The 144,179-nt window shown below is 45.2% G+C and overlaps 6 long non-coding RNA genes and 3 pseudogenes across 6 annotated transcripts; 7 read left to right on the top strand and 2 right to left on the bottom strand.

Moving 5' to 3' along the window:
* The first annotated feature begins 32,137 nt into the window (after positions 1-32,137).
* On the top strand, positions 32,138-46,532 carry LOC139702425 (uncharacterized). Its single transcript, XR_011705039.1, has 3 exons — positions 32,138-32,241; positions 44,264-44,369; positions 46,384-46,532. It is a non-coding gene; the product is annotated as an uncharacterized lncRNA (long non-coding RNA).
* Positions 46,533-82,685: 36,153 nt separating this feature from the next.
* LOC139702359 (uncharacterized) lies at positions 82,686-95,284 on the top strand. The gene is made up of 6 exons (XR_011704999.1): positions 82,686-82,892; positions 87,258-87,340; positions 89,066-89,179; positions 91,402-91,514; positions 93,290-93,403; positions 95,176-95,284. It is a non-coding gene; the product is annotated as an uncharacterized lncRNA (long non-coding RNA).
* Positions 95,285-95,881: 597 nt separating this feature from the next.
* Positions 95,882-99,304, top strand: LOC139702338 (uncharacterized). Its single transcript, XR_011704955.1, has 3 exons — positions 95,882-96,043; positions 96,226-96,409; positions 97,092-99,304. It is a non-coding gene; the product is annotated as an uncharacterized lncRNA (long non-coding RNA).
* Positions 99,305-115,327: 16,023 nt separating this feature from the next.
* LOC139702306 (uncharacterized) lies at positions 115,328-116,246 on the top strand. Its single transcript, XR_011704891.1, has 2 exons — positions 115,328-115,782; positions 115,961-116,246. It is a non-coding gene; the product is annotated as an uncharacterized lncRNA (long non-coding RNA).
* Positions 116,247-117,268: 1,022 nt separating this feature from the next.
* LOC139702305 (UDP-GalNAc:beta-1,3-N-acetylgalactosaminyltransferase 2 pseudogene) lies at positions 117,269-118,809 on the bottom strand (annotated as a pseudogene).
* Positions 118,810-121,056: 2,247 nt separating this feature from the next.
* LOC114082193 (schlafen family member 5-like) lies at positions 121,057-137,556 on the bottom strand (annotated as a pseudogene).
* On the top strand, positions 122,412-126,859 carry LOC139702352 (uncharacterized). Its single transcript, XR_011704984.1, has 3 exons — positions 122,412-122,497; positions 122,574-122,673; positions 126,190-126,859. It is a non-coding gene; the product is annotated as an uncharacterized lncRNA (long non-coding RNA).
* Positions 130,543-131,951, top strand: LOC114084650 (SWI/SNF-related matrix-associated actin-dependent regulator of chromatin subfamily E member 1 pseudogene; annotated as a pseudogene).
* Positions 135,435-143,502, top strand: LOC139702351 (uncharacterized). Its single transcript, XR_011704983.1, has 4 exons — positions 135,435-135,521; positions 136,157-136,257; positions 136,909-136,944; positions 142,942-143,502. It is a non-coding gene; the product is annotated as an uncharacterized lncRNA (long non-coding RNA).
* The last annotated feature ends 677 nt before the right edge of the window (positions 143,503-144,179 follow it).

Raw genomic sequence — 144,179 nt, 5'->3', positions numbered from 1 at the left:
CCCTACACATTTTTCAGGGTACTCCAGGCTCTCCAGCTGATCCCCGGCTTCTCCATCTGCAGAATCCCCAGCTCTATGCTATCTATGATGATGTTGTGATTCTTCAAACAATGATGTATTCTAAAGTCAGAGCGAACTGACCTCTTTGGGAACCGTATATCAAAATGATAGCTCCACACTATGACATCAGAGACATTATGCCTCTCTCCCTTTGGCAACTGCTTTTAAGAAATTATTATCATGAGGTTATTAGTTTTACAATAAGACTTAGAATGCTCCCCAAACTCTACTCTTTACCTCAGCCTTGGGAAGTCACATTTTCAGTCTATAACAAAAGGGAGCAATTTTCACGTGATAGCTTCAGGAGTCTGGGGGAATGCCAGGCTGGCAGGAGCAAGCCTTCATCTCCTAACCTCCGTCCATCATAACTACTGTCCCCTCTCCTTTGAGCAATATGGGGACTGCATTTCCAATTTATTTTCTCTTCCTCCTTGAATCTACTAAAACAGAACTGTAACAGTAATGTAAGAGCTAACATTTATTAATTGCTTACTACATACTACTAGCTTTGCTATTTCTTTATTATTGGTGTCTTATCCTTTCTCCTTTGTCTTTGTTTGTTTTAAATGACTTATTTCTCCATCTGGCAATTCCATTGTATTTGGGACTGTTGTCTGACCATGGATGCTATCTGATGTCTCCTGTTTGCGGGGTACTGCTTTTTCATGTGCTTTGTCATGGAGTTCATCTTTGACATTACCCTGTAAGAGTCCTGTGTAGGCTGGGTTAAGGTTATATCCATTAACCCAGAGTTTGATTTTATTCTGCTGGAAACTCTAGGGGTATTTCATGCATGGATTGCTTTATGTTGATGTCCTGTAAAGGTAAAGGTTCAGTGTATGTAAATAGCAAATCTAAGTGAGGTCAGGGTCATGATGACAAGCATCATTGACAGGAACAACAACTCCTCCTCCTCTTCCTCTTCCTCCTCCTCCTCCTCCTCCTCCTCCTCCTCCTCCTCCTCTTTTTCCTCCTCCTTCATCTCCCTCATTTCTCCAGAGTTCAGAGGAAGGCATTCAAAGTTCCTTGCCATTTCCCTGAGTGGGCAGGGAAATTTCTTTATCTTCTATTCAATTACTGAAGGTCCCAATTTACTCCGGAATCTCTTGCAACTCTTGGCCTGATGTGAGTTTAAGAACTCATAACCTGTATCCAAGGGAATGTTAAAAATTCAAGCTACTTGAGTAAGTCTGTCTTTGTCTCAGGGCAGCAAAAATATGAGACTCTATTTAACCTTCTACGTTTCTGGGTTTCGTTTTTCTCATTAAGGACAGATATGCATTTAAAAATATGTTTATTATATTTTATCTGGAATATCAAATCCCCTCCAACCCTGAGGAGAATTAAGGCCATGGTATTTTCCAGCTTTCTGAAAATTGAAGTCCTATGGTAGTCCTTTATAGATATCCTTCTCTAATCCTACCAGTTCGTGACATGGACACTACTATTATCTATTTTTTTCTACTTTTTAAAATTATTTGGTACATTATAATTTTATGTGATAATGGGATGCACTGTGACATATTTGTACAGGCACCTAACATAATTTGGTCAGTTTCTGGAAATGATAAACTTGTTCATAAATAGCGACCTCCTATTCACAGCTGGCTCTATCTTGCAACCAACCCGTATTCTAAACCCCTGCACCACAAAGCCGCTCCTTCACAGGCTTGTTTGGGGTGCTGTGTCTGTGGAAGCAGTACACTAGGAAGCAGAGGACCATGCTGAGGGTGAACCCCGTGATCCTGGAGGTGTTACTCCCATTCCCTTGGTTTCCATCTGTTCAAGGTGGACCGAACCAATCATCTCTTCTCCACGGTATCCCACGGGGTTCTTATGAGAAGAGGACCTGTTGTGAAAGCTTGGAGCTTGTCCTCAGAAGTGATGTTCGCACTACTCAGTTGGCTAAGAAACCAATTGTTCCCGCTTCATTGGAGATATGTGTGTGTGTGTGTGTGTGTGTGTGTGTGTGTGTGGTGTATCGTGCTTCGTTTCTGAACAGATCCCTTTGGGAAATTTCTATTCTCCTGCCAATAACACATATCAAATCCCCAGTGAAAAGGAGGCACTCTGTACCGATGTACAGACAATGGTAAATAATGTGAGATGCTCAAACGGCAGAAGAGAAGGCACCTGCAATTTCCTTGCCATCCTCCTGGACTCTGAGATAAAGTCAAACCTCTGCCCTCCCTTGCTACCAGGAAATGAGCAGCTGGTCTCTGCTTCCCCTTCCTTTCTCCCAAGCCACAGACCCCATCCAGCCTAGCCACACCTCGCTCCCCCGTACCCTTTTCTCCCCAACAGAACAGTGTGGCCCTCCCATTGTATATCAGTTTGCATTACTTGTTAACTTATTGGAGCCTCATCAATACCTCCTGCAGCAGACAAGAAAGGACTTATTAGCCCCAACTTTCTACCGGTGACTTTTGCCCTAGAAACCCAAAGCTATGTCTCATGCATTCTCTCTGCTTTTACTGATGGCTTGCTCTTCTGATGGGGGCAATTATCAGCAGGCTGAGTGTTATGATCTGGGGTGACAGATCTCCTGTGTTAATGCAGGATTGTCCAGGGGTAAAATGATTAGGTTGAGAGTTGCAAACTAATCCATCCACCCTAGTTTGGATGGATTAACTGGTGCTAATTATGGGCAGGTGGGGCATGGCTAGAGGAAGTGGGTCACTGTGGTGTGGCCTGGAAGGATGCATCTTCCCTGCAGTCCCTTGGTCTTCCCTCTCTACTTCCTGTCCATCATTAATAAAGGTCCCCTCCACCACACCCTCCTGCCATGATGTTCTGTTTCACCTTGAGTCCAGAGCAATGGAATCCACCCACCATAGACTAAAAGTGTGAAACCATGAGCCAAAATAGACTTTTCCTCCTCTACATTGTTCTCGTTGGTATTTTGGTCATGGTGACGAAAAGCTGACTAACACGGTGACCAAGGATGAAACTGACCTTCTTGAGTCTTATTTTCTACCTGGTCATAAAAAAAAATAAAGAAAAAGAGGATAGATAAGAATAACATTTGAATACTTCCCCCGTGCCGGGCAGTCTTGTAAGCATTTTGTGTGTATGAATCCAGCGTATCTTCATAACAGAACTCTGAGGTAGGTACTATTTTTCTCTCCCTTGTGCAGATGAGGAATCTTCAGCACACAGATCTTACCTGCGGTTATACAGCCAGGAAGAGGGAGCACTGAAATGGCAGGTAGCGAGTTAGACATCTGGGTGTTGGGGACTCAGTGATAATAATAAGCCACCTCTACAATAATACCTACATCTAAATATCATGCCTGTGTTATAACTCCCCGTGAAAATTAAAGCAAATGGTGTGTATGAAAGCCCCCTTGAAAACCAAGAACTATGTGAGTGTAAGCAGTTCTGATTTTTTGATTAGTAAAATCTACTTTCCAAATTAATGACATGTCAGCAAGCGTTTTGATCAACCACTCCTCATATCAAGAAGTCCTACCTGAACACCTACTATGTGCACCTGGCTGCATTGTACAATAATGATCATGTCCTTAGTTTCTTTATGCACTCTGGGCCTCAGATCTGGACACTGGTGGTGGGAATCCTTCCCATGGCATAGCCATATTATATGAAGAGAGCTTTCTTTCCCTCTGACACATTCTGTGTTAATCTTTCAATAATGCACTGGGCAGAGGGAAGTTGAAAATGACAATTTTGTGCCATTTTTGTCCCTGGTGACCATTGGTTGGTCCAGTGTTGGACTGGAAATGCTTTGAGGCCTCAGCCAGGCTCAAGGTTGTAACCAGCGATGATGTCTGCTGTGGCCGCTTGATGGGAAAGTCGTGTTTTGCTGCTGGCTAGGTATTGGTCATCAGCATCGTGGGGAGGTGTCCTTTTTTAATAGTCGCTGGTAGCAGTGTCCTGAAGCATTAGAACTCTGAATGGGGAAAGAAGGGAGCATTCATTTGGAAAGAGGGAGCATTCATTTGGCAGAGAGTCCCTGGTGACCCCGGTTCCTCCTCATAGCACATGTGTTGAGCACCTACTATTTGTCCTTGGCCAACTACGTGGTCAGCAGAGCTTGGTAGATCATGGCTTCTAGTGTGATTACAGATTGTGAGAACTTACTGTGAGAAGTGCCTTATTTGCTGTACTCCTCCCACCAGTGGAACATTCTGCAGTGTTGTGGGTGCTGCCTGGTACAGTAGCTGCTAGGCACTTGGGGCTGTTGTGCCCTTGGCATGTGGCAAGTTGTGGCTGAAAAACTGAGATTTTCATTTTCTTGGAAGCTATTTAAATTTAAATCCCTGCATTGATGGACAGATGCTTTATTGGACCAGGAGTCTTGAAATTTTCACCTCTTTTCTGGGTTACGCCAACTTCATGGACGTCCTCACTATTGGAAGACCAGACATGTCCACAAAACTTTCATGTGAGAGTCAGAAACTAAGCCAATGAACCCAAGAAATCTAGAGGAAGAATGGAAATGTAAGGAATGCCAGAAAATGTAGCAAAAGCCACTAGAGCTAATATTTCATAGATATAAGGGAAGATCTTAGATCAATAAAACAAGAACTAGATGCTGTGAAGAGGGCACAGAGAATAAGAAGCAGATTCAAAGTCCAAGGCAGGAGAGAGGTAAGAAGATATTTGAGGAAATCTTGAAAGTAGCTCTGTGAATAGAGCAGGGAAATAGAAGACAGAGGATAAGAATATTAGAAGATTAATTCAGGAGTTCCAACACTTTGATTAATAAGAGCTCCAGAAATAGATCCCAAGCCAAGTAAAATAAATTATCAGATAAATAATAAAAGAAAAGTACTCAGAGTTTAAAGATGACTGAGAAGGCCCACTGGCTGCCCAGACAAATAAGAGTTTAAATGAACCAACCAAGGCATGGTACCATGACATTTCAGAAGCATTCAGACTTTATAAACTTCAGAGAGGTGTGGGGGTAGAGTAACACACAGACAGACAGACATTCAAATTTCTTACTAACCACATTGGATTCTAAAATGCCCAAGGATCAAGGCCTTCATATTTATGAAGGAAGAGAAGGAAGATGTCTTAAAAATCTGTCAAAGCATAGACTCTATCTAAAATAGATGATCAAGATTCTCTGTAGATTTGATGCCAAAACAAATGATTGGGTCAAGGGCAAAGACAGATGAAGTCATACTCAAATTTGCAGGAACTCAAATCCTTCCCGTGCATTCTTTCTTAGAGACCCAAGGACTCAGGAAGGTGTGATTCAGGAAGGAATGAGGAGGGTCTGGTGTATGCTCAACACAGCAGGGAGGGAAAGAAATCCCCCAAAACAAAGCAAACAAGTTCCAGGGTATGGAAAGGGCAGCATTCTTCACCTGCATAGGAAAATGGAAGGTTCCAGCAGCCAGGTCTCCCAAAAAACCCTAAGGCAATCAGTACCACTGTTAACCAACGAGCAATAGGTTAATGCTTTAAAAATGAGTTTGAGAAAACTGAAGATATATTTCAATCAGATTCCTGTAAGAAAGCTAAGCATTGTTTTAAAAGGAGCATATTAATCTAAGAAAACCGGAATTGCTCGAGAAAGGAAGTAAATCACAATAAAATCCTTCGTTTAGCAGTGATCAGTATTTATAGAGCTATAATAATGCAAACACTGACTTGACATAATCAAAATTGAAATAAAACGGGATCAGGAGGAAATGAGAAGGGGCAGAGGGGTGGGTGGTGGATGTGAGTTAAATATTCCTCTTTCACAACAACAAGAAGTTCATGTCTGACTCCGAAAATCCAGAAAGAGCAATTTAAGCATAGGATTAGAAAACAAGGATCCAGAAGAGAAGAAGCAGGCTTCCATGAGCTTGTGGGGTGGAGCCGGGAGGGGTCATCGTGCAGGGGTAGAAGGTGTTTGTTCTAAGACTTTCTGTAGTTTTAATAGTTTTTTTAAAAAACAAATGCATGCATGCATTACTTTCAACATTTGCCGTTCTAAAATGTCATGAAATAATGTCACAAATTTAACATATTTTTAAGAAGCTTTCGTTCCGAATGAGATGAGCTCTCAGAAACCCGGCAAGCTGAGTTGTGCAGAAGGATTTGTTTGCTGGGCTTCCCCAGAGTGGTGTTTTCACTGGACAATTAAGCAGATGAAAAGCCTGGCTTGTTTTGGTTTCAAATATATTTTACTTACATACGTAGACACACAACCACACAAATACACACACACACAAACACACACAAACACCCCAGTATAATCTTACAGCAAAGATAGGTCCCCATTCCAGTCCTATGTACTCCATTTACAAAACACTATTTGGATCATACATTGAATTGCATTATTTCCAGTCTTTTTCTTTATATTTTTACTACACACATACACACACATGCACCTGTAAATATATGTTAATTTATTTATTTTGAAATTTTCACTTAAATGCTCTCATGGGCTGTGAATTATTCTGCTGCTTCCTTTGCTCATTCAATGCCCTGAGACTTGTCTGTGTTGGTATAAGGATCTGGTTCATTCGTTTTATTCCACCCTGGGAACACACCAGAATTTGTTTGTCCTTCTAGTTCTTTGCCCTTGCAGGCAATGTGGAAGTGATTATGCTTTCCGGGGTTCATGCTAAGCATGTGCAAGGGTGTCCCCCAGCCTACATACCTAGAAACAGGATTTCTGGGTTACAGCGGACGCACGTTTTCCATCTTACTAGGTCACTGGGTCAACATCATTTTTAAACACTGTTAAATAGTGTTTTCGGCAGACTCTGGCTCCTGGGTGACAGGCTGGCACAGACGGCCTGTTGGGGGGCGGGGGCTGTATCTGAAACACCATCTGTACAGCTGTCACAACAGCCCAGAGGGTCCCCTCTCAGAGGCGGCTGTGGGGACTGCGGCAAAGACACATGTATTCAGGTTCTTCCTGACAGGCTGGCACTGACATTTAAAGGGCTGGTGAGGTTCTTTGTCCTTTTACACACAGGAGGGACATCAGCTCAGAGGCTGGAGGGAGGCTGAGCAAGATAGAACCACAGAGCTCAGCGTCTGGGCAAAGAAGCTCCCATGGGTGGGAGGGGGGTGTTCATGTTTCTCCACTCAAGTGTTAGGGTGACATTTGTGAATCACATGTCAGATGTGGAACTAGACTCTGGAGTCGAAAATCCACAAGAGAGGGGCTCTTCCCTTCTGCTGGGACACAGTAGGCATGGCTGGGGAAATCTTCTCTATCCACGTTCCTTTCCAGAGAAACAACCCCTGTCCTTGGGCCACCGCCTTGTTCTCAATCATTGCAGTAAGGGCCCTCACCCTTGGGCTGTGAAAGCTGTCTCAGATGATGGGACCAGAGGTCACTTGACTCAAAAGTGCTTGCTAATCTTAAGGCCATCCAACATCCAACGGCTTAGCCCCACATTGAGAAGAAGAGTGGGATTTAAGCAAAGCAAGGCATGAGCCCGCCGCGGGCCCTGGGCTGGAAAGTCAGGAAGGCAGAATCTGGGCAGCCATTTCACTTGATGGGTGAGGTGAGAAATCAGGGAAGAGACGGCACAGAGAGGAAACAGAGGAGAGAAGAGATCACGGGAACCTCCCTGCCGCCGAGCGATGGAGAAAGTAGCACTGGTTCTTGTATCCCCAGGTCCCAGGTGTAAACTCCTCACCTGTCCTCTCTCGGGTTGCCCATGACACTCTCCACTGAAGCTTGGTGATAAACTCCCCTGCTGAGTGAGCTTGAGTGGGGTCCCTTTTTCTAACTCTGAAAGCTCAATCAGAAACATGGGGAACTGGAGAGGAGGAAATATCTGAGATTGACATTCAGGTATGGCTTAGTCTTGGCTGAGGAATGGAGAAGCATGCTCCAGGCAGTGGGAGCAACTTGAATACCAACAAAGAGGAGAGAGCATGAGCATATGTGGAACTTGAGTGGGGTCCCAGCTTGGCTGGAACATGGGGTGCCTGCAGAGGAGGGCGGGTTGTGCAGAGAGAAGGAATGCCCAGGGCCAGACCACCACCATGCTTTCCTCCCAGGCCTAGGTACCAGGGCTTTTTTCTGTTGACAGTGGGCAGTCATTGGATGGGACACAGTTTTGCATGGAGCAATCAAGTTTCCCAGACTCTGTAAAGGTGTAGATGTGAGGTTGAAGTGCAACCTCAAAGCCCACCCTTGACCTTGCCTAGAACTTCCAATGATAGAAAAGTTATCCACCACTGCGAATCTTCCTCATAGAGCCATGAAACATCAGATTGGGAAAGAATCTCAGAGATGCTTCAAGTCTGCTCTGATTGTCTAGAGAAAGCAATGGGTCGCCTTCTCCCGTGAATGGGTCACAGTGCTGGAACTAGGATCCAAACTGTCTGTCTCCCTTTTAGCACCCTTTCCTATCACTGTACCATCTCACAAAGCAAATCCTCCACCACGCACCTGTGATCCCAGCCCTTTCACGGGGTGAGGGTTCACCCTGACTGATGTTGAGAATGCCCCCATCCTCAGAGCTCCTCAAAGCAGGCACCAGATTCTAAGTGAGGGTGCTTGCTTAGCACTCTCCACGCACCTACTTTCTCCCGACAGGCCCCTCTTCTTCTCTTGGCTTTCCTGCCATCAACATGCTTTTGACCTTCTCAGACTTAGTGCACCTAATGGACCACCCAGATTCTTCTGGCACCCCTGAGTAACCCTGGTGAGTCCCCTGACCACAGACCTGGTGTTCGGCACAACTGCTTCCACGCAGCCCCCCGAGACACATCAGGTCTGGGTAGCCCTGCTCCTCCCACACAGCCCAAGGCCAACCTGTAGCAGAATGTTCCCCTGGGAGAAGTGACATCAACAGACTTAGAAGCCCAGGACAAGATAGGACAGAAAGGAAAGTCAAAAATCGAGAGGATTCTAAGTTTATGTACAAATTTAATGCATACCAGATAAAATTAACAGGACGTAGTTTTTCTAAAGATGAACTTCGCTTTAGAACATTGTGTGAACACAGCATGGTGCTGGGATATTCTTTGAAATTATGCTACTGCTTAAGAAAGGACGGACAGTTCCGTGAGACAGAATAGCAAGTCCAGAAATTAAACCAAATAATAAGGGAATTTGGCATATGAAACAGATACCATTTTAAAGTAATGGATAAAGAATGGATGATATCATACAGAATATTGAGGCAGCTGAGCAGCTATCCAGAAAAAAAAAATACAGTTGGATTCCTACCTCACAAGACAACAAAATTAATTTCAGATAAAGTAAAGAATTTAGTGACAAACCCATAAAGAACTAGAATATGAGGGCTGGGGATGTGGCTCAAGCGGTAGCTCGCTCGCCTGGCATGCACGGGGCACTGGGTTTGATCCTCAGCACCACATAAAAATAAAATAAAGATGTTGTGTCCACCGAAAAATAAAAAATAAATATTAAAAAATTTTCTCTCTCTCTCTCTCTCTCTCTCTCTTAAAAAAAAAAAAAGAACTAGAATATGGGATGGGCTTGCAGATACATATATATATGAATATGTACTATACACTCATCTATGTATCTATCTATCTACCTACCCTATGTGATATTTTAATATAGAAAGTCCTTCTAAGTATTTCCAGCAATATTTAGAACTTATTGGAGAAGAAGGTACAGAATTCAATTTCTGTGTGAAAAAACTAAAAAACAAAAACAACATCCCACCATAAATAGTTCCATGTTCAAATGAAGAAAAATCTTCCATTTTATGTTGTGGCTATTTCTTATATTGAATATATAAATAGTTCACAAAAATTAGCAAAAAAAAAAATAGCAACCATCCTCAAATATTGGGCAAAGCAAATAAGCATAGTTTACAGAAAGATAAGTAGATGGTTTATAAAAATGGGCAAAGATGGGGCTGGGGTTGTGGCTCAGCGGTAGAACATTTGCCTAGCAGGTGCGAGGCCCTGGGTTCGATCCCCGGCACCACATAAAAAATAAATAAATAAAATAAAGGTATTGTGTCAAACTACAACTAAAAAAATGGGCAAAGATGATTGATATTACTCATATGAGAAAGATAAATCACAACCAAGAAGGAATTCCATGTTTCTCCTGTTGCACTGATAGAGAAAAAAGGGTTTGATACCTGCAACTCCTGGGCTGTGGGGAGACAGCTGCTTTCATACAGTGCAGAGGGGGATGTAATTGGGTACAACCTCTATTGAGGACAATTAGTCTATCAGTGTCCATCAAAATGACATAAGCACAGTCTGTATTGGCAGCAATTCTGCAGCTGGGAATCCAACCTGTGGATCTTCTCACAGATCTACAAAATTGTGTGAGTGTGTGTGTGTGTGTAAAAATATTTTTGCAACATTGATCTTAATAACAAAAGTTGGGGAACAATATAAACATCCATTAGCATGTGATTAGTTAAATAAGCAATGGCCCCTCCAGATAAAGAAAACACAATTCAGCTGTTAAGAAGAAAGAGCAGGTAATTTTGTCTAGCTTATGTGCCCCATGTGAATTTAGGCAAGAAAACGTGCAATTCTATATAAGTTTGTATCCGACTCTTCCTTTGACTGCCCTCAGTGAACCACGCCTCTCAGGACTCAAACGTGTCTAGTTCCTTACCATGGTGTTTTTAGACTTGGCGTTGATTAGTTTGGGGCAATGGAGGCACAGTGCAGATGGAGGCTTAATAAGAACCTGCATCTCAGCCCTTACTATCTGGAACCTCTTCTTGCAACTCAGTCATTACCCTGCAAGGAAACTCAAGTTTCCGTGTGGAGAATCTATGTAGAGAGCAAGAGATGCCATCAGCTCCAAGTCTCCTGGCCATCCGGGCTGATGCAGCAGACCTATCACTGACAGTTTTCAGGCAGCCCTGTGACATTTCAGCTCAGCACAGGGGGCAGAATGAGCAGCCCCGCTGAGCTCTGCCTGATTTGCAGAACCACAGGCTAATAATAAACCACTGTCTTTAAGTTGCTAAGGTGTTGGCTGGCTTTTTTATACAGCAATAAACTCTGCATATTATCACTGTGTGTTTGTGGGGAAAAATGTATGTACATATATTCATAGTGTGTTGGTTTCTTTGGGCTGCCTGAACAAACGGCCACAAACAGGGTGGCTTAAAACAACAAAAATGTATTCTCTTAAAAGTGCTGGAATCCAGAAGTCCAAAATTGAGGTGTGTCAGGGTTGCACTTCCTGTGCAGGCTCTGGAAGAGAATCCTTCTCTGCCTTTTCCAGCTTCTGATGGGTGATGGCATTGCTTGATGTCCTTGGCTTGTGGTCCCCTCACTCTAATCCAATCATGAGGGTCTCCTTTTCTGTCTCTTATGAAGACACTGCCATTGGATTTAGGATCCATTGGATAATCCAGGATGGGATATCTTAGGATGTTTAGCTTAATTATATCTGCAAAGGTTTTTTTTTTTTCTTCAAATAAGGTGATATTTACTGGTTGCAAAGATTTGGATGTGTCATATCTTTTCCATCTATTATTTCTGTAGGAAAAAATACACAAGAAACTGATAAAGATTGGCTGCATCCATGGCAAGAGAAGTGAGAATTAAATGGTGGAAAGACAGAGGGAAAAGGGAAATATGTTTTCTGTGTGCATGACTCTGAGATGCTTTTGTTCATCACACCTGGAGGAGAACTGCTGGCATCCAGTGGGTAGAGGCCAGGGATGCTCCCACACCTGTGATCTGCTTCTGCAGTCAGTGACCCAGGGAAGACAAACAAGCAAATGGAGGTGGAGATTTTACATTTATTTGGGGTTTGTCTTTGGGCAGAGGTTTCTTCCCAGGTACTATAGACAGACAGCTCTCTGCATTCTGATGCTCACACGGCCAGGCAGATGCATCTTGATAGTGACTGAGGGAAGGCAGATGTTCCAGTCCCACTGCCATTAAATGATCTCTGTGCAGATGGGGACAGCTGTGTTCATCTGGTGCCAATCATTGTTGTGCAGTGACCTCTGCTAGATCAGTGACTGCCCTCACAACTACTGCAGTCAAACATGTGCTTCCTGCACAGACACCTGGCAGAGAACAGGCCATTCAAAGGGGGACTCGCAAAACCTAGCCTCCCTAGCTAAACACTGGGGATAATGGTCCCCCAGCAATTCGGGGGCGATAATTCACATATCAGAATGTTGCACATATATGGAATATTGTCACATAAGTGGACTCAGATTTGGATGGAGCAGCCTTTGGTGGAAATGGAGGGATAAAGGAAGCAAGATATCCATTCAAATTATCCAGTCTGCAAACAGCCTGCTATCGTGGGAGTCACTATAAATGACACCACAGCATAGGAGGCTGTGAGGTCTAATGTCATTTCCAAGAACTGGCCCTGATGTCAATCTGGTCTCTCCCACAAAATTAACTATACCACTGGTGATTGGATTTCATGGCATTGCTAAGATACCTTTCATTCTGTTTTGATCTATTTCATAGGAAAATAATTTGCAAACCTGCATGTTTTTACTGGCCTGCAACTTACCTCACAGTGGATCCTAATACAGTCTGGGATGACCAGGTAGTGGAGACCAGCTGCCCCGTTCCGTTCCATTCTTCAATTTGAACACACACAAATACACAAAACCAACAATAAGTCCCAAGAGCCCAAACACACCTCAGCCAGACAAGATGGAGTCATTTGAAACCAGCGGCCAGCAGGCTGCTTCTTTTTTGATAAAGATGGCTTATAGAATTTTCCAATTAACCCGCATGCCTCCCCAAACACACACACACCCCCTCTCCCTGCACCTGTGAGGGGCTGCGCGGGCTATAAATTGAACCCGAAATGAAAGGAAGTGAGGTGGATGCGGCCCTGAGAAAAATGTGATGATTAATCTCCTCTGGACCTTCCCAGGTTGCGTGTAACGGGTTTGGGTTACCTCAAATACTCGTGGCTCACTTTCCTGAAGCGGCAAAATGACAGGTAATGGCTTTTGGAAAAAGCCAAATAGGGGAGATGGCTTCCCTCTGACCAGATTTATTTTAATTCTCAATAAACAGAATAATAGCATCCTTTTCTCTGCTGCCTGCCAGGTCATTAGAGGGGTTTGAGCTGTGACCATCCCTGGGCATTGGACCTGCCACCAAATGTCATAAATGACATCCAACAGATAATGACCCTCTTATTGTTCAGCTGCCGAGGAGATGGCCCATAGACTATCTGGATTCCTCTTTTGGCACCTGCCGCCCAAAGCCACATGGAAGGGGGAGAGCACAGTGGAAAGAGAGCCAGAAGGGCTTGGGCACACTGTGCTGGGAGGAGGTATCTAGAGCCCCTATCTTCCCCTCCCCCACCGCACCAAGGCTGCCACCCATCGAGGCAGAGGGAGGAAGGGCCCAAGCTTCCGGGTGATGACAAGGCAGAGAGAACAGAGCACAGCTTATGAATTAGTCTGTCCTAATGCATGAGAAGTGTCATCCTGGGTTGCAGGCCAGGGTAGCTAGCTTCCTCTGTCCCTTCGCTAGTTTTGATCCTCTTCCTTTCCTCTCTCTTAAAGGCTTACCCAGCCCCCACCTCTGAATCTATCCCTCCAGACTTCACCTCCCTCCATTTCTGTTACAGCTCTCAGGCAATGACTGCCTTCTCAGGCAATGAATCTCCTTCTGGGAAAAGCAAAGAAAGAACTCACACCAGGGGGCACCAGCTATATGCTAAGTACAGCATTCAGTATTTTCAGTGTTATCCCATTCACTCCTCACCATCCTGTGCAGAAAGCATTCCTCTTGTTCTTGCTACATATGAGAAACCTGAGACCCAGAGGGGTTGAGCCATCTACCCAAAGACACACAGTAAGTAGAAGAACCAAAATTTAAACTGGAGCCTGTGTGATCTCAAAGCCTGTACGTGTTCTTCCTCCGTCGTTCGTGATTTCAACGAGACTGTGTTCAGGCTTCTTTTCTCGACCCCTGCCCTTCACTGATCCAGCTTCGCTAATATCACTCCAGTCCCCCTCTCCCACCTCACCCCCTTCCAATTTATGGCCTGGGGTTCTGCCCGCCCGGGATTAATCCACAGCTGGGAATGGACCTCAGTTCTGCTTCCCAGAAGTCAAGAAGGATGTTGAGGGAGATAAACACGTGCCCACTGGAAAACGGGGCAGACAAGCCTGTTCCTGGAGCTGGTTGGGAGGTGATCCCAGCATCTACCAGTGGCCAGCTCTTCTGACCCCAAGGCTAGCTGGGCTCTTCCTGCAATATGAGGCCACCCTCAGAGAGTGTCCAGAGGGCTCTCCTGTCTTCCTGAGGAGCATTGAGGACCAGGAGAGCTGTCCATCCATCTCAACCAGCCCGAGCAGGGCCAGGGGAGAATTGGGGTCCAGGAGGAGAGAGGGCACAGAGTGATCTAAGGCTTGGCCAATTCGATAACGTGGTGCAGAATTAAGTGTTGGACCTCACGACGAGATTGGTTGGTGTTCCAATTCACCCCAGTAGGAGGAGTCCTTGCACCCTCAGTTCTTTTCTCAGAGCACCTCAGATTCTCCGTCTGAGCCCCAGTTTTTCCTAAAGAATCCAGGATTCTTTGCTGTCCCTGTTATGTTGTGATTTTACCAGGAACCTTTCTGCTGCCTGTCCTGGCCTGTGCACCCCACTCTCCTGCTTGGCTTCGGCTTTTTCTATTCCTCCAGGCCCTGGGGTGACATTGTAGGAGCCTCTGCTGCAGCCACAGGACCCTGCCAGAATCCACTGGCCCAGCCGTCCTGCTGGAGAAGATCCCAGCCTCCTCCTTCTAAGAAGGGAACCTGATGAACTAGGTAGTCCTCCTGCAGAGACTGGCTCTCAAAGTGACCTAGGAAGAGGAAGTTTCAAAGCTTGCCGTGTGCCAAGAATCCTGTCCGAGAGCAGTGGCCATCCAATTGAGAACAAGCACATCAACATTGGCCCCGAATCCCTGGGCCTTTTACAACTTAGCCAGGACACAGATATGGGCACCCTATCAGACACAGGCCCTTTTACTGTTATTGAGAATCCTATTAGAGTGCTGTCTCTAGGCTTCAGTTGACCCACCTGACCAATGGGGCTCTACCATCCTGAAGCTGGAGAGGATAGCTAAGGAACAAAGGATTGGAGGAGACAGTGTGTGCAAGAGCAAGTGAGGGACAGACTCTCCTTAGCTGAATAACGTTCCCACGCCTGCCAGCCCTCTTCCTCTTAGAATTCGAGCTGGCCCCTATCAGGCTGGTTAGGCCTGTCCCTTGTTTGCCAAGGACAGCATGCACTTTGGGGCCCAGGATTTGCATTTCACAGCTAGTCAAACCCTGATTGGAAACATGATCCTCAGTTCTCCCTTATCAAGGAGGAACTTTCAGGGTAATTTAGAGTTCAGGCTCAGGCGGGAGAAGAGTGTGGGAGCATGCAGCGGGGAGGCAGGGGAGTTTGTGAAGGAGAAGAAAGAGAAGCCAGCTGTCCGTCCATCCGGTGAGAGCCACACACAGGCAGTGGTGAAGGCTGGAGGGCTGGGAAGAAGCCATTGATCTTCCTGCATGGTGATGGAGGGATCATGGTGGATGGGGAGCTTGCTTGGGATCAGGAGTAAAGGATGGGTTTCTACCTACCTGGAAAAATGGCGGACACCATCTTCTGCCTTGGGAGAGTCGAGGAAGGGAGAAGCAGGACTTCCAGATGTCTGTAGGCCAAGTTCCACCTCTCTGAGGAAAACGAGCCCTCTGCAGGAGTAAGAGCATCAGGGTTAGACCAAGGTTGTGCAGTCTGGGGGCTTTCTTGCCTGCAGGACTGGCCTTGGTGTTGGGTGGAAGGCCTGGGAGCAGACCATCCAGTGCACTGCCATTTCTGCTTCCACACGACGGCTCTGCTTGAACCTGCCTCATGCCTAGACTTGCACATAATATCTGCCTTCGCAGCAGAGACCCTGCTGTTATGTATTTTTCCAGCTTGGTACAAAATGCAGTGGTATTCCCACATGACACGGACCGTTTTGTTCTTCCTCTGAAATCTGATAATGCACATTCCCCCTCCCAACATTTAAAAAGAGAAGACATGAATATAATTTCCTTAATTATGAGACTTTTTTTTTCTTTTTGACAACATCGAGGCCTGCCACTTCCTGTCAAATTCAGAATCTAGAAAAGATAATAATCAATTTGGCAGGCAATTAGACATTTATGATATTCAGGTTAGCTTCACATATCAATATTTCATGGTGTTCCTCAAAGAGGAACTGGGAATTTCTAACTGTCGTGCCACCCCAACACAGTAGGAAAGCTGTCCCCGCGGTGGTGCCTGCCCTAGAAGCCAGCTCCAAAGTGAGCCACTATAAAGAGGAGCTTCAGGGAGACCATGCTGAAGAGACCTGGGCTCCTGGAACCCGACAGCCACTGCCTAAGCCAGTTTTCTAACATCCCTGCATTTGGGGGAGATTTGGGCCAGCATTTGCTTTTGAAGATCTCAAGCTGTATGATTTGTAGACTAGATTTGAGCCTAGAACCTGTTATGGCGTATCCTTAGAAATCAGAAAAGCAGAAAGTATGGAGAATGATCAGCAGAAATGTTTTAAAACCAGTGGGCTGGAGTTGTGTGGAAAGACCAGCGAGAAAAGCCCAGGTTACCTCTGAAGGTTCAGGTACTTTTCCCTCAAGCCGACTGCTACGGGTCGCTGTGCATCCTTACCCCCTAGGCTGAAGTGCTAATTCCCAGTACCTCAGAATGTGACCTTAGGAGAAAATAAGGTCATTCACTGCACGTGTAATTAGTGGGATTGAGATGAAGTCTGTTCTGGTCAGCTCTTGGTTGCTGTAACCAAAATACCCAATAAGACCAACTGAGAGGAGAGAAAGTTTATTTAGGTTCATGGTTTCAGAGGTTCAGCCCATGGTCAGCTGACTCCATTGCTCTAGCCCAAGATGAGGTAGAACATCATGGAAGATGAGGGTGGTGGGAAAGCATGGCCCCATTCATGGCAGCAGGAAGCAGACCTCAGGGAAGATGTCCTCTTCCAGGGCATGTCCCCAGTGACCCACCTCCTCCAGCCATGTCCCATCTGCCTATGCTCTCCACCCAGTTAGTCCATTCACTTTAGGGTGGACCGGTTAGATTCCAGCCCTCACAATCCATTCATTTCTCTCTGAACATTCCTGCATTAACGCAGGAGTTTGGGGGGCACACCTCAAATCCAAACCATAGCAAGTGCCTATGGAAGTAGGGTGGACCCCTGATCTACTGTGATGCACAGAATGCAGCCCCCTAATGCTTTGATCTGAGCCTCCAAAACTGTGAGACAACACATTTCTGTTTAAGCCACCCAGTCTGGGGCACTTGTTACCGCAGCCATAGCAACTAAATGCACTGACTGTCAGAGGTCTTGCAGAGGTTGGGGGCTACGGCCAATGCTGAGGTGCTATCCTGTGCTCTTTTGGTTTATGTCACTCACTGTTAAAATGAACACTCCACCACCTTGGAACCGGGAAGCCCTTTTGCCAAACTTATATTAGCTGAGAATAATCTTGGCAGGCTAAATAGGCTGAAAGCTGGCTGTGATTGGAAGACTTAAGGGTATTTCTTATTTTATTTTTTTTAATATCTCAAGCAAGGCATTACTTAACTCCTAATTCCACTCCTTGATTAAACATTAAAGGTTTGTACTGGCTCTGTGGAACATGGAATTATCTGTTAACTTGCAATCATGCTAAATTCATAAATCTAATTTGACTCTGGCATTAAGCCAGGAGCAAATGCGAGAGATTAACTTTTTTTCCCAACGACCAGGACTGAAAATGAAAATTTTTCTCATGTTATTGTTTTTTTTTTTTTTTAATTGATCGATGTAATGTGATTTCTGGAGGCCACAGGCAGATCTCTTGAATGTGGAGAGAATAGGAAACGGGGAAGGGGACGCTCATTCCTCTCCAGTTTCTTGCTTTTGGAAATTCAAACACAAAAGAGGTCGCTGAAGTTGTCCAGTGTGGAGCTGGCTTCTGACTGACGGAATCACAAGGTTCTGCAGAGGTCCAGGCTCCACCTGTCACAGAGAAGGAAGTGTAGGTCAGGAAGTTATCGTCGGTCAAATGTCACCTGTGGAGGCTCCACCAGCTTCTAGCTGGGTCCCTGCCCTCTACAGTTGAAGCAGGGACAGAGGACAGTGAATCAACAATTCTAGTCAGTGGAATAAATGCTGTGACCTCAGAGCAATGCAGAGAGGCTCTGGGACCTTTGGAAGGTGAGGGAGGATGGTTTTTGCAAGGGGTCCACCAGCTGAGTCTGCAGGGTGACAAGAACAGACCCTGTGTAGAAGGCGAAAAGACAGATCTTTCTGGAAATTGGTACAGCATGAGAAACAGTCCAAAACTGGGACCCAGGCCAGTCTCCCAGCCATGCAGGACCTTGCCCACTGTTCCAAGGACCTCAGGCATCATTGGAAAATGACAGGGAATCTGAAATGCTTTGGGAAGGACACTGCAGAGTTTTTTTTCCAAGGACCAGCCTGGGGTCACCCTAAACAAGTGATTTCCACGCTACAGGTGGTGGTGGGGCATTGATTCTGCTCTCCAGGGGACATTTGGAAATGCCTGGAGCATTTTTGGTTGTCACAGTCTGGGGAGCTGCGGCAGGTGTCTTGTGGGTGAAGGCCAAGAACGCTGCTAACCCTCCTGCAGTGCACAGCTCAGCCCTGCAACAGAGAATTATCCCACCTCAAGAGCATGTGTGCTGAGGCTGGAAACTCTGCCCTCCACCAGTTATTAACAAGGGGGATGGGATGAACAGAGAGGCCAACCAGGTTCCCTCGGGTCTGGGGAAGGAGACACCTGTTCCAAACGGGCTCAACCAGGAGGGAGGGGGTGGGACTAGGTATGGGGCAGGCTCTGGCCAGGGTCACTGTGAGGAGGGACAATAGGACACTCAGCTTGACCTAAACAAGCCCCTTCCCACTGGGTACCGGGGAGAAGCAGGGAGCCAGCGCTTCCCCACTGCCTCGTCCCTGATAGACAGATGGCAGGACCAATTCAATTTTATGAGGTTTCCACATCCTGGGATGTGCTCTTCAAAAATATTCAAATTTAGATACAAAAGCTACTGTATAGTCAGAAGGAGAAAATACATGCAAACAAATCACACATTTACAATAAACCAGCAAGTGTCGCAGATGGAGGCGCCGCGCACACAGCCCCGAGTTGCCTCCTTGGCTTTGCAGGCTGAGCGAGGCCTGTGTGTTCCAGGGCCATGGGGAGAGCATGAGCTTCCTGCTCAGCACCCAGCAGGAGGCTCCATCACTGTGCAAATTGGCAGCAGAGTCCTTCTTCTTCGAGGAGGGGTAAGGAACATCTTTTGGAAATTTGATCCAGTGGAGACAGACACTGTGGGTCCTGGAGGACCTGCAGTGGGTCAAGGGGGCTCTTCAGGGGCTACTACCCGTTAGCTCAGGCACCTGGAGGACCAGGGAGAATGCTGGCCACTGGCCACTGACCTGCCAGCCCCTCCTGGTAGCCCATGGTGGGGAGCATCCTGGTAATCCCTTTCTTTCTTTTAGGTCTCTCCCAGCCTCTTCAGAGAAGCTGTGCAGAAGGCCCCAGGGTCAAGGGGCTCCCTGCCTTGTTCCTGGACAGTTCCTGTCATTCCAGTGAAATCACAAGGACTCCCCACTGTCTGGATCCCCCCCACTTCTTACCATCATAGGAGGTGCTTCACCAAATGACACCCCACCCCAAGTCCAATACACCCCTCTTTTATATGCCATCCTCTGTTTCTGTAACTGTAAAATGGGAGCAGAAATTATAGTCCAGGCTTCCTCAGGATATCACAAAAACTCAAACCCATGCTCTGTTCTGCAGCCTGCAAGGCCCCTTCCTGCCTCTCCCTTCTCTGCTCCAACTTCATCTCCATGCATATTGCACCTCTGGTTGTGGCCTTCCTCCTGTTCCTCAAATACACAGAGTCCTGCTCTGCCTCAGGGCCTTTGCTCTTGCTGTTCTCTCACTGGAAGGCTGTTCCCTCTGCTTTCACCTGCCTGTTCCTTCCGGGCCTCATTGTACATCCTCCAGGCTCTTCTTAGGGGGTCTTCTTGAGTGTCTTTATCTTAAGCAGGTTCCCATCCCTGTCCCCCAACTCTGTCTTGCTCTTTGTTGCAATCCTGCTCCGTTAGAAAGTCACCTTGGTGAGTGTAGAGCCCAAAGTATTCACAGCTGCATTTTAGGACCACAGAAACCTGGTCCAAGGTGGGCCTCCAGAGACCCACGCTGAATGAGTGCCTGGATTAATGAGCATACAGGAGAACGAGGCAACAGAAGCCACAGCCTTGGAACACCAAAGGCATCGGGAGAAGAGTCCTTCCTTCTCTTCCTTTACCCTAAAAAATGTGGGCTTACAGCTTCTGTTTGACCACCTACCTATAGGACAGAAAAGCACAGGACAGGTCGGGGGATACAGGGCAGAAGCCAGGGGGCTGTGCTAGTGAGAGATCTTGAATCTCTGCCTGAGGATACTTGTGATCCCTCTGCCTGTGCAAGGTGATCCAGGCTCACACACAACTGAAATACGGAGTTTGGTGGTTGTTTGTGCACGCACATCTAGATATTTCTGGAAATCCTGATTGCAAAGATACTGTTGAACAGAATGACATATTTTAGACCTTGAACGTACATCTTTTGCTGAAACATGAACCCATTGAGTTCAGATCCTGCGTGGATTTAGCTCGAACACATGGAGCTGGGTGCGGGGGGGGGGGGGTGGCTGGGTTCTGCCTCTATCTACCTGTGAGAGTCTGAGCAAGTTATGGACCTCTCAGAGCCTCAGTTTTCCCATCTGATGCATGGAGAGGTACTACCAGCCTCTTTGTGCAAAGGAGAGGCACACAGACTTGGGAGAGTGTGGTGCAGTGATTGGCTGTGGACTGGCTGTTGAGAGATGTAATGAAGTCCCATGGACCCTGGGTGCAACTTGGGGCCAGTTCCTTCTCCTTTCTGGGCTGTGATACCTTCACTTCTACAGTGTGTGTGTGTGTGTGTGTGTCCCCACACACACACACATGTGTAAAGGGGTAGGGTTAAACCAGGCACCATGATTCATAACTTGCAGTTCTTCATGAGACAAGGCAAGGATGCCCCTTAGGAAGGATCAGTGGCAGCGTGGACAGGGCACTCGGGCACCTCTCAGATCATGGCATCTCACACCTGAGCTGTGGCCAAGGTGACTTGGGGAGGCACATGGGGCAACAGCAAGAGCTCAGGTGGAGAGAACACGCCAGGCGAGAGCAGGGTGAGGATGAAGGTGGACTAGAGGTTAAAGGGGAGTAGGAAACATGGTGACACCAATGACTTCTGAGTGGTGAGTTGCTATGTGCCTGGTACCATCTGAGCACCCTGGAGGATGAAGGCACTCATCATCACAGCATCCGAAGGCAGAAGCCTCGATTTGTATGACCAGGGATCTCAAACTGCACAATGCATTCACTTCTACTGTTCTGACTCAGTGTCCCCCAAATCCCTGAGTAGTTTTCAGGATTGAGATGGTCCTTCTTATTGGAAAGACAAAGAGACAGGCCCAGAGAGATGAAGTGGGTCACCCACAGACACAGATTCCTCTGGGCTCAGACCTTTCCAAGGAAGCCAGGCCTGCTTCTGTGCTCTTCCCATGACACCACCTGGGCCAGCAGAGGGCAGAAGAGAGCAACGTTGCTCTTACAGGACTGCCAGGGCCAGCCTTAACCCTGGGAGCATCATAGGATGCATTCTTTCACCCATTAAAAAAAAAAATGGGTTGGGGTGTAGCTCTGTGGTAATGGGCTTACCTAGCATGCCTGAGGTCCTGGGTTCCATCCCAAGCATCGCAGGAGAGGGGAATACAAATTAATAAGGAACAAAAATGGATTTTTTTAAAATAACTTACAAATTGTTTGATTTGGACAACTCATTTAATCTCTCTGAGTTCAGTTCCCGTGTCTATAAAATGAAGAAAATAGTATTTGCCTCATAAGGATACAAGGTTTAAATGACAGACGCATACAAAATACTCAGCAGTTCCTGGCTCGGAGCAAATACTAAAAGTAGTAGCTACGACGGTTGACATTCTTCATTGGTTGGAACAACACTTCTTTCATTTCTTCCATCATTTTAATTCACCAAACATTTATTCATTCCATATCTGTTATGGAAAAAAATATATACATTGCTCCAGGTGCTGGGGGATGCACAGAGGGTGTTTTGAAAATGGTACAGACATGGTCTCCTGAAGCAGGGGACAGAGATGTTACAAGGTAAGTGCAGGTACTGTGGGGACAGGCCCTGCCAGCAGGTGGGGGAGATGCAAACACCTCCTTGGAGCACTGAGCCTTTGAAATAGCTTTGAAATAGGTCTCAGCTGGGACCTACCGAGTCCCCATCTCTAAGGGTGGGGATCACTCATACGCACCTTTCCATCTTTTTGCAGGTGATTTTGATAATAAGCCAGGTTCACGGAGGTGCTGGGTTGCACACGGAAATGTGTGTGACTAATCTCCTGAAGATGAGATACCAGGACCCATGCTCCTGCCCTGTGGGTGGCTATCTCTGTGGGTGGCTGGTGAGGATCCTAGAAGCCTTAAAATGAAAGGGACACAGGGGACACAGACTTCACCCCCAGTGGAGGACTCTTCTCCATCCCCCTGGTACTACATGGTCCTTGAGCTTTTCCTAAACACTACTCATCCCCTCTGAGCCTCAGTTTCCCCATAGTTAGGAAAGCAGTTGCGCCAGCCGATTCTCATGCCTGTCAGCCCTGACCCTAGATGACCGTACCATGTCACTGCTGGTAAGGAACAGGCTGGATAAGACAGTAGGGACTTGGAAAGAAATCTGTTCCCTGCCTGCTGGAGCTTCTTGTTACCCACAGAAAATGCTCCATCCAGCCCTTTCTCCTGGGCCTTGGGCTCTTCCTCTAGGCAGCCTCTGCCTCCTTGGCCCTTTGTATCTTCTTTGTGCTTTAGTCGAAATCAAATGACCGGCTCAGTCTTTCCCAGATCCCCTCACCACATCCTTCCACCATCCTGAATGTCTCCTCCTTTCTGGGCTTGCATATGAGACTGTCAAACCCTACAGGACTTTGTTCAAGTGCTGCCTCCTCCAAGAGGCCTTCCTTGATTTCTCCCAAATCTTCTCTTCTTTACATCCTCTGGGTCAGACTGGACAACATGATCATTGTTATTACCATCAGCTGACATTCACAGAAGGTTCACAGTGTAGGAGGCATCCCGTAAAGAGTACTCCATGCCTTATTTTATGGACCCCTTTTACCCCTTTCATATTGGTACTATTGTTATTTTTATTTTGCTACCAATTTCTCAGGTCCTACAAGGACAACTTGAAAACTCTCATGAAATGATGCAGCAGTTTCCAAGCAGATAACTGTGGCTGAATGGGATGGGTCAGGTGGAGAGTAAAAGAATTCTGGGGACACTTAAAACATTGGGAAAATAGTCAACAGACAAAAAACTTAATGCAATAGCTAAGCTATGGGACCACACTAGGTGCCCTTCAACAGATGAATGGATAGAGAAAATATGGTACATATACACAATGGAATATTTCTCAGCCTTAAAGGGGAATGGAATTATGGCATTTGTCAGTAAATGGATGGAACTGGAGACTCTCATGCTGTTATGGTATGGATGTGAGGTATCCCCAAAAAGCTCACATGTGAGACAATTCAAGAAGTTTTGGAGGAGAAATGATTGTGTTTTAGCCTTAACCTAATCAGCGAATTAATTCCCAAATGGGATTAACTGAATGGTAACTTAAGTGGTAGGGTGTGGCTGGGGGAGGTAGGAGTTGGGGTTGTGGCTTTGGGGGTATATATTTGTATCTGGCAAGTGGAGTCCTCTCTCTCTGCTTTCTGATCCTCGTGTGAGCTGCTTCCCTCCACCGTACTCTCCTGCCATGATGTTCAGCCTCACCTCCAGCCCCAAGGAAGGGAGGCTGCCTTCTATGGACTAAGACCTCTGAAACCGTGAGCCCTCAAATAAACTTTCCTCCTCTATCCACAGTTGTTCTGGTTGGGTGTCTTGGTGGCAGCAGTGAAACAGCTGACTAACACACATGCTAAGTGAAATAAGCCAATGCCCCCAAAACACAAAGGTCAAATGCTCTTTCTGATAAGGAGGGAGAAATAGAAGTTCATTGGATTAGAAAAGGGGGATGAAGGGAAGGGAGGTGGGATGGGGATGGGAAAGACAGTGGAATGAATCGGACATAACATTCCTATGATCATATATGAGTACGGGACTAGTGAAATTCCCCGTCATGGACAACCACAAGGATGGAATCCTAATTAGAATAGGTTATACTCCATGCATGTCTCGTATGTCACAATGCACTGTACTGTCATGCATATGTAAAAAGAACACAACAACAGCTACAAAAATAAACTTAGGACCAATGTGAGTGTGTCTGTCTTGTGCTGGAACACGTTAGGAAAAAATACCCCCGTCAAAGGCAGTGGCTCAGACTCAAGCCTTGCACAGATTCCGGAAATGTAATGGGTGATGCAATTTTTTAAAGTGAAGACTCTTTTTTTTTTTTTTTTAAGCCAGGAGTGAGAAATAAAATCATAGCCACCATGCAAGTGCTATCCAGTGTTTACTTTGGACCTTGTAATATGGCAGGGAGGGTGGGCCATGGGCACTGGGAGGGGAGCAGAAGAGAAGAAACCCCTTTTGCCAGATCTGTCACAGAGCAGGCGTGTGCCCCCTCTCTTCCTGCACAGTTGCTTTTTAATTCAAGGAGTTGTTCAGATGGGAAAAGCTGTCTGTCTGTAATGGTCCCAGTGGCACTCAGCATTAATGGAGTGTGTGAAACCGGCCCTTTGGGACAAGGTATTTGAAAAATGATTGCCAAGGGTTAAGAACCAGGAGGTTTATTTTCCGTTTGTGCAGAAATGAATCCCAGACTCTTTTTTTTTTTTATTCTGGGATTTTTTTTTCTGGGCTTTTCAAACCCCCGAATGAATAGGAAGGAAGAAAAACTGAGCCGAAGTGGTTCCAATTTGCAACAGGAGTGCAATTTCAATTGATTTAAAGTAGGGGAGCAACAGAGGTAATGATCACAGGAAGAGGCTGGAATTAGTCAATAAATAAGGTTCAAGGTCCTAAGCCTGACGTCTCTTTCATTAGCCTTAAAGAACAAGAATAAAAAGATAGGCGGGTCCATTTATCAAGCTCTAATAAAAGCACGCATTGGTGTATACATCCCATGGCTTGGGACCTGGATCGGATCAACAGAGGCACTGGGAACTAATCTAGAACCTACCACCCCAGCAGCATGATCTGACTCACAAAGATGGGCTTACTAATTGCAATCTTCCCAAGAGCCTCAGCAACCCCCAGCTGGATGCTCTCACCGGCTGTGAAACCCGGATCCATGCATTTCAATGACGTGGGGTCTGATCACACGTTGCCCTCGTTGAACACTAAATATCTCTCTAGTCATAGTTCTCATCTTCCCCAAGCTCTGCACCATTCTGGAAGGCAGTCACAGGGAGCTGCTTCCCCTAATTCAGTGCTTGGTGCTGGACAGTTCATTGTCCAGTGGGAACATGATCGTGGGCATGATGCAGAATTAATAAAATGAAGGGTGTGCATCCTGGCTGGCATGCAGTGGACACTCAATGTGTCATTGTTACTGCAGTGGTTGTTTACTGATTCTTACCCATAGGATGACAAATATGTGTGTGTGTGTGTGTGTGTGTGTGTGTGTGTGTTGGAGGAGGAGCAATTAGCACAGCCCGAGGCCACGTGACATGAAGAAAGGAGACCAAGGAAGGCTTGGGATGTGAGCAAACATGACATCTGTTTGGAGCAGGAAGCTGCAGACTTTGGAGAGCAGGACATGTCCACAGAGTGGCTGAAGCTACAGATCTTGAAGCATCGCAGGCAGCATCTCCAAAGAATTTGGATCTGTGTCCCATAGATCCTTGATCTTTTCCATCTTGTAAAGCATAAATGAATATGCTTTAAGAATCTGAGGCTGCTGGGGTCACCATGGGAAGAAGCTCTTCTCAGGGCTGATATTTTGAGGGAGTCTCATATTTTATCTCTAAAGCAGATTCTCAGTTTGTATTGTACTCTGCAACATAGTCCATAAAAAAAAAAAAGTTCAAATGCTGGGACTCTAGGAAGATGTTCCATGTCTTTCTGGGGCTTCTCCTGCCACACACCCCAGAACTTGTGCACCCAGTCTGAGACACGCCATTGTAGGGGATGGATGGACCTGGGGAAGGGTTTCAGGTGGGAGAGAGGTGTGCTGGGGATTGCATTTCACAAAGATGGATGGGTGGGTTATGGGAGCCGGTCAGGAGGCTGGGACACTATTCCAAACCCAGCTCCAGCCGTTCTTTGCCTGATCCGAGGAGGGAGCAGGAGGATGGAGCCCAGCGAGGCCTTGCCTTCTTCACGTTCTCATGTTCTCATGTTAAGAAAAAGAGCACATTTGAAAATTGCTGCAACTCCCACTTTCTCTTCTCTTTCAAATTGGTGTTCCCTTGTGGGAGACTAACCTTGCATGTGACTGAGTCATTCCCTGGCTGGGTGATCGAGGGCGTCTGGCAGCAGCTATGCCAGACTGCCCTGTCCTTCTTGGGTAACTGCATGGGCGTATCTTCCTACAGCCCCATGGGTGGAGCTACGCTCACCTGTTCCTTTGTAATATAACCCCTTGCCCTGTTTAGGATAGAATCCTCCATGGAAGTGCCTTGTGTGTGTCCCCTCCTCTTACTGTGCCCTTGGGTGTGGCCTACCCAGGTGTCAGTCAACCTGCTGACAGTGGACATCATGAAGATAGACTCAGCCCCCTGAAACCTGACCCCTTGCCTCATTTAAATAGCTTCTCCTCAATAAAAGGGGTCAGCACATGCAGTCTTTCTCTCTCTCCTTTAAGGTCACAGCACCCCCAAAGAAAAAGCTATTTCTGTCTCTTGTGTGGTTATTTCACACAGCCCAGTTAGCCCAGTTCCCCTGGAGTGACCCCTGAGTGTTTTAGTCATGAGCAAACCCGGCAAATGGTGTCCCTGGGTGGGCAGAAAGTCTAAGTGCTTAAGCCCCCCGGGACAAAAGCCGCGGTCCCTAAATGTAAAGGTTCTTGATCCTAAGATTTCAACATTCCTAAGAACATAACTGGCTCAGACTGAAAAAACTTCTCTGTTCTGATGACCCCTTAGCCACCCCGCACCTGCACAGCTGGTGGGCAGCCCACAGCAGGTGTGTGGTGGGGAGGGGAGGTGGCAGGGTCGTTCAAAATCCTGGGAGGTCTCTATGCAGTGTGGCACATGTGCGGAGGGCCCTCTGGTCGGCAGTACATACTGGCCATATAAGCCAGGACCCGTATGGAAGGTTGTTCGTCTCTGCCTTGGTCAAGTTTGGGCTCTGGGGTGAGTGCGAGGGGGGGCGTCCTGATAGTCTCTGTATTCAGCCTGTCTTCCTGCTCTGCTCAGCAGAGCATGGGTCCCACATTCTCAGGGAATTCACCAAACCCCTGTCCACCCCACCAGTTCACCCAGTGTCCTAGTTCACCCCAGGCCTTGGAAGCCTCCTGCCTTCCCTGTCAGTCTATCCCCACCCTGGCTTTAAGCTTCCTCAAGCTTGTGTTGTTGGTTTGGTGGGTGCCGCAGCTCTGTTCTGTCAAAACAGGCAGGCTCACAAAGAAACCCAAACAAACTAGACAAACACACAGGAGAGGCAGCTAGCTGCAACAGCAAGAACCCAATGCAAATGGAATTCTGTCTTCTTACCCTTTAATGTCTCACCACCCCATGGCCCCCAGCTGAATATCCACGAATAGTGAGAGTTTCCCTGTTCTTTTTTTTTAATATATATAAATTTTGAGGATCTTTTCTAATTTTGTATTTGTTCTTTTTAATATGCATGACAGTAGGGTGTATTTTGACATGTTATACATACACAGAGTATAACGTGTTCTGATTAGGATCCCATTCTTGTGGTTGTCCATGATGTGGAGTTTCACGGTCATGTATTCATGTATGAACATGGAAAGTCATGTCTGACTCATTCTACTGTCCTTCCTGTTCTCTGTGTTTGAGAGCAAGGGGCTTAACACAAGCTGGTCTGTGGTAGTTTGACGGGTCTGAGAGGCGCTCGATGGATGATTTAATGGTTGTGATGAACTGTGGTGATGCTTTTGAAGGGGAAGGAAGTAATAGATTCCCTTCATGTCTGTCTGTCCATCAATGACCTACCTCTCTAGATACACATACACTCTTATCTCCTAGGCAACCCAATGCCCCTGAGCATAGGCTTTTTGAGTTTGCTGACATGGACATTGCTCCTGAGAAAAGGAGCACAAATGGGCACCCCTGCGGTGACACATTACCCCTTTCAAGTAGCCTCTGGTCGCCTTGCAGTGAGACATTGCTTTGTTCCAGTGATGTGAAGTGAGGTGCCTGGGGACATCTCCGGAGAGGCTGAACAGGCATTTGTGCCCACAGCTTTCCAAGTTCACAGATTTGAAATTTGATCACTTACCCAGGAAGGACTCTCCCGACAACTGACTGCCAACAACCAAGGGCAAAGTGATAGACCAGATAGCCCAAAGTCTGGTACTGAAGTGGATCTGTAGTATCAGGATGCTATGCGCCATTTCAGCCACTTGTGTGGGCTACGTCCCCCTGGTGCTGTCTGGTGAGGGACCAGAGATGGGTGAGAAGCCTACTTGGTGAGCACAGATTCCAAGAAGGGAAATTCAGTGTTGGGGAAAGACCTGTTAGACAGGCAGCGTGGTGGAGGGTGTGGGGAATGTATCTTTGCATCTAATACCGCACTGAACACAAGCCTGGCTCAGCCATGGAGATGGGACCAGGGAAACTGTGCCTGGGCAGTGTTCACATCATTTCCAGCCCAAGCAGGAATCTTTGAAGTCACTTGTCTATTTTGAAAGGGTTGGCTCAGTTAAAATGGCATAGTGTGTTGTAAAAATCCTCTTAATGGGGCACACACAAACGGAACCCATCACGATAGATCTGCAAACTAAAGAATCAGTATGCTCCTCTCTGTCCTCTCTATACTGCTAGGACTTTTTCCAACCTCCCTGGGTGCTCGTAGACCACACATGACTCATGGCCACTTGACAGGTGGCCAAGTGAAGGTATGCCTGAAATATGAGTAAGTTTGTATTAGTAGATCAAAGTAACTATCAATAGGCGTTCTCATTCCATCTTCTCAGCACTTATTGGATCACCTTGGATACTTACTTTGGAAATTCCCAAGCACAGGGTGAGACATCTTGGTATCAGTCAAGGAGTCACACAATGAACGTTTAAATATCAACTCTGCTGCATGAAATGGGCAAAAACTGAGGATGCCGAGAGAGCACAGATCGGAGGCTTTGGCTCTTTCCAGGTGGTCAGGGTCCGCTGCCTAGAGAATGCCTAAGAGAATTGAGCTGAGATCCAAAGACAGAAAACATAGTTTCCCAGAGGAAGAGTCAGGGAGGAGATGTCTCGTTATGAGAAACGACATTTGTAAGGGCCCTGAGGTTGGAGAAAGGGAGTCCGGTGGGACAGCTGCCCAAAGGTGGGTGTGCCTGGTGCAGAGACAGAGGGGACAGAGGCAGGAGCACAGGGACTCATACAGCCTGCGTGTCAGAGGAGGTGCTGAGAAAACATTCTGGGATGAGGGGGTCGGGGAGAGCACAGAAGAGCATCAGTGAGGACAGTTCACTCAGCACAGGTTGGGGTCAGCTGATGGCAGCTGGGGCCATGGGACTCTGAGGAGAGCTGCCCTGAGCTCATTGGGATTCAGCCCATAACATCTGGGAGACAAGAGAGATTAATAATAAGAGGGCAGCGGAGTGTGCAGGGGAGGGCAGGGATCCACAGACAGCCATCACTGTGGCCAATAAAAGCCCAAACCCGCCATCCGCCGGCCAGTCTTCCCCTCGCTTAACATTACAGTCTGTGTCCTTGTATCCTCTGTGCAGTGTTAAATTATAAATTGGTTCCCCTGCCACATGGCACTCACATACAGCTCAACGTGACTCTGCCACATACCTTGAGGCACAGGGAAGACTTTTTAAATGAAATATAAATTATCTCATACCCCGCACTTAATTAACGCCATCTTCTACTTAAGATCTAACCAGAAGACTCTACAAACACAATTTAGCACGCGTCCACTCCTGCAAAGATTGAAGGAGTGCAAAAAAAAAAAATTCTCATTACATCATCAGACTCAGTTACATTCAATAACAGAACACACTTCTCTGCTCTGGATAAATACATTAGTATCCACTGGAAGCTGTTTGCCAAGCTCCTACTGAGAAACTAATATTTACACAGAGAAATGTTTGTGTTCCTGGGAGGCTGCCTCATGTGGGTGAAAGAGCAGGCTTTGGGAATCAGACAGACCCAGGCTTGAATCCTGGATCCTGGACCCTCCTGCTATGTGCACCTGGAAAGTCTGAGTATGCTCTCAAAGCCTCAATTTCCTCGTTGGGGAAAAGGTATTTACCTTGCAAGCTCATTAGGAAGATTAAATGAGATGGTGAATGTGAGTGACTGATGGCTCTGGCACATTCCAGGTTCTCCATCTGTGTGTGTGTGTGTGTGTGTACACACATGCAAGTGTGTGTGCACACCTGTTTCATGACATCATCTAAACAGGGTTGGCAAAGAGGCTACAATTGACAAGTCCTCTCTCCCTTGTCTTTTACTACAAGCCAAGGACAAATAATATCCCTTTTGAAAATTCTTTAACTCTCTTAATTTGGGGACCTTATTGTGGGTCTTGTGACCTTGGCCAAGTCACTTCAATGCTTCTTATTGTATCTTACATGTTATTTTAAAAGGATTCTTAAGCTCTGTGGAGAAAAGAGAAAGGAAGACAGGAGGAAAAAAAAGAGAAGGAGGGAGGGAGGGATGCAGGGATGGAGGGAGAAATAATGCTACTAAAAATCAGAAGTGCTCCGATAGAGCTTCCTTTTGTCAGGCGCTGCTCCTAATGTATGACATATTCATTCATTCAATCATCACAACGATCCTATGACAAGGAACCACCTTCTCTGTTTTACAGATGAGAAAGCAGGTTCTGCTATGACTTGCTATGCTGTTTGAGGCCAAGTGACTTACTTGGCTTCTCTGAGCCTCGGTTTCCTCACCTGTAAGATGGGAGTGATGAAGATATGCACCTTGCAAAGCTTTCTGGTGAGGATTAGATGACATCATACACATAAAAGGTCTTTGCTCTGTACTTAATACACAGTGGGAAGTGTTATTTCCCAAGGAAGAACAGAGCAAGGATGGTCTCGTTCTTCTCTCCCAAGAGTCCCGGAGAACAGAGGAATGCAGACATGGGCAGAGAAGGGGCAGTTGGAAAGATGGGCAGAGAACTGTGAGTTCTGATGTCGTGTGGAGCAGTGGTGTGGAACTGGCCCGGCCTGTGGGCCCAGGGATGCCTAGATGTCATGGCACATCTGGGGCTTTTCTTCTGCTAGACCCCCTCTTCTGGGCTGCCACAAGTGTGGTGAACAGTGAAGGAAGCTCTGACTTTCAGTCACAATAGCTCAGGGACTTCATGCCACATCAAAAATCCACAGGGAGTGTGACTCTGCTGCAAACAGGCTTGAAGTTTCCAGAACTTGAAGGATTCCCCCAAATCGATCCCCACTTCCTCATGCCTAGATAATAGCCAGTTCTCCACTGCTCTCCTTTGCCTAAGCTTGAGGTCCTGGAGGAGGGGGACACCAGGCCAGCAACCCCCAATAGGGAAGCCGAGGCCCAGAGTCATTTGGTATCTTGAGGCCATGCCAAGGGTGATGGGGGGTTACAGTCATTCAGTGACACAACTTTAAAATACACTATTTATATTTATTGTGCAAACGTGGTGGCCCATAGAGTTGTGCAGCGGGGCAGCCCTGAGTAGGGCCATGATGTAGGGATGGGGGGTGACTTCTAGCTTCCAGTCTGGTGCTCCCTCCACCACGCAAAAGCAACAGCCCACAGGTACGTGCCTGTGGACCAGAATAACACTCAGAAGCGTAGGTGCTGCTTGCTGAGCTTCAGCTTCCTGAGATCAGGGCAGCCACTTGCTAGACATGAGCCCCAGTTAGCACAGGCGCTTGTTCTCAGAGGCTGGTGTCAAATAAGTCTATGCCCCAGTGAGGTGGGAGGGCAAAGGAAGGGAAGGTACAGATGCAGAAGGGGGCATCACGGGCACAGGAGCAGAAGGAAGTCAGCGTGGATCTTCTCAGGGGCTGGGTCAAGGTCAGAGCACCGCTAGCAGAATTCAGCTGGAAAACTTAAAGTTGGGGTGACTTGGTAAGTGTGGGGATGGAGGCTGGGATGGAGGTTAAGGAGCAGAGGCTCGGTTGAAGATGGGGCAGGCTTTGGGCATCGAGTGTGGACTTGTTGGTGTATGAAGGTCATGCAATTCACCTTGTGGCTGCTGTGCCAGGTGGGGCTCAGGAGTGTTAAGAAGGAGCTGGGATTGGGGGTCTTGTCGGGCAGGTGGACCTTATTGTAATGAAATGCTCCCGGGAGCTGCTTCTAGAAGGGGGAAGACACAATGCAAATACACCAGCTCAGTGGGCAGCCACTGTCCACACTCCACACTAGGACCCTCTGCCCTGGGAGCAGATGTGGTCTGAGTGTTTAGTCTCTCCAATATCCATGTTGAAACCTGATCCTCATTGTGCGGTATTAAGAGGTGGCCCTGTAGGGGGTAATTAGAATAAGATGAGTGTCCTTGTCAAAGAGGCTGGAGGGAGTCCTTTTGCCCCTCTCACATCTCAGGATGCAGCAAGAAGTGTCCCTCTATAAGGAGCAGATCCTCATCAGACACCAACTCTACCGGCACCTTCATCCTGGATTTTCCATCCTCGAGGACTGTTGCAAATTTCAGTTGTTTATACATTCATGGGGTGTTCTGTCCGTCCTCTTACAGGCTGGGATCATGTAAAGTATGCTTTTAGAGCAGCCCGAACAAAGACTCAGTCTTGCTGCCCCATTCCAGAATGAACTGCCTTACATGGAGTACAAAAAAATAAAGAAATAAATAAAAGAGGTGGCATAGGTATCTGACAGCCTCCTCCAAAGCATTCTCAAAACACTCATGCAGAAGAACTGGAATTTTCCCATTTGCCCAAGGAAATTTGGGTTTCTATCTTCTGCTTTCTGGCCCACTCAACATCATCTGGCCTTTTGGCAAACGTGATACTCTTTGTCCCTCTTTGTTTTAGAACCAGACCCATTTGTCTGAGCTCATGCCACTCCTGAGAAAAAGAAAATTGCAGATGGAGGCCAGGTTTGGATGTTCTCCGGGAGGGCCTGGCAGGCCTTCAGCTCTGGGTCTTTCGGTCATAGTAGTTGTCATGCAATTGCGTCTCTGGACTGGCTTATTGCAGTAGTCCAAGGGCAGGCCCAGGCAGCATGAGCTAATTACATCCCCGAGGAGTTGTTAGAAGAAGACAGCCAGGCCCACGCCTCCCCAGGGCTCTGATTACCTCCAGCACACCTTCCACATCCTAATCGTGCCCTTTATTAGATCGCTGTTGGATTCCAACTAAATTTAATTCGGTGTTCACTTTTCTAAACATCCTGGAGATGACAATTATGCAGCAGACATTTTTTAGAAACTGCCGAAGGTATCTGAAGCCACCAACTTAGGAGCTCTGATAACCGTGTTGCTTGTTTTTAATATAAGCTTTCCAGGGAGCTGGCCCAGAACCTTCTGCCAAAGTCTTTGCAGACTGTTCCCTCCCTCCACTCCCCGAGCATCTCATTTAGTTAAGTGGTTTTGCCTCCTTCAGGTTGCTTCATAATTGGGGTGATTATTCATTCCCGTCACTAGACAGAGCTGAGAGGAAGAGGCTGGCTTGGGACCCCAAATCCTTTGTCTTCATCCTGCTGAATTTGATTACTCATCTGGCCCTGGGTGCTTGATGTCTGTGATTTGAGGAACTGGCATGGGGTCAACCAGCCCCAGCCGCCTCAGGGCCACTGTTCAGAAGGAAGAGCGCCATTGTTATCAAGGTGTTAGCCTTGGGAAGAATGGCGATGGGGTCTTCACTCACCAGCCAGCTAGGACTGTGTGGGGACCCACACCCTAGCTACTCTGTGAATTGCATCTTGTAAGCAAAGAAGTCCTGGATGGGGTGTTCTGTCTTTACTCTCTTGCACACCTAGGTTGTCAGGTTTCTGTTCTCTCGACTAAAAGGCTCAGGGTCTACTCCAGTTGAACTGGGCCGACTAGGCTGCACAAAATAACCACACTAGAGACACAAGTACCTTTCTCTTTGGGGTCGCTGTGACAGCTCCTCTGACCTTAAGGGTCGGCAAGAAGAGAGAGAGCAAGAGCATGTGCTGACCCCTTTTATTGAGGAGAAGCTATTCAAATGAGGCAAGGCGTCAGGTTTCAGGGGGCTGAGTCTATCTTCATGATGTCCACTGTCAGCAGGTTGACTGACACCTGGGTAGGCCATACCCAAGGGCACGGTAAGAGAAGGGGTCACACACAAGGCACTTCCGTGGAAGATTCTATCCTAAAAGGGCAAGGGGTTATATTACAAAGGAACAGGTGAGCGTAGCTCCACCCATGGGGCTGTAGCAAGACACACCCATGCATGAGACACCGATCACATTTCTGTGACTGAGCGCCTCAGCACCCAGCCAGGGAGTGTGACTCAGTCAAGCGCAAGGTTGGTCTCTCACACTAGGTTGTATGTATGTGCCCAGGTTCCCCTGGAGAGTGGTAGTTTGTAAGAATGTTCTGCAATCTGCCATGTTAGAGTATGTAGGCTGGAGAGGCATGGGGCCATGTTGGGGAGCCCATTCATGACCCTGCCACATAGCACACTGAGCATACATGAGCCCTCTGTAGGAGAGCATCCTCTGTCTCCCATATTCATCCAAGACATCCTCCCTCCTAACCTGTCCTCATTATTTTGGCTATGACATCTTGCTTCTGGCTCTTAGCCCATGTTTGGATAAAGCATTGACACCTGTCTCTGGCCCATCACCCATGCCTGAATGCCCTGTCTTCTAACAACACTCTCAAGGAACTTGTACTTCTTCATAGCCTCTTGATGTCAGCAACCCTCGGGGTTACTGGGCAGAGAACCTGTCCACAGGCTTTGGCCCCATGGAAAATAAGCTTTTTAGAGAGACAAGGAAGTAAATAGACCATTACAAGATCCACGATAGGAACACAGGGTGCTAGGAAAACACCAAAGAGCAACAAGAAACCCAGGCTTAGAGGTTGCATGAACCCTCCCTGCAGGGAGAGATCTCACTAAGGGAGACCTGAAGAAGGAAAGGGGGACATATTCCAGGCAGAGGCAGCAGCAAAATATCTCAAACTGGAGAAAATCAGGAACAGTTTGGCCTTGCCAGGAAGGACCACGGAGACATGTTATGAGTTCTGTTGTAGAAAAGAGAATGGGTTCAGCCTAAGCCATGCACGATCTTGAGAGCAAGATCATACCCAGAGATCATGGAAAACCAAGAAATCAATAATTTCAGGTAAGAATTCAGACTATGATCTTATCCCCCTCAAAATGGCCTCACGTCACTTGTGAGAATTCTGATGTCAATCTGATTCTGTCTCCCTCCCCACCCACTCTCTCTTTGGAAATTACATGTTTTTAAACATTGTCCCACTGTCAAAGTTTGAAGTCATTTCTAATCTTTTGCTCCATAAAATTATGCTTCCATAAAGTTATGATGAACATCTCTTAGGGTGGTCTTTTCTCTCCTTTCTTCTTCCTTTTCAGATTCACTTTCTAAGAAAGAATTCCTCAAATGGAATTGCTGGGGCAATGTTACAAACCTCCGCAGGGCCCTTTCTTGTTTTCACTATGTCATGCTGCTTGTAAAAAACAAACAATGAACATAGAGATGATAATTCTTTCTGCTCCAAACCCCAAAAGCACTACCATAGGTTGAACCAGAAATCAGAATCACTGAATTTAATTTCCAAACCAGCTTGACAAATTTAAAAGCAAAAAATAAAAATTCTCTCCTTTCATTATTGGAGTAGAGAATTTAAGGATTTTTTTTTTTCAACATTTATTCCATAATGATGAATGATTGCTCCATTTTATTGGACAGGGAAAATGGAGCCAACAATTATAGCAGTGATAATATCAGAAATAGAGGTGAAGCTTTGAAAAGCACACCCAAATTAGGGAAGGATGGACCAGACATGGTAAATAAGAGACAGGGCTTCATGGAAATCCTCTGCCATTGAGAAAAGTGAGGTCATGTCTCACTTTTGAGGGGACATGCAGTGGTGCATGCACACCTGCAATCCCAGATCCTCAGGAGGCTGACGCAGAAGGGTTGCAAGTCTGAGCTCAGCCTTGGCAACTCAGAGAGACCTTGTCTTAAAATAAAATAAAAAAACAAAAGGTATGGAGATGTAGCTCAGTGGGAGAGAACCAGAGAACCCCTGGGTTCAATCCTCTAGGTTGATGGAGTTATGAATACAAGGCAGCCGGGCAGCAGCATGCAGCCCAAGAGTGCATTTGAGATTGTGATGTAAGGCATGGAACTGGGGTGAGGAGATGAGCATAGGTTGGTTGCAGTGGTGGTTAGTAGGAATATAGGAGTAGATCCATGCTCCAACACATAGGGAGACAGATGAATCTAAATTAGAGCAAAAATCCAGACAGAGTTCTTGGATTTCTGGCATTAGGCATTGGGAAACTGGAGGGGGAAATTGGAGGAGAAATAGGAAGACATGACCACATGCCAGACGTGGTGGACATAGTGCCCTGGACTTCATATACACCCAACTTCTGAGCAATGCCCAAATGAGAAATGTAAAGAAGACAGGCTTCTCCCAGGTGCTGGGGCTGTCTGGTATTTTACTGAACACTGTGCTGGAGGTGGAACCAGGATTGCTCTAAAAACTGTTCAAAAACAGCTACAAATGACCTCAGTGTACAGGGTACAGATGACCCCATGGAAGGATGGAGAGAGGAGGGGAGCCAGTCAATTCATTGCCTGAGGCTGTTTTTAAGACCCCCGGAGATCTTCTTTTTGATAAAGAAAAACTCATCCTATGGATGGCTTAGCATCCCCTAGACCTTTCAGTCTAATTTTTCTTAAGGCTATTTTATTTCATGCGGACTTAACTTGCAAGCATTTTTCATCCGGGAGCTCTGGACTGCAAAACCAAGACAACTGATGGTACCAAACAGGATGGCTTGACTTTAGGATTCTGAAAGATGTGAAGACGTCATAAACTGTGGCTTAAAAAAAAATGTTGCCCCAGCCTCTTAGTCTTATCCCACAGTTCTGACCTCTCATTGCTGGACCATGAAAACCTCCATGATTACTAGGAAGAGGGAGGGTGTATCTGTCTTGTTGCTTCATTTCTTCTAGGTCAGAAGCAATTATGATTAAGGTTCAGAGCACAGAGCTACAGGTCCTCCTGTTCATCCCTGACCCATCCCAGATGAACTGCTGCTGAGAGGAAACAAAATTGGGCTTCACTTCTTGTGCAAATTCTTCGTGATCTCTGTACACCAACAGAAGGCACAGTGAGAGCAATGACTTTTGTGGGTTGTCAGTCATGTGACATGTCTCCCCAACCTCCTTGTACTGTGGGATTCTGGCCCTGTCACCTCTCACTCTGCTTCCTAATGCAAGCGATTTTCTCTACCACATGATCTGGGATATGATGTGGCACCTGTGCCAGAGGCCCACAGCAATGGGGCCTCCTGACCTTAGACTGGATTCTCCAGAATGAGAAGCTGAAATAAATCTTTTCTGTTTACAAGTTAATGGTGTCAGGTATTTCGTTATAGTAATGACAAGCTGACTGACACAGAGAGGTAGTAGTAGCAGCGTTTCAAATGTTTTGTAACCTACAGGCAAGGAGATCTGAAAGAATCAGTGGTGGTTTTTCAGCCAAAAGGCTCCTTTGAACATTTTTCAGCTTGTAATAAAGCTGAGCTTCTCCATAATCATTGGCTACCAGTGAATGGATAAGTAAGTGGATGGATAGATGGATCAATCCATCAATCAAAAGTGAGAACCAGGGCATCTGACCTCTTAGCCCTTTCTATGCTCTTAGGACAAGTAAAATGTGTTCACATGATGAGGAGCCACCAAGGTTGTTTTTAGGGCATAATATCTTTCCAGTTTAATGTAGACTTTCTGCTACCAGAAGAAAAAAAAATCAACCCATCAATACACACACACACAGGCACACACACATATTTTAGAAAATATTAATTATTTTAATATTCATCCTGTGGGTTCCAAACTTTCTATAGATTACATTTACTCTCCTTGGCTTTTGGCTTGGAGGGAGGAAAGATGCCCCAACCTCCAGGGAAACATCTTGCAGTTAACTCATTTATTAAGTTAACAAGTATGCGTCAGGGTGCTCATTCAGTGCCAGACATTGTGTTAAATCACAGAAAATCCACAGATGGAAGAGGAATGAACCTTCTCATCCAAAGTCCACTGGATTTTTAAAGATCTTCATAATCCGAAAGCAACTGAGGGTCAGTTCTGACATATGGAACTTTAGAGTTAATGAGCAAATTTCATATGCATTTTCATTTACTCTGATCCTAAGAGCATTTATCCCCTTTGACAGGTGAGGACTTTGAGGTAGCCAGAGAGAGGTTGTGATGAGCCCAAAGATAACGCAGCTAAAAGCAGCAGCTGAGCTGAGGAGCTGCCCCAGTGTTCTGGTGACAAATCTTGTGCATATTCTACTGCACCAGGCTGCCAAGCCCTGGCACCGGTCATGTTTGGATTCACTAGAGGGAGGCGAGCTAAGGGGATTAGAGAGAAGTCTCATGTTGCCAGTTTGCTGGATGCCATGAGCTCGTTTGAGAAAGGGATTAGCGGTGGTGTTGCTAGTATAAAGCAAAACACCTCTCTCTTCTCTGCTGTTGTTGGGGATTTGACTTTTCCTGGACAAACCAATCTATACCCATGAGTGTCAGGAAAGCGATCACGAAATAAAGAGTCGCACATTGAGGAAGGTGTCTGACCCCACAACAGAGAAGGCATGTTTGATTCATGGAAATTAATACCCATCTGCAAACCCCAGTCACAACTCATTTCATCTCATCTGGGCATCCAGGCATCTGCAGGCTGCCCTTTCCTGGAAATAGTGAGGGAAAGTTGATCCCTGAACCGAAAATCCTGGCCTTCCAAAGCTTGGCCTCATCCTTCCAAAGTACTCTCTTCATCTTTCACTGAGTGCCCACAACATTCTGAACTTCTCATTTATTATCTTTTGCTCTGTATTAAAATAATGGAGTGCCACATTTTGGTCTCGTGTGTGACTGTGAACAGGACTCCTTTGATGTATGTATTCGCAGCCGTATCTCTTCTCGACCCAGCACATCGTAGGTGCTCCATAAAGGTCTTCTGTGTTTCATGAAGTAGAAACTAAAAATAGAGATCAGTTTTTCAAAAGATTAAAATCCATAAATTAACGTTAATGTCCCAGCACAGAACAATGTCTTAGGACCCTGGCCTCTGAGAGCTACGGTGCTGATGCTCAGGTTGAGCAAACAAAGGTTGTGCCAGGACGCAGCCCGGCATGCCATTGTGGGAGGGTCCACATAGGTCCTCCCGCCCAGATGCGGGCCTTTTGGCCACCTCACTGCACCTGTGTGGAGCAGCTCTGGCGATTCCACTGCAGCAGCCCAACCTGCGCATCCTTTGAAGTTGTGAAACGTAGCTCTGTTTTCTGTCCTTTCACAACCTGGTAACAAATAACCTGTACTGCAATTTACACATTTTCTGGCAATCATAAGCTCTTGCCTCATGAGAGAAGATGAGATGTGTTATATTTTCTTCTTCTTTTTTTTTCCCTGGGTTCATTCTTTGGCTCAGAAAAAAAAAAAAAAAATATATATATATATATATATATATATATATATATATATATATTGTAGATAGTTTTGGGATAGGGATGCAGAGCATAGTCGTTCTGATGCATAATAAGTTCAATATCATGGCTTATTTGACTTACATAGACCTTATTCTGGTGCCAAGCTGTGTTAGATGCTGGAGACTCAGAGCTCATTAGAGGCTCATCTCTGCTTTTATAGTCCTTCCAGAAAGAGACAAGAAGATTGTTATGGTTTGGATATGAGGTGTCTCCCTAAAACTCACGTGTAAGACAATGCAAGATTGTTCAGAGGTGAAATGATTAGATTATAAGAATTGTAACCTAGCTGGGCGCAGTGGTGCCCACCTGTAATCCCAGTGGTTTGGGAAACTGAGGCAGGAGGATCTTGAGCTCAAAGCCAGCCTCAGCAATGGCGAGGCTCTAAGCAACTCAGTGAGACCCTGTCTCTAAATAAAATACAATATAGGGCTGGGGATGTGGCTCAGTTTAATCCCTGAGCCCATCCCCCCCTAAAAAAAAAAAAATTGTAACCTAATTGGTGGATTAATCCACTGAGAGATTAACTGAGCGGTAACTGTAGGCAGGTAGGGTGAAGCTGGATGAAGTAGGTCACCAGGGGTATACACTTGGGGTTTATATTTTGTCCCTAATTTGCAGATCTCTCTCTCTGCTTCCTGGCTGTTGGGTCCTGAGCTGCTTCCCTCTGCCACACCCTCCTGCCACGATGCTCTCCCTCCCCTCAGGCCCCGAGCTGTGGAGTCAGCTGACCACGAACTGAACCTCTGAAACTCTGAGCCAAAATAAACTTTTCCTTCTCTAAGTTGTTCTTGCACAGGCAAATAGAGAATCTCATTTTGTGAGAACCAGAGTGCTATATAAGTCCAAAATGAATACAGAGGAGGAGTAATTATCTCCACGGAGCTGGTTTGCTGCAGGTTATCAGCAAGGCATTCCTGGAGGAGACAGACTCTCTGCTGAGTTTTGAAGAATGAGTAGAATTGATCAGATGATTAAAGGCAGCGAAAGGGACTTTTCAGTTGGAAGGAATTGCATCTTTTATGGCATGCGGATGTGAAATGTTATAGTGGGGCGGATGAAGGGCAGATTGGAATTCCAGGAGGATCAGGTCTGACTGGGGGGTACAGGGAGTTGCCAAGGTGCATGCTCATCCTGCCCAGGATGATGGGTTTGGTCATCAAGCCCATCCTTCTACTTGGGGCCAAGGGAAGGGGCAGAGCAGAGAAGGCCAATGTGAGAGCAGGGTGCAGGGTGGGCAGGAGAAGAGTCAGACACCCAGCAGGGGGAGTCTTCTGCTAGTGCAGCCTGCCCCTGGAGAGGAAGGACTCAAAAATTTGAGGATAATTATATCTTGTTCCAGCATAGGAGGGTTCTGCCACCATCTTGAAGATTCCCCTTCCCAAATTAGTACCTGCAAACATACTTTTTCCTGAATATCTTTCTTCTCTCCAAACATCACAGTGTGATCCATCCATTTGGAGGGACAATTAGGTCCACATATTCTCTTCTATAGGATTATTAAAATTATATTCAGTATTCACATAGAAGCATAACCCCCCAAATGCATTGGAAGTGGGAACAATAAACATACCTCATAAACAGAGTGTTTTCCACTGGACTGCTGGTCTGGAACCCCTACTTCTCCAACTGCCATTGTTTGGAGAAGCATTCAGATGGAGTAATATATCACATACAGGATTCCCCCTTGCCTATAGCCTTCTTAATTCGAATGAGATTGGAGGAAAGGAGTGATGTTCTGGATTTAAGGTTGAAGAAAGCAAGAGAAAATGGTCATTTATATGCCTGTGGTCATTTAGGTGTTAAATGCCAGAGCTGGGTTCTGATTGCAGATTCCTTTCCTGATGAGAGAACTTTATAGCTAGAAGAGGGGTATGAGATGATAGGGGATGGGCATGCTCAGTTGCTGTGCTAGAAATAAATCAAAGGAGGGAGAGACTATTTGTTGAGTGTCTAGGATTCATTCCATTGCACACTATTTGGGTCTCTTGGAAACCACTGTGTCCAATTTCCTCATTTTAAAACTGAGAAATCTCAAGCCCCAAGAAAAGATATTATATGCCTAAGTCATGCAAGAAGTTCATAAGTTTTGCTTTCATTTCTGTGAATCAAACTTTAGAAGACTGTAGAAAATAATGTCACGAGTTCAAGAGAGAGGATGTTGGGGAACCCTTAAATTACGGTCTGAGAGAATCTCTAAAGGAATGAAAGGAGAACTCAGGAGGCATATGGAGTTAGATGTGCTATATGTAACCCTCAGAAGGATCTATAGATCTAAGTGTGGACAGCCCCAATGCATGGACTTCAGTTCATTACGAGAAAGAACTTTCTCGAAAGGAGACTCATCTAAAACCGAAACTGTTGCATTCATCCATAATGAGCTCCCTGTGTTTGGAAGGATTCAAAGCCTTAATGGGGAGACAGGGTGAGATCTAAGCATTATTTGAGACTGAAAACTATTTCCTTTCAGAACTGGAAAATCAAAGATTCGTATTAACAGTTCATTGATTGGCAGGAATACAAACTTCCTCTGAGCGGGGACCTTGTTTGTTTCGTTCTGCACTTTACAGATTTGAGAGCACTGACTGACTCATAAGAGCTACCCTGTCATAGGTGAGTTGAGGCCGAGGCATAAGAGATTGCACTGAGGTATAGGCACAGACCTGCACATCATCCCTCTTGCTGTTTTCAATTGGCCAAAACCAGTCAGCAAGGCAGTCCAGACTGAGGAGATGGGAAGATTGCAACTCTTGGTAGAAAGACAAAGTCACATTATAATGGACATAGGCAGGGGTGGGAAATCTGGGACATGTTTACCATTGTTATGTATCAATTTTCCTAGTGGAAAAGTGTAGACTGTGTTAAGAATACAGCAAAGATCAAAGGCAGGGTCGGGCCCTGGAGACCTATAGCCATGGCTGAGGATGGAGCTGAGGAGCTGTTAGGCTAAGGAGTAGACAGGGTTTCATTATGTGGTGAACTGAGGGGTTTAGAGGGAGGTTATGGTAGGAATCTATGGTTTGGAGACTGTGAAGTCCATTAAGGTGAAGGCTGTGTTTTATTAATGCATCCTCTGTTCCTAGGCAGAGTAGATGCTTGCTAAATGTACTGAATTAATGAGTGCATGTGTTGAATTCATGGGTGTACAGAGGCATGAAGGAACACTCTTGGTAACAGCCCTGGGAGCTGTCGTCAGTTTAAAGGAAAGATCCAGAAGTGTGAGCTTGGGATCCTTACAGACTTTCAATTTAAATACGAGCTCTACCACTTATTAGGTATCAGACATGAATTAATATCTCTTTCCTCCATTTTCTAACTTGTACAAATGGAGATGGTAAGTAAGTCCTTAAAGTTTCATTATAAGAACGAGATGAGATTGCTTAAATCAATCCTGCAGCCTGATGGCTGGCATCAAAAGTTCCCCCATCCTGCTAGCTATTGTGGTTTTAGTATAGGGAGGCGGGAAGGGTGAAGTGTGTTCTGGGGGTAACTCTAGTAGATTTATAACTCCCCAAAGAAGCTGACCCCTCAGGCGTAGAAGCAACAGACTTGAGTCTGTTACTCTTCTTCAACAATCAAAGACAACAAAATCACTCATAAAAAGTTATTAACAATACATCAGCTTTTGCTTTTCCTAAGCCTCGGCTACTATGTTTCCCATTCAGAACTACACAAAGCCGTTTGCTTCCATGGTTTTCCATCCCTCGCTCTTTGAGGAGGAGTAAAGGTGGAGGCCAGTGGGGGAGGGGAGAAAGGCTTGGAAATGAGTTGGACATTTCCAGATGAAATTTTAGCTCTTCCCTGTTTGGAGCTAGGCTGGCTTTGAGCCCATATGGGAGAGACATCTGCATGGACTTGGGCAATCTGCATTAGCTAATTTCGGGTGATAACACACCCTGTGATGATGAAATGAAATCTTTGTGACAAATAGATTTCCCACCATCTGTTTTTCTCAGGTGCTACTCAAGATACAACCCAATGTTTCTATGCCCCATCCAAGTCTCAACTATAGTCCCCAAGCTTTGTGAGCTGTGACATTAACCTCTTGCACCTGTTGCAGTTATTCCCGGCTTTATAACAAACCATTCTACACTTAGGAGTTTAAAAGCACCATTCATTCACTCCTGAGCTGCTAAACTGGGTGGGGCTCAGCTGGGCAGTTTCTTCTGTTCCTCTGCCCTGCTCACGTGGCTGCGGACATCTGGAGGCTTCATTGGGGCTGGAAATCTCACATGTTCATTGCCTCAGGTGAGATGGCTGAAACAGCTGGGGACTCCCAAGAATCTTAGTGCCCCATTCAGTCTTACTAGCAGGTCTCATGACCTGGTGGTACCTGGGATAGGCCTGGTGGTGCAAGATTCAAGTGAGAGCTTTCTGGTTATTAGACCTCAGACTGACACCGTGACACTTCCTCTGCAGTCCATTGACCAGAGTGATTCACACGGCAGCCTGGATCCAAGGGAAAGAGACACAGATCCCAGCTCTTGATGGAAGGAGAAGTACATACGCTGGGATATGAGAAATGGTCAGTGACCTTGTTTGCATTGGATCTACCTCAATCCTCCTCTTCCTGCCCTTCTCCCCTCCACGGCCATCACTTTCAGCCAGATGTAAACTCACCTTTGCTGGTGTGTCATTTTATGACCCTTGAGACCTCACGTCTTCTGAACATTATGCAATCTCTATTTTCTTCGTTTTGTAGAAAATGAAGCAGACATCTGTATGGGGGACTCAGGTTCCCAAAGTCACACTGACACACAGCAGCAATGGGGCTGACTCCTCATTTGGTGGTCTTGATGTTTTCCCAGTCATCATCTTAGAAAAGATGGAAAGTCATTGAACCCAAAGACTGAGGTCCAGGAACAGTCTTAGCAGGTAGAAGGGAGATTTGGTGGTTCAGGTGTCCAATACGATTACACTTTTAGTTGTCTTCTGTTAAGAGTATCATTTCAGCTGGGTGCCGTATGCATATCTGTAATCCCAGGGTCTGGGGAGGGCTGAGGCAGGAGGATTGCAAGTTCAAAGCCAGCCTCAGCAAAAGCAAGGTGCTAAGCAACTCAGTGAGACCCTGTCTCTAAATAAAATACAAAATAGGGCTGGGGATGTGGTTCAGTGATCAAGTGCCCCAGAGTTCAATCCCCAGTACTACCCAGTCCCCACCCCCCCAAAAAAAGAGTGTCAGTTCATGTAGAAGTCACAGCATCTTGCCAAATGAGACTCCTGCTTGCTGTTTGGGCTTCCCGTGGCCCCAAGGGAACTGAACTCCTCTGGTCCCCTGGTCTAGCTGGGAGTGGCTCATGTTGGCCCTGGATGGTATTTCCTTAGCCTTATTCCTGGAGGGGTGGGCGGACTCACATTTTTCCATGAGTCAGTTGTAAGGTGGGGGAGGGATGGGAGTGGGAGCTTCCCCAGATGCTGGGCAGGATGGTGCTGAGATGGAGTCTGGAACAGCCCTGCTCAGCTTCTCAGGCTCTCAAAGAGAAGTGTAACCAGAGTCACACCCACACTCACCACCACCCCCTACCTGGGTGACAGCTTCCCTCTATGAAGGCACTGGATATACCTTCAGCACCTTTTCCCTTGTCCCCTGCTTGTGTGACTCTGATGGCAGAGGCAGCACTACTCTTCATCTTTTGACCCTGGGTGTGCCCCTCCAAGCGGCTGAGTAAAGGGATGGGAACGGTTCCAAGTATCAGCCTGGAGGCCTTGGGGCCACGGGAAGCCCAAACAGCAAGCAGGAGTCTCATTTGGCAAGATGCTGTGACTGAGCGGGATGTGTCTGCTTGAACGTCTCCAATCAGGGCTCCTGGACACATCCCCAGAGGCCACTGCTTCCACCTGAGACAAATGGATCTACTGAAGGCTCGTCCCCCTGGAGACCCCCTAAGTGGAGAAGGATGGATAAACAGACAGATAGACGCAGGATTTCCTTTTCGATTCTCCCCGTCAGCCAAAATTCCTTCCTTCTACTCCGAGGAGAGGCAGGCCCAGCTGCAGAAACTGGGAATATGGCGCACCCTTCTCATTCGACCCTTGAAGGGACACTTGGCTGCTTTCAAAATGGGCTGCTTCTCCTCCCTGTGGCTCTGAACCCCAGTCACATCCTATTTGCAGCCCTGGAGATTAAGGAGGGGAATTTGACTTTTTAATTTTATTATTCTTGTTCTTCCTTCCTGTCTCATTAGAGTCATGTTATTGGCCTAAAATACTGTATGTAAACGATGCTCTGCGGCCCATCTGGAAACCTGGATTCTCCGGGGATATAATTATGCTAAGTGATTCTCACCAGGGACAGCGCCAAAGACTTGGCTTCTACCTGGGCATTCTCTGGCAATGCATCTCCTAATTCTTCTGAGGGGACTTTTTGGTGTCCCTTGAGGCCTAATCTGGGTGTGTGTGTGTATATGTGTGTGTGTCTGTGTGTGTGAGTGTGAGTGTGTGTGATTCAAAGGTATGGCCCACTTTTGTTTTGTAAGAGCTTTTTGAATCCGTAAAAAAATATATAGATAATTTATTGCTTCTTTGTGTGTCCTCCGCAGGGAAGGGTGTTGTATGCCTTTGTCATAAGAAAAGGTCACCAAAGAGAAAATGCAACTGCGGGTGACAGTGAGACCTTGCACTGTGAGCCTCTCCATCTGGGAGTCAGAGCCTGACCCACTTTTGCTGTCACGACTGGCTGGGAAGGGAGCCTTCCCTGCTGGAGGTAGGGGCTGGGCTCTGGTTTCCAGCCCTGTCTAAGGTCACAGGGCTCAAGGGCATCAATCCAGGATTCCAAATGCATCGAAGAAGCCTTTGCCCCCATTTGCAAGAGCCCTCTTAACTCCTGCGAGCCTTAGCTTTCTCCTCTACGAAAGGAAACTAATAACCCTCACCCTGCTTATCTGCAGAACGCTGTGAGAAATCCTTGAACTAGGGAAGTGAAGGTGTTATGACCTCACTCACATGAACATTTGTCAAATGCCTGCATTTTGCATGGATTAAAAGTGTTCTTATTTGGGGGAGGCAGGGCATCACAGCCTTGCAAACTGTAAATTGTAATCATTAAACAAATGCAAAGTTGTAAGATTCAGATATTTGAAATGGTTGTGCATGGTAGAAATGGGAACAGCCCTGTGCCGCCCAAAGTGCCTGGTAGCTACTCCTGCTACACAGCCTCAGATGGACTTTTACTTCCTCCTCCTCATATGAGCGTGCCCCTCTCGCCACCCCCCATCCCCAACTCTTTTCACCTTGGGCACCCTTGTCAGAGGCATTAGTTTAGTCCCAATCAACTTTGCTCTTTACCACTTGCCCTTATGATAACCTTTAAAAAAAATTGGCTGGATAATACTGTGATGTATATATTCATATGCATGTATGGAGAAATCATAAGTCTGCAGATTAATGTATTACCGTTAGAGGATACAGCGTCCCCAGCATCCCTGGGGCTCCCGTCCCACCACCTCCTCCCCTTTCCCCTGAAAGTCTCTGCTCTCCTAACTTCTAAGACCACTAGTTTATTTCACATCAATTTTAAAACTTTCTCCATGTGGAATCACGCTCTCTCTCTCTCTCTCTCTTCTGTGTCTATCACGTTTTGTTCAGTTTCATGATTGTGAGCATCATGCATGTCGTTATGTGTGACTGTGTTTTTTTCACTTTCCCAGCCATGAGATGCCTTTCTTTGTGCTCTGTTCTATGATGGTATGGACATTTATTTACCCTATCTCTGATACGCATTAATTACTGTTTCCAATTTGAGGCTACTGTAATAAAACTGCTGAAAACACTCTTTCATATCTTTAAAAATGCCATGATTCTGTTATAATTGACATAAATGAACCACAAGCTACACGCACTGGAAGTATATAATGTGATCAATTTTGACACATATTGATGAAGCCATCACAACAATCAACATAGTGGGCAAATTCATAGGCCCTGAAAGTTTCTGTATCTCTTCTGTGTTTCCTCCCTCCTGCCCGCATCGCAGTCTACCTCTGTCTCCAGGCAACCAGTGATCTGCTTTCGGTTACTATATACAAATTTGAATTTCCTAGAATGTTACATGGATGAGATCATACAACGTGTACTGTTTTTAGTCTGGGCTTTCTATTTTACTCAGCATAATTACGTGGAGATTTATTCCTCATGATGTGTGTTCTGATTGCTCAGTGGTATCCCACAGCCTGGCTGTACCACAGTCTTCTTATCATCCCATGTTGATGGCTGTTGGGTTGTGTCCAGTTTGTGGCTTTTACAAATACAGCTACTATAAACATTCACTTACAGGTCTTTTGAGAGAGACGTATGCTTTCATTTTTATTAGGTAAATACGTAGAAGTGAAATGACTGAGTCATATAGTAGGTGTATATTTAAATCTTTAAGAAACTGCTCCATCGGTTTCCAAAGTGGTTGCACCATTTGACATTTCCACCAGCAATATTGGGAGAGTTCTAGTTGTCCTACATACTTACAAAACTGGAACCATTAGTCTTCTTGATTTATCACGTTCTTATAAGAGTACAGTGGAATCTCTGATACTCCTGCACAGTTCTCTAATGACTAACGGTGTTGAACACATTTTCACGTCCTCTGGTGAACATATGGGCCTATTTCCACTGGGGATATTCTTTCTCGGAGAATAATTTCTTCGTCATAAGAGACTTGATCAAATTTGTGCTGCAAAAGGGTTACTGCAGAAGACAGAGCAGAGGGAGGGTATGGAAGGCAGGGGATCACTTAGGAGATTGCAGTATTTAATATTAGTCTTTTGCTAGTTCCTTTTTTCATCACTATATATGATTTACTTCTCTGGTGCCTTAGGAGGAAGGTTGTTATCCTCACCTTACATTTGAGCAACTGGAACTCAGGGAGACATGCAGTTTCCCAATGTCTTATAGTGGCTTGTCAGGGGAGGCGGAGCTTATAACAAGTTCAATGCCCAAGTCCTCTTTCTTTCTATTTCATGACCTGACTCCCTTTGATTGTGCTGCCTCGTAGGGGCTCAAAGAGGACACATCTGAGTGATTGAATAGAAGTGCATTTGAGGACTCTGTTGAGAGGCTCTTGTGGTGATTCAGGACTATTGGTGTCTTGCTCAGAGGCTCTTCTGGGCTCTCCAACCATTCTCTTCTTCTGCCCCTGACTCACAATGGTTAGGACACAATGCTCAGTAGTTCCCTTGATGTTTTGCTTGGACCCCTAAGGGGTGCCTTGCAGACTCCACTCCCCTTGGCCCAAGTTCAGCTTTTATGTTATAAAAGCCCTTCTTTTTCTCCCCAGAGCAACATATGCATTGTTCACTCATGTTTCCCTCCCCCACAGAGCCTAGCATTGAGCTTCCCAAATGGCGGACACTGGTATAGTTTAGATATGAGATTCCCCAAAAGCTCACATGTAAGACAATGCAAGAATTTTCAGAGGCAAAATGATTAGATCATGAGAGCTGTGACTTAATCGCTGGGTTAATCCATGACAGTGACAATCCATGCCAGTTAACTGGGTGGTTAACTGGAGATGTGCCTTTGGGGTTTATGTTTTGTCTTTGGTGAGTGGAGCTCTCTCTGCTTCCTGACTGCTATGCCCAGAGCTGCTTTCTTCGTCCATGCCCTTCCACCATGATGTTCTGCCTCACCTGGGGCCCAGAGCTATGGAGTCAGCCAACCATGAACTGAAGCTCTGAAACCATGATCCAAAGTGACCCTTTTCTCTTCTAAGTCGTTATTTTCGGGTATGTTCATCACAGCAATGAAAAAAAGCTGACTAAAACACAGATTCATTTGGCGTTTGTTCTTTTTTAAATTAATTAATTTGTTCTAATTAGTTATATGTGACAGCAGACATTTCAGTTCATAGTACTCAAATGGAGCACAGTTTTTCATGTCTCGGGTTGTACACAAAGTGGAGTCCCACCATTCGTGTCTCCATACGTGTACCTAGGGTAATAATGTCCATCTCATTCCACCATCTTTCCTACCCCCTTCCCACTTCCCTTCCCCTCCTTTCCCTTTGCCCTATCTAAAATTTCCCCATTCCTCCCATGCTCCTCCTCCCCCACATCCACTGTGCATCAGCATCCACTTATGGGAGAAAACATTCAGCCTTTGGTTTTTTGGGATTGGCTTACTTCACTTAGCATGATGTTCTCCAACTCCATCTATTTACCTACAAATGCTATGATTTCAATCTCTTTTAATGCTGAGTGATATTCCATTATGTATATATACCACAGTTTCTTTATCCATTTATCTACTGAAGGGCATCTAGGATGGTCCCACAATTTAACTAATGTGAATTGTGCTTCTATAAATATGGATGTGGCTGTGTCACTATAGTATGCTGTTTTTAAGTCCTTTAGGTATAAACTGAGGAGTGGGATGGCTGGGTAAAATGGTGATTCCATTCCAGGTTTTCTAAGGAATCTCCATATTGCTTTCCAGATTGGTTGCACCAATTTGCAGTCCCACCAGCAATGTATGAGTGTGCCTTTTTTCCGACATCCTTGCAAATACTTATTGTTGATTGTGTTCTTAATAGCTGCCATTCTGACTGGAGTGAAATGAAATCTTTAGAGTTGTTTTGATTTGCATTTCTCTAATTGCTAGAGATGTTGAACATTTTTTCATATATTTGTTGATCAATTATGTCTTTTGAGAAGTGTCTGTTCAGTTCCTTAGCCCATTTATTGATGGGTTATTTGTATTTTAGTGTTAAGTTTTTGAGTTCTTTTTATATATCTTGGAGATTAGTCCTCTATCTGATGTATATATGGTAAAAATTTGCTCCCAAGCTGTAGGCTCTCTATTTACCTCACTGATTATTTCTTTTGCTGAGAAGAAGCTTTTCAGTTTGAATCCATCCCGTGTATTGATTCTTAATTTTATTCTTGCACTTTAAGGAAGTCGGAGCCTAATCCGACATGATGAAGATTTGGGCCTAGTCTTTCTTCTATCAAACGCAGGGTCACTGGACTAATTCCTAGGTCCTTGACCCACTTTGAATTGAGTTTTGTTGCTGGTGAGAGATGGGCCTTCATTTCATTTTGCTGCATATGAATTTCCAGTTTTCTTAGCACCATTTGTTGAAGAGGCTGTCTTTTCTCCAATATATGTTTTTATCGCCTTTGTCTAGTATGAGATAACTCTATTTGTGTGGGTTTGTCTCTGTGTCCTCTATTCTGTACCATTGGTCTACAAGTTCTTATTGAGGTATCTGATTTTCCACTTCTGCATTAGCCTAAGCTGCATCCTAAAGGATCAGCATTGGAATCTCAGCTCTGTCACACAATGATTGTGTGACCCTATGCAAACTTAATCTCTCTGATACTCTATTCCTCCATGTGTGAAATGAGGAAGATCATGGCAGCTTCCCACTAGAGTAGTGTGGTGTTTGCATGATGAGGGGTTAATGGCAGCAACTCTCCTCACATCATGTTGATATTGTTGCATTAGGTAGTTCTCTCTCAAATCTGCATGCCTGACAGCAATCAGTTCATTCTGAAAGAATAAGAGGTTGTGATGGAAGAGGAAGGGAAGGAGGGAACTGAGAGTTACTCCCAAAGCCATTCCAGGTTCATGGCTGTTCTCTGCAGCACCGTGCAGCAGGGAGAACTTGGTCTATGAAACCCAGCAATTGCTCTGACGCTTGGTAGCATTGTGACTTGAGCAGGTAGGTCATCCTACCCCGTCTAAGACTCAGTTTCCCCTTCTATAATAGGTAGATAAACCCCATATAAAACCAATGTAGTGATTTCATGAGAAAACAAAGTCAAGGTATCAGTAAGGTATCCAACCCACAAGTAGTTCTTGATACAAACTCCATCCTTGGCTCCCTCTCCTTGCTGGTTCACATGGGATAGACTTGAATTTTCATGGATGGTATTAACTCATCTAGTAATCACTCAAAATATTGAATGGATGAATTTACATGTGGATGGTGCAGCTTAAGTAACAGAAATTTATTTTTCACAGTTCTAAAGGCTGGGAATCCAGGATCAAGGCATCAGCTGATTTTTAATTGCTCACAAATTCAAATGTACCTGCAGGTGAGGGGTATTTTCATGGCTTGCATATAGCCCCCTCCTCATTGTAACCTTGCATGGTAGAGAGAGGAGAAAGATCTCTCCTTGCCTATTCTTAAATGGCTACAGTACTAATGGGTTAGGGCCCCACCCTTATGATCACATTCAACCTCAGGTACCTCCTAAACATTCTATCTCTAGGTATAATTACATTGGGGATTAGGGCTTGAACATATGAATTTGGGGGCGGGGGGCAAGCAATTCATTCCAGAGCAAGGAAATTAAATGAGATTATTGATCCAAATGCACTTCACAAATTGTGAAGTTCTATATCCATTCAGATGGTGGTAGGGATTTCTCAGGGTACTCATTCATCAATTTATTGAGTTTCTACTTTGTGCCACGTAGCAGTCTAGACACTGGGCGGTAACAATAGAGAAAACAGTATGAACTCTTCATGAAGCTTGCCTTCTAGAATGTAGGCAATAAAAAGGAGATAAGTGAGCTATATCATTTATAAGATGAGACAATCAGGTAAGGAAGGGGTTGGAAAATGCCACATAGTGAGAAATAGTTTAAATTTTAAGTTGGAGGGGCAATCAGGGATGACCTCATTGGAACAAAGACGTTGAGACTTCGAGAAGGTAAGAGAATGATCTATGTGACTGTCTAGGGAAAATTATTCCAGAAAGAGGAAAGAGTCTGCGCAAAACCCCTGGGGTAGACAGGTTCCAGGCTTGTTTGAAGAACAGCAAGCAGAGTTGAGCAGTGAGAGCTGAGGGAGACACAGGAGAGTGGGAGGAGATGGAGCCAGAAAGAGTCGATCCAAGAAGAGGACTCACTCTGTGTGTGAGGAGAGCAGGTAGCTGCCGTGAGAGGAGCAGGAGATAATTCCCCTGCAGGGAGGGTTCATTTATTCACTGAAGAGCTATGCTTATCTCCAGGAACACCTGTGGGAGCCGGTTCTCATCTGCTCCAAAATTTCTTCCAATATTTTTGTGACTCTAGACATCTCCTCCTGTGAAGCGATGGTGAATGGCTGCTGGTGGGAAAATGTTCCTTGTGGAAAATGTAAATGAGATAGCATCCATGCATTATTAAAAGAGTAAATCCATCGCCAGAAGTGAATGTGTACGAAGCAAGGTTGACGCAAATGTAACACCTTCATATACCAACCAGACTCTGTGTCAGCCATAGCAACTGAATTAGTTCGCCTATCTCTCCAAGCAGCCTATATTAGGAATTTCAAAAAAAGAAGAGTGGATTCTCTTTGATCTGCAACACGCATTTCTGTTCCTGCTAATTAGCAGGAGGGCCCAGCCGTGGTCCCTGAGGGAGGCACACTGAACTGTGCATGCCCATGCCCAACGGATCTCTCTCCAACCAAGATCTCCACTTGTGATGGTGGCAGAGGGCAATGGATGTTACCGAGTTGGTCATCAGTGACCCACCCCTGTTCTCGATTCTGCTCCATTATTACAGGCTGTGTAAATTCACTTGCTGCTGAACCTCATTTTTCTCATCTCATAAATGGAATGTGATAACAGTGCCTATCACCTTGGGCTCTTTGTAAGGTTGAGTGGTCAAATAAAATGTAAAATAATGCATGTAAGGAAGGGTGGTGATTGTCCTCCACATTTAGAAGGGGAAGATAAGACTTATTGGGAGGCACAAAATCATAGGCTCAAATTGACACCTTCTTTCAGGGATCAGATCAAGAAATATCTAGGGTGGGGCTGCCCTACATACAGCATTGTCCTAAGTGCCAGGGATACAATAGCATCCCTTGCAGCGGAGGAGAGAAGGGATGATGAGATACAGTGGCAGGTGTGTGGATAACAGGACGGGGCCTGCAATTCATGACTTCCATCTCCACATCCTCGACTTTACCCACTCTCTCCTTTAAATGGAAATTCAGCCTGGCCTCTGTCACTGAATGGAAATAATGCACCCCCCAGTCCTTAGGGTCCCCAAGGAGCTGCAGAGAGAGTACTTGCATCTTTCCAGAGAGGGAAAGATCATATCTGACCCACAAGCATCAGAGGCACCTTCTTCAAAGAAGACGCTGTGGAAGGGACACAGGCAGCAGCCTCCACCCTTAAAAGAAGTCTGACCAGGGTTGGCATAAAACCCACAGCCATGTGACTGGCGAGAAGACCAGGAGAGAAGCCGGTGAATTTTGTTGACTGGGAAAGTGGGGAATGCTTCAAAGAACCCCTTCAGGTGGCATGGGGAGGCGCTGAGATGACTGCAGCAGGGGGTGAACTTTGTGGATTCCCACCTCCGAGAAGTACAAGTTCACCAGTGGGAGGAAGGGAGGGGAGGGAGCTCTGACAGAACAGGAGGCTGCTGCATTTTTGTTGTTTTCAGTGTTATCCCTTGACTTATTTTTTTTTGTTTATCGTTTTCAGCACCAGGTACTGTTAACATTTTCAGAATTTTTATTAATATTTCATGGGAGAGCACTTTCGTTTGCTCCTTAAACAGGTATTTAGAGTGGATTGCCACATTCTTGGGTAATTTTATTAAATCTGGAGGCCAATTTTCTTTTTCTTTCTTTCTTTTTTTTTTTTTTAAACAACAGTCTGCTTCTTTGATTTTATGAGGAAAATCAATAGGAAGAAAAGAGTTTGCTGAAATAGAAAGTTGCTTTATAGCAAAAGGTCCAGGAATTCATCAATTCATTTTTAAGTGGAAGAATAGCTACAGCTATAAAACTGTAAAAAAAAATAATAATAATAACCTCTGTGTGTGTGTGGGGGGGGGGGTGGGTGTGTAAACGTGTTTCTGCTTAAATTAAAAGAGAAGAGCATCGAGTGACTTCTTGTCAACTGCAATTCTTTAAGAGCATGTTCGAGAGCAGTCTGAGCAAAATCTGTCAGATGTGACCTGCTCGGCGGAGCCTCTCCATCTGGATTGGAGGCCCCACTCAGCCCCTGGCTCAGTGTGCAAACTTGGCGAGATCACGATCCTCCTCTAGGCCTTGGTTTCCTCATCTGCCAACTTTCGTGTCGTGGCTCACATGATCTCTGGGATTGCACCCACCTCTGGCATTTGGGGAGTGGATGGATGCTGAGAAAAACTTGGCTAGCTGCTGGGAGAGCCATGGGGAGGAAAAAAACAAACAAACAAAAAAAAAAGAACTCTTTTTATTTAGTTCAAAACCAGCACAATTCGAAACAAGGAAATTAATTAAAAGAACCACTTTTATTGAGTTAGCAGTGAGTAGAAAAACAATGAAATGATTGTTTTTGGAAACCTCTTCAACTGAAGATGAAAACAAACCCAAGACAACATTGAGCCTCCCCCGGGTTGCTGCAGGAATGAGCCTCCCCCGGGTTGCTGCAGGAATGAGCCTCCGCGGTCTGGGCGGGCTGTTCCTCCCCCGTCATTTTCCAGGCAGAGCACGGATCATCTATGCAGGCCAAGCCTGTCTCCTGCTCCCCAAACTGCCAGACATTTACAGAAGCTAAATTAACTTCATGCATGGCTAGGGGCTGCACTTTTCAGCTGCCGCAGGGCTCCTGATTCTCATTAGGACTTCAGGGCAGGTGTGCGGCTGCTGAAGTACACACCTTGACACGGAGTCTGGGGGGAAGGTGGCTGAGAGAGGAGGGAAGCCTTCCATGATCTCTACAGAAAATGTCAGCAAACTGTTACTGCAGGACTCCAGAGCCAATAACAGCGAATCTAGTAAATAGTTGTCTGCTTAGCCCTTTCTACCAAGTGAGCCTTTGCAGAGGCTATACTCAACCCATGAAATTCTGTGAGATAGAACTGGCCATGCCCACCTCACAGATGAGGAAACTGAGACAGAGAGATGAAGCTTCTTAGGCAAAGTTGAGTTGCACCGTGCATAGGACAGCAATAGAATCGCTGCAAAGACAGCACCAGCATTATATATTCCTACAGGTTTTTAAACTTTCTGAAGCCATTTTGGATATATCCTCACACCACTTGGGTGACATACATGTGCTCTGACGCTGAGCTATACCCCTGGTCCTTTATCCCCATTCTATTGATAAAGAAACCGAGGCCCTGGGAGGTTAAGCAATTAGCCCAAAGTCTTGTGGCTAAATGATGACCAAGTCTTCTGATGCCTGGCCTCTTGTCACATTGTCTTCATGCTACTTGGTTTAAAATGAACAGTGGGAAGTAAAGGACATTGGGAAAGAAAGGCATTTTCCTACAATGAACTGTTAGAGCTGGAGGGAACCCTTGATGTTAATCCAAGCCAGGTCATCCGAGGCACTGCGGGGAGGGACTCAGTGAGGCAGGACATTTACACCCCTGAACCTTCTCACACATTTAAAGGTGTCTGAGTGCACATGCCTTGCTTGGAATGACAAGGACATGCTGGGGAGAGTGCCATCGTTGAGGGGAGAGTTCGTCATTCCCTGAAACGTGGGATTTCTCTGACACCTAGTGCATTCTTGCATATAGCAAGTGTTCAGTAAATGTGGTTGGAGTTAGATTCCTAAGAGGTTCTGTATACTACAGAAAACCTTCAGGGTATCACCAGCTTGCAGATGAAGACTCAGAGGCCCAGAGGAGCAAAGCCCTAGCCTTGGATCCACTTGGAGAGAACAGGGTCTATGGGGCTGGGTCTCCGTCTCTGCCCAGGGTGGGTTGGGGACCTTCTTCTGAGCACTACATGACTGTAAGGTCCACTGTAGCGAGAACAAGATGCTGGCCATCAGAGTCCCCGAGAGGTCCCACTTTGGCCGGCTTGGTGTTTAGCAAGTTGCTCTCTCAGTTCTGCAAAGGGAAAGTGCTAAAGTGCTTGAGAAAAAAAAAAAAAAAAAGATTCTTTTAAGTAGGTTAAGCATTCCCTCTCCCCAGCCTCATTTTCACTACTCATTTGCTTAGCCAACTGTGCCCTTCCAGACAGGACCCAGGTAAATTACTGTCCTACCCAGGTATGAACAATTCTCAACCACAAATGAATGGGCTCAGAAATCTAGCTCCTGCAGGATGGAGAGGTGCACAGGGGTCCTGTGGCCTTAGACCTGCACTGCACCCCCCCCCCGACCCCATCCCCGATCTGGCCAGGTTACTACTGAGGCTCTGGGGTCATGGCAGGTCCAGTCAGCCAGGAAGCAGGCAGTGGAAACTCAGAACACGATTTCTGGGAAATGAAGAAGTGTCTCTCCCCACTCCAACCATTTCTCTTTCTGTCAGAGCCCTAATGAGGTTTTGGTGCCAGGAGGGAAAGCAAATGGAAAGCAAAGAGCCCAAAGTTGCTAATGCTATTGACAGTAACCATCCTGCAGGAACCTCATCCCGCCTCCGGTCTGCCTAAAAGCTAGAGAGGGAAGGGAAAATCCAAGGTCTTTTAACTCTAGAGAGGAATTCTCCTGGATCCACATACACATCTTCTGGGGATCTGGAATTAACCCTTGCTGCCTCATTAGTTGCTAAGTAGTGCTGAGATTAACAGCCATCCCTGGGAACAGGAAGTGTTAGAGTCTCTTTCTCTCCAGGAAGCCTTGGCCAGGAGCTCTTCAGGGAAGTCAGAGAAACAGCCTGTGGGCAGGGGTGCTGGGCAGCCTGGTCCTACTTGATTTCCAGCCTCAGGGCTTCCTGCTCTTGGGTAGCCCAAGGCCTCAGGAGCACCTCCCTAAAGCCCTGAGTTAAGAGTAAAACAGACAAGGATTCAAGTCCTGCACCCACAAATTGGGATTCAACTCTCTATGTCATTTTTTTTTTTTCATTTGTGGAATGAGGATAGTAACACCTGCCTCATGGGACTTTATTTGGGGTTGAACATGATAGTATGCATATATTATAGAGATACAATAAGGCATAGGAAATGATTTGTTTGCAGGCTTCCATTCTTTCTGACTGCATATGCCCATATTTGCTCTCTAGTCTTTGGAGTCTGTCTTAGGCTGTGTGTGCTGCTCTAACAAAAGAACTGAGACTGGATAATTTATAAAGAAGAGAAATTTATGTTCCCACAGGTTCTAGAGGCTTGGAAGTCTAAGACTGAGGTGCTAGCAAGTTCCATCGTCCAGCAAGGGCTGCTCTCTGATTCTTAGAGGGTACCTTAGTGCTGCCTCCTCTGGCGGGATGAACACTGTGTCCCAACATGGTGGAAGGGGGAAGGGCAAGTGAGCCAGACATACTGTGTGAAGCCTTGTAAAGGCGCCAGCTCTTTGACACTATCTCATTGCAACACCTAAATGTGGAAGGGGACACACTCACAGAAGAGTCTGCCAGCTCCGCACATCAGTTCAGAATCAAAATCTGAGCTGAGAGAGAACTCCAGAAAGTATCATGGGAATTTGTATCTGAAAGAGCCAAAAATTAGGAAAGAGAAAATTTGGAAGCAGTTCAGGGTTGACTTGGGATGAGGACTGCTTTTGAGACCTGGATAGAGAGGCTACGGGGAAGCTATGAGATGTGACTAATGTGAAAGAATGTAAAAAGAGGTATTTAATGAGGGTTGTTATGGGTTACTAATTAACTACTTCTTCGCTTCAGGCCAAGAGATCATTAAATATCACAATTGCTTTCAAATTCTGTTAGCCATAGGGCTGGGTTTCCTTTCATGGGGCTGTGCACAAAGACCAAACTATGTGGGACTCCAGATTATATTTGGATTATGCTGTTAAAGCATCTGTCATGTGATTGGCACCTAATGAATACTAAATAAACAGCAAATATTAAGAGGTAATAGAGGCTTTCAGAGACGGATTGCCTATACGAGAGCAACCAACCCTTTTTCATTTAGGATATGCTATGCCTCTGCGGGTTGTGTAGGTGGGGTGAGAGAGGATGCCTCGGTGCAGGGGATTTATGTCCAAGACCCTATTGTGGGAATAGCTGGTGGTGGAGGGAAATCAATAGTGGGGAACCCATCTGTTGTTGTTAATAATGTCTTGGCTGAAGTTGAACAGAATACTGGGACAGCAAGTCAGGAAGAAAGAATGAGCCAAATCAATTTAGGGCTGGGGAGGATTCTTAGTCATCATGCCCAGGGAAGAGGTTCTCGGTCCTAGCTGCACATTTGAACCAACTGAAGTGCTTTTAAAAAAAAAAAAAATACCAGCATCTGCTCCCAACTTTGAGCAGCTGAGGTAGAATTTCTGAGACTGGGTCTGGGCATCTGTGTTTTAAGAATGTCCCCAAGTGACTTAGTGCTGTGAATCTCTGCTCTAAAGTGCTGCCAACGCAGCTTTGATGCTCTCTGTGAATGCCGTTAGGTTTAGAGAAAGGAAGAGAAATAAGTGGCGGGAATGGGAATGGCGGGGCCTTCCCGGCAGCATGGGTCTCCACTCTCTGGTGGACACTGTGTCTGTGGCTTCAGAGGGACCAACCCGGTCTCTGCAGGACTCAGCTCAGACCTGGGAGCAGGGATTGCAGGACCCGTCCTGGGGGAAAGGGGCTGGCAGGAGTTAGGTTAGGGGTGGGACTCGAGACTAGAGGCCACCGTCCTGGACAGGTATAGATGTGGTACTAGGAGCAAATACAATGCAAAGGCTACATAAGCTAGTGTCTAGTGACAGACTGGTCACACACAGGTAGAAACATTTCTGGAGAGGTTGAAGTATACGACTCACCCAGGAGTGCAGGGCCCAGGATGATGGGGCAGAGGGAGATGGTGGCCTGGAGCAGGGAGAGGGTGGGGGTGTTGATACTGGTGAGAGAGGCGGGGACAGGAGTGGATGGGAGTGACAGGGATGGTATTGGGTGGTAGTAATTCCCAGGGGATTCTATTGGTAGTGTAAGCATGGCCCCTGTGTCTGTTTTCTATGGCCATATCCCGGATCACCTCGAACTTCCTGACTGAAACCACACACAGTTGTTCTCTCAGTTCCTCTTTGTCAAAACCTGAGTGGGCTCTGCTGGATCTTTGCAGAGGGTCTCGCAGTGCTGACAGCATGGTGCCATCAGGGCTGTGGTCCTTCCTGGAAGATCCAGAGAAGAACATGTTTCCAAGCTCCTTCAGTTTCCTGGTTGAACCCAGTCGGAGGACTGAGATCTCCATTTCTTTGCAGCTGCCAGCTAGGAGCTGGTCTTTGCTCTAGAGGTTCCCGCCATTCCTGCCTCTTTGCCTGCTCTTCATACTGTCCCCTCTAACCATGGCCGGCAGCGTCTTGCCACCTTTCAAAAGCCCTCTGGCTTCTGCTCCAACTCGGACTCCAGTTGGAGGAAGTTTCCTGCTTGTCAGAAGTCTTATGATTAGATCAGGTTTGCAGGGTGGTCTCTAGCTTCAGTTGCACCTGCAAGACCCCTTGGCCATCTGACATGTTTATAGGTACTGGGGACTGGGGCATGGCCACCTTTAGGGGGCTAGGGATAGGTTGTAGTAATGATGCTGGTGGGAAGGGGATCTAGGGCAGTGCAGGGGGCCCTCTCACTTTTGAGAAAGGCAACCTTCCCCCACCACCAGATCAGGTTCGCTTTGGCTTGGGGGCTGGATGTGGCCGAGCCTGCAGGGGCATCACTTGCAGACACGACACTAGTGAGGGCTGAGACAAGGAAGGGATGAGGAAGATGGCCAAACGGGCAACCTTCACCAATCCTTTTGTCCCTCTGCTTGATTCTCCAAGGCTGGGCAGAAGTGTACACGGCCAGCAAGCTGCAGAGTTGGGCTAGAAACCCAAGTCTGTTTTTGTTCTGCAGCAGTGTGCTGGCCTCACCCCAGATGCCCAGGAGAGCCCAGTTCACCAATGACTGATAGAGAACAGGAGGGTGTTTGGGGGAAGAGTGGGGTTGGGCCAGCTCCCCTCATCCCGGCTTCTCATGGTCCCGATCTGGGGATCTAAGATGGAGTGAAAGATGTTGGCTACATGATAACTCTGTTCCTTGGTCACCCAGCCTGTCAATGTATTTATTTGTTTCAGTCGGATTCAGGTAGGTTTGCTGAGGATTTAATACACGAAACAAACATTGTGTTTGGCTGTGGGTCCTGGGAGAAAGATGGGAGGGAGGCTCAATCAGTCAATGTTACTCCCACAGAAGGCTCTGTGTGCATGTGTATGTGCGTGCATGTGTGCATGTGGGGAAGGGGGCGGGGCCTGCCTCTGGCAGCTGCCACTGTCACTGTGAGGCTGGTCGTCTCAATGCCCAGGCCATGCCGAGTGGCTGCTGATTACTTTACAGGCTCTGGCCATGCCTGCCCTGGTCGCAGGCCCCCGCCCAGCGTCCACACCAACAAGCTCCACTTCCCCGCACCTTGACCTCCAGCCTGGCATAGCTAAAAAGTACCTTAGACGCTATTTTTTCCAGTGATGTGGTTTACATTTGTATTATTTTTTTTTAAAGTCTACAGCCCTGTTTCAAAAGACATTCCATTGTGATGATTGAACAAAACCATTGAATTGTGCACTTTAAATGGGTGAGCTCTGTGATATGTGAGATGTATCTCAATAAAGCTTTTTAAAAATGTTTTTATTTATTTATTTTAAAAAATATTCCAGCATAGGAGAGGATGAAATTAGAGCTTATTTTGGTCTAACCAAAGGATGCCCACATTCCTCCAGGTCCCAGGCTTTCAGATCTTTAATGACTAAGGAAAAAGGGACCCTGAGGTGCAAGGTGGGTTACCCAAGGCCATACTGTCACATAAAAGGATAGAAAAAAAATGATCTTACCTATTAATAGAAGAATTTACAAGGAATCTATGGCCACATTTCATCTCTCACCCTAAGGTCAATAGCATAATTGTAGTCATTATTTTGATCCGTGTATTTTGTCCTGTTCTCCAGAATTTGGGGATCCTGGCCTATAGGACATAGTCGACCTGGATCAATAATTGTATTTTGAATGAATGAATGGACTAGAAGCTTGCCCTCTGACTCCTGAGGTAACACCCTTTCCCTCGGGTCAGGTCACTTCCTGTAAGTGGCAAGCAGCCATTTGAACCTGGAGAAAGCTGGAGAGGAAAGGAAGCACAGGAGACTCAATATTGAGAACTCACGGCCTTAGGGATTTCTCAAGAGAGGTTCCATAGACTGAAACCAAGCTTGCTGAGCACAGAGAGGGTTCTAAGAGTTAGGAGAGGGAGAGAGGAAGCTGGGGTGAGCTTTATGGACACTACAGCCCCATAACTTTCCCATCAGAGCCCAGCTCAGCCACTCTCTTAAGCTAGTATCCAAGATGGTAGCACCAAGTATGGCCCAACTGGAACTGATGGCACCCAAGGGTCTGGACTGTCAAGACAGTTAAGATTCAAAGGGTTGTCAGAGGGAGTGAAGCCACACATTCATCCATTCACTCAACATACAATTATTAATCCAGGTCTACTATGTCCTATGGCCCAGCGATCCCTGGAGAACTGGAAAAAGTGCACTGATCAAAATAATGGCTACAATTATGCTGTTAACATTAAGGTGATAGATGAAATGGGGCCACAAAGTTTTTGCAAATTCTTCCACCAAGAGATGAGATCATGGGCTGGGGCTGGGGCTCGGTGGTAGCGCGTTCACCTAGCACATGCGAGGCTCTGGGTTCGATCCTCAGCACCACATAAAAATAAATAAATAAAATAAAGGTATTGTGTCCAACTACAACTAAAAAATAAATACTAAAAAAAAAAAGAGAGATGAGATCATTTCCTCATCCCTTGAACTGGGCTGGCTTTGTGACTTGCTTTGACCAGAGCAAGTGGTAGCAGGGATGCATTCAAGAATCTAGTCCTCAAGTGTCCTAGATTTCGCCTTTTTTGAGATCTGGTTCTATATCACAAAGACAAAAGACCTTGGCGGGGGTGGGGGGGGGTGGAGAGAGAGACAGAGAGAGAGAGAGAGAGAGAGAGGAGAGAGATGGAGAGACCCAGCTGATCTGCCAGAACCCAGGCCCCAGACACCTGCTGCTGATGCAGCCACTTGGACAAGCCAGGTTGGACCTGCAGGGCCAGTCCAGAAGGTCATTACGAATCACAAAGCCATTGTTGGTTTGAGGCCCTGGGTTTTGAGATCCTTGGAGACACAGCAATAAATAATCACAACAGTGACAACACAATGAGATAATGTTTCAGATTTTCCTTTTATTCTGATAAACAAAAATGTTAAACTTCCTGATAAATATCCTAGGCCCCGTAAATTCAGAAAAATGCCTACAATTTTTATCTATCTGTGGTTCTTCCTTCCATTTATTTAGAATTTATAGACAGAACTGGTAAAACAGCCATTCTAACACTGCAGGATAATAGAAAACAAGAGTCAGAGTTTTCTTCCACACCTGGGTCCCCAATCCATTTCCCGAGAGGTCAATGCTATGTGCATCTCTTTTTGGATCCTTTGGACAAAGATAAATCACACCTAAACTTGCAGATCTCTATATATCTATATCAACATCTATGTCTATCTTCTTTATTGGCAGCAACAGGATTATGTAGTTTTGCACTGTTTTTTTCCCCATTTATGATTGATCTCATACACAATTCTGTTACCTGGGAACCTATTTCGCAGTGTCTTACTGTAATGATGGGTCTGGGATGGGCAGTTTTGCTGGTTCCAGTCTTGAATATTCACATTAGCACATCCTGATATACTTGTGCTTACATATCCACAGACGTCGCTTACATATTCCGAATCGAAGGGCGTATTTATTTTACACTGTGCTAGGTACATTGATTTTTGAACTCCAATTAAAAAAAAACAAAACATTTGTGATCATTATAACAGTATCTGCCTCTGCATGTTTACATATGCATTGACCCGTCTGAGACTTGCAGTAGTCCTGTGGGGTGGTCATCTTCCCAGAGGCTGAGCACAGGCCCAAGGACACACAAACTTTTTTCAACTTTATTAATATCTAATTAAATTTAATTAATATTCCACGGGGACCGAAGAGGTAGGCAAAACAAAAGCCTAAAGCCGGATTAAGAAAATCACATCACAAAGAGAGTAGAAAATTATCATTGTGCCTTCATTTACTTCCCTGGGGTCATAAAGGGATAGTTGATCTCGAAAACTTGAGATTTTGATATAAAGATAGAGGTTTTTGTAGAAAATTCCAGCACATCCTTGTAAGGACAGTGGCAGTGGCAACCTCTGAGAGCAGGAGAAATGGATGCTCTGGCAGAACCCTGTCCCTGAGCCTCATGGAACTGAGCTGAGCCATGTCTGGCCAGATGGCAACCCACGGGATCACGCTTAATGTTCCTTGGCCTGAACACTCTGGCTGGGGCTCGGATGTGGGAGCCTCACTCTCTCTGTGAGCTGTGCCTGCAGACTCATGCCTTCAGCAGCCTGGGACACCACAGGGGAGCTGGACAGAGCGGAAGAGTTAGACTGGAGTTTCCACCCTGACTGATGCCTCCGAAAGCCAGAGCCGTTTTGTCCTCCAAATTCCAGTCCCAGACTCACTTGGATGAGGAGCAGGGCTGTTATTTGCAAGGGAATTAAGGTGCAGAGATATGGGATAAGGGAATCACTAATTGTATCTGCTGTGCCAAGCATTCTCTCTGCGTTGTTTCCTGGAAACAGAAGCTTTTTTTTTTTTCCTTTTATTTTTTATTCTATTTAGACATACATGACAGTAGAGTATACATGGAGTATAACTTATTCTAATTAGCATCTTACGCTTGTGGTTGTACATGTTGTGAATATAGCATGGTTGGGTATTCAAATTGGTGCAACCACTTTGGAAAGCAGTAAGGAGATTCCTTAGAAAACTTACAATGGAAGCACCATTTGATCCAGTCATCCCACTCCTCGGTCTATACCCAAAGGACTTAAAATCAGCATACTGCAGTGATGCAGCCACATGAATGTTTATAGCAGCTCAATTCACAATAGCCAAGCTATGGAACCAACCTAGGTGCCCTTCAATAGATGAATGGATAAAGAAAATGTGGTACATATACACAATGGGATATTACTCAGCCATAAAGAAAAATGAAATTATGGCATTTGCCAGCAAATGGCTGGAACTAGAGAATATTATGCTAAGTGAAATTAGCCAGTCTCCCAAAGCCAAAGGCTGAATATTCTCTCTGATATGTGGATGCTAATTCTCAACAAGGGAGGGTGGGGAGGAGAAGAAGAGAAGCTCACTGGACTAAACAAAGGGGAATGAAGGGAAAGGAGGGGGAGGGGAATAGGAAGGACAATAGAATTATTTAAAAATAAAGATTTCAAAGCTTAATTTTTAGAAGTGGGCTTCAATATCAGGACCAGATTGACAGCTGGGGTGTTCTGGGATTCTGTGCCCAGAGCTGCTGGACCTCTGCCTGCTCAGGGCCCTATCTGGTGCTTGGGAGCAGAGTAGGAGTAGCCTATACCTGGTGTCCATAGGCTGAGACTGAAAGACAGTCAAATCCTGGGAAAAGCAACCCAAACCTGCTTTCTTCCTCAACCCACTGCCTGCATTCTGGTCAAGGAGGTTACACAGCATGTCCAATGGCTCTAGCTCCTGGAGAAGGACACCAAACCTGAATCCAAAGCCCAGGAACATTGCCAGATGAGGGAAGAAAGGTGGGCTAATGGTTAGGGCACGGCTCTGGCTACACCTTCGGGGTTCACACCTGGGCACACATGTGCGGCCTGGGTCAGATGGGTCTCTCTGTGCCTTGGTGTTCTCTTCTGTCAAAGGGGAATTTAAAACAGGACTTACCTCATTAGACTATTGGAAGCCTGAAATAAGTTAATTTGCATAAAGAGCAGAGGACAGTGCCTGGCACGTGAAAAATAACCAATAAAAAGGAATTCCTTTCATGACTGCAGCAGGCTTCAAGTCACAGCTTGCCATCAATGAACCCAGACCAGCTCTGGGGGAGCAGAGAGGAAAAGAGGAGACCCCTTTTACGAAGTCACTTCTCTGGGGTGGGGTGGTGGCTAGCCCAACAGCTCCTGGCTAGAGGGCCTGGCTTTCTCTGGGCTTGGACCCTGCCTGGCTTCCTCTGGCCACGGTGTGTCCACACCTCTTATCCCTCCGGGCCAGGCACCAAGGGTGCAGGGATAAGAGCAGAAGTCCTTCTCCCTAGATAGACAAGTGCCCCTGCCTGGATAGTGCAGGTCACCACCTGGGGCTGGTAGAAGCCAAGGAAACCCATGAAGACATGTGCAGAATCATTTCTGCCCCAAGGACTCTGGTTTGGGGTAGAGAAATGAAGCCAGGCCCTGCAGCCGGAGGCCTCTGCTAATCTCCACTCTATCCTTTAGCAGAGTGGCTTAGATGAGTGACTGACCTTCTTCCATAAAGACAGTATATAGTGTGACTGGCTCAGAAGGGCCCTCTTTCAGCACAGATTTTTGTTCACTCACCAACTCCTTGTACATCTGTTGTGTGTCGGGCACTGTGCTGGGCACCCAGACTGTAGGGCTGATGAAAACCGACATAGGCTCTTCTTCTCAAGGGTCTTACTGACAGCGAACTCTAATTGCAGGTGTTGGCAATTGGCAAAAGGGAAACTCTTGGGACTGTAGGAGCTGCCCCAGGTAAGGATGACCTTGGAGGGGACCTTGAAGGGCAGTGTGTCTGGTAGGGCAGCATTCTGGCTGCAGTCTGGGTTCTAGCTGGACCTTCAGGCCTGCTGACCCCCCACCCTCCTAACACTATGCTCCATCCCAAGCCCAGAGACAGCAGAATTTTTTTCTGCTCCCTGTTGACATGGAGACCCCTCTGACAAGCTTTCCCTCTGGCTACCCCTAGGATTGCACTGCCAGTTGGCCCAAGAAGCTCCCAAGCACATCTGATTCCATCGGATTCAATTTTCTCCCTCTCCATCAGGACCCCTGCCCCAGGGTCTTGGAGCCAGGCCACATGATCAGCTGCTTGAGGGAGGCAGCTCCCTCGCCACTTCCAGACTGGAGACAGGGGAGATGCCTCCTCCAGAGCCAGGTGGTAACAGCCAGAGTGGAGGGGATAGTGCCCTGGGAAAAATGGTGCTTCTGGTTGTCATGGCAACTGTTGCTAGGTGTCACCAGGAACCCACATTAGAGACTGACCTTCCCAGGAAAAATAGCCAGGCTTTGAGCAGGACCTGAACTCCTTCCCTGAGCTGAGCAGGTCCACCTCATTCATTCATTCACTCAGTAAACATTTGTCTAATGCTTTCTATTTACGAGGGCTATTGCGTCTCTGGGAATTCATAAATAAATCAGGCTTTGTCCTCAGGAGCTCAATATGGTAGGAAAGAGAAAATGAAAATGTACGATGCTGTTGCCCTGCCCGAGGGCTGTATTGCAAATGCACACAGGGCACCGTGGGGTTGGGGCAGGGGGCGCCTCAACCCTGCCTGAGGGCCCAATGCTGGCAGCTCTGGTGCTGAACATTTAAATATTTGAAGGGGGCCAACAACCAGGGGAAGGCCATTCAGCCTCAGAAAGTACTGAGGCCAATTATCAGGGATGCAACAGCATGGGAATTCGGGGGAATGACAGTCTGGAATGGTGGCATTGGGTTTGTGGGAGAGAGTGGCAGAAGGCTGGAAGCCGAGTGTGGCCTGATGGCACAGGTGCTGGGCCTGGGTGCCATCGAAGCCCAGAGGCAGCCTTCTGGGCTTGGGTCAGGATGGCAGGCGGGGCCTGCAGTGTCTCATTGGTCACATGCGCTTGTGACCACTTGATTGTGATGGATGAAAGGACAGGAGAAGGAAATCGGGATTGATTTCCAGAGTCCTCCTGGCTGGGGGCCAGGCAGGGATGATGGCCTGAGCAACCACTATGAAGAGAGAGAGGGTGGCGGGAAGTGGTGGCAGGGCGGGGGGGGGGGGGGGCTGCAAGCTGAGTCTGGCTGTGGGAGGTATGGGTGACCATGTCCAGCAGGTGGTTAGTGCCTGGGACGGAGGAGGTGAGACACAGGTGTGCAGGTGGGCTGAGGCCATGACCTGGGGACAAGGGAGCATTTGAAGAACTCATTGATGCAGGCTGGGAAGGAGCACTGCCGGAGAGGGGGCCCGCGTGAGTAGTGACACTGGATCCAGGCCGGAGCAAGCTGCAGGGTCAGATGTGACAGAAGAGGTTGATGTGAGGACTGTAGGAGCGCATTTGATTTGGCAATTGAAGAGCCCCTTGGCTCCCGGTGGAGAGGTTTCCCTGGGGTGGGGGAAGTGGAGGCTGTGGGAGGGGTAGAGGCGGAGGCTGGGCACATTTAACCTCGAGGGCTTTAGCAGAGAGGAAGGGAGCTGGGCAAGGAGGAGGGCAGGGGACAAGGGTTTCTGACAGGTGGGGACTCCAACACATTTGCGGGGACAGAGCTGAAGCCAGTGGGGGGAGGGGTGTTTTGAAAACACGGGGCTCAGGATGGAATGTGGAGAAGTGACCAGTGATCCGGATCTGTTGCTACGGAATTAGTTACCTGCAGGGTAGGGACATAGTTCTTGCCTCTGATGATCCAGGCATGGAGTACAGACCCCAGGTGGGGGGACAGGTATACACAGGTGATAGGTACGCAAGCAGAGGAGCTGTGGCATATCTACGTGTCTGTGTTTCTGTCTGTGAGTCTCTGTATGTCTGTGAGTGTGTGTCTATGTGTCTTTGATTGGAGGCATGGGGTCATGGTGGATCAGAGAAGGCTGGCGTTTTCTTTGGTAAGTTGTTCTAGGTTTCCATTAGCACTCGACCTGTTCATTGTGTGTGTGTGCGCACGCGCGTGTGTATGTGTGTGTGTGTGTGTGTGTGTATGTGTGTATGTGTGTCTGCTTGTGTATGTCTTTGTGTTTTCGTGTTTGTCTATGGGCATCTCTGTGTGCCCACGTGTATCTGTCTCTGTGTGTATTTATGGAAATCTGTATGTAGGTGTGCATTGGACGGAAGTCATAGAGCATGTGTCAGAGTTAATAGGACACCAGACAGGCCAACATGACCCTAGTTATTCAAAAGAAAGAATTGACCCCAGAGACACAGAGGGACCTACTCAAGGTCCCAGAGAACAAAGAATAAAATCGGTTGGACCCAGGTCTCCAACTGGACTATGCACATCATGAGCACCAAGTCGGGCCTGTGGCAGAGGTCTCTTCAAAAGGGGAGGCCACCAGGGGCCCTGGAGCCTGCTGACTCCCCAGGGGTGGTGGCGTGTATCTTCCAGAGGTACTTGGCTTAAGTAAAAATTGTCCCCCAGTCTGATTTTGGACACCCAGACCCAGATGGAGCAAATTCACTCAGAGACCCTTATTTGGCTTGAGTCCTGGGAAATGCCCAGCATAAGAGGAATGGCCAGGCACCAGGGTCACACTACCTGGCAGCTCACACACACCAGCCCAGGAGAGGGATCAGGTACTTGGAGGTTCCCCAAACACAGGCTTTTAGATGACGAGCCTTGTCCACCTAAAAGTGCGTGGACGCAGCTACTGTTATAGCTGCAATTTCCTTTCCTCGAGGTTGCCTCGTTTTGCCATCTAATTTGGAGACAAGTCAAGGTGATTTATAGGGAGCAAGCCTGCATTTAGTGGGACATTCTCCTACCAAATGTTAGCCCTGGGCACACCCCTCGCACCACCACCCTGCCCTGGTGTAGGATGGCCATGGGCTCAGGAACAGGTCTGGGATCTGAAAGGCTCTTCCCACTCCAACCCCTGAATTCAGCTCATGGCTACTGGTATGGGAAAGAGCTGATCTCGACTTACCAAGGCTGTTTGTAAACATGCTTCCGGCAGGGCCTCTGCTGCTGTGGACACCATCCTGGGCCTGGATGACCAAACTCCCTTCCCTCTGAACAGCACCAGCTGATAGAAATATAATGTGGGCCTCGGACGTCACTTTAAACATCCCAATAGCCATGTTTTGAAAAGTGAAGAGGAAGGGATAGAATTAGTGTCCATCATGTTATGTTATTTAACCCCATATATCCAAAGCAATATTATCACTTCCATTTGTAATAAAATATTTACAAAGTCATCAGTGAGATATTCTACATTCCTTTTTGTTTGTCCTGAGTCTGGGAACCCTGCCTGGCGTGCACTTTGCATTTACAGTCCTCATCTCACCACTCGGCATGTGCTCGATAGCCACGTGGCTGGTGGTTCTGATGCCTATCAGCACCGTGAGCCTGTGGGCGCTCTGCTTCACAGTGTCTGGCACACAGCAGTGGGGACAAACACTCTTAGAAAATGATGAAACAGATGCATCTGTGAAATGGGATGAATAACAGGAGAGGATTTTTAGGTGATGTTTCTGAGAACCAAATGAAGCAACCCCTGTCCCCGCCCCCCCATGAACACACCCCCAGAGCAGTTGGTACACTGCGAAGAAGAGATGGAAGATCAGCGTGTGTCTGAGACCTGAATTCTGAATTCGTATCCTACTGCCCTGGCCTCACTCTGGGACCTCAGTTCAGTCTTCAACCTTCCTCTGTGAGATACACTAAATACTCTTTTGTCACAGGAAAGCAGGGAGCTGAAACTCCAACCCACGGTTCTTGTGTTCCGATGAAAGAAAATTTAAATTCAGACGCCAAAAGCCATGCAAGAGAACTTTATTGTAAGTGAAAAGAAAGTAAAAGCAAAGCGAGGGTGAAGCAGTGAGCACTCTCGAGAAGAGAGTGGACTGTCTCCGAGCAGAAACGATAAAGGAGATGATGCTATCCCCAGATTTGTTACTGTTTCATGGTTGACTTGAAAACTGGGGTCCTCCTTAGTGGCCTTCGCCAATCAGGTGTTCAACTTCACCTTCACCTTAGTTGGTCCTCTCCCCACAGTCATGGTGGCCATCCTATTTAGGCTTCATCTACAAGTCAGCCCCATGTTAATTTGGGCACTGGGGGCCAATAGCTGGTCAGAAGTTACCTTAGTGGCCTGCACCGCCAAAGGCATCTTCCTTCCCAGACAATTGGAGACACGTATAGACATAATTCCTAACTTCACACCAACCTCAGTGGACCCTGCCAAGAGTTGGTCCCATTAATCTTTTCTTCTTGACATAATTTCCAAATAGCTCCCTTGTTTTAGTTTATTTTCTTCAGATTAACTGCCACCATTTGCTTTCTCTTAGGGTAGTTTAAAGAAGGACCTTAAAGTCATTTCAAGAACACTGTGTGGCTACTACCTAACGCTTGGATGGGGGTAGTTGGCGTGTCGTCCTAGCAATATGACTGGGCACTTGTCAAAAGTGTCTGACCAGGGAATTAGCAGGTGCTTTCAAAAGCCCTCTGAAAAGAGGAGAGGAAAAGATCAGAGAGGCCATGACACCAGCTCTCAGACACACATGGCAGGAAGGAGGCGGGAGGCAGCGTCACATGGCAGCATTGACATATCCTCGGAAGAGCCTTGGTGCAGAAGATAGAAAACCCGGGCCCTTGTTCCAGCGGTATCAGGAGGTCCAGATGCTGTTGGGCAGGTGGCTCTCCTCTCTGGGCTTGAGCTTCAGTGATAAGCTTGAGGGTGGATACCAGGTGATGTCTTCCAGCTCTTTGAACCTACTTGGGTTGACTATAAACCGCCCACCCCAGCCCTTGCCACAGCTACCTGCTTATCCACCCAGAGCAGGAAGCACTGCACTCAGCCAGCTGAGGGTGGGAGTGAACTTCTGCCTCCACAGGGCAAGTGCTTTAGCAGCAGTGAAGAGTACTGACCTGGAGTTTGGCTGAAGGTGAGTTCAAAAGAGCCCTGACGAAGCTCATCCTTCAATCCAAGTTGCCCTTTTTCGACAGGTTGGTGTAGGAGAGCAAACTGCAGATTCGGGTCAGGAGACCTGAGCTCCAAAACCAATTTCAGCACTGACTTCTCTGTCTTTCAGACTTCTCCCTCCCATCTCTGAGCTCCGGTTCTTTTCCATGAAGCGATGAGTCTACTTTGATCATTTCAAAGAGGCCTTTGCACTCTTGGTCGTCCACATCATCCCCCATCATCTCCCAGGGAGATGATGAGCTGGGGCAGGAGGGATCTGGTGGGTGACCTGTTCCCATAGGCAGCTTGTTTGTCTCTGTATAAAACCAGCAGAATGGTTAAAGTCGTTTTAGCTGTGGTAATTAGTAGTCCTCCCTCCCTCGACAGAGTAGACCTTGACCAAGCTTCAAGTTATTCACTTTTGTTTGCATAACAATGCCAGAAAAATAGCCCACCCACTTGTTGAGTTCCTATTACATTCCAGCTCTACAAACTTATCTTCACGTTGCTTGTCTCTTTTTCTCTTTCAGGTTTTGTCTTAGAGGCTGCCCTCTTAAGACAGATTCTCATCTAAGACAACCTGATCAGGAGGTGGTATAAACCTCCTTTTCAGGTGAAAAGCCTGTAGGTCAGAGTGATCCTTTAAAACTCAGATTCAATTGTGTCACCTGCCAACTGAGGACCCGCCAACACCTTCCCATTGCACGTGGAAGGAATCCACATGTGGCTTCCTCCTTCCTCCGCCTCTCCCTCATTCAGCCCTGGACTCTGCTACATGCTTTCTAGGCTCATCCATCCTGTGAACCTTTGCACAGGCAGATCTTCCTCCCGGAAATCTCTCTGCAGCTCTCTAGCTGAATGGCTCCTTCACGTTCTTAAGACTTCAGCTTAGATGTCATCTTCTCAGAGGGGAACTCTTAGAAGAGTCCTAAGTAATCCCCTTTTGCCAATTAGACTTTATCACGGCGCCAATCGCCTCGCTCGTAACATGTTTCATGGTTTAATTTCTAATTTCCTTGCTGGCTCGTTCATTTGGGTCTGTCTTTCCCACTCCGCTGGGAGCTGCAGGTGGGCAGAAACCATGACTGTTCACAGGGATTCACCTGGTGGTTAAGGTGTTGTGTGGAAAGGGGACCTGTTTAAGGGCCTCAGTGATGTAAAGATGACAAGATGAAGGCCCTTGGTTTTGAAGATCTCATGATTAAATCAAGGGCCAGAAAAATGATTGCAGTTGAGTTGGATCTCTCCTCCAGGCAATGGAGCATGTGATGCTTGCTGTAGCATCAGGAAGCACAGGTGCTAGCTCTGCAGGTGTGGAGCACTGTGGGGGAGTCAGGGGAGACTTCCCAGGGGGAGGGGGTGCTTTAGGTAACATCTGAAACACGAAGCAGGGCTTTACCTGAGAGAGCACCAGGTGCTGACATTCCAGGTGGAGGGATATGAAAGGTGGCTCCGAGGTGCGGCAAATAAGCAATAATGAGTCATTTGGGGAGAGGCAGGTGTTTAGTTATGATGTGAACCCAGGAGCCCTTGAAGGGAACTTCAGGAGGTGAGGCCCAAGAAGCGGCTGACCTGCTCATCTCTGAGTAACTCAGCGTTATCCTGCAGACCATGGGGGTGTTAAGTAGAGGAAGGCTTAGATTCGATGGTAACTTTTAAAATCTCTTTTGTCATTATAAAAATAATATATAAACACATAGGAAAAAATTGAAGGTAACAAAAACATATTAAGAAGCCTGTGAGCTGTGGACAGCATGCTTAGGAATGATACTGTCCAGCTTCTGGCCAGGGGGAGGTGCTGGGATTGGAGGCAGAAGAGCCTTAGAGGAGTAAAGAGGGAGGAATGATGAGGACCTGGATCGGCACAGAGGTTAGGTGAAGGCATTACAGAAATTTGAATGAAAGTGCATTTCTTAGGCAAGGACGAGCCGCAGCAGGCCAGGCAGAGATTAGAGAGGACAGCCACACCCCCACACCATGGAAGGAAGCTGACCATCTGGAACATGGCACCATGACAGATATGGATGTTTGATGGTCTCCTCCAGACACCTCCAGGATCCCCCAGTCTAGCACAGGGACATAATACATGACAGAGGGTGGAAGGCAGTGATCCCTCCCTGCCCCCTTTATATTCCTTATGCTGCCATGCCTTGGGCTGGCTATCAGGATCTGGCTCTTTCTCTTGTGCAGAAACATGCTGAGTAGCTCACAGATCCCAGAGGGTGCCACGTGATCAGGAAAGCAGGCCTAAATTATCTCCTTGTCCAGGAAATGACAAGAAGTTCATCCTGACTCTAGGCCTTTATTTAGTCTTCATCACGACTGTGTGTTCTTATTCCTACTTGACAGAGGAGGAAATCTCCCCAGGGGTCACAGAAGAGACCATGGCTTACATCCAAGGTCAGGCCTTCTGACTCTCCAGCTCATCTGTTGTAGCCTAGCACACGGCTCCTTCTGCAGAGGAGGAAGCTGAAGCCCAGAGAGATGGGGAATGACTCACGGGAAACCTCTGGATGACAAAACGAGAACTCCAGCCAGTTTCCTCGACACCCTTTGCATACATACCCCTGCTTCCTTGGGCTGTTTCTAGGCAGTTCTACCCCAAAAGTTCTGCCCTGCTGATAAGCGGAGCGGGAAGGCATGGAGCGAGGAGAGAAGACCATGTCAAAGGATTCTCATGAGGAATAAATGAAGTGGCATTCAGGTACTCGGACCGCAGATGTCCCGTTGCTCTGTCCACTGCAGAGTCAGGAGTGAGATGAGCAACTGGATCTCTGTGCAGACAGGAGCAGGAAGGAGAAGGCCGCAAGTCAGGCCAAGTGCCAGTGATGCAGAGACCAAACACAGGCTGGGAGCCAACATCCGCTTAATGGGAAGACCCAGGATGGATGTGACTTGATCCCTGTGGGCAGAGGGCAGGGTGAGAGAGGAGCCGGGGTCTTGGACCCAGACAGACCTGGTTTCCATTTACAGTGCTGATCATGACTGGCCACTGGACCTTGTGCAATAATTTAACTTACGAAAGTTTCCTCATCTACGAGTGCTAAGGGAAGTATTGATCTGAAGAGTATATAAAGGACAACCTGCTGAACACCAAGGATAACCTGCGGGAGTTGTCACTTAATCATGACGATGATGATGGTGATGAAGACTGATGGCATCTGTCCTTCATCCTGGGTATCTTTGGAAAGTGAAATATTTCTGATTCTCTCACATGCTTCAGGCTATGACAGTCAAGGGGCACGGGGACCTGGGATGACTCGTGACTCTTAAGCTTCTCTTCTGTGCCATCATTACAATAGGCCCATGTGAACACACTTCTCTTCGATTACGCCTCATAAAAATCCTTTGGAATATGTCTTACCATGAGAAAACAGAGGTCAAAGAATTGAAGCCCCTTGTTCCAAGTCTCTTAGTGACAGTGGCAGAGACATGAGTGGACTTCAAGACCACAGGACTCACTTTTTCATAGCCTGGGTTTCTTGGGAACTGATTGAGATATGACTCCACAGTGTTTGAGCTATGCATTCCTTTTTTATACCAGAGCATGCTTCAAGACTGTCCAGCAAGGGGGGACTGGGCAGAAGTTCCCACAGCTGTGCCCCAAACTATGTCGACTCCCATAAGCATTCTTTGTGCCTTCATTTATTTTATTATGACTCAAATTCACTAGTATTCCTTGAGCCAGACACTGCTTTGGGCCCTAGGAGTAGAAAGAAGAAAGATTCTAGTAATATTAGTGGTAGACAACAGCACTGGGTGTGTTTGATAAGCCCTTGGATAGATGTAGAGCATAGATAGGATGTGGAGATATCAGTCAGAGTCCGGTCAAGGGAGAGAAATCATCCCCAATTTTTTAACAAAGTGAATTCAGATAAAAGAGTCATGAGCTAGAAATGCTGAATTGTTAAAGGATAAAGAGGCAATCTTAAGTTATCCCAGTTGTGGCCACTGCATAAAGCAACCAGCTAGGATTGGGGGAACCAAATGAAGTTATCAGGATTAATAAAATGTAGACATTTGGGGAAGACCCTGCCCAGCTCAGACCCGCCCTCAGAGGTAGGGCCCTTATCTGTTGGACCCTAAGCTTGGTATGTGATGGAGGGAACCTGTGGTGCTGGGTTTCTGAAAAGTGACCACCAACTGGATGATGCTGCTATTTATATGGGACTAGAATGAAATGTGTTCTGAAATAGTGGGGGGAACCTGAAATCTGGATCTCAAAAGATGTTCCTGGACTGTACCACTGTGGGGTGGAGCAGCAACACTAGGGTAATGTTGGCACCAAGAGGAAGCAGACAGGGTGTGTCTGGGGAGCAAACTAGAAGATGGGGTTTCTTCTTCCTCCACCTACCTGCAGCCTCCCTCTAGTTGCCTCTATTGGTAAATCCCAACAAGGGTCCAGCTGGCAAAGCGGAAATGTGGTTTGCAGGGTTTTGCCACAGAGCATGGGGGAGTGGGTTTGAAGGACACAGCTGTGTAGAATAGAGACCCTGGATCTTAAATGGCCTCAAGGAGGCTTCCTGGAAGGTATGGCATCATTTTCAGAGGACAGTCTGAGTCTTAAAGGATATGAGTAGAGCTTTTATCCTTAGATATAAGAGAAAAGGTTAGAGGAGAAAAGGTTGATAGCAATGCAAGTTGTTTTAAGATATGAGAGTGGAACACACACACACACACACGGACACACACACATATACACAGACACACACACACACACACACACTATATGCTTTTACAGGACTGACATTAGTGAGATGGAGGAATGAGTTTCTTAGACTTGTCCCCTTGTAGAAACATTCATTCAAAAAATGATTTGTACACAAAAATATCTTCACAGGAGCTACAAATCCATGTTAGAGATTGCAGCACCTGATGGAGCACAGAACTAAGAAGATTTACCAAAGAGGGCAGGATGGACAGTCTCACATTTCCTGCATCCCTTTCCCCAGGCTCAGGCAACACGTCATGTAGAGGGGTACCTTCCTCTTGGGGAAAGGAGAGTGAAGAAAGCAAATGACTTTGCTCTGATCCACCCCAAATCCAGTGAATCCAGGCTCCAACTCTACCCTAGAACCAGGCAAGAACTCATAATCCCTGACTCTATGCTGACCCCACAGATCCAGGCTCGAGGCTGATCCCAATGTCAGGCATGCCCTTTGGACTCAGGTTCTAGGCCTATTTCCATGGATCCAGGTACCACTCAAGTAGACTCTAGTGCCAGGCCAGCTCCATGTACCCAGTTTCCAGGTCTGTCCCCAAGGACCTACATACCAGGACTGCCTACACAAACTCAAGCTCTAGGCTCACACCAGTGGACCCAGGCTCCAGACCCTTTCATATGAGGACTCTAGTGGCAAATCTATCAATGCATCCCACCAGATATTCTACCCAGAATCTCTGGAAAGGCTAACTGGCAAAGGGCTTAACTTTCTAAAACCATACTATAAAGCCTGGAAGAAGTTCCTGCTTATTCTAACACAGAACCAGTGCAAGACCCTAAGAGTCATGAATAATCAGGGAAACATGATACCACCAAAGGAACAAAAGAAGACAAAAGTCACTAGCCATGAAGAAAAAAAAGAAAATGTACAAACTGTCTGACAAGTTGATTCTCTTAAAGCAGCTCAGTGAGCTATAAATGAACATGTACAGAAAAATAAGTAAAATTAAAAAGAAATACAAGAACAAAATTGAGGTTCAACAAAGAGATAAGAATCCTAAAAAAGGAACCAAACATAAATTTTTGGAGCTAAAAGGACTAATGGACTAATCTGAAAAGTTTAATGAATTGCTTTGATAGTAGACTCAGTACCGTAGAATTGGCTCAAACACAGGGCATTTGAAACTTTCCATTTAGAAGAAGAAAAAAGAAAAAAAAAGTGAAAGAGCAAATAAAGCCTATGAGACTTATGAAACTATGAGACCATCAACCAAACCAGTATTTGCATTATGGGAGCTTCATAGGAGCAGAGAATGAGAACGGGGCAGAAAGTTTATTTTAAAAACCAAACTCCCCTAATCTGGAAAGAGTAATGAACATCCAGAAACCATGAAGCCTAAAGCATCTCAAATATATCAAATATAAAGCAGTGTTCATCAAGACACATTAGAGTCAGCTTCTCTAAAGTCAAAGACAATTTTGAAAGCATCACATACACAGGAACCCCAGTAATACTTCATATAATTCCTTATCAGAAGTCTTGCAGGCCAGGAGAGAGTGTAGTGATATATTAGAAGTGCTAAAAGAAAGAAAACCTTCCAACCATGAGTAGTATACCCAGCAAAGCTGATCCTCAGAAATGAAAGAGAAAGACTTTCATAGACAAGCAAAAGCTATGAGAGTTCCTCACCACTGAGCCTGCTTTATAAGAAAAGCTACAGGAAGTTCTTCAAGTTAAAACAAAAGAATGCTAACTAAGACCAGGAAAACGTGAAAGTATAAAATGCACGATGAAGATAAGAAGATAGTCGACTTCTGAATATTCCATTACTCTAATGGTAGTACATAAATCACTTTTAGGACTAGTATAAAAGTGAAAAGACAAAGATATTAAAATAGCTATATCTATGATAATTTGTTAATGGACATACAATATATAAAAGATATGAGTTGTGACATTAATAACATAAAATGTGGGAAGAGGAGAAGTTAAAATGTAGAGTTTTTGTATGTGGTCAAAGTTAAATTTTTACTGGTTTAAAATAGACTGTTACCCCTGAAAGGTGTTTTGTGTAAATCTCATGATAATCTGTAGTAGATACACCTAAGACAAAGAGAAAGGCATGAGAGCATACGACTACAAAACCATTCAATCCCAAAGGAAGATACAGAGAGAGGAAGATTGGAACTACAAAACAAAAAGTGCTTATCAAAATGTCAATAGTAAGCTCTTTCCTATTAATAATTACTTTCAATGTAAATAGATAAAACACTCCAACCAAAAGACATACAACACCTGAATGTATTTAAAAGAAGAAGAAAAGAAAAGAAAAACAAGGATCAACTCCCTGCTTCCTACAACAGACTCACTTTAACTTTCAGGACACACATAAACTGAAATTGAAGGAAATTGGAAAAAAGATATTCTAGGCCAATGGTAGCCAAAGACAGTAATGGTGGCTATACTCACATGAGACAAAATAGAATTTAAGTCAAAGACTATTACAAGAGAACAGGGCCATTATATGATAATAAAGGGATCAATAATCAAGAGGATATAATTATAAATGTATGTGCATCTAACATCAGAGGACCTATGTACATAAAGCAAATATTAACAGAACTGAGGTGAAACAGACAGCAAAGCAATAGTAGTATGGATTTCAATATACCACTTTCAACAGTGGACTGAAATCAACAGACAGGAAATCAACAATGAAACCATGGACTTAAAACACTTAAAACTGACAGACAATGAGCATTCCATCCAATAGCCGCAGCATACACATTCTCTTTAAGCGCACGTGGAGTGTTCTCTAGAATACATCAGATTAGGCCACAAAACAAGTCTTAACAAATTTAAGAAGATTGAAGTCATATCAAGTGTGCTTTCTACCCATAATGCTATGAAGCTAGAAAGCAGTAACAGGAAGAAAATTGGAAAATTAAACAACCTGTCCCAAATAACCAATGGGTCAAAGTAGAAATCAAAAAGGATATCCAGTAACGTTTTGAGAAAAATGAAAATGGAAACACAACGTTGCAATATGTACCAGATGAAAAAAATAAAAGCAGTTCCAAGAGGAAAGTTTATAATGATAAATGATTACATTAAGAAACAAAGAAAGAGCTCAAATAAATGAAATAACTTTATACCTCAAGGAATCAGAAGAAAAAAGTAAGCCCAAAGTTAGCAGGAAAGAAGAAAATAATAACAATCAGAGTAGACATGAATGAAATAAACTAGCGAAACACTAGTTAGATCAATGAAACTAAGGATTTTTTTTAAAGACTGGCAAACCATTAGCTAGACTAAGAAAAAAGTTAAAAACTTTAATAAGTAATATTAGAAATGAACCAAGAGACCCTGAACCACTAATACTGCAGAAGTATAAAGGACCACAGATACTTCTACGATCAATTATATGCTAACAACTTGGATAACGCAGAAGATACTCATAATCTATAGAAACTCACAACTTACCTAGACTAAATCATGAAGAAATAGAAAATCTCAATAGGCCAATAATGAGAAAGGAGATCAACAAAATGCAGGATTAAAAAAAAAATCAGATGATTTTCTCCAGATATATAGAAGAGATGACAAAATTTAATAGCCTTTTATGAAAAACACTCAACCAAGAGGTGCAGAAGAATTGTTCCTTGACAAAATAAGGGCTGTGAATGACTAGTCCATGGCTAACATCACCTTCAGGGGTGGAAAGGGGAAAGCTTCCCTTTAGGGTCAGAGCAAGAATGCCCAACTTTGCCACTTGCATTCAACCTGATATTGGAAATCTTAGCCAGAACCGTCAGGCCAGAGAAAGAAATAAAGACATCCAGACAGGAAAAGAAGGTGTAAAATTGTCTCTGCAGATGACACGATTTTATGTAGAAAGATCCCTAAAGACTCTACCAAAAAAAAAATCTATTAGAATTAATAAGTAAATTGAGAAAGTTGCAGGTTACAAAATTAACATCCCCCTCAGAAAAAAAATCAATTACATTTCTATAGATCAACAATGATTGTTTTCTTGTGATAGCTGTTCTAAGTGGTGTGAAGGATATTCCGTTGTGATTTTGATTTGCATAATTTGACGATGAGTGAATTTGAGCTAAGAAAAAGAAGTCAAGAAAGCAATCCCATTTACAATGTCATAAAAATACTGAGGAGTAAAATCAATCCAGGAGGTGAAAGAGCTAGACACTGAAAACCGTAAAATACTGATAAGAGAAACTGAAGGAGATACAAATAAAGGGGGAAGATAGCTTGTGTTTATGGACTGGAAGGAGTGGTATTGCTAAAATGTCCACACTACTTAAAGTGATTTACAGATTCAATGCAAACTTTATAAAAATTCTAATGAGACTTTTCACAGAAGTAGAAAATAAAAATCCTAAAATTCACATGGAATCACAAACGACCCCGACAAGCCAAAGCAATGTTGAGCAAGAAGGTACAAAGCAGGAAGCCTCAGACTTCTGACTTTGGAACACAATGCAAAACTATAGTGGTCAAAATGTCATAGTAATGGCATAAACACAGATATATAAACCAGCGGAACAGAATTAGAAAGCCCAGAAATACAATTCTACATTTTTTTGATCTTTGATGATCATGCCAAGAACACACAATGGGTCATGGAAGAAAATATTTACAAACATTACACCTGATAAGAGGGTAATACCTGAATTATGAAAAGAACTCAAACTGCTCAATAGAAAGGAAACAACTTCCCTGATATAAAATGGGCAAAGGAGCTGAGTAGAAATTTCTCAAAGGAAGACCTACCCATGAATGACTATATGGAATGGTATATGGAAAAACATGTTCAACATCACTGATGATCAAATGGTGAAATCAAAATACCATGAAATGTCTCGCATGCCCCTTTCAGAATAGCTATCTCAAATAGACGTTAGATTACGAGTTTTGGCAAGGATGTGGCAAAAGGGGACTCTGGGACATTGTGGAAATTCACAGCCATTATGGAAGACAGTGTGAAGGTTCTGCAAAAAAATTAAAATACTAGAACTCCCATATGATTAGAAGTCCCCTTCTCTGGGCACATATATCCAAAGGAAATGAAAGCAGCATCCGGCAGAGAGATCTGCGTTCCCATGTTCATTGCAGTGTTATTCACAATAGGCAAAATATAGAGTGAAACTAAATGTCTCTGGATGGGGGAATGGATAAAGAAAATGTGTACACACGCCCCCACAGGAATAGCGTACTGCCTTAAGAAAGAAGGAAATCCTGTCACTTGTGAGAACAATGAATGAACCTGCAGAACATTATGTTAAGTGAAATAAGTCAGGCACAGAAAGACAAGTGCTGCCTGATCTCACGTACGCATGGATTTCCAAGAAACACCTTGAACTCAGAGAAGTGCAGAGTGAATGGCTGCTGCCTGGGACGGTGCGGGTGGGGGAAATGAGAATGGGCGGGGTCAAAGAGGAGAGTTTCTATCTCAAGGTGAGTAAGTAAGTACATAAAAAGGCGACCTAATGTGGGGCATGGTGAGTAGAGGTGCTGATGCTGGGTTATGTACTTGAAATTTGCTGAAAGTAGATCTTAAAAGTTCTCTCTCTCTCTCTCTCTCTCTCTCTCTCTCTCTCTCTCTCTCTCTCTCTCTCTTTTTAAAGATAACTATGTGGGGTATTAGATATATTCATTAATTTAATTGTGGTCATCATCTCAAGATGTTTATGGATATCAAAGCATCACTTTGTACCTATGTACAGTTTTGTCAATTATTCCTCAATAAAGCTGTGAAAGAATAAATAAAACAAAATAAAATAAATAAATTAGGAGGAGAGAGAGAGAGAGATAGAAAGATTGAAAACATAAAGGATGGAGCCCGGGTGTGGGGAGGAGGGGAGGTGGGAGGATTGGGCAAGGGACTGAGGTCTCAAGCCTGCAAGTTTAGAAGATCAGGATGAGACTTCGCGGTGAGGAAGGAAAAATGGCCTCATTTGTCCACCTGCCCAGTTTTATCCTCCCAGTTGTCCTGTGACTAGGACATCATTGTCTTTATTTTGCAAATGAGGGAATTAAATTCAGAGAGAGAAGATCTCCTGCTATGCTACACAGCCCCAGTGGGAATGGCTGTCCTGCAGGAGTCAGCCTGTGTGGCCATGGTGCATCCTGGGCTGAGGCCTCGTGGCTAGCAGGCAGGGTAGTCATGAGGAGTGTGAGGTCCTCTGATCATCTTAGGAGTTCTTTTATTTCCTTAATCCTGGAAAGATTCTATATATGAATAGCCGAGATCACACATATCAGTCAGTCCCCCCAGGGAGCAATGCTTGCAATTCCATCTCAGAAAGCCCATTTTTTCTGCACTGGCCCAGCCCTTTGGGATTCTTGGATCAAATGAGCCAGGGTTGGCAACATTAAAACTTCCCCGTCGTTGCAGAATCACCAGCGTCCCAGCTCTGAAATCTGAGGGTGCCTGAAGTCACATTACCTTGTCCCCACTCATGATCAGGAAGAGAGGTGCCACTGGGTGTTTTGAGGGCCAGGGAATGATTTCTCAGCTTGTTTGGGAGTTTGCAAAATTCCATCTTTGGTGCCTATTATAGCTAATTTCACACTTTGCTGTCACTTGTTATTAAGCAAGAAGAAAAAAAATACAGGCTCCACTAGCAAATCCTCATTTAAGGAGGAATAATACACACATTGGCCGTGGCATACTTAGGGAGAGAAGCAATTACCGAGTAGATACTGCTGAGTGCCCCTCATGACTTAGGGACCTACAGAGGAAAGAAGTCGAGTAGTCAGGAAACCCTTCTGACCCCAAGCCTGGTGTGACATCAGATGCTCTACTGCGGCCACATCCAAGGAACACTGCCCAGCGCCTTCCATGGTACCATGCATCATTCCAGGTGGGTTTCAAATTAAAGTACATTCTCTAAATTCCATGGCTAATCCCTTGCTGATTGACTCATCGCTGTTCTCATAATTGAGCGAACTGATCTGCTGGTCCTTGCTGGCAGCTGACAGATACAGAGCAATTCACCAATGGCTGCAGCAAGTCCAGTTCTGTCATGACACAGAACCCCTGCACAGCAGCACCAGCCAGCCCTGGAACAGGCTCATTTGATGAAGCATTTGCAAAACAAGAGACAGCTAAGGTTATAGAAGCTTAATGTGATAAATGTCCCAAGTTTAGGGCATTGCACCGGGCTCTAGAGATACACAGACAAATAAGGCACATTCAGTGCTCTCTGGGGCCCCCTAGTCAGACTGGGAGACAGGTTGGATATAGAAAAAGATCAATCACTAGAGAAGGCAGACAAACGCCAAGTGAGAGGGAGAGACAGTAAGTCCCTATCAAACTAAATGGCATCAAGTCTGAGGTCATCGTTTTCAGAGGAGGAAACGGAGGGTCAGAGAGGGATCTGACCAGAATGAATGGCCAGAGAAGGTTAGAACGGACACTGGGATAAAACAGCATGGTCTAGTTCCCTCCTGTTCCCAGCACAGGATGCTCATTTCTTTAAGTGTTACCCGTTGCATTTTTGCATGGTGGTTCAGAGAAGCCAAGTGACTTGTCCAATTGTCACAGCTATGAAACAGACTGGAGCTTGAACCCAGAGTCTGCTCGCCTCCACAGCTTTTGCCATTATCTTGCTGATGGCCAGAGAGATCACGGAGATCTCAAAGAAGAGATGGCATCTGTGCTGGACATTTGGACAGAGAAAATAAAAGGCACGTAGTTATGGAGAGAAGGGCACAGCTGTGGCGCCCAAGTGTGGAGAGATGGAGGGGCAGAGTGCATGGGACCGGGAGGGGGCGACGATGGAGCTGGGGCTGCGCTTCTCTTCTAGAGAAGTTGAGATGTCCTTTCTTAAATGGGCACCTCACTAAATGGTCATTCTGGCCATGAGTCATAAATGGAAGCATAGCAAATGCAGAGGTGCCATTCCAGGCTCCACCACCAGCCTACCAGTGAAATGTCATCCCTTTACTTGACTCTCCATCATTTTGCACTAAAATGATAGCAGTCCTGGGCATTCGGAGCATGTGCTTGTCAGGATTCTCCAGAGGAACAGAACCAGCCAAGTGTCTGTAAGAAGGGGTGCATTAGGTCAGTTTACATGGCCAGAGGCTGCTGGCCCCACAGTGGCTGTCTACAGACTGGAGAGCCAGGAAGACAGTAGCTGCTGGGTCTAAGCAGCTAGAAGACTCAGAATATGCAGGACCAGTGATACAGCCCCCATCTTTAGCTGAAGACCTTGAAGCCACTTGGAGAGTCACTGGTGCAAGTCCATGTTCAAACAACTTGGGGTCTGATGTCCATGGGCAACAGCAGCCCACTCAGGAAGGGTGGAACCCCTTCTTGCTCTTTCTGTTCCACCTGGGCCCTCAGCCTAATGAATGGTGCCACCCACATTCGGGCAGGTTGTCCTGTCTCAGCTCCCTGTCCCACATGCCAGTCATCTCTTGAAACATCCTCACAGAGACACCTAGAAGTATGCTTTATGAGTTTCCTAGGCACCTCAATCCAGCCAAGTTGACAACCAAGACTAACCAACCCAGGGCACTGGAGGATGGGGTGTCACAATGGCTATGATTTCAGGACAGAGGTTCTCAAACTTGGCTATTTTCTGAAATCATATGGGAATATTTAGAAAATACTGATTTCCAACAACCTCTCCTCTGACTCAGGGATTTGGGCCTGGGCTGTGGTCTGGGTATCAGGTGAGTTCACTGCGCAGCCTGGGTTTAGCTGTATACCCTTCACATGAGTTCCCAGATGTCATTCCACTTCAGTTCTCTGTAGAGCTCAGGTCACCAAAAACCTGAGGGACGCAGGTTGGCTGGCCCTGGTCATTCATTTCTCTATCCGATTTCAGCTGTGTGCTTATTCCTTTCCAAGTGCCAGGCATCAGGGATGCAGTCAGTGACATGCTGCTGAATATTTAACACCCAGCACTCAGGGAAGAAATGAAGGCCCCTTTGGTGATATTTGCTGATTTTTTTTTCTTCAAAACTCTGCTACTATGTCCAGTTTAAAGCTACTGCCATGAAGGTACTGAAGTCAGAGGGAGGAAATATTGCCCATAACTGGCTCTTGGGATCCAGGGTGAGCTTGCTCCTGCATATCCCTGGGCAGAGTGAGAACTTGAATTCCCCATTCATCCTCATGGCAGGTGGGGCCTGGTTGGGAAAAGACCTACCTGCATGCAGATAACCAAAATCTAAGTGAAGAGTGTGAAAGACAGGAGTCAACTCAGCCTGGCAGGGTCATGGCAGCTGAGTTTCGATGAATGATTTTCTTAGGCACCTCCCTACCCCTGCCCCATTTGTTTCTCTGTAGAAACCTCCACCTCCCCACGATGTCATTGACAGTCAATCAGAGCATTGGACCAGCCTGCACTGACCAGCATCACACACTGAGAAGTTGTAATTCTGCCCAAGAATAAAGGACTCTGAATATGCCTAGTTTATGTGGCATTAGACCAGTGACCCATGTGGTTCTGTTAGTTATTTTAAAGCGTTGTGGGTAACTTGTGGGCCTCTATGCAGGTCCACTGAGTGGGCCCTGCCTCCCCCAGCCCTGTTCTCACCATCCTACCACCAGGCCAATCCTAAAGATCAAATATTTCCTGAGCAATGTTTATTCATATATGAATATCATAAGGTGCACAAGTTCATTTGCTTTGACCAAAAGTTTCGGTATGGAAAAGAAAATCCAATCTCATGTCCAAATTGCTTCTAATAAGCCCACAATTGGCAGCCCCCAGTGATGATCCTCTCAGGCTGTGATTGTGTGGAAAATGGATGCATTCCCACAACCAAGAAGAAAGACCAAATCTTCCCCCACTGGGAAGTGGTTAATAATCTCATTAAGTTATTAATGAAATTAGCAGAGCTTCCTGCCTTGGTTGGCAGGGAATATCAGATGAAGCTGTTTTGTGGAACTCTTGTAGAAGCAGAGAGTCCTTTACTTGAGGGACTTCTCTGCTGGATTAGGGTTGCCTGGAGACCAGGCTCTGTGGGACTCCATGCAGAGGAGGTGATGGCCCACTTGGGAGTCAATTCAGGGATAAGTGTGTGTGCATGCAGACAGCTGGTGGCAGTGTGAACTGGGGGAGCTGCAGAAAGTGGTCCATTTGGAGAGACAGCATGGTGTTGTAGAAGGAATACTCAATCGGGAGTCAGGAACATTGGGACTCTGTCCTGGCTCTCCCCAGCTAGGTGACTTTGCAAGATGCACGTCCCCTCTCTGATATCTTTTTCGGCAAAGCAAAAGAGGGTTTCAAATGAGCCATTATCTGTGTGGTTCTTTCTAGTTCTGTCTTTCTGTGGCTACTCAGCTCATAGGGAAAAACTTGTCTTTTTTTTTCTTATACATCAATACCAGGCTCTAGACCCATTCATTCACAAAAACACAGATCAATGTTTTCGTTACTGTGGCCAATCTTCGTTAGCAGTATTACCAATCACCCATGTGGTTTAGAAGCTGTTTGAGTTGGAATCTAGAAAGTGCTATGCTCCCAGAGCCACAATTCTTCATTCTTCTGTTTCTTTTGGCCATAGTGACCTAGGAATGCGGGGTTCAGATCTGGGGACGATTTCCTTATCTTTGAATTAACATCATTGAACTAGTAAGTGTATGCCATTATTCCTAGTTGACTTATTTGAAGAATTACCCTGCATGTTTAAAGCTTTGGGAGAGATGTTAGTCTGCATTCCGGCTATTTATTTTCAAAGTCCTCTGAGCAACACCAACCACCCTCTCCTTGCTGTTCCCTTGGGGCTCCTCAGATGGCTTTTCCCACATTGCACTCTGGTTGGGTTTTCTAAGTGTCCACCCTCTCCAAGAAACTAACTGCAAGCCTTCCAGGGCTGAAACTGCATCTTATTCCTCTCAGATTCCCCATTTCCACTGTGTCTGGTGCATAAATATTTGTACAGCTAAATCGAGTTGCGTCCCTTATGGGAAGACAGAAGACAGCTAACTTAAAATGTACTTTCAAAGCCTCTTGGTCTTTGACAGGACATGTTCCTCCAGAAGGCAATTGATCTCAACCTGCTTACACTCAAGCCCTCGCTTCTAGTCCATTGTTTTCCAAATCTACAATTGGAGGTCTAAGGCCAACCCCAGATCAATCACAACGGCCTGATAAACATTTTAAAAATAAAACAGGAAGCCAGCATTCCTTGAGATCTATCCTTTGCCAGGGAATTTTGTTCCTCTTGATTCTTCAAGCAGTAACTCTCCTCATTTTCACTTTTGGCAGGTAAGGAAATGGAGGCTCAGAGAGGTCTTGAAAGTGAGCCAGTCACACAGCTAACAAGTGGCAGGGCTGCGATTTGAACTCAGGTTTGTTTGGCTCTTTTGACCATCTGCTGCTAATTCTCTGGAATTCCACATGTAACTTGAAGCTCATCATACATCAAATCAAATTTCCTTAAACCGGCTCATCTTCTCTCATCCCTGTGTATTCAGGCATGAAGTAGAAAATTCAAAGACAGTTTGGGCTCTGCCTGTCTTTCACTCCTTCAGGCCCGGTTACTCACAAAGACCAGACCAGTTACCCTCATCAGTGTCACCGGAAGTGCCTCTCTCTGCTTTCTACCACTGCCTCCCTGGGCTTAGCCAACAGCCAAGGTCACTGCAGGTGCTTAGGTCACTGCAGATGCAGTCTCACAGTCCTCAGGTTCCCCGTTGGACCCTTTAGTTTGTTCTTCTCTGCACTGCTAGTGCAAAGTCTTCGATTAATTTGAATATCTCATTTTCATTTTTAATTGATTACACGGTTTATTTTTCACAAAAAGGCACAAAGTGTCACGACTTCATTGATATTACATTAAGATAAGAGTTATTCACATCGGCTATATGATTCTGGAAGCATATCCAGGCAGATTTGATATGCGTTCTTTTTAAATGTAATTTCATTTTTAATTGACATACAATGTTTGTGCTTATTTATGGGATAGTGCGTTGTAATTAGATAGATGTATAGAACACATAATGATCAAATTAAGGTAATTAGCATTTCCATCACCTCAAATATTATCGTTTCTGTGTGCTGGAAACCTTCAAACACTTCTCCTCTAGTTATTTTGAAAGGTGTAATTAATTGCTGCCCTGAGGTTGCCCTAGTGAGCCAGGAACCTTAGAACTACTTCCCCTCTATGTTTTGGTACCTATTATCCACCGTGTTGCTGTCCCCCATCCTCTTTCCCTTCTTAGTCTCAAGTGAATGCTTCATTTTCTCATTCAATGTCTTTGCAATGACTTCTCTAATAGGACTGGGCGCAAACTTTGAAAACAAGGGAGGAAAGAGGGGGAGTCAACTGAGTCTCTAGTAATGGGCCAGGGTTTGAGCTGTGCTATTCTTATTTCATACTCACAAGTGGGTCCTTGCATTTCCCGGCAGAGTGGGTGGAATCGCGTGTGTCAGGTCACAGCGAGGCAGGGGGACAGTGGGTACTGGATCGTTCTTCCAGCTACTCTTGGGCTGAAGCGGCAGCAGCCCCATTCCCTTTGGCCCTGCTATTCTTTCCTGCACTATTTGCCGCCATCTCCTGAGCAGGACAGGTCCCTGTGCTCTGCAAGCCCCTTGACTACCCATCTCGTGGCCTTCTCTGGTAACATCACACCTCTGCACCCTGAATGCCTGCTTTCTCCAGTGAGCTTGCAAATGGTGTGTGCCTTGGTGCCCAAAGCACACTCCTCAACCCCTCCTAGGCTCTCCTATTCCTCTGCAAAGGAGGGCAACCTTCTGCCCTTGAACTTGTCATCGCCTCTAATCGCCTGACCCTTCACTGCTGGGCCCTAACACCAATTATCTTCTGAGAAGTTTCTGTCCAAGTCCTTGGCCCATTTGTTGATTGGGTTATCTGCTTTTTTGTTGTTTAACTTTTTGAGTTCTTTGTACACTCTAGAGATTAGACCTCTATCTGATGTTTGAGGGGTAAAAATTGGTTCCCAGGATGTAGGCTCCCTATTCACCTCGCATATTATTTCTCTTGCTGAGAAAAAACTTTTTCAGTTTGAATTCGTCCCATTTGTTGATTCTTGGTTTTAACTCTTGTGCTATAGGAGTCTTATTAAGGAATTTGGGGCCTGCCCCCACGAGATGAAGATGAGGACCAACTTTATCTTCTATTAGACGCAGAGTCTCTGGTCTGATTCCTCAGTCTGCCGTCTTGAAAGGTACCTAAACACGCTCCCCGAGGGAAGAAGCCCCTCATCCCTGGAGCCACCATCCCACCTGGGGTTCCTGACAGGAAGAAGCCCAGAGCCCCCACCTCTGCCAGCTGTCAGTAGTTTGGACACCTGGGAGCTCCAGGTCCAGGGGTAGCTCCATTCCCACCATTGATAGCAGGCCCCCCAGCCTGGGCAGCCCAACCCACTCAGCCCTTGGTGCTGACAGACGTAGCAATCCCACCGTGGGGGCCCGTGCCAGCACCCACACACATTCTGTCATGTATGACTAAAAAAAATAAGTAAAAATTTAAAAAAAAGGTGGCAGACTGGAGCTGTCTACTGCTGAGGCCCTGTGAGTACTGTTGGGCTTTGGGCCCTGGTGAGAGAGTAGGAAGTTCCTACTGGAGTCAGATGGAGGCCCCAGATGTGGGGGAAGGGGGACTGTGAAGTCATAATGGTGTTCATGAGGGTGGCCCCCAAGGGAGCCCCTGGCTGCAGAGCCAAGCCTGCCAAGGTGCTGGGAGAGGGCCTGGGAGGAAGGGCCAAGGAACAGTTGGCAGGCTGTGGAAGAGGGGGACACAAAGTTTGGAGGTAGGAGGGTGTCTCTGGGAGGAGAGAGCAGCGCCCACGCACTTTGGGCGGGGAGGCAGTGCTGGGGTGGTAAGGCAAGGTCTGGCTGAGGCCCACTGATGCCAGAGGCTTGGCCCCTTCCCAGGTAGAGGGGCCCACACATGGGCTGGGGTTGGGGGGCATGGTATAGCTGTCCCAGATGGCCTGGGACGCACCCATCAGAAGGCAGTGGATGTGCTGCGGAGCTTTCTGTTTCTCCCAGTTCAGGTCCTCAGTGGTGACTGGACAGGCCAGTTCCAGAAGTGGTGGCAGCCTCAGAGGTCCCCCTATTGATGTGACGGCAAAGGAAACTTTCATTTCTGTGGCCTACCCGTATTCCCCATGGATGAGCATTTCTTCCTTGGCAATGGCTGTCCCGCTCTGCCTACAGCCACCTTCTCACACTGGGCCTTCTTTGCCATCCATTTCCCTGCAAATGCCATGATCTTGTTACTTTTTAGTGCTGAGTAATATTTCATTGTGTATAAATGCCACATTTTTTAATCCATTCATCTATTAAAGGGCATCTAGGTTGGTTCCACATTCTAGCTATTGTGAATTGTGCTGCTGTAAACATTGACGTGGCTGTGTCCCTGTAGTATGCTCTTCTTAGGTCTTTTGGGTATAATCCAAGAAGGAGAATAGCTGGGTCAAATGGTGGTTCCATTCCCAGCTTTCCAAGGAATCTCCATACTGCTTTCCAAATTGGCTGCACCAATTTGCAGTCCCACCAGCAATGTATGAGTGTACCTTCCCCCCCCCCCCCCATCCTCGCCAGCACTTATTGTTGTTTCACTTCATAATGGCTGCCTGTTGAGAGCCACAGCCAAAGGGGCCCCAGCAAACTTCCAGCTGCCAGCAATCCAGCTGCCGGCTGATGATTGGCTCACAGCGGCCCCAGCAACATCTAGCTGATTGGCTCCTGGGCCCCAGCAACATCTAGCTGATTGGCTCCTCTGCGGTGATGCTCATTGGACGGTTTCCCTGTCCTTTCAGACCACGGAGCTGCTCATTGGGGGACTTTTTGGCTCTGCCCACGTGACCCAGCCAATCGGCCTCAATAGCAGGAGGATTGTGGGAGGTGGAGAGAAGCTTGTGGGAGGAGAGAGAGGCTTGTGGAAAGCCGATGGTGGCAGTTGGGCTCTGAGGGGTTTTTCCTGAGAGGCTGTTTGTTTGGCGTGTTTTGTTCTAAAAATAAAGTTAGTTTCTTTTGACAAGTGGCTTCTGATTGTGCCCAGCCAGACTGCGGCAGCTGCCTTTCTGACTGGAGTGAGATGGTATTTTAGGGTGGTTTTGATTTGCATTTCTCTGATTGCTAGAGATGGTGAGCATTTTTTCATGTATTTGTTAATTGATTGTATGTCCTCTTCTGAGAAGTTTCTGTCCAAGTCCTTGGCCCATTTGTTGATTGGGTTATCTGCTTTTTTGTTGTTTAACTTTTTGAGTTCTTTGTACACTCTAGAGATTAGACCTCTATCTGATGTTTGAGGGGTAAAAATTGGTTCCCAGGATGTAGGCTCCCTATTCACCTCGCATATTATTTCTCTTGCTGAGAAAAAACTTTTTCAGTTTGAATTCGTCCCATTTGTTGATTCTTGGTTTTAACTCTTGTGCTATAGGAGTCTTATTAAGGAATTGGGGCCTGCCCCCACGAGATGAAGATGAGGACCAACTTTATCTTCTATTAGACGCAGAGTCTCTGGTCTGATTCCTCAGTCTGCCGTCTTGAAAGGTACCTAAACACGCTCCCCGAGGGAAGAAGCCCCTCATCCCTGGAGCCACCATCCCACCTGGGGTTCCTGACAGGAAGAAGCCCAGAGCCCCCACCTCTGCCAGCTGTCAGTAGTTTGGACACCTGGGAGCTCCAGGTCCAGGGGTAGCTCCATTCCCACCATTGATAGCAGGCCCCCCAGCCTGGGCAGCCCAACCCACTCAGCCCTTGGTGCTGACAGACGTAGCAATCCCACCATGGGGGCCCGTGCCAGCACCCACACACATTCTGTCATGTATGACTAAAAAAAATAAGTAAAAATTTAAAAAAAAGGTGGCAGACTGGAGCTGTCTACTGCTGAGGCCCTGTGAGTACTGTTGGGCTTTGGGCCCTGGTGAGAGAGTAGGAAGTTCCTACTGGAGTCAGATGGAGGCCCCAGATGTGGGGGAAGGGGGACTGTGAAGTCATAATGGTGTTCATGAGGGTGGCCCCCAAGGGAGCCCCTGGCTGCAGAGCCAAGCCTGCCAAGGTGCTGGGAGAGGGCCTGGGAGGAAGGGCCAAGGAACAGTTGGCAGGCTGTGGAAGAGGGGGACACAAAGTTTGGAGGTAGGAGGGTGTCTCTGGGAGGAGAGTGCAGCGCCCACCCACTTTGGGCGGGGAGGCAGTGCTGGGGTGGTAAGGCAAGGTCTGGCTGAGGCCCACTGATGCCAGAGGCTTGGCCCCTTCCCAGGTAGAGGGGCCCACACATGGGCTGGGGTTGGGGGGCATGGTATAGCTGTCCCAGATGGCCTGGGACGCACCCATCAGAAGGCAGTGGATGTGCTGCGGAGCTTTCTGTTTCTCCCAGTTCAGGTCCTCAGTGGTGACTGGACAGGCCAGTTCCAGAAGTGGTGGCAGCCTCAGAGGTCCCCCTATTGATGTGACGGCAAAGGAAACTTTCATTTCTGTGGCCTACCCGTATTCCCCATGGATGAGCATTTCTTCCTTGGCAATGGCTGTCCCGCTCTGCCTACAGCCACCTTCTCACACTGGGCCTTCTTTGCCATCCATTTCCCTGCAAATGCCATGATCTTGTTACTTTTTAGTGCTGAGTAATATTTCATTGTGTATAAATGCCACATTTTTTAATCCATTCATCTATTAAAGGGCATCTAGGTTGGTTCCACATTCTAGCTATTGTGAATTGTGCTGCTGTAAACATTGATGTGGCTGTGTCCCTGTAGTATGCTCTTCTTAGGTCTTTTGGGTATAATCCAAGAAGGAGAATAGCTGGGTCAAATGGTGGTTCCATTCCCAGCTTTCCAAGGAATCTCCATACTGCTTTCCAAATTGGCTGCACCAATTTGCAGTCCCACCAGCAATGTATGAGTGTACCTCCCCCCCCCCCCCCATCCTCGCCAGCACTTATTGTTGTTTCACTTCATAATGGCTGCCTTTCTGACTGGAGTGAGATGGTATCTTAGGGTGGTTTTGATTTGCATTTCTCTGATTGCTAGAGATGGTGAGCATTTTTTCATGTATTTGTTAATTGATTGTATGTCCTCTTCTGAGAAGTTTCTGTCCAAGTCCTTGGCCTATTTGTTGATTGGGTTATCTGCTTTTTTGTTGTTTAACTTTTTGAGTTCTTTGTACACTCTAGAGATTAGAGCTCTATCTGATGTTTGAGGGGTAAATATTGGTTCCCAGGATGTAGGCTCCCTATTCACCTCGCATATTATTTCTCTTGCTGAGAAAAAACTTTTTCAGTTTGAATTCGTCCCATTTGTTGATTCTTGGTTTTAACTCTTGTGCTATAGGAGTCTTATTAAGGAATTTGGGGCCTGCCCCCACGAGATGAAGATGAGGACCAACTTTATCTTCTATTAGACGCAGAGTCTCTGGTCTGATTCCTCAGTCTGCCGTCTTGAAAGGTACCTAAACACGCTCCCCGAGGGAAGAAGCCCCTCATCCCTGGAGCCACCATCCCACCTGGGGTTCCTGACAGGAAGAAGCCCAGAGCCCCCACCTCTGCCAGCTGTCAGTAGTTTGGACACCTGGGAGCTCCAGGTCCAGGGGTAGCTCCATTCCCACCATTGATAGCAGGCCCCCCAGCCTGGGCAGCCCAACCCACTCAGCCCTTGGTGCTGACAGACGTAGCAATCCCACCATTGGGGGCCCGTGCCAGCACCCACACACATTCTGTCATGTATGACTAAAAAAAATAAGTAAAAATTTAAAAAAAAGGTGGCAGACTGGAGCTGTCTACTGCTGAGGCCCTGTGAGTACTGTTGGGCTTTGGGCCCTGGTGAGAGAGTAGGAAGTTCCTACTGGAGTCAGATGGAAGCCCCAGATGTGGGGGAAGGGGGACTGTGAAGTCATAATGGTGTTCATGAGGGTGGCCCCCAAGGGAGCCCCTGGCTGCAGAGCCAAGCCTGCCAAGGTGCTGGGAGAGGGCCTGGGAGGAAGGGCCAAGGAACAGTTGGCAGGCTGTGGAAGAGGGGGACACAAAGTTTGGAGGTAGGAGGGTGTCTCTGGGAGGAGAGAGCAGCGCCCACGCACTTTGGGCGGGGAGGCAGTGCTGGGGTGGTAAGGCAAGGTCTGGCTGAGGCCCACTGATGCCAGAGGCTTGGCCCCTTCCCAGGTAGAGGGGCCCACACATGGGCTGGGGTTGGGGGGCATGGTATAGCTGTCCTAGATGGCCTGGGACGCACCCATCAGAAGGCAGTGGATGTGCTGCGGAGCTTTCTGTTTCTCCCAGTTCAGGTCCTCAGTGGTGACTGGACAGGCCAGTTCCAGAAGTGGTGGCAGCCTCAGAGGTCCCCCTATTGATGTGACGGCAAAGGAAACTTTCATTTCTGTGGCCTACCCGTATTCCCCATGGATGAGCATTTCTTCCTTGGCAATGGCTGTCCCGCTCTGCCTACAGCCACCTTCTCACACTGGGCCTTCTTTGCCATCCATTTCCCTGCAAATGCCATGATCTTGTTACTTTTTAGTGCTGAGTAATATTTCATTGTGTATAAATGCCACATTTTTTAATCCATTCATCTATTAAAGGGCATCTAGGTTGGTTCCACATTCTAGCTATTGTGAATTGTGCTGCTGTAAACATTGATGTGGCTGTGTCCCTGTAGTATGCTCTTCTTAGGTCTTTTGGGTATAATCCAAGAAGGAGAATAGCTGGGTCAAATGGTGGTTCCATTCCCAGCTTTCCAAGGAATCTCCATACTGCTTTCCAAATTGGCTGCACCAATTTGCAGTCCCACCAGCAATGTATGAGTGTACCTTCCCCCCCCCATCCTTGCCAGCACTTATTGTTGTTTGACTTCATAATGGCTGCCTTTCTGACTGGAGTGAGATGGTATCTTAGGGTGGTTTTGATTTGCATTTCTCTGATTGCTAGAGATGGTGAGCATTTTTTCATGTATTTGTTAATTGATTGTATGTCCTCTTCTGAGAAGTTTCTGTCCAAGTCCTTGGCCCATTTGTTGATTGGGTTATCTGCTTTTTTGTTGTTTAACTTTTTGAGTTCTTTGTACACTCTAGAGATTAGAGCTCTATCTGATGTTTGAGGGGTAAAAATTGGTTCCCAGGATGTAGGCTCCCTATTCACCTCGCATATTATTTCTCTTGCTGAGAAAAAACTTTTTCAGTTTGAATTCGTCCCATTTGTTGATTCTTGGTTTTAACTCTTGTGCTATAGGAGTCTTATAAAGGAATTTGGGGCCTGCCCCCACGAGATGAAGATGAGGACCAACTTTATCTTCTATTAGACGCAGAGTCTCTGGTCTGATTCCTCAGTCTGCCGTCTTGAAAGGTACCTAAACACGCTCCCCGAGGGAAGAAGCCCCTCATCCCTGGAGCCACCATCCCACCTGTGGTTTCTGACAGGAAGAAGCCCAGAGCCCCCACCTCTGCCAGCTGTCAGTAGTTTGGACACCTGGGAGCTCCAGGTCCAGGGGTATCTCCATTCCCACCATTGATAGCAGGCCCCCCAGCCTGGGCAGCCCAACCCACTCAGCCCTTGGTGCTGACAGACGTAGAAATCCCACCGTGGGGGCCCGTGCCAGCACCCACACACATTCTGCTGGCAGCCAGGCTGCAAGTCCACTGGAGCAACTAGTCCATCAGCCTCTGCAGCTGCTACTCAGAGGCCAGGGACTGTGAACAGTGTTTGTCCCAAGAACAGGCAGCCCCAGTCAGCATAGGACAACCAAGATTCATCCCCCTTAATGCTGCCAGTGTCAGTTGCCTCAATTGCAACTTGGAGGACAGATTTGTCCCCAGTTCTTCCATCTCCCATGGCAGAAATGTGCATCTGCTAAAAAAGTAGAGGGACCCCCGAAACCAGAGAACACCATGGGGCAAGTTTGGGATAGAACAGCTCAAGGGCCTGCCCCTAGGCAGAGCACCACCATGAGGACCAAGGGAGAGAAGGCAAAATACAAACCAGGGTAAGCAACCACTGATGTTTGTGCAATTCATGCCATCCCCCAAAGCCTGACCGTGCAGAACCCCTGAAGCTCTCCTGGGAGGAACCATCACCACCTTCAGAAAGGCCACCTTGACTTGTAAGTTTGTCCCCATGGAATCCAGGAACCTGGGAGCCCAAACTAGCTCCCGGATCTCATGTCTGTCTTTGGGGTTCTGTTCATCTCCTCCCCAAGTAAAGGAAAGAGAAGCATGAGACAGCATTTACAGGGTAAATGGGGCTTCGACATATTCAGCGCCACTAACTAGACCATCCCTATAGTGGTCACTTTACAGGGGACAAAAACCAACTCTGTTCTTGGAGCCACGAGGGCCACTCCTTTAAGTGCCAAAAGGCGCCCCCTTACAGGAACCCTGAATTCCACCTCGGAGCATCAATACCTCCATGAACCAGGCTGCATATATTTACAGAGGGAATCATATCACCCATTTCCCTGGTGGTAAAGGTGAGGCTCTGGGAAAGGACATGAATTATGAGTTAGTCAAGGTCCTGCCTGGAAGAGCTGGGACTGGAATTCTGGAAATCTGGCTCCAGAGCCTCATGTGCAGAACCCTGCAGGGGAGGCCAGATGCGGGGAGCTTGGAAGGGGGGGACCCATCAAGTTGGGGTGGGGGGCTCAGAGAAGAATGAAGAGATGGGTGTGGCTGGGGAATTCGTGCAGAGGGGGAGACCAATAGGAGAGGGAGGGGATCGAGTGAGGGGACTGCATGAGCAAGGCCAGGCAGCGGGAGTGTGTGTTTCAGGCAGAGGAATGACCTGTGAGCAGCTGGGGGTGCAGGGATGGAGGGGGACAGGATTCAGCAGGAAAAGAAGGTTGGGCCACACCATGGAAAGAGCCAGGTCTGGCAGGGAGACACCACCCCTCCCTGCTACATCCTCCAACTGTCTTTGAGTCTGTGCCACCCCAGCACTGAATAGCTGAAGATGGAGCCCCCTTAGAGCACAGGGGACCTGTGGGGCCCCTGTGCATGGAGCAGAGATGACTGCCTAAAGGGTGGTGAGGATTTCAGGGCATTTTATCCCCTACTGTGTTCTGTGACGTTAACTAGGTTAGATGTCATGTGACACTACAAACCCTGTTCATATAAGACAGCAAACTTAATATGTGTCTTCTTATTGCTCCACAGATCATGACTCACCTTCTTCTCATTCCCTAAGAAACAATATTGAAGTTAGACCAGTTAATTACTCTGTAATGGACTGAACAGTTGGAATAGAAGGAAGAGTTCCATGTTATGCATTCCAAATAGAAAGCTGTGCCTTGGGCTGGGCTGTAGCTCAGTGGCAGAGTGCTTGCCTAGAATGTATGAGGCACTGAGTTCAATCCTTAGCACTACAAAAAAAAAAAAAAAAAAACAAAGAAAGGCATGCTGTTGATCTAAAACTGTTTAAAAAAGAAAGAAAGAAAAGAAAAAAAAAAGAAGCTGTGCCTCTTGAATAGTTAGTCCCAATGAGAATGCAAGGGAAATGTTCATAAAGAAAATTAAAGTGCTGCTCCAGGGCATATGTGAATGATAAGAAAGCAAAACAGCTGATAGGGATAAAGTTTTCATAGTCTGGAGAACAGATGAAACAAGCCACGTTCCCTTAAGCCAAAACTGCATCCAGATAAGGCCAAAACATTAGATTTGTCTGATGCCAAGAGAAGGGAGAAAGCTCCAGAAGAAGTCTGAAGGTGGCAGAATTTGGTTCATGATGTTGGAGGCAAGCGGCCCATCTCCATATAAGACAAGTGCAGGGTGAAGCAGCAAGTGCTGATGTAGAAGCTACAGCAAGTCATGAAGAAGATCTTGCTAAGCTATCTGATGAAGACGCGATATGGTTGAGTTTCTTGGTGTCCCTCAAAAGCTCATGGGGGAGACAATGCAAGAAGGTTTAGAGGGGAAATGATCCTGTTATGAGAGCCTAAAGCCAATTAGTGAATTAATCCCCTGGCAGGATGAACAGGTGGCACAGATAAAATGGGGTGCCCAAGCCTGGAGGTGTAGGCGCCACCTATGGAGGAGTCCAGTTGCAGGGTGGAAGCTAACAGCAGTCATCCTCAACGTTCCACATTAGGGTTCCACATTGGAGGTTCCCAGCAACCAGCGGCATCCCTCTGCGGGCAGGGCATTCATCAGGGAGCCTGGGCGCCCTAAGGCCCTTTGGGGAGTCCAGTTGAATCGGTGGCTGCATGGAAATAGGCGTCCAAATAGGAGCATCCTCATCCATTGGCGGTGGCGGGAGTCTGCTTCCAGTGCAGTGGAGGTGTTGGCAGCATTGCTGGTGGCCAGGTCGGGACTCCAGTGGCCACAGTGTGGAGCGCTGGCTGTGGCGACAGCGACAGCGTAGGGCAGCGGGCCTCAGAGTCAGAGGGCGACCAGAGGATGGGGTGCCCTGTGCTGTGGCTTCCCCAGGCCACTTGTCTTGCTCCTGGCAGGGCCTGCCTGCTCAGGAAGCAGGACACGGCAGGCGGCGGTACCCACACAGCCTCTGAGGACCTTATGCTGCGCACGCAGGTGGCGCCTGGCACCGGCCCTGAGCCCCCCGGGTGGCAGCTCGCCCCACCCCGGGTTCGCCCTGCCCCTCCCTGGGTTGCGGCCTCTGCGGGGGGAGTAGGCCCGCTGCCAGCCGGGGCAGCCTTTGGAGAGGACACCCACCCTCCCCAGCGACATCTCTCCTGGGCTGTGGCCACTCAGAGCAGAGGCAGTGGGGGGTGGGGCTACAAATCCTCCCCCTCAAAGCGCATCCCTGGGGCGGGACAAGAGTGGAGGGCATAGATGGCAGAGGGAACCCCAAGACGTGCCGTCCTTGGTCTTGGTCTTCTGCCACCCTTAGACACAGAAATGTACTTTAAAAAAATTAATTAGCTCTAATTAGTTGTACATAACAGCAGAATTCACTTTGGTTCATTGTACAGAAATGGAGCACAGCTTTTCATTTCTCTGGTAGAACACGATGTAGAGTTGCACCATATGTGCAGTCCTGCATGTACCTAGAGTAATGATATCCCTCTCATTCCACCCTCTTTCCTACCCCATGCCCGTCCCTCCTATCCTTCCCCTTTGCCCCAAGTTCCTCCATTCTTCCCGTGCCCCCCTCATTATGGATCAGCATCCACTTCTCAGGGAGAACATTCAGCCTGTTGTTTTTGAGGATTAGCTTTTTTCACTTACATAATATTCTCCAACTCCATCCACTTACCTGCAAGTGTCATAATTTTATTCTCTTTTAAAGCTAAGATTCCATTGTGCACATATACCACATTTTCTTTATCAGTTTAGCTCTTGAAGGACTTCTAGGTTGGTTCCACAGTTTACCTACTGTGACTTGAGCTGCTATAAACATTGATGTGGCTGCATCACTCTAGTATGCTGATTTTAAGTCTTTTGGGTATAGATTGAGGAGTGGAATTTCTGGGTCAAATGGAGGTTCCATTCCATGTTTTTTGAGGAAGCTCCATACTGCTTTCCAGAGTGTTTGCACCAATTTGCAATGCCACTAGCAATGTATGAGTATACCTTTCCCCCCCACATCCTCACCAACACTTACTGTTGCTTGTATTCTTGTTAACTGCCATTCTGGCTGGAGTAAGATGGTCTTAGAGTACTTTTGATTTGCATTTCTCTAATTTCTGGTGAAGTTGAACATATTTTCATATATTTGTTGATCGACTGTGTATCTTCTTCTGTGAAGCGTCTGTCCATTTCCTTAGCCCATTTATTGATTGGGTTATTTATTCTTTGGGTGTTGAAGTTTTTGAGTTTTTTATATATCCTGGAAATTAGTGTTTTATCTAATGTGCGTGTAGTAAAGATGTTCTCCCACTCTGTGAGCTCTCTCTTCATATTATTGTTTCCTTTGCTGAGCAGAAGCTTTTAAGTTTGAATCCATCCCATTATTAATTCTTGATTTTATTTCTTAAGTACAGGGTCTCTGGTCTAATTCCTAGGTCCTTGATCTACTTTGAGTTTTGTGCAAGGTGAGAGATCGTGGTTTAATTTCAGTCTGCTACATATGGATTTACAGTTTCCCCAGCACCATTGTTGAAGAGGCTATCGTTTAGCTAACGTATGTTTTCGGCACCTTTGGCAAGAATGAGATAACTACATTTATGTGGGTTTTTCTCTGTATCTTCTATTTTGGACCATTGGTCTACATGTGTATTTTGGTGCCAATAGCATACCGTTTTTGTTACTACAGATCTGTAGTAGTTTAAGGTTTGATATTGTGATGTCTCCTACTTCACTCTTCTTGCTAAGGATTGCTTTGTCAATAAGGATTTCTCTGTGTCTATTTTTCCAAATGAATTTCATGATTACTTTTTCTATTTCTATGAGGAATGTTATTGGGATTTTAATTGGAATCACATTAAATCTGTATAAGGTTTTTGATAGTGTGGCCATTTTGACAATATTAATTCCATGAGGGAGGAATTGGAATCAGGTACCTGCTCAAAAGGGGAGGGATCGGATAGCCACGCCCACCTCAAAATGGCAAGGAATGCTTTCCAAGATGTAGTCGGTGTGCTTCCAGAGCCGGGGTGTCTGGTGATGTCAGGGGAACCGATGGCCTTGTGCTGTGGGGAGGTAGCAGCTGAGTGACCTGCGTGGGAGTGGAGCAGAGTCTCGGTGGTCTGCAGATGTGTTGGTAGGTGGTTCTGCTAAGGCGCTGGCCGAGTCTTAAGTGAACTGCAACTTTGGCTTTGGGTCCTGCTCGGACACTGAGGCCCGGATTCCTGAGCGAGGTCACAGCGCTGGTCATTTCTGTAGAGAGAAGCTGTACAGGGGCCTCTAACACTCTCAAGAGATGCAGAATTCATACTAGGAGAGATCTGGATCACAGAGCAACACAGATGCTGCTTCCCTCTGGTCCACCATCTTTGAAAGTCTTTTCAATTTCTTTCTTTAGTTTTCATTGTATAGGTCTTTCATCTCTTTTGTTAAATTTATACCCAAATATTTCATTTTTGAGGCTATTGTGAATGGGATAGTTTTCCTAATTTCTCTTTCAGAGGGTTCATCACTAATAGATAGAAATGCATTTGATTTATGGATATTGATTTCATATCCTGTGACATTGCTGAATTTGTTAATATTAGACGTTTTCTGGTGGAGTTTTTTTGGATCCTCTATGTGTAGAATCATGTCATCAGCAAATAGGGATAGTTTGAGTTCTTCTTCCCCTATTCCTATCCCTTTAATTTCTTTCATCTACAGCTCTGTCATGTAGTCTAAGCTGTAGTGGAGTTTAAACAGCAGTATAGTTTAAACTCTGGTTAGAGTATCCGGGACTATGTAGAGTAGAAGGTGAGAGAGGGCATCCTTGTCCTGTTCCAGTTCTGAGAGGAAATGCTTCCAATCAGAAATGCACTTTGAGGATGAAGAGGTCCTAGTTCCTCTGCTCTCTCCCCCCACAGCCCAGGTGGGATGTCTCTTAGGAAGGTGGGGGTCCTCTCCCAAGGCTGCCTCACCTGGCAGATGGCCTAGTTCCCCTGCAGAGGCCACATCAGGGATGGGGCGAGCAGCCACCCGGCGGGCTCATGGCCAGTGCCAGGCGAGGCAGGTGTGGGCAGCCTAAGGTCCTCAGCAGCTGCCTGGGTATTGCCACCCCCTTTCGTGCTGCTTCCTGAACAGGCCGCTCAGCCAGGACCAAGACCCAGGGCCTGGAACAGCCACTGCAGAGGCCATTCCAGCCTCTCGTCACCCTTCCACTCTGAGGCTCACTGCCCTGCGCCCTCGCTGCCGCCGCCAGCCTGGAGCTCTTCACTGTAGCCATCGGACTCCCCACATGGTCGCCAGATGCCACTGCAGCAGGATTCCTGTTACCCCAGCAGGATGAAGATGCTCACCACTGGACGCCTCTGTGTCCTCAGCCCCGTTTCCAGACTCTACTGGTGCTGCCGCCACCGTGCAGCAACCAAACTCCCAAACCCCAGCTGGACTATGATGCTGCCCACCAAGGGCCCAACATCAATGCCCTTCACCCCCCGCCATGATGCCTGACTCCAGTGCCCCATGCCGGCTCCCGGATGAAGCTGCATGTTGTTGCTGCCACCACCAGACTCCATCATGGACGCATGACAGCGATACGCAGCACTGGATGCCCACTTCACCCACTGCAGCCAGACTCCTGTGGCACTGCAGGACAGAAATGATCATGGCAACATCCCTCTGTTGTCATCACAGCAGCTTCTGGACTCTTCTGCTGCCACCGCCACTGTGAGTATGCAGCAAGGGATCTCCCAAACTGCAGCTGGATGCCAACACCTCAGCTGTTGCCACCCCCACGCCAACTCTCAACTCCGGACCTCCCTCGCCTGATGCCCTACGCCTGAAGCAGCTACATGTTGCTGCTGCTGCCACCAGATGCTACCACTCCATGAGGCCTCTTCAGTGATTCCATCCCAAAGATGCTGCTGTACTGCCCAAGACCACAGAAGCTGGGAAGTTGGGCAGTCTCCATCGCAGTCGCCTCATCAGTGCCCACTGGTTGCTTCCTGCCTTTCCTCCCCCAGGACCACCCACCAGTCCTTCTGGGCCCTTGAGCAGGTGTTGTGCTGACTCAGGGAACTCATCCAAGGAAAACAAGTGAGTACTTTAAACAAAGGTTGCAGTCCTCACAACAGGCAGTGGGCGGGGCTAGGTGGGTCCAGCCTGCTGGTGAGGGGGCAAGGGTGGAGCTACTGGCCTCCTCTGGACCTTGACCCTGTGGGGCAAGCTGGAGAGGGATCTCTGGCTGCTCTGGGAGTCCAGCCTGGAAGCAGCTTCCTAACTCACCCTCACACTCCTCTCTGAAGGGGACTCTGGATTCCAGAGAAAGCCATCTGGGCTCTTGGGTTCTGGGCAGTGGTATGAGCCAGACTGGACAGTCTCCACCCACCTGGACTAGGGGAAAAGCCCCCTCTTGGGAAAATACCCTCCTAGATCTACCAAACTTAGCCTGACATTGACTTTTTCCATGAGATTATCAAGAAAGGAAAAATATGTTACCTAGTTTTGTCTTGCAAAGGGTAGTGTGGGGAGAGGCAAAGGCATCAGAGTTGGTAGAGCTGAATTCACATCCCTTTTAACTGGGTGACCTTGTCCAGGGTCCAGAACTAGGTACAACCTTGGTTTTGCATCTGGTAAAACAATGATGGTGAGAATGATAAGCTATCACCATCTGTAATAGCTGGAGACCTCATGCGTGGTTCATAAATCTGACTATTCCAATAACTTAAGAAAATGACAAAGAAGGCACACAACCACACAGAAGTACCTTTTCAATAATCCGGGGATGGCTCTGTGAACATAAGGGCCCATGGAAAGACATAGAGCCACTGGAATTCTTTATTGTTACATAGGAGACACACAAGGGGAGTTTCCATAGAACATTTTATCCCAAAAAGGGCAAAGGGGTCGGAATACAAGGGAACAGATGAGTGTAACTCAACCCCAGTGGGTGATGCCTACACCTGGAGCCATGCCTTGTTATCTGAGCTGGGGTGACGCCCACATTACTGCAACCTGGCACTGCCCTACCAGACTGAATGCAATAATTGTTCAGAACCCCGTGCATCAGGGCTTAAAGGCGTCTGCATCCAAGGCAGCTCCCGACAATAAGCCATGGGCAAATCAAGTTGTTCTGCACTACCTCACCTTGGGAGCCAGGTAGGCATTCAGCAATATTTCCATGCAGAAATATATTCTCAGACTAAAGGTGACACACCTAGAAGTGCACCTTTGGATGATAACTGACCTGTGAGGTAGGGAGTTGAAATTTACATCATGTTTTTAGAGGAAATAATAATATATGGAAGATCATAAACCAAAGCATGAAATGTTGGGTCAGGCTCATGGAATTAAAAGCTCTTTTCAAATTTATTTAATGTTACATTGAGATAAATCTATGTAGTTCAAGCCTCCCGGGATATCCCCGACTTCTGCTGCACACACAGGGAGCAGTGTCCACAACTTTTTTACTCCTCTATACAGTATCACCAAATGTATGTGTTTGTGTGTATACACACACACACACACACACACACATACACATGTATATACTCGCACACATATACATGATGTATTATGTAATATTTTGTTCTTTTTGGTTTGTTTTTAGACTGTCTGTAATAGAATCTCATATACATTCTTTTGCTCCCCTTCAGCTGACCATCAGGAAGAAGGAAACACCAGAGAAGCTTGAGGATCAGAAGGACACTTGCCCTGCTCTGGTCACCCTGGAAGCTGGCTAGCCTGCACACACCAAAGTTGATGAAACAGTAGCCCTGCTTCAGCCACTTGAGGGCTGGCTGATCAATGCAAGGAGGAAAATAAACTAAGCAACAGGACAAATGGACTGTTTCATCCTGTAAGAGGGCTCTCATACTGTGGTGCATTGCCACCCCTTACTTCTGTCATATACACAGTCCTTTCCTTGGTCTTTACTACAGGACTGACAACCACCAAACACACAGCTAACCCATAATGGGGGGCGGGGCAAGGGAAGATGGGAAGGACTTTGGATTGGGCAGAGGGGAGTGTGGGAGGGGAGGGGATATGGGAGTGGGAAGGATGGTGGAATGAGGTGGATTGTATTAATCTATGTACATGTATGATTGCAGGAATGGGGTGACTGTGCACTGTGTCTAACCAGAGAAATGAAAAGTTGCCTCCATTTGTGTTTAATAGTCAAAATGCATTCTGCTGTTATATATAACTAATTGAAAAAAATTCATAAAGGTCTAAGGCTTAAAAGGAAGTTTAGACACTTTAATGGTCATAAAAATATGTATACTTTTCTTATATAAAATTTAAACTTATTAATTAAATTGAAAAAAAAAAAAAAAAAAAACAACTACCACATGTACTAGTTCAAACCTGAAAGGGCATTAAGGCTTGGGAACCAAGCTCACTCTTTGGAGGATGGTTTTTCTATTCTTGGTGGATTGAAAAGTTTAATTGACATAGTATGGATTATGCTATTGTTTATTGCTTTCATATTTGTCTCCCCTTTACAATGAAACTATTGGGTCAACTATAGAAGCAGCTGTTAGAGAGAGGGGGGGGGCGGGAGGAGGGAAACATGGAGGGAGAAATTAAGATTATGGCATTATATAAAATTTTAAGCCTAGAAGATGATGTTTTTTGATTTAAAGGGTTAAATAATGAGCATAGAGGGGGTAACGATGTATCACAAATACTCCAAATACTCCAAATGATGTAGTGTCCAAAAGATCCCCACCTTAATTGTAATATATAAGCCTTTCTCCTAGTAAACAAGATTTTTTTTTTTTGGAAGTCAACAGGATTTCTAGAGAGCTCATTGTGGTTTAGCTCCTCTTTATTGTAAAGGTCAGGTTTCTCTTTCTTGTAAAAGTTAGGTCTGCAGGGCTGGGGTTGTGGCTCAGTGTTAGAACACTTACTTAGCAGGTGTGAGGCACTGGGTTTGATTCTTACACCACATAAAAATAAAATAAGGTATTGTGCCCATCTACAACTTAAAAAAAAGTTATGTCAGCAATCAAACTTGTTGATGTACAAAAGTTACTCTTTCTCTTTTCTTAGTAAAATCTTGTGAAACCTCTGTCCAATCTAACAACATGGAAGAAAAAGTAACTATTATGTTAGCCATTGTGTTGTGTAACCATTCACTGAGTAGAAATCCCAGAGAACTTCCATACCTGGGGTCCAGGGATTTTTTGGCATTAGCCTCTCTGGATTACACCAGCTTAAATAAACCTTGTTCCTGCACATTTCTCAAGTGTCCAGTCTCCTCTGTCCTACATCAATACCTGCTTGAAATGCTAGAATGTCCCCATTCTTGAAGGACACTCAGAGACAGTCTCTCTGGCTCTGCCACAGTATGAATTCTATCCAAAGATATTAATCACAAAAAACTAAAGGGAGATTACACTATAGTGACCTCCTGGGGGGAGATTCAGTGTTGCATGATGAAACTTGTATACATATATTGAATTGCTATGATATACCCTGTAAAGTATAGAAATGATACATCTTAATAAACATGTTTTGTGAGAAATTGAATGTCATGTTTGCATTTGGGGTTGTTTCTAATATTATGCTGTAATAATATTTAATGATGTGATTACATTTTTTTAAATCTGAAAATAAATCAGAATTTTGTACAGTAACATTTTTAGTAAAGGGGATATTTTGGTGATTAGAATTTTTGCTTTCCTGTTAAAGCTAACTTGTTGAATTAAAGCTTTCCAGCAGACACCAACTCCATTAGAACCTCAGTCTGGTGAAGCCACAGCGTGGTGCCTGACCAGGGAATTGCCCATGTGTGCCTGGTTCTTTGCCACCTAGTAGATAGGAGCCCTGACCCAGGGGGGTGGGACCTGCATTCCTTCCCCCTTACTTTCTCATGTTGGGGCACCTTGACTGCTGTGCTCTGCTTTAATCTCTCATCTGTGAGAATATTTGTCCAATGCGCCATGGGGCTGTTGAAGATCCATGATGAAATTTATGAAGTTTAACGAAGTCTGGCTGGTTTATAGCTGAGGAGTGGCGCACCCTGCCAAAGCTGCCTATGTGACTGCCCTCTACCTGCTTTCCTGTGTGGTCCCTGTGGAAGGCAGGGGCACTCCTGTTCATCTGCCATGCAGCCTGCCAGTTTCAAAGGGTGAGAGATGTTAAGTAGCAGTGAATTGTGAGAAATGAAATGCAAGCCAATATCAGGGCAAGGTCATGGGTTTTCCTTAAGTTACTTTTAAGGTTTTCTTTAAATTAATTTTAAGGCAAGTGGGTACTCAGATAATGCAGGAAAACAACAAGTATACAAATAAAGAGAAAACAAAAGGAGCCAAATAAGAAATACATCAAAGGTTTAATGGGGGCTATTCCTAACTCTTGACAGGGTCAGTTGAGGTCATTGTAAAGCTAGAATTGATGGACACAGGTGTCCCAATTCTCACATTAACATAGGATTGACTCGTAAATAACACTCCCCTCCCTAGGTGGACACCATGACAGTTCTGGAAAGGACCAACTAGAGCCCAAAACTCTACCACCTGACATGAAGGAGTTGAACCCTGATTGTCAAATAGTGCTGAAGGTGGACCCCAGCTCTCAGGGCACCCCTAAAACACCAATCCATTTGGAGACAGCATTGTTCCATTTGTCGTTCTCAGCTGGGAGAAGACCCACTCAGGAGTGCTCTTTGTTTGAGCCTTACTCTACTTTTACTTATAATGAAGCTCTCCTGCATGGCTTTTTGAGTCTGTAATTTCTCTTTTTTTGGAACACAAACACTGAGGTTTGGAGCTTCAGCTCCCCACTTTCCTGGAGTCCCTTGTCAACCCTAGCAACCTGCATCTTGGTGTACCATTGCAGTAAGATGAGTTCCTTGTTTGGAGCTAAAGTTTTATGGCAATAAACAAGGCATCCTATGAATCCATGAGTGGTGATAGTAGCAGAAGCTTTATGAATAGGGAAAGAACATTTACATTTGGAATTTGTATTTACTCCTGTGAACCACCATGTTTCTGCTAGTGTTTGTGAGCAACTCTGCCATCTCCAGGACTCTGTGTCAGCTTGTTATCAGCAGGAGGAACATGCACCAGTGGAGTAGCTAGGTCAATCCAGGTAGGAAGGAGCCCATGTTCTGCCCAGGCATACACTTCCTTTCGGAAATGTGGGGTGATAACGGGATTCCAGAATGTGGGTCCCCAGTTCTAGACCATACTTCCAATGGGAACTTAAAAATCTCTTCACACAGAAATCATTAGGCTCAAATGGTTTCACCAGCAAGTTTTATCAAACGTCTAAGGAGCAAATAATTTCATTCTTACACAAAATTCTCCAGGGTACTGAAAAAGGACATTCCTTATTTCACATGAACATTAGGCCACTCTAATAAACATGGGTGCAAAATTCTTCACTAAACATTAGCAAATCAAGTGCAGTGTAGCAAATGTGTTTTTTATCACTGGTCCCAGAAATGCTATACATAATTGTATCAAGGGGAAAATACATACACACATACATTTATCTGAGAATGAAAGATTTAATATGTGAAAATCAATGTGATCCTCCATCTCAATAGAGTGAAGGAGGAACATGATATGATTTTCTCACTAGAGGCAGAAAAGCACTTCATGCTAAGTGACATGCAGGGCATTAGAATAAAGAGCTACTTCCCTTTTCTGTTCCAGAGCAGCTTCAAAAGTGCTAACCACTCTTTTGTAAGGCTGGTGGATATTTTAGGGATGCAGGTTGGGCAGTATGAAGGGTTCATTCTTACAAATCCATACTAAATCGATATCACTTTGACATCTGTTTAAATCTGTTCACATAACTTGGAGGGAATCTGGTGATGTAACAAAATGTAGAAAAAAGAAATGCTTTGGAAAGGAGAGGGGGAGCTAGTCCTGGGTAGGCATCGGCATCCACATTTTGAACTGCTACAGCCCATCAGTCCCCCTGACTATCTTCAGCCTTGGCCTTTGGACGGGGCCAGCCCAGCAGCATGGGCAGGTGGGCAGGTCGACAGGGCACTGAGGCCAGGAGAATCTTCTCGAAGAAGAAGAACTTGGTCACAGGTCTCCATGGACAGGAGCAAGGCAGAGAAGAACCAAGACAGTTTCTTCTCCAATGCAAATCCCAGCAGCCACTTCCTCTCAGGCTTCTCAGACCAGATCTTAATTGGAATCCTCTCTTTGCTGAATCCATGGGAACCCACAGACTTCATTTGGGGCAGGCTGCAAGCTGGGCTGAGGCATAAATCTGAGCTCTGGGACACACATTGGTACTATTTCCTGGGCAGGGATGGCAGTGTCCCCTCTGTTACCCAAGGAAGAACTATGGTCCCTGTGGGGCAACAAGTTCCAGACAGGAGTGGGGTCTCTGTAAGCTCTTTACACATCAACTTTGCTCAATTTATCTTAACCCTAAATTAAAGAATATATTTAACTCCTTAAAAAAAGGGAAATTCTCTTCTAAGTACCTGGAGAAGACCAGGGAGGCTGTGGTATTTGGTCCAGTGAGACTGTTGGCTTCAGAATCCTGCCCCGGGTTTCACTGGGGCCATAGGATGGAAGTGAAGATGTCAAAGGCCAGAAGAAACCCTAATATACACTTCCTAAGTAACAGAGTCCTTAAGTTGTTTTTCCAGAATCCACTTAAAGAAAATTTATAACCAGCTATTCAAAAATGGACCTATGCAGAAAAGCCAGCCCCATCAGCCAGTGACTTTTTTGAGGTTTAAAGCTTAACTTCCCTGCTACCCCACAGAACTTGATAACTACCTGGAAAAGAAATATACAACCTGTGAAGAGGCAGGATGACCATCTAGGCCTGTGCCCAAAACCCTAATTTTTCCCCTTCTCGCCACCCAGCCAACAAACACCTTCTCCCTTTCTATAAATTCCACTAATCCCAACTGATCCCAGAGGCAGATCTGAACTTACTGCTCTGACTTCTTGCTGGCTGACCTCACAATAAGCCTCATTCTTTTTGCAAAAACCGATGCCTTAGTATTGGCCTCTATGTGCCTATGTAGCGAGCCTTTGGGCTGGCATCATTAGGAACACCCTCCAGTGCCCCAGGGATAAGATTGCCTCTCTGCTCCCAAGATTCCAACAGTTGGTGTGTTGGGACAAAGGAGATTAAGTGCTCAGGAAATTGTCCCAGCTCCTTGGCCTCCTCAGAGCCCCACCTTCTCCCACCAGGTTCTGGTCAGGTTCTGAATTTGCCAGACACTGGGAGAATGGGAAGAGAGAAAAATCCCTTCCATCAGGTCTGTAGCTTCCAGAGCTTTCCTCTCCAGCCTGGGAATCTGTATGTGCAATGGTAGCTTCCACTGACACTCTGGGCTGTGAAGGCCTGGGGAACACTGGGACAGAGAGGACTAGGATGCTAAGCAAGAGGGTTGGGGCAGATGTCCTACTTTCATGGGTCAGAATCAGTCAAAAGGAACCAGGATCCAGACCTAGGCATTTTGAGGTGATGCCAAGGCAGGAGCTGATCAAAATTCTGCTTAGGGAAGTCCTGAGGCTAGGGGTTGCTCTGTCAGGACTTGTGTTCTGAGTCCCCATGGGTTCCTTGTAGCTGTAGGCTCTTGGATTCCTGCAGGAGCACTAGACATTGTGATGTGTAGTCTAATTTTAGGAGCCAGAGAAGACAACTGAATTCAATTTCTGGGTGCATAGGTGCAGCCTAAATCCTTTCCCAGACCTAATAGTACTCCCCTAGTTCAGAGACATGAAGACTCTGAGTACATAGGACCGACTGTGGACACGGCTGCAAGGGTCTGCGTGAGGACACGGAATTGTCACTCTGAGTACAAGAAAGCTGTGCTCCAGATGATGGTGCATACGTCCTTAGCTTGAAACTTGTCACAGCTGCCCTATGTGACAGCTTTGGAACACACAGACAGCTCCAGCACACCTGAACTAGACCTCCTGCAGTTTGGTCCCCCATTGGTTGACCCATGACTGTTTGAAAAGCAGTTCTTCTTTCTATTATAGGTGTGGGAAATTATTTCAGGTAATGCAGCAGCTGCTGGGCTGCATACCCCACTGTGAGGAAAAAGGGTCTAAAATAGTTCCTTTCCCCTAAAAATGGTTGGATCCCAAATCTACAGACTCAGAATCTGCATTGCAACAAGATCTCTCAGGTGACTGATATGCACTCTTGAGAAGGGCTGGCTAGGTGCAACCTTTCCTGGATCCGGGCTGTTAACCTGGTGTACACCTGGGTGGGGGAGATATCGAAGTTGACTGAGTCAAAATGGCGTCCCTTGTGTCAACCCTAACAACAGAAACAAAAAGTAAATGCAGCTGGGAGATTTCGAAGGAAGCCTTCTTAGGCGTGTTTGCCTGGTAGTAACCACCACAGAAGACTCTGCCAGAACCTGAGACCTGACAAGGCCACCACAACCTCATTCGAAAAGTACTTCTGCCAGGATGCCTGCTCAGCCACCATCTGTGCCACCTCAGACTGGAGCTGTCCTTGTTATTAATCATTTGTGATCAAAGATTATTATTTCAAAATGTTTGATATAATCCTCATTTTGTATTTAAAAGCTTCACCTTCCCTCAACCTCTTTGAATATGCTCATAGTTTGCCATGGTACAAGTACTCCCACTGCTATACTTTGTTATTCCCAAATAAATATTATTTTTCTTTTTTCTTTTTGGTACCAGGCATTGAACTCAGGGACACTTGACCACTGAGCCACATCCCCAATGTTATTTTGTATTTAGAAAGAGGGTTTCACTGAGTTACTTAGCAACTCGCTTTTGCTGAGGCTGACTTTGAACTCATGATCCTCCTGCCTCAGCTTCCTGAACTGCTGGGATTACAGGTATGCGCCACCACACCCGGCCCCTACAACAAAATCATTATTCTTTAAGTGTTGAGAGCCACAGCCCCAAGGGGCCCCAGCAAACTTCCAGCTGCCAGCTGATGATTGGCTAACAGCGGCCCCAGCAAACTTCTAGCTGCCAATTGATTGGCTCCTCTGCGGTGATGCTCATTGGGTTGTTTCCCCGCCCTTTCAGACCACGGAGCTGCTCATTGGGGGACTTTTTTTGGCTCTTCCCATGCGACCCAGCCAATTGATCTCAAGAGCAGGAGGAGTGGGGGAGGTTGAGAGGCTTGTGGGAAGCTGGTGGTGGCAGTTGGGCTCTGAAGGTTTTCCTGAAGAGCTGTGTGGTTTGGTGTGTGTGTTCTAAAAATAAAGTTTGTTTCTTTTGACAAGTGGCTCCTGAATTGTGCCCAGCCAGACTGCGGCATTTGAGAATCTTTCTGTCTCTGATTTCTATAAGATTGATACCTGTTTTGAATGATACTCTTCAATGTTCTCCATAAATTTAGGTGGTTGCTCCTTTCCCAGAAAGCACCTGAAGCCCAGACAGAAGGGCATCATCTAGGAACCCATCTGCATGGGTCCTTTCAGGTCAGCCTCACCATCAGGGGTTGGCTTGCAGGCACAGTTCCAATGCCACAACTATAATGTGAAAATTCAATTTTTTTTTTCTCTTTTACTTCTAGATCCTCAAGCTAGGCAGGGTGACCAGAGGAAGGTAAAGAGAAGTCCTCCCCTCCAGGTCTCACACAGCAACAGTAACTGCATGTACATGGGAAAGGATTTCCCCTATTTTAGGGTCTTTCAGGTGGAGTTACTTTCTGTTGGGTATACCAATCAACTCTGATGGCAAAGAAAGCTGCGCTGTATAGCACAAAGCTGGGATTAAAACAGAGCTCTACAGAGGGACTTCTTATCTATCTTGGTCACCCTAGGCAGCAGTCAGCTATGGAACTTTCCATTAGTCCGTAGAAGCCTAGGCTATTGGCCAAGGCCTAATCACTTGGACCAAAGCGATAATAAAAAGCCCATCCTACATATGGTAGTATACATTTTAAGGTAACGAGGATAAAAATGCCAGTGAACATGCGGAGGAAATTTAGAAACTGCCTCTCACTAGCCTCCCCAGCCCAGCTAGAGGCCTCCTCACCAATATATGTCTTAATTGTTCCGGAGCAGTTGTATCCTCTGGGATCACTCAGGCATTATGGATAGTGCGTAGTCCCAAAGAAAGTAACACATAGCAGCCCCATTTCAGCAATCTCACTGAGTTTGGGGTTCCTTCTTCTGAAACAATGCTTCTCAAATTCTAATGTGTGATGTGCATATGAATATATGGCAATCTTACTAACATTCTGATCCAGAACATCTGGTGGTGGAGTGCTTGCCTGGCATGGGTGAGGCCCTGGGATTAATCCTCAGCACTGCATATAACTAACTAAATAAATAAATAAATAAATAGATAAATAAATAAAAGATCCGTCAACAACTAAAAACATTAAAAAAAGAGAAGAAGGTCTGGATTTTGCCTTGAGATTCTGCAATTTAATGTCTCTCCCAGTGATGCAGATGCTGCTGGTTCACAGGCTACATTTTGAGTAGTGAGGCTCTACCAAGTGCCAAGGAATTTAGGGCTTTCAAAATATTAACTATACAGTCTGAGGTGAGGCCAGGCCTCAATTAGCCAAACCTAGAAAGATATTAACACTCCCAAGACAACTCACTGAATCCCAGCTGAGTGCCAGTGATTTTAGCCAGACCAAGCCTTGATTTAACCCTCCCTCATTTAAGGTCTTTAGTACACATTGCCATGCTTGTTCCCCAGGATCTGCCAATGCACACTGATGATGTGTGCAACTTTTTAATGTACAGACTACCTCCTTGCAGATGGCTTTTGCTTCTGCATCTGGGCTACTTGGGATCTAACTTCCTTGTGTGTGCTGGGGATTGAACCTGGGACCCTGGGCATGCTATGTGTGCACTCTACCATTGAGCTATACCCCCAGTCCCCAGGGTCTAACTCTTATTATGAGGTAAGGCTCTGAGTTCTGAGGAGGATCAATACCAGGTTATGAGACATCTGGCCTAAATGTAGAGTCACTCAGTCAATGGAAGGCCAGTCCCCTTAGGCACAAGTGTGGCTTCCTATTTAAAGATGTTCAGGGAACCAAAGCTCTCAGCATCTGCCCAAATGTCCTTATTCCAGGCCTCAAGGTTCCACTGCTTCCACATCAGTGTCCTTCCCTTGGAGTTAGTGACCTGGTATTGTCGTAAATTTAATTGACATAAAACTCAGCAGTATTTACATTCAGGTCCTTGGCTTGGTACTCAGCCCTATCTGCCCTGTGACTAGAGGAGATGAGGGGTTCCTTCAAGACTGACACCAAGGCATTCTGGTTCCATGGAAGTTCTCAGCCGGATAGTTGCACCTTTGATCTCAATTTGTTTTTCACTGGATTTGTTTCTTAGAGCTCTCAGAAAAAGTTCAAGAATCTTTATAATTTATATTGTTGCCATAGAAACCAAACGTCGCAGTCACTTGAACTCCAAGAAACTTGCCTTCCATCTTCAGTTCATTCTGATGGTAATTGGTGTGATCTGATGCCACCACATAGGTGTGTCAACTGCTAACAAATGATGTAAAAGGAATCTACCAAAGTCATATAGACCTCTTCCCGGAGGGAAGAGGAGAGAAATTGGATGTGAAAGAAGGAAGTGGAATTCCATTTAAGATGCAATGTTTTATGACTTTTATTTTTTTAAAAAAGTTTGAAGGCAATATGAAAACAGCATTTATAAATTCTATATGGTAAAGATTTATTATGATATGATTGCATTTTCCATTTTTTTTTCAAATTTTGACATACTTCATTCCCAACACAGAACTATATAACATTATGATATTGAAGTGTTTATCCAAGGATTCAGGTTGATCGAAAAATGAGAAAGGAATTCATAAAACCACTACAACAAGTAAAATACACATAGCAAAATCACTTCAAAATTACTACATGGTACAGAACCCAAACTCATAAAAAGCAAAAGGTGTCTTTTTCTCCCTCTGGCACCTATTTGTATTTCCCAAAACACTTCCTAGTCTTTTAGGTATACTTCCAAAAACACTTAATGCATTCACAAGTGCAAACATATATCAATTCTATAAGCATAAGATGGATATTATTGGGCATGTTGCATGTTCACTATACAATATACCTTAAAGATGATCCCACATTAATACATATACAAATCCCCCTTTTATGGCTTCTTAGTATTGATTTGTCATAATCTATTAGGCACTCTGGGTAGTTATTTACTATTTTGCTACTTTCTGTTACTAGAAATCAAGTGAAATTCCATACTTCTCTACAGAAGTCATTTTACCCATATTTGAGTATCTATACAGAATAAATTCCCCAAAGAGAAATTACTAGGTAAAGGGATATATACATTTAAATTTCTGACAACCACTGCCAGATTGTTCTCTACAGAAGTGGTATTAATTTCTAAAAAAAATATGAAGATGCTTTTCTTCCTGTCAAGTAGTATGCTATCATTCTTAATTATTTTGTCAATTGGTATTTCTGCCATCATGAATGACTGTCTCCATATGTTTAGGAACTATTCTAAATTCCTTTTCCACCTGTCATTTTCTTTTTTTTTTTTTTATTCTAAAATAAAGATCACATTTATTATCACAAGTTGCATAAAAACACACAGCTTTTACAAAAATGATTGATAGAAAAATACTCATTTGACTATGTCGTGATATTTGTGGGAACACCACACTATTGCTGTACCTCCAGCTAAAGCTTCAAAGAAACTGGTTTTCATAATTAAATCTCTACTATTTACCACAACCCATCTTTGGAAAGAAGTTCATACCATGTTCTGAACAGACCAAAGCATTTGCTCAGTTAAATTACATTCCAGGCCTGGTGGTTGCTTGTGTGTGTAACATGGGACACATTTTTGATAATCACAGGATAGCTATGCTGGACCTTGTCCATCTCAGTCTACACCCTCCCTTCCCAGAGGAGGATGAGCTATCTCCTCAGGGCACCTAAGCCCACTCCAAGCTTCTTTCAGTAAGTAACTCAGAAGAAGTAATTACAAAGACTTACAAAGAAAACCATTATTTCACCTGTCTTTTCCTCTGAGCTGAGAATCTAATTTCTGGTTTATCAGATTAAGGAATAATACCTACTGAAATGGCACGAAAACTGTTAGGGGCACCTGGGTCAAACACTGACTTCACTTCCACGAGTTTCCCAAATGACTCAAGTAAGTGGTAGAAAGACACAAGTCTACCTCTACTTATTTTCCTGAGTGAATTGATACCTGACAGGGACAGCTATCATTGCAGCTTGGTCTCATTATGTGACCTGGTTTTACAGGTAGCTGTCCTTTGAGACATCTTCCTTTTCTTTGATAGGCTCCATGACCATTCAAAAGGTGAAGGCATTCCTGTCACGTCTTCTCAAAGTTCCTGTGTCAGAACTTCTGCTGTCCTATGAAAGTCCCAAGGTAAGCCACCCCCAATAGACAGTCAAACTCAATCCTCCACAGTAAGACATGATTAAACTGTCTAACATGGTCCAGTTCTGAGCAGGGAGCACATATTTATTAGACTTTGAGTAACCTGTGGCATGGAGGTCATCTTTTGTCAGGTCTGTCTTACCCCCTACCTTTGTTCTAATTTTAGATGCCGGGCAGAGAAATTGAACTAGGAAATGACCTACAGTCATTACAGTTTTATTCTGTGGAAAATGGAGATTGTCTACTAGTGAGATGGTAACAATCAGCTTTAAAAATTTAGTGACTTGACTGTTCATCGTGACTGGGGTTCGCTGGGAAGAAATGATTTGCTGGAACAGTTCTACTGTCAAATGAGGTTTTACAGCTTGCTCAAAGGATGTACTTTTCACCAGGAAGAGACCATTTGTAGGCTTGTATATAATAGCAGTAATAAAGGCTTTGACTACTCATGATCTTCTGATCTTACTTCATATGTATTTTTATAGCTCCTCACTATTGATTATTAAATAGAAACTAGCTAGTCTAATAACATCTGAATATAGTTAATGTCTGTCATAGACTAGTTTTAATGAAATTCTCTACTGATACTATTTTAAAAGGTTACCGAAATGATTTGGTCACGTGGGGAAGTGTCCCTTAAATTCAGGGAGGCACATCCTTTACTATCATATGCCTGCTATTTTTTCTTCTCAGGTATACTATCTTGAGAGTCCTTAACAAGGCAATCCACAGGCTTTTCTCCATAGTTATACCTAAACTTAGCATAGTATTCGCAGGTTCCCAGCTCTGACCAACTTATCCAGGGGTCAATGATGAAAGCAAAATCCTCCCTATGACACAAAAACCCTAAGAAGTATATTCATAAAAATGTGTTTTAACAGGAGTACTACATTTATCTTCAGGATTTATCTTAAATGACCAAAAAAAAAAAAAAGCATTAACAAAAAACCATGGATATTAGTCTAAGTAAATGAACATATTTAAGCCAGGTCGATGACTGAGAATTATATCAGTTCCTTTCCAAGGTCAAACTGCCCATTTCATTCAAGAGCCACAAAATCTGACATTATTTCCAGAAACCCAAAACTTTGGTATAAGTGATCACTGCTCATGTAAGTAAGCACACAGTATTTGTGAGTTTTTTGGCGTGTGTTGTCTAATCAAGCCATACAGACCTATGCAATCCAGGCAGAAATTCAAACTCAGATGAACTATTAATCATGATTTAGAAATACTTTTCCTTTTATAAAACAATTTGGTAATTTTAAATCATTTTCCAATATATAAATAAAAACTACAGTTATTAATTGATTTTTTTTTAAAAGAAGGAAATCAGCACAATTAGTACCACACTGGTTCAGGTGAAGGTGCCAGCCCAGGGCTCTCCTGAAAGACTATCTATTCTACTGCCAACCATGGCTGCTCTTCTCAGACTTACATGGAGATTATCATCCACCTGCCCTTGTCTTCACGCAGCCCGTGTGAATCTCTTGTCACCTTGTTGCACACTGACAAGGGTCACCACACATTCCCTTTAGTTCCCACAGCTCTGTCAGCTCGTGAGGGGAGTACTGAGGGGAAGACAGCATTCCTGTCTCACAGGTCTTCTCACACAGCCACAGGCTGTCCTGGTATCTTCTAGGTCCTATGGCTGCCATCCAAATGCCCATGCTTACATCTTCACCCTGATAGGTCTTTAATCTATCCGAGTTGCTTGCCAGCCAGTTGACAATGTCCCTGGAGATCACATACCCTGACCCACACGCAAATGCAGGGTAAGCTGGGCTGGGATACTCCAGTTCTTGCCACTTTCCAGTTCTGTCCACTGCCCAATTCAATCTGAAATTTCCCCACCAAACGTTAGGCCCATCCAGATTCTTTTGGGAAATTCTTTTAAACACAGCTTCTAAGTCTATGTAACAGTCATCATCTGTCTTCAGCAACAAACTGAAGCTGGTGGTTTCCACAGTCCATCGATAGAAGTTCAATAATTTTGCAGGAACATTTCGGTAAGTGTCTACAACATCCACAAAAACAATGTCACCATGAACGCTGCTCTCCTCTGTCAGTAAGGCATCTTCCTCATGGAGGCTCCTTATGTGATCAGCGAGTCTCTGAGGCCGAGAGTGAAGGCTACGCAAGAGAGCGTCACCTTCCTGAATGGTGTAAATGAAGCCACCTGCAACTCCTTCCACACCTTCCATGAATTCATGAGGCAGTGCACCCTCCCCAGCAGTAATGACCCGGAGGACTCCGCCACCGTCATGCACGGTCACCCTGTGCAAGTTTCCCGACACGAGCCCGTGGAGGTCTTGACTCTCCCACACCACGGTCCCTTCAAAGCTCTCGGGTAAGATGAACTGCTCCACGGGCTTGTACCACAGCTTGTTCACCTGCACGCCACAGCTCGGAGGACTGAAGCGCGCAGTGAAGAGGGCCTCCTCCTGTTCCGCCTGGTAGAGCTTGACCGTGATGTTTCTCTGGAAACCCTCGTCGCTGGCTTCATAGAACACTCCCAGGCTGGTAATGACAATCGGGTGGAGCACTCGGAAGCTCACGCTGACGACCCGGGCCTCGGAGAGTCCTGATGAACCCTCCTCAGAAAGGCTGAATGCCTCGATTTCCTGATTCAAAACTGGGTTGGAGATGTTAAGCAGTCTGCAGGAATAGGGGTCCTCTCGGTCCTCCACAGGCACGTCACAGCCCCGAGCACCTATGATGAACTTCACAAGCACCCGCTGACTCAGGGCTGGGTGACGCAGAGAGTGCTTCAGCCAGGTGTTTCTTATAGCATCCCGGAGCTCACGGTTACTTCGAGCTGACAACACACCCACCACCACATCATAGTGACTGGACTTCCACTGATGAAAGAAGGCCTGGGAATCTGCCGCGCCGGCCCCGGGGGCGCGGGCGGGCGGCGCGGAGCGCAGCCGCAGCCAGAGGTGCAGCGCGGCCCCGAGCACGCACGGGCACAGCAGCACCAGCCAGTTTCGCATTGGCCGCCCAGCCGCTCCCCCTCGCGCCCCGCCGCGCGCAGGGCTCCCCTGCGTCCCGGCCGACAGCGAGGGCCCCGCGCGCGCCCGGCCCAGCGGGCGACTCCGGCCCGCGTCTCGCCAGCCTCCGACCGCGGGCAGCGGCGCCCCACCTGTCATTTTCTTTGCCCATTTTTCTTTTCAGGATCTTAGAATTTTTCTCTTCCATTTATAGGGGTATTTTTTGTTTTGGGGTGGTACTGGGGAATGGGACCCAGAGGCACTCTACCCCTGGGCTAGATTCCCCAGCCCTTTTAATTTTGAGACATAGTCTCACTGATTTTTCCAGGCTGGCCTTGAACCTGGGATCCTCCTGCCTCAGCTTTCTGAGTCACAGGGACTGCAGGCATGTACCACTGCCCCCAGCTTAAGAAGTTTAAAATCAACAAGGAATTAACTATTTGTGACACTTGCTGCTGATATTTTCCCAGTGCATTGCTTCTTGCACTTTTTAATGGTATTTTTTCCTACAAAGATAATTTTCTACTTGAAATAGTTATTATTTCCTATTCTAGTTTCTGGTGGGAGCCACAGACTTTTCCTATGCTGAAATTCTGGAGCAAGAGGTTAGTAATATATTCCAACTTAGCTGTAATTCATTCCATAATCACCTAAGTCTGTGTTTTCTTGTGAATGTGTCTGAAAAAAAATATTTTGGGGGGGTACCAGGGATGGAACTCATGAGCACTTGACCACTGAGATGCATCTCCAGCACTATTTTGTATTTCATTTAGAGACAAGGTCTCATTGAGTTGCTTTGTGCCTCAATTTGGCTGAGGCTGACTTTGAACTCAAGATCCTCCTGTGTGAGCCTCCTGAGCTGCAGGGATTACAAGCGTGTGCCACTGCGCCTGGCTGTGTCTAAAATTCTTCAAAGTAAAGTTCTTAATATTGTAACTAGCTGCCAGAAATGAACCAATTGTAGCTTTAAGTTTATACTCTTACAATGAGAAATTTAGGTTTCCTTATTAGGAAATAAAAAGGTCTTATTATTCTTAATAGAAAATTAACTGAATTTTTTAGTTACTGTCTCTGAAAAAAAAATGTGGATTTATTTGCCTTTAAATATTGGGAGAGTTTCCTAGAGACCCAGGACAAATGAGGGATTCACATTTTGTAGTAGTGGCCTTTCAAAAAATAAGGATATTAAATTTACTCTATAATTTCATTGGTTATTAAATTAAGTGGAAAACAAAATATAACCTTTGAGTTCAGTACATTCATTCCCCTTTAGTCTTCAATCATCTTAAACAAACAGTGCTTCCCTATAGGACTGTGGCAATCTTTTCTTTCTTTTTTTTAATTGTTTCTTTTTAGTTATACCAGCAGCAGAATTCATTTCGATTCTAGTTAGAATCCCATTGTTATGGAGGTGGGATTCACTGTGCTGCCTTTATATTTGTACATGGGAAATTATGTCAGATTCATTCCACTGTCTTTCCTTTTCCTGTCCTCCCTTCTTTTCCCTCCATTCCACATTGCCTAATCCACTGAACTTCTATTCTTCCCCTAAACACCCCCCCTCTTATTGTGGATTTAGTTCCCACATACCAGAGAACACATTCAACCTTTGGTTAGAGACTGGGTTATTTCGCTTAGCACGAGAGTCTCCAGATCCATCCATTTGCTGGCAAATGTCATAAAGTCATTCTTTTTTATAGCTGAGTAACACCCCATTGTGTATATATACCACGTTTTCTTTAACCACTCATCTATTGAAGGGTACCTAGGTTAATTTCATAGCTTAGCTACTGTGAATTGAGCTGCTGTAAACAGTGATGTGACAATCTTACCTTACGTAGCAACAGAAGATTCACCACAGGGATAATATTAAAGCAGATCTAAAAAGCAGAGATTTCAAATAACCAAAAGGCATAAAAAAATTAAGATATTTTAAAAGACCGAGATCACAAACACTAAAACCATTAAAAGACAAAGGGGAAAATAATAAAGTAATATAACGCAGTCAAAACTTATAATTTGTAGCTTGTGGTCTTACATGTGGAAACACCCTGCCGGTTCCCAGCCTCCACAATGCCAGACACATTACCCCTCTCCACCTTTCACTTTCCCTGCACACCGTACTCAAGCATTTCTGCACATGACTGGGCTAAAAATAATGAAAATATCTGAATCTGCCTGGCACATGTGGCTTCGAGATCTTCCCATGATTACTTTTTCTCTCACTGAGAACTTCCCTAACATGAATATCCAACCCCTCCCTACACACACACACACACACACAGACACACACAATCTCTGAGTCTCAGGGTGCTCTCTCTGATATCCCCTATTAATATCTAAAATGCCTGGTACCTGCATTTATTTAGTGTCTGCCCCCAGGAAGAATCTTAGGGGTCTTATTTGCCACATTATCCCCAGCCCCCAATGCTGACAAGAACACAAGACTTAATGAATGAGTGCTTACTAAAGGTCTGATGCTTACACATTTAGATCAAGTAATTTCATAGTTAACTAGAGTTGAGGTCTATCTTAACTTATGACCGGCATGCTCCCATCAGTTAAAAACTCTCAAAATATACAAATGCTTCCTTGCCCTGGAAGCCAGACAGAATAGAAGACTGTATAAAATGGCTGGCTCATTCTCTGGGAAATGATCCCAAACAGGATGTTTCTTACCAGGCCTGAAAATTGACGGACACCGTTGAACACAATGTTACCAGTCAGAATATCCATTGCATCACTGATCTGCACGAATGGATCCAATTCCTCATTGAGCTGAGATATTGTTGTCCTCATTGCCTTTAGAAATTTATCTTTATTATTATTATTATTATTATTATTATTATTATTATTATTATTTTTTTGCTTCAGTTGTTTTGGTGAAAAGCACAGCAATGTCCCTGGGGACACTTCTCTGACACTTCTCTGCTAGGTAGATCACTGTCTCCTTCAAGCCCAAGAACTCAACAGTTTCTACACTACCTGGAACACCCCAAGTCCAGTTAGGTTCATGGAGCATCACCAGGGATCCAAGGGGGACATTAGGAGGAGGATTTTCTCTGACTGTCTGCATCACTTCTTGTAGCTATTGAGCTATTTCATCTTCATGGAGGACTGTTCCTGTGAGCTCTTCTCTTGGAAACTGGTCTGAGAGAGCAGGGAGGCCACTGCAGCTCAATTGGTTGGTCTGAGAGTAGTCTAGAAAAATCCAGAGAATTCCTGGACAATCCTTTCTTCTCTGAGTGATGGTTTTGGCCTTCTTATACCAATCCCCATCTTTGGTGCAGAAATTCTGAGCTTCATCCGCGACAATGTGTTGAATCTCTGCAAAGTCATGTTTCATGAAGTATTTCCGGGTTACTGCCTTGCATATTTTTTTATTGCTGGAAGTGTAAAAAACAAAACAAAACAACAACAACAACAACAAAAAAACACAGTCATATTTCTTCAATCAAACACAAAGGAAGCCTACTCTATTCTTAAACTCTCCTGGACCTGGTAAATGCAATAGAAATCTTATCACATAAACTTAAAGCCACACCAAAGTTACTCAAGAAAAGAAAGTGAACATAGTCAGACTGAGTACCTCACAAACTTCTTCAGGGGCTGGTTCTCACAGACGTAGAGGATTTCATGTGGTTCACAATGGAACACATTCCTGATCTTCTGCATGACCTTCAGGGCCACGGTGGTCTTCCCTGACCCAGGTAAGCCATGAACAAACAGCTGTCTTGTCTTGTGAAGGTTCTTTGAAAGCAACTCATACTGTTGATCTGTGAGCAGGTTCCAAGTCTCAGAGCCCAGCTCTTCACTTACAAAGGATTTGAAGCCAAACAAGACTCTCACAAGGGACCGTAACAGAGTTTCCATGTGCTGGATGGTGGTAAGATTATAGGACTCTGGGTAAATTTGTGCTACTGAACTATGTGGTGTCACTGGTGTTCCGACCGGATTCAGCTGGAAGAACAAGGGAACAATGCACACTCTCCCAGTGTAGCCTCCTGTGTCCACCAGCCTCTGCTTCAAAGAAGAGGCAACCTTCATAGAATCATCCTTGAACCTCTCATCCCACTTCCTGAAAACAGTGTAGAGGATTGGGGTGTTGTTCTGGGAAATCAGAAGGGCATCACAGATAACACCCTGATTCTCTTTCAGACCCAAGTCCACAGCCCAGCTTCGAGAAAAAATCAGTATTCTCGGGAGACAGGGCGCATTTCTCTATCTATTAAGTCTCTAAGGCCTTTATGTTCTGAGCAGAGTTCCTGGTAGAGGCTTTCTGGAGTATACGCAACTCTGTGTGATGATACTAGACAAGGAAAGAACTAGAATAAGTTAGAGAATCCCAGACAAGGAATAATCACCAGCATATGTACCAGATCCAGCCATCACTTGGGCTCCATCATGTGGCAGTACTAGGTTCTACACTGGGAAGAAAAAGATGAACAGGGCTTAGGAGCTGATAAGTGGCTCTCCTAAATAGAGACAGCAATATTTATGACACAAAGTCATAAAGGCTACTGGAAAAGAGTCCACCAAATATTATGTGAGCATCAAGGACAGGGACACTTTCATATGAAAGTCTTCATGAAGAGGAAGACAGTTAAACTGATTCTCAAAGGGTGACTTCAGGTAAGCCATTTGAAAGGTGGAGAGCAGTGAGATAGTCAAAATGAGGTTCATGAACAAAACACGGGTCCAAGAAAGGAGTGCTTGTTTCAGGTACCCCTGAGGTACCTCCAAGCAGTCTCCATGTCAAAGAGGAGCAGGCAAGGACGGGGAGAGAGAGGGGGAGGCAAAGGTGGGAAGGAAGTCCTTCATGTGCCATCTTAATACCTGGCAAGCGTTGTACACTCTATGGCTTCATTTAAGGACCTTCCATAAAGCAAAACTAGGTATGGAGAACAGATCCATGGCTGCGTTGGGTTAGGGTTGGGAGACTGTGACCACAAGGGGGCAGTATGAGGGAGCTTTATTTGCAGGGGGGGGGGGATGGAGATTTTTGTATATTAACTGTGCCGATGGTTACGAAAACCTATACATATGTTAAAACTTTTAGAACTTAGTAACAAAAAATCTACTTTGTGTACATACATTTTTAAAATATCTTTTGAAAGTGGTATTTAAAAACACTTTTCCATAGGGCTGGGTTGTAGCTCAGTGGCAGAGCATTTGCCTCGCCCATGTGAGGCACTGGGTTGGATCCTCAGCACCACATAAAAATAAAATAAAGGTATTGTGACCACCTACAACTAAAAAACAAATGTTTAAAAAAGACTTGGATATATATGTATATATGTATGTGTTTAAGATAATATATTATTAAATACATAATTAATTTCAGGGGGAGGGTCACGTGCCCTAATTTGGAATCTAATCAAAATTATGAACTCTTTTTTTTTCCTCTTCCAAAAAAAAGAAATCAATACACTCAAAATTTGAAGTTCAAATTTAAGATAGAAGGAAGAGTCAAGGGTGAGTTCAGATTTCTGTGCTTGGCTAGAAGAGGACTTTCCAACAGATCATTTGGAACAAATAATATAAAAATGATATGTAATAATATGGAGACTGTACAGGAGAAATAGAAATAGAGGATTGTCAGAATGAGAGATAAATTTTGGAACTGCTTAGTTGGAGATATCTATGAAGCTGTCCAGAAAGCAATTGGACACACCAATAAAGTGTGTCTGGGTTCAGAGAAGGGCTGTAGATATTTTCTATAAACGTGGACTAGCAGGGTACTGGGGGCACATGCCTGTAGCCTCAGCTACTCTGGAAGCTGAGGCAGGAAGATTGCTTGAGCCCAGTAGTTCAAGGCCAGCCTTGGTAACATAATGAGACCTCATCTCAATAAACCAAAAACAACAACAACTCAAAAAAACAATTTGACTAAACTAAGGGTATTGCCTACTACTAATGTGATTTAACATTGTTCTAGAACAATTAATCAATGAACTCCAACAAGGACAAAAATGCATAAATATAGGAAGGTTAAATTCAAAATTATCTTTGCTTTCTGCCTTTATAAGACCATTAAGTAAAATGTTTAGGAAGTGGCATAATGCATACCTTACTTTTATCACACAGTAACAGGCAGGAGCTGATCAGAGAAAATGAGATAAGTAAGTTAAATGCACACTACACGGTCCCTCTCTGGAGAGAATGGCATAGCTGCTACAGAGTCTGGGGTTTTTAAGGGCTTTGAGCCCCCTTTTTCTAGTCTTGGTTTCATAATGTATACTTTAATACTCAGAATGTATCCTACACATCAATAATTAACAATCAGAAATTACTATAAAAAATTTCTAGTCTAAGCTGAGCACAGTGGTGCAGGCCTGTAATCCCAATAGCTTGAGAGGCGGAGGCAGAAGGATCATGAGTTCAAAGCCAGCCTCAGCAACTTAGCGAGGGCCTGACTGTAAATAAAATATAAAAAGGGCTGGGAATGTGGATCAGTGGTTAAGTGCCCCTGGGTTCAAACACTGGTACAAAAAAAAGAAAAAGAAAACCTAGTCTAAGAATATGATTTAATAAGTAACAAAATGATTCTAATCTTCTTCTAAAAGAGAAAAACTCTGATGTGATTCTGTGTTGCTGAAAGCATAGCTGGAGGTATGTTTTGGGTTACAATACGGCAATGGAAGTCTACATTTATAAGCAATCATTACTACTTGGAATCTATCCTGAAAGAACATTTGAATTATTTGTAGAAAAATATATATCGGAGAGAATGTTTTTTAAAACAGAAAAAAAGGCCAGGTGTGCTTGCTCAGCAACTCAGAGGCTGAGGCAGGAGGATCACAAGTTCAAGGCCAGAATTGTCAATTTAGCAAGACCCTCAGCAACTTGCTGAGACCCTAATTCAAAATGGAAAATAAAAGGGGTTGGGGATATAGCTCAGTGCTAAAGCACTCCTGGGTTAGATTCCTCAGAACCAAAACAAAACAACAAGGAAAAAGTTAGATATCATCCTTTAGACACCATTTGAAAATCCATCGAAAAAGGGACTGTGGGGCTGGGGTTGTGGCTCATTGGAAGAGCTCTTGCCTACCACATGTGAGACACAGGTTTGATCCTCTGTACTGCAAAAAATAAATAAAATAAATGTATTGTGTCCATATACACCTAAAAATATTTTTTTAATAAAAAGGGACTGTTAAAATAGAACTTACTACATTTTATCTTTTAATTTCAGCTGGGCGTATTTAGATAGGTTTCCCTATATGCTTATTAATTAAATTATATCTCTGTTGCTTCTGTGTGCATAATATACTCATAATTAAAACTACTAAAATTAAGAAATTTGGTGGTGGGGGGGTGCAGATACTGGGAATTGAACCCAGGGATGATTTGCTGCTGAGCTACATCTGCAGCTCTTTTGATTTTTTTTATTTTGAGACAGGGTCTCACTAAGTTGCTAAGGCTGGCCTCCAACCTGTGATCCTCTGCCTCAGCCTCCTGAGTTGCTGTGTTCAAATGAAGAAAATCTATGTTTGGGAATACTATTAAATACTTTATACTTAATAAAAGAATCAAGGAAATCTGTGATTAAGTTCATGAGGAGATGAAGACACACACTACTTGGACTCAGCCTGGGCTTACATGTACTGGAGTGCACCCATCCTCACTGATGAAAGACACTTCACTATGTGAAGATGCTATAATATATTTGGCCATTGTTGTGATCATAGATGTTGTTTTCTGTTTAAAGTGATACAAATAGTGAATTTATGAGTATTCATGGGCAGATCTACAAGGGTCTACTTCCTCTGATGCACATGTATACATTTTCTCTAGAAACTAGAGAAATTGTTGAAGGGTAGAGTTTTGGAAATAACTGACTACACCAAGCAATGTCCAACCCATTTTTCAAAAAGATTAGACCAACTTAAACTTCTGGCAGTGATGAACAAGATTCTGTTTACTTACAAAAATCTTCAAAACATGATTTTTTTTTCTATTAATGATGTTAAATGCATTTTATTCTTCATTAATGGATTGAGCATCCTTATAAGTTTATTGTACATATGTGTCTCCTTTTCTGAGAAATGAATCTTTATATTTCTCATTTTTCTATTGGGTTGCTTTTACCTTTAAAATTTTGCATAAGTTCTCTATTTATTTCTGAAACTAATCCTTCATCAGTTTATGGGTTGAAAATACCTTCCTTAAGTTTTTAGTAATAGCTTTTCACAATCTCTAAGGTATCTTTTGAGGAACAGATGTTCTTAATTTCATATAATGAAACGTATCAAGCTTTTTGTTTAATATTTTTCGATCTGGTTTAGGAAATCCTTTCCTACCCCAATGACAAAATTATTCACAAACAGTTTCTACTGAAAGTTTTAAAGGTTAGTTAGTAATATTGGAGTCCTTAAACTTCCTGAAATTGACTTTGTATGTTAGTGTAATATAACATTGGAGTAAAAAACTTTTTTTCTTTCTTTCTTTCTTTTTTCGGGGGCGGGGGAAGGTGGGGGTGTAACAAGGATTGAACTCAGGGACATGTGACCACTGAGCCACATCCCCAGCCCTATTTTGTATTTTATTTAGAGACAGGGTCCCTCTGAGTTGCTTAGCACCTCACTTATTGCTGAGGCTGGCTTTGAACTCACGATCCTCCTGCCTCAGCCTCCTGTGCTGCTGGGATTACAGGTGTGCACCACCACAACTGACAAATAATTTTTCTCTATATGAAGAAACAATCAACATGTTCCAAAGAAACCAGAGATGACAAATTACCTGGAAAGTGATGTTTCTGCAGTACTTTCAGCCTTTCCAAATTCTGAGTACACACAGTCCTGCTGGGGGGCATGGAGGGTGACAAACTCAGCTCAAGGAACATCTCAGAAAGTCTGCGACGAACTTAGGAAAAAGAAAAAAACAACATAAGTTTGAAATGCAAAAGGAAGAATTCAACATATAGCCGAGCTGTGACATAACCCAAAGCTATATGACCCACACATATTTGTGACTATATCTCAGGTCAGCCCAGAAAAGCCTTCTGAAATATTGTGGGGAAAATATAGTATGAGGCAATAGTAAGTTTTAATTGTGTTATGTTCAAAGTGTTTGTATATTGTTAGAATGCTATTTTAAAGACATATGATTAGAAGATATGAAGTTCAATGGATACAGACTTTTGAGGAGATTCTGAAAAATTTAGCTCTTCTGAACTTTTGAAGAAGTTGCTACTGATTTTCTTTTGTCTAATTTCATCTCAGCTTTTCTTTCCCAAGGTAGATGCATAGCCACAGCCCTACTCTTTTTTAAAAAAAAATATTTATTTTTTTAGGTGTAGATGGACACAACACAATTCTTTATTTTTATGTGGTGCTGAGGTTTGAACCCAGGTCCGGCGCATGCTAGGTGAGCGCTCTGCTGCTGAGCCACAATCCCAGCCCCACAGCCCTACTCTTAAGCTCAGCAGTTTCAGTTAGTAGCACATGTTGATGCACAAAAGGAAGGAACGAGGATAGCAAGGGAAAGCCCTGGTGGGCTCGGGGTTTTGGTTCAGAAATAGGAGTGGAATATACTGTGTAGTTAAAAAAAAATCTAGAAGAAAAGAGTTTGAAAGTTTTTAATTACAAAGAAATGATACATGCTTGAGGACATAGATGTGCTTACCCTGATTGGAACATTACACCTGTACACATGTATGTAATCATCACCTGGTGCCCCATAAGCTTATGCAAACATTTATCTATGAGTATTTTATCTATGAATAAAAAATAAAATAAAATGTAATTCGGAAGTAAGAGACCCAAACAAGAATAAGAAGTCAGAGGAAAGTGGAAGGACGTTAAAAAGGGAATATCTCTGAAAAAAAGGAATGTCCTGAATAACTAAATGCAAGAAAGGAAAGGAGTAGACTTTAATAAGAATGTAAGAAAGGCTGTGAAAATAGAAATAACTAATTTAAATCAACCCCTTAACCAACCGCTAATGGGGCTCTGACCCTGGGGCATCTGTCAAATGCAGAATGTTCAAGATGGACAGAAGGAGGAAAGGAAAATGACCTACCAACTGCATCCATAGGAATTACTATCAGGCAGCTGCCATTCAGGGGAAAAAAAATCTCTGTTTCCCAAGATTTCAATGAACACCACACTGCCCTTTCCTCTCTGCCCTCCTCCCCTGAAGCAAACATGCGGATCATTTGCAGACTTGCTCCTGACCTGGCTTGGCTTGCATCATCCAATCTACCCACTGCTTTGTGGTCAGTGGCTTCACTTTGTTGGCTTTCAGTTGCCAGGCATTGGGCACTTTGGCAAACACCACGCAGCAGAATCGCTCCACCTTCACCGCACAGACATAACCACGGAGGGCCCCCTTATCATGAACATCAAGGAATCGGATGGAACATTGAGTTGTATGCCTCTGTGTACAGAAATGACGGACAGGTAACTTCTTAATGCAGTGTTCAACAGAATTCTTGAACTTGGAAAGATTTATTTTCTCCTTTTCACATCCAATGACTTGATGGGTCTCATCATGTACACCCAAAAATACATAGCCTCCCTCAGCGCTGGCCAATGCAGAAACACACCTGGCGAGCCTCTCTTTAACACACTGTGACAGAGCTGCTGGGAACATTTGAAATTCAACGTGCAGGGGACTCCATCAAGTTGAGTTTCTCCAGGTACTGCAGCTGTACTCTATCAAATAAAGCAGCAGCCGAGTCCTCTGTGTCGTCTTCACGGTGTGCACCAGCCTGAGCTTCCTGTGGACTCAACAAACTGGAATCAGTTTTCTCTTTCAGGAATACCAGTGCTTTATGAGAATCCATGACATTGTTAGATGATCTATATCTGTGGTACAAATTAGAGCACAAGGTGGCAAGTGGCACACCTGAGACTTTTGTGTTCCATGACGTCACAAATATTAAAAAGAGCTTGCCCTGTTGCATCTCATCTAAATAACCTTCAAAAACTGGAGGTAGATCCAACCCCTCTTCATGAATCTCATGATTGTAGTCTTCATCCTTTATCTTGGCCTTGATCACTCCCTCTCCAGAGTTCAGCAGAGCACATACTGCTTGCAAGATGTTTTCATTCTGTTTCACCCGCAGTAGAGGCTGGTTCATATCCGTTCTTTGCTGAGTCCCTAGGATGACTTCTCCTGCATCTATAACAAACTCAGCAAAGTTCGTTTCCAAATCAATCTTGAGACTCATCTTCTCAGCCCTTGAATGACAACCCTGAAAGGTTCTCCTAAAAGAAAGAACAAACAGATCAGGGCAAAGAAAGAAAAAGCAGGAAAATCAAGGGGTTAAGTCTACCCTTCTGCAGTTGGTCACTTCACTGATTTTCATATAGCATGAGGCCAAATTCACCTATAAATGGAGGGGGCAGGGCAGATGGAGGAGCCAAGTCTACTGGATGCCACTGCCACCACAGGAACGCTGTGATCTGAGTAATGAGTTCTGCCAACTTCTCTGAGTGGCAAGGGCTCTCAGGTCACCTGTGAAAAATAGAAAGGTTTACAACAATGCTCGTGGACTGGAGCTGGAATGCAACTAGGAAGCTCTCCTGGTCAGAAGGATCTCTGGGGCGAGAGCCTACAGAGTGGGAGAAAATCTTGGCCAGTAACTCCTCCAACAGGCGATTAATCTCCAGAATAAATAAAGAAACCAGAAAACTTAACAACCCAATCAATACCTGTGTACTAAACAAACTTCTCAAAAGAAGAAATACAAATGCCCAACAAATATATGAAAAAGTGTTTAACATCTCTAGCATTCAAGGAAATGCAAATCAAAACTACACGAAGGAAAAGGGAAGCGAAGCCGGAGCTGCGGGCGCTTTTTCGGCCCGCGGTGTCTCAGATTCATTCTTAAGGAACTGAGAACTTAATCTTCCAAAATGTCAAAAAGACCATCTTATGCCCCACCTCCCACCCCAGCTCCTGCAACACAAATGCCCAGCACACCAGGGTTTGTGGGATACAATCCATACAGTCATCTCGCCTACAACAACTACAGGCTGGGAGGGAACCCGGGCACCAACAGCCGGGTCACGGCATCCTCTGGTATTACGATTCCAAAACCCCCAAAGCCACCAGATAAGCCGCTGATGCCCTACATGAGGTACAGCAGAAAGGTCTGGGACCAAGTAAAGGCTTCCAACCCTGACCTAAAGTTGTGGGAGATTGGCAAGATTATTGGTGGCATGTGGCGAGATCTCACTGATGAAGAAAAACAAGAATATTTAAACGAATACGAAGCAGAAAAGATAGAATACAATGAATCTATGAAGGCCTATCATAATTCCCCTGCATACCTTGCTTACATCAATGCAAAAAGTCGTGCAGAAGCTGCATTAGAGGAAGAGAGTCGACAGAGACAGTCTCGCATGGAGAAAGGAGAACCTTACGTGAGCATTCAGCCTGCTGAAGATCCTGATGATTATGATGATGGCTTTTCAATGAAGCATACAGCCACTGGCCGTTTCCAGAGAAACCACCGCCTCATCAGTGAAATCCTTAGTGAGAGTGTGGTACCAGACGTCCGGTCAGTTGTCACAACAGCTAGAATGCAGGTCCTCAAGCGACAGGTCCAGTCCTTAATGGTTCATCAGCGAAAACTAGAAGCTGAACTTCTTCAAATAGAGGAATGGCACCAGGAAAAGAAGAGGAAATTCCTGGAAAGTACAGATTCATTTAACAATGAACTTAAAAGGTTGTGCGGTCTGAAGGTTGAAGTGGATATGGAAAAGATTGCAGCTGAAATTGCACAGGCTGAGGAACAGGCCCGAAAAAGGCAGGAGGAAAGGGAGAAGGAGGCAGCAGAGCAAGCCGAGCGCAGTCAGAGCAGCATCACTCCCGAGGAAGAGCAAGCGGCAAACAAAGCCGAGGAGAAGAAGGATGACGAGAGCATTCCAATGGAGACAGAGGAGACACACCTCGAAGAAACAGCGGAGAGCCAACAAAATGGTGAAGAAGGCACGTCCACTCCAGAGGACAAAGAGAGTGGGCAGGATGGGGTGGACAGCATGGCGGAGGAGGGGACCAGTGATAGTAACACTGGCTCAGAGAGCAACAGTGCAACAGTGGAAGAGCCACCAACAGATCCCATGCCGGAAGATGAGAAGAAAGAATAATTGTTGCCTTGTTTTATGTGTCCTAAATACTTTTTTAAATGAAAAAAATGTTTTTTGGTTTTAATGGTGTTATGTGGTCTGTGTATTAATTTTTTTCTTGTCTGTTTCATACCACCAAAGGCTTTTTGGACCATGAGTGTCATGAGCCCAGTGGCACAGTCAGTCACCTTTCTTAACATTGTAAAGATGGCTTTTTTCTTTGGATCTTGTTGCTAGCCCTCATCTGCCGAAAGCCTCAGAATTTAAATTAATTGAGAAAACACCCACCTCTTTTAGAGAGTTATCCTTTGATGCTGCAGAATCTCCTCTTACAAATGCCTTCCTCCAGCTCACTTGGGTGCTTACCAAAGCCATAGCTTTAAACCTTCCCAGTCCCTATCAACAGCTTCCTGAAAGTCCCCTCTCTTGTGTATATGTGCACAGAGTACATTCTTGAGAACACAATCATGAGTGTGTGTATATTTTTTCACTTTTTATTTTAAATCAGTGTCAGATATCAAGAGTTGTGTTAAAGGCTACAGTGTTGCCTACAACCAACTATCCTTGGATCGTACTGATCCAGAGTAGTCTCCACAGTTACAGTAGTTCCTGGCTTATGACGTAGTCATTAAAATGAACATAGCACATTTTTGTTATCTATACTGCTTTTTTGTTCTGGTTAATATTGGGTGCATTCTGGTAAATTCATCCTTTGTACTGGGGGAAAAAACACTTTTTTACCAAGTTTTCCAAAGACAGAATAGATCACAAAGTTAAGGAATGGAATGTTCTTGTAATAGACTAGATAACTTCATAATGATTAGCCCATTCCAGAAGAAAAACAGCTGGGAATTAAGTTCATCCACATGAAATTGTTTTACAATAAACAAAACATTCAAAACCTCAAGGCTCAGGATCCCATAGATCAGAGCCTACCTCCCTTTTTGATAAACTTAGTATAGTAAAGTCTTGGAGACTAGAAGAAAGATAGTTTGTCACACGTATGCTTCCAAAAAACTAGAATAGATTTTTACTGAATAGTGGTATATCTGATGGTATATGTTTCTTAAAGGTCCAAATGTAATAAAAAAATGAAAAAAAAAAAAACTACACGAAGATATCACCTCTGGCAATTACTAGTCTGAATGGCAATTATCAAAATACCAACAATAATAAACGCTGACAAAAATGTACAAGGGTATACTTGTACATTGTTAGTGGGACTGCAAACTAGTACAACCACTCTGGAAAGAAGTATGGAGATTCCTCAAAAAACTAGGAGTTTGGGCTGGAGAGTGGTAGAGAGCTTGCTTAGCAAGTTTGATGCACTGGGTTTGATTGTCAGCACTACGTATAAATAAATAAAATAAAGGTCTGTTGACAACTAAAAAAATATGACATAAAAATAAAATTATTCAAAAATATAAACCTAGGAATGGAACCACCATATGACCCAGCCACCCCACTCCTTGATATTTTTCCAAAACTAAAATCAGCATACTCTTGCAATACAGCCACCTCAATGTTTACAGCCACACCATTCACGATAGCTAAACTATGGAATCGACTCAGATGCACATCAGTAAATGAATGGATTAAGAGACTGTGGTTGATAGACACAGTGGAGTTCTAAGCCATGAAGTTACCAGGCACTTTCTGGTAAATGGATGGAAATGGACAACATCAGGCTAAGCAAAATAAACTAGACCCAGAAAGTCAAAGATCAAATGTTTTCTCCCCTAGGTGGAAGCTAGAATAAAATAAAGGAAAGAAGGAGGGAAGGATAGGATAACCTAAAGACACATGGTTGAGGAGAAGAAGAAATCAAGATGCAGAGTGGAGGGTCAGAAAAAGGGGAGGAAATGCAGAATGAATACTTTGAAAGTCATCTTATGTGCATATATGAATATAAAAATAAAATAAAACAATAAAAATTTTTAAAAAGGTCAAAGAGAGCTCGTTCACAAGCAACCATACATGGGGTATATCCATAACTACAAGATACCATACATGGGGTATATAAATACCAGAAGCTTATTTCTCACAATTCTGGAGTCTGGGAAGTCTAAGATGAAGGAATCTGTTAAGGACCTGCTTTGGTTAAAGATGGCACATTTTCACCGTGTCCTCATATGGTAGAAGCTATTGGTATAAAAACAATCAAGACATGAGCTATTGTTATACAAACAGATAAGATAGATTTATGGAACAGAATAGAGTCCAGAAATAGACCCACACACATCTAGACAACTAACTTTCAACACAGATACAAAGTAGAGTAACTGTAATCTTTTCAATAAATTGGATTTAAGAAATAGATAAACATGTGCAAAGAAAATAAACTTAAGTTTCACGTTGTTTACAAAAACTTGCTCGAAAATGCCATAGACCTAAGTATAAAACTAGCAACTAGGGCCGGGGTGCTGGCTCAGTGGTAGAGCGCTTGCCTAAACATGAGAGGCACTGGGATAGATCCTCAGCACCACATAAAAAAAAGAAATTCATTAAATAAAATTATAAAATACAAACAAACAAATAAAACAGTGTGGAAATCAATGAAGATTGCCCCAGTGAGAATTGTAAGTAATTTTCAGAGCTCAACTGAAACAAGTTATACTGCTTGCATTTGGCAGAGACTCAAAGGCAGGCAGGGGCATGAGTTTGCCCTAATCTGAGGTTGTGGGTGTGGGTAAGCTGGGAGTGGGCTTACTAGAAGCAGGACATCCTCTGTGACTGGTCTGGAGATCATTTTGACTTTCTCTGGTTGGTCCTGAGTTGGAAGTGGGGGCAGGGACTAGGGAAGCCATTAGTTATTGCCCAAGTCCTGACCATTTGGGGCCAGTCATTGCAGAGGTTATAGGTCACAGTTCTATTTTTATCCATGGTCTGGCCATTGTCCATAGGAATATTCAAGCTCTCAGTCTCTCTCCACTTGGTCATTTTCTTGCTTTCAAGATGAGAACCAACTCATGAACACATGGAAATCCAATATTCACTGCTTGAGGTCATATCCACAGCAAACTATGGCAAGATCTTGACCTTTAGAGCACAATCATCTGATGAGAGTAGCTGTGCAGAAAAATGTAAAACTCTGGAAAGAATCCAGTTGACTAGTCTCATGACCATTATGATAAATAAAAAAGTACTTTAATAGTGCCTGTAGGAACTTGGAATCCCTAGAGCCCAACCCAGACCAAAAGAACAAATCCCATAAGCCATGAGGATCAATCTCATACAACCAAGACTCCTTTTCTGTAAAGTGACTACATATCCTTGTTGGCTTCATTGATTCAAGCACATCAGGAAGTACAGGTAATGGCACAGATGCCACCATGGCTAACCAAGAAGAAATCTAGACCAAGGCCGTGTCCATCACTACTTGTGTTAATGACGGCTCCTCACTACTTGTGCTAATTTCTATATAGGGAAGAGATAGAGATAGTATCCTTTTTTTTTTTTTTTTTTTTTTTTTGAGAGAGAGAGAGAGAGAATTTTAATATTTATTTTTTTAATTTTCGGCAGACACAACATCTTTGTTTGTATGTGGTGCTGAGGATCGAACTCAGGCCGCACGCGTGCCAGGTGAGCGCGCTACCCCTTGAGCCACATCCCCAGCCCGAGATAGTATCCTTAATAACATCTGTCAGAGCTAATGGTAAGTTTCTTATATATATTCTATGTGTAAGACTCTCACTGATGAGAATCCTCTTCTGATTATGCATATAAACAAGGAGTTGATAATTCCTCCTAGGCAGTGTCCCCAGATAATCATGGATGGTTTTCTTTTAGGTCTCATGCTAGAGGTGAAATATCCAACCTTGTGTGATTTTTTAGAATTAGGGTTTCTTTGTGTAAATATGAACAGCTCTCATGGTATTTTTCCTGAAGTACAGGGAATGTTAGTCTAGGTTTAAATTTTGCAGTTGATTCCATTCCTGGCTGAAGAGAAGGACAGATCTTAGAAAGAACTGATATTTTGAAGTTTCAGGAGAGTTGTAGGTTAAAGATAAGGGGTCTAGACAAGTGAAAGAGAAGGAAGGCACCAACTGAGGAGAGATCAGAAGAATAAGATGGAGGCAGAGAGGCAACTGGAGAGCAAGGAGGGGAAGGCTTTTCTAGAGAAATGAGCCTTATATGTTACAGCTTAAGTATGTCCAGTTGCTCACTGTCATTAGGAAAAGAATGTTTTTTTTGTTTTGTTTTGTTTTGTTTTTGCAGGAGGGGAGATGATAGGGATTGAACTCAGGGGCACTAAGCCACATCCTCAGCCCTATTTTGTATTTTATTTAGAGACAGGATCTCACTGAGTTGCTTAGCACCTCACTTTTGCTGTGGCTGACCTTGAACTCTTGATCCTCCTGCCTCAGCCTCCTGAGCTGCTGGGATTACAGGTATGCACCACTGTGCCCAATTTAGGAAAAGAATCTTGGAGTGAAGCAATTTTTGATTCAGAGTTTCATTTGAGAGCCTCCATATCAGCCCCAAACTGCTGCCCAATTGGTCTTATAAAACTGACTTATCCCATTACTTTTCTAAGGTGCTTCTCAAATGAGCAATTTTGTTCACATGCTCCCCCACGTGGTCATTAAAGAGCCAAACCATCCTTGAAGTTATGCTACTTCAAAGGGCCATGAATTAGTAGTATACATATAAGAGCAGTTTTTCCAACGTAAGCAGAGGATGTAGACTTAGAACACCTTAAAAGAGATGACAGCCATCAGTGGGAATGTAATGTTTATGAACTTTGTGTCTCATGTTACCAGCCTCATGTTTGGCCATCTCTGATCCCAGATCTGACAATCTGTGTCCTCCTGCTGGCTGGATCAAAGCCAAGACCCCAGGACAAAAATCTTAAGTCAGGAGAAGAACTCTATTCTGGTTTCATTGATGACCCACAGCCTAATTTGTCCAAATGTCCAGTCCAGGGAGAATTGCAAACTCACTGGTCTGCAACGCCATCTTGAACAGAGCCTTCTAGGATCTATGCCTGTGTTGTGTCTTGTGATTCTTCTTACAACAAACACTTTACTTTTATTTTGCAGGGCTGGGGATGAAACCCAGGGCCTTGTGCACGCTGGGTAAGTGATCTATCATTGACCTCTATTTCCATTCCCTGAAAAACAATTTCAAACGGAGCAACACAAAAGGCCTAAAAGGGAATAGCCTGATTGTCACATGGATACCAGGCAAATGGTAATCAAATAGCCTGATTGTCCCATGGATACCAGGCAAATGGGAATCAATATCAAAATCCAGGTGCCAAACTGAGGATAAACAGCCACATCAACACAATGAAAGAAAAGTTCAGAACTAGTGCTGACTTACCACAACAGTGCAGGCTCAACAAGCCACTTGTAGCAAGGTGCAAGGGGTCTCTGTAGGCACCAGACCTGGGCGTAGCCTGGGACCCACAACAACAAGGAGTGTAGATGGTGTCTTGTAGGAAACTCCAGAAGAACTGTGGACATTAATGAAAACCACTCAACTGAAAAAAGGTACAGGGTATTTATGGAGAGCTTGCTATAACAAGGGAAATAGTCACCATTGCTTGCAGTTGGCAGAGGTCTGATGACAGGGGAGGGAGTGGGAAATCTTCCTAGGGACAAAAAGACAAGCTTGGGTAAGGTCTGATTTGTGGTCATTAGTGAGGAAGATGAGGCAAGCAAAGTCGAAACGGAGCATCCTCTGTGATTAGACTGGGAAACCTATTTGGCTTCCTTGGTTGGCCCTGAGTTAGAAGTGAGGGCAGAAATTAGGGAAGCTGTCAGTTACTGGACAAGTCCTGACACTTTTGGCCAATGGCTCTGGGGGCTGTGGGTTACCCTCCTGGGCTGGTTGCTGCAGAGGTTGTCAGTCAGAGTTCTGTATTTATTTATATTTGGCCATCGTCTCTGTGTATATTCAGTCCCTCAACTATGAAACTTCTAGAGAAAGTAAAGGAGAAAATATTTTTTCCTTGGGTGAAGCAAACATTTCATAGAGATGCCACTAAATGCAAAATACATAAAAGAAAAAAAGAAATGTTGGACTTTAAGAACTTTTCTTTGACCTTTGCCTCCTTGCACCCTTGAAAGCAATATGGATCAGCAACAGCTCTATTGGAGCCATGCACAAAAATTTGGCCTGGGTTCTTGATCTTTCCGCTGGAACTGTAGCTCAGTGGTAGAGTGCATCACCACATTTGTGAAGCCTGAGTTTAATACTCAGAACAAGAAAAATGTCAAGAGCTTCGTAATGTTTTGAACAACCAATAAAAAAAAAATAAAATAAGAAAAAGAATGAAAACAAGCCCCTGATTGGAAAAAAAGAACTTGTAATCTAAGTTATATAAAGAACACTCACAAAGTAAAATAAGAAAACAGGCTGTGTCTCCCTCTTGAGCTTGCCCCCATTCTCCTTTGAATATCTTTCTACTTTCCTAAATAAATCTGCCTATGCCTTTAACTGAGGCGTGCTGTAATTCTGTAATTCTCTTCCCTGCTAGTCCTGAATCAAGTTCCCACTTCTCTCTGGGGAACTACTTGGATCCTTCTTGAGAGACATCTCTTGTCTTGTGAGAGAAAAATTCAGGACCACTCAGATCAAGATACATGTCAGAGCTCCTGTAGCATGGGACAAGCATGCTTGGCAAATAATCAGCAAAGTTTTCAGAGGACATCATTCAAAGATGGAGGATGGGAAATTCACAGGCAGTCACTTGTCAAACTCCACCAACAATAAACACCAGGGGGTAGGGGGGCTACTGAACGAGTGTTCTTACAGGAACTAATATGAAAACCCTTCATCTAGGTGGAGCTATTAAATATTCCTCCTTCAGGAATAAGCATCTGACTCCTTATGTTCAAGTTCCTTGAAGAGTTTTACACACACATTGAACAATGGGTGGCCAGTCACATGCCATGGAGCCAGGGTTCCCTAAAGATTGTGAGATGAACGAAACAGGGGGGATTTGAGACAGACTCCCTCCAAAACTAAGAACAACTTCTTGATAACTAGTTTCTCTGCAGGATTGCAAACAGCCCCTTTTGAAATTAATGCTTCAAATTGTTTTAACTTCTGAACTTCCTCTCACTGAGAATAAAATCTTCCTCCTGCTGAGGACAGATGCCAAGGAAGTTGAGACTGACCAGTTCTCTGGCTGACTGAATCCCAACATGTACATTTCCTGCCTTTTGTTTCATTTTTGCCCTCTCATTTAAAAAAAAAAAAAAAACTTTCCTCACCTTGAGTTCTCTGAGGGTAATGATTAGAGACAAAAGTCTATATCTTACTTCAAAGCTGGCTTTGAATAAACCTATTTTCCTGCCCCCCCAAAAGTTATAATAAAACAAACAACCCAATGTAAAAATGAATAATAAGAGATTGAACATATACTTCACCAAGAACGATACATAAATAGCGAATACCATGGGCTCTCCATTTCTGGTTTCTGCACCTGTGGATTCCACCAACCTCAAACGGAAAATACCTGAGGAAAAGTTTCATCTGTACTGACTATGTTCAGACTTTTTCCTTGACATTATTTCCAAAACAATAAAGAGCAACAACTATTTACCTGATATTTGCATCTTAATTGGTATTGTAGGTACCCTCCAGATGATTTAGAGTACTTGGGAGTATTATGTAGGTTAGATGCAAGTACTACGCCATTTTGTATGAGGTGCTTGAGCATCCTTCGATTTTAGTATTCACAGGGGGATCTTAGAATCAATCCCCTGAGGGAGGGCTATCAGCCCAGGAGAGAATGTTCAGCATCATTATTTGCTAGAGAAATGCCATTAAAACTACAGTGAGGGCTGGGAATGTAGCTCAGTGGTACAGTGCATGCCGTGCATGCTTAGCAAGCACAAACCCTGGGGTTGAATCCCCAGCACGGCCAAGAAACCAAAGATAAAACACAACAGAAACTACAGTGAGGTACCACTACCTACCTATGAGAACATGTAGTAGAATGGCTCAAATAGCTAATGATACCAGGTGCTGGCGAGGCTGTGACAGAATGCAAACTCTCCTGCTAGGAACATGAAGTGGTACAGGCATTTTGGAAAAGAGCTTGGCAGTTTCTTGAAAATAAACTTACCATCTAACCCAGCCATTCCACTCTAGGGTATTTTCCCAAGAGAAATGAAAGCATGTGTTTATTCCAGGACCTGTACATGAATGTTCACAACACTTTTATTTGTATAAAACCATAAACTGCAAACAAAACAAAAGCCTATCAACAGGTAAATGGAGAAGCCAATTTCGGTTACCCAGACAATGGGACTTTGACTCAGCAATAAAAAGGAAATGACAAGGATGAATTACAAAAATAATTATGCTCATTAGAAGAAGCCAGACAAAATAGGACATGGTTCCATTTGTATATAATTTTAAAAATGCCAAATAATGTATAGTGTCAGAAAGCCATTGGATTTCACTTGGAGAGGTGGGTAGGAGTACAAGGGAGAAATTAGAAAAGAGTACAAGGAAACTTTTAGACGTACCATCTTGATGGCAGTGAGGATTCCACCTATGTCGCAATTTATCAAATTGTGTGTTTTTATTTTCAGTGCCGGGGATCGAACCCAGGGCCTGACAAAAATTGTAGACTTTATGTACAGTTTCTTGTCTCTCAATAATACATCCATAAATCGATTAAAACCTTATTTATTGAAAAATAATTTTAAAGTATTTATTGTAATATCATTAGCTCAAAACCCAGCAGGAGATTTATGTGCCTGCTAGCTGAGTTGTTTTTTTTTTCATAGAATCTAAGTCTATGATGGGATTAGTGTCCCAGATTCTGCATACTCCTGATGGAGACTTTTCTATATCTTGTATATTCATTTGATTATGATCCTCCTGCTCTTTCCCTAGCACATTTTTTTAAAAAAATATTTTTATTAGTTGTGGATGGACCTTTAATTTTATTATTTATTTATTTACATGTGGTGCTGAGGTCAAACCCAGTGCTTCACACATGCTAGGCAAGGGCTCTATCACTGAGCCACACACAACCCAGCGCTCCCTGGAACATTTGAATTTTTACTTCTCAGACATGCCAAGTCCCCTCTCAGTGGAAATCCTGTGTGTGGCCTGGAACACAACAGGCTGTCCTGACTTCCAGAGAAAATGACCCCAACACGAGGTGTTCTCTTTTCCCTTGCCATGCGTAAAGCAGGAACTGTTGTGCTTCAAGGAATTGCCCATGTAGGTTCTCCGGCCCCCAGCAGTCTAGAACACCTCTAAGACACCGGGTCACAAGGATCTATCCTTCTGGTCTGTGAATCTGTCCATTAGTGTCAAGAAATACTAATCATGAATGGTTGCTTACTTAATGTCCTGTTACCATGGCAATAACACTGAAATCAATTTCTATTTTTCTGATAAGTAGAAACACCTGTAAATTTTCATAATCAGATGAGGAACTAATCACATTTCCTTCTTCTTTGACTCATGGAATTAGTAAAACTCAGGATGAATCACTTTATTTAAAGAGAAGAATCCCACTTACATAAATCATCTGACCCAGGATGCTTCATACTTAGTTGTTCACCTGAAATCCGGGGCAGAAATCCTCACCGCTACCCCGACAAAGGCATGAGAGATCATTTTTTTTCCCCACCTACACATCCCCACATCCCGGCTTCCCCACCTCCTGGTAGGGCAAAGCCAGGAGAACTTTGGCCACGCCCCATCTCCTCCTAGGGGCGTGGCTCTGGACCTCCACCTACTGGGGCCTTCTCCACCCCACCTCAACCCCATCCACCTGAAAACACCCAGCAACTACTGCCAAAGCCCTGAGGTCAAGCCTGCCCCAACTCCCTCCTGTACTGGTCCGGAAGGATTCTCTTCTGGCTCTTAAGACAGTCGTGTGCAAAAGGGAAACAAATTGACTCGCTGCAGCCAGCCTCTGCGGACAGAAGCCTCTGCGGACAGAACCCGCCCAGCTCTACTAGCCACTTTATGCAGCATACAGGGATTCATGCATGGGCTATGCTGGGACCTGCCCATCCCTTCTGATGCTGTTACTATGTTCCAAGCCAGGGGCTTATGGGAAAGGCTGGGGAACAGAGCCTCTTGTCATAGAGGGGACACTAATTTATTTGTCCCCCAGACCACAACCTCACTTGGCTTCATCCGCAGGATCCTGGGTACCCGATTTAGTTGTTCCTCTCAAGTCCTTACTACTCCTGAACTGTGGGAAAATTCACCAGGTTTGGTTTAGGAAATCTTAGGCTGTGCTGCTTGAGGTTTCTCCTGCATTTTCAGCCTCCCAGTCTGGCGCGCTCCACAGCCCTCTGTCCTTGGAAGTTGCTACTAAGTTGCTAACAAAGCAAATCCCTCAAGCAAGAAAGGAGTTCTCAGGGCAGTGCCCAGATCTGGGGAGTAGGCTGCCTTTGCCAAAGCCCTGGTGGGTGCAGACCTAGCGCCTTTAAAGGACCCGTGCAGGGGATCCAGGAGGATTCAGTACCCGTCAGTGTTTCTCCTCTGCAGTGTGTCTCTCTCCTGGAGTTAGCCACAGAGCCTCCCAAGTCCAGAGCAGAGACCTGACCCTGCAGACTCAAATGCTTATATCTGCTGAGGTTGGTGATGTTTGGGGGCGGGGCATTGTGTAAGAGGCAGAGGGAAACCCCACGATTGCATTTACGTGGACTAGGAAACCCATCTCTGCATAGGGAATCCTGGATGACTATGAGTGAGTGGGGTGGATTGAGGGGAGGGAGAAGGTGAGTTGCTTTTTCTTCCTTTTTATTTAGATTTGCAGGTCTTATCCCCACACTGGGAAGGAAACCTAGGTGTAACCCCCACGTCCTCCAGGCCTCCCTGGACCAGCTCTGGCCCTCCGTGAGATGCCCCGGGCTCGGGCGTGCTCTGCAGGTCTTTCCCCTTACCACCTCAAAGTCCCCCTAATTTCTGCTTAAATTGCTGCTCCAAAGGCTTCAGCTCCCAGCCAAATGAGCCAACAAGGGAGTGAGGGAGCCAGTAGCTGGAGGCACTGGGCAGCCCTGAAAGCAGAAAAATAAAGCCTTTCTTTTGCACCCACTTTCCCAATAATTAAAGAATATTGATCCACCTCCTTTCTTTTGCAGGTTCTTCAGTTTGTTAAAGGGTGATGCCTGCTACTAAGGACTCCAACTGAGGCCTGCCTGGGCATAAGTGGGGCCACTTGGGCCCACAACAGCATGCTCTGTCAGGGGCATTTGGTGACCAGAAAGAGAAGCTGTTCTTTGAATGGGTCGCCCACTGCAGACTTGACAACACAGCCTTGTGCTGAACTCAGTTCAATTTGTTCCTCTTTTTTCTATTATCAATGTGGGTTAGAGTCTGTAAACAAGTCAAAATAACACCTGGCACTTTGCCAGGGGAATGTTAGAGTTCGTAAACAAGTCTGGATGGTGCCTGGCAAAATGCCAGAGGGAGTAGTTTGAGAAGTAACAAAAGGGAGCCATTAAGTGTGGAGATTCCTTATTGGTTGACTGATGTATCTAGTTTATGTTAATTAGATAAGCTGTGTGGAATGTGCTTTGGTGAAATGTGCTTTGGTGAAGCAGTCCAGAGACCCCCACCCAGAAGACTCTTACCATAATTAAGCAGAAACCCACATCATATTTGTCACATGTAAGTCTCTCTTCTTATCAGAGAGCTTTTTGCATAGCACATTAGCTATCTGCAAAAATCTGCAGAAGGCTTGTCATTTCCTCTTTTTGTTAATTGCCAGTTTTGCAGGAAAACAAACACACTTGTGAAACATCTATTTAGAGGATGGAAAGAAAAGCACTTGCTATTGTAAAGGTTAAATTTAAGTTTTGCTTTTCTGTAAGTTTAAGTTCTGTTTTCCTGGAACCCGAAACTTATGTCAAAAACAGTTACTTATGTCAAAATGTACCCTGACCCAACACCCCCTGACAAAACGCATGATTATTCTATAATGGTTATTTTGTAACAATCCCACCCTCGCACCCTAACTGCCATATGAACTTCCCTGTTTAAACACTGCATTAAAACTCTGCTTAAGCTGTGCTCAGGGCTCCAGCTTCTCTCAGGAGAGCTCTGAGCCCCAGCATGCTGGTCCAATAAACCCCTTTGCTTTTGCATGAGATAGTCTCTTGGTGGTCCTTTCCTCCGACGTTTGCCCAACCCTAACACTATGTGAACCTCCTAGCTCCCCCACTCACCCCCCACACTGGATATAAAATTCAAAGAATTTCTCTACTCATGGTCCAGGGGAGAATTTTTAGGCAAGAGCTTCTATGGACCCTGCAATTAAGAAACCTGCTTCTCGAAAATTCCTCAGGTGTCCAGCCTCTTCTGTCCTATTTCACTGAGT

The sequence above is a fragment of the Marmota flaviventris genome, chromosome 17 (genome assembly GCF_047511675.1).
Source record: "Marmota flaviventris isolate mMarFla1 chromosome 17, mMarFla1.hap1, whole genome shotgun sequence".
Classification (NCBI taxonomy): Eukaryota; Metazoa; Chordata; class Mammalia; order Rodentia; family Sciuridae; genus Marmota; species Marmota flaviventris.
The sequence above is the reverse complement of the archived record's forward strand: the minus strand, read 5'-3'. Positions and strand labels throughout refer to the sequence as shown.